The sequence below is a fragment of the Apis mellifera genome, linkage group LG4 (assembly GCF_003254395.2).
Source record: "Apis mellifera strain DH4 linkage group LG4, Amel_HAv3.1, whole genome shotgun sequence".
In the NCBI taxonomy this organism is placed as follows: domain Eukaryota; kingdom Metazoa; phylum Arthropoda; class Insecta; order Hymenoptera; family Apidae; genus Apis; species Apis mellifera.
The window spans coordinates 5,531,447-5,675,625 of record NC_037641.1 but is presented as its reverse complement, the minus strand read 5'-3'; the positions used below and the strand labels follow the sequence as shown (position 1 = coordinate 5,675,625).

The 144,179-nt window shown below is 19.9% G+C and overlaps 11 protein-coding genes across 39 annotated transcripts in view; 6 read left to right on the top strand and 5 right to left on the bottom strand.

Annotated features, from left to right (window-relative positions):
* LOC726726 (serine/arginine repetitive matrix protein 1) overlaps nucleotides 1-4,223 on the top strand; it is a 9,883-nt gene extending 5,660 nt beyond the window's left edge. Inside the window, exons 5-8 of one of the 2 annotated variants that reach the window (XM_026440110.1) lie at nucleotides 562-620; nucleotides 1,276-1,344; nucleotides 1,737-1,849; nucleotides 3,657-4,223. In XM_026440110.1, the coding sequence (XP_026295895.1) occupies nucleotides 562-620; nucleotides 1,276-1,344; nucleotides 1,737-1,849; nucleotides 3,657-3,662 (247 nt within the window). In that variant the 3' untranslated portion in view covers nucleotides 3,663-4,223. Of the gene's footprint in view, nucleotides 1-561; nucleotides 621-1,275; nucleotides 1,345-1,736; nucleotides 2,085-3,656 lie in introns of those variants that run through there. The other variant, XM_026440109.1, reaches the window with a different exon arrangement.
* Nucleotides 4,224-6,516: 2,293 nt separating this feature from the next.
* Nucleotides 6,517-19,815, top strand: LOC409588 (putative thiamine transporter SLC35F3). Of its 14 annotated transcripts, none has more exons than XM_026440505.1 (12): nucleotides 6,523-6,993; nucleotides 7,774-7,923; nucleotides 8,519-8,760; nucleotides 9,088-9,234; nucleotides 10,043-10,390; nucleotides 10,467-10,595; nucleotides 10,970-11,159; nucleotides 11,234-11,323; nucleotides 11,407-11,536; nucleotides 14,548-14,595; nucleotides 16,115-16,596; nucleotides 17,784-17,874. In XM_026440505.1, the coding sequence occupies exons 2-11, from the start codon at nucleotides 7,791-7,793 to the stop codon at nucleotides 16,587-16,589; spliced, it is 1,932 nt and encodes a 643-aa protein (XP_026296290.1). In that variant the 5' UTR covers nucleotides 6,523-6,993; nucleotides 7,774-7,790; the 3' UTR covers nucleotides 16,590-16,596; nucleotides 17,784-17,874. The 14 variants fall into 14 exon arrangements, with proteins under 14 accessions (XP_026296296.1, XP_026296290.1, XP_026296291.1 ...); XM_026440504.1 differs by lacking the exon at nucleotides 17,784-17,874 and adding an exon at nucleotides 19,660-19,815 and having other exon boundaries at nucleotides 6,524-6,993; XM_026440507.1 differs by lacking the exon at nucleotides 17,784-17,874 and adding an exon at nucleotides 19,660-19,815 and having other exon boundaries at nucleotides 6,525-6,993; nucleotides 14,566-14,595.
* Nucleotides 19,816-22,697: 2,882 nt separating this feature from the next.
* On the bottom strand, nucleotides 22,698-25,761 carry LOC725942 (glutathione S-transferase 1-1). The gene is made up of 6 exons (XM_026440515.1): nucleotides 25,606-25,761; nucleotides 24,901-25,042; nucleotides 24,759-24,817; nucleotides 24,019-24,160; nucleotides 23,365-23,482; nucleotides 22,698-23,146 (listed from the first exon to the last, which is right to left on the bottom strand). The coding sequence occupies exons 2-6, from the start codon at nucleotides 25,033-25,035 to the stop codon at nucleotides 22,905-22,907; spliced, it is 696 nt and encodes a 231-aa protein (XP_026296300.1). The 5' UTR covers nucleotides 25,036-25,042; nucleotides 25,606-25,761; the 3' UTR covers nucleotides 22,698-22,904.
* Nucleotides 25,762-27,139: 1,378 nt separating this feature from the next.
* On the top strand, nucleotides 27,140-31,201 carry LOC413727 (probable ATP-dependent RNA helicase pitchoune). The gene is made up of 10 exons (XM_026440503.1): nucleotides 27,140-27,320; nucleotides 27,407-27,511; nucleotides 27,625-27,753; nucleotides 27,815-28,075; nucleotides 28,130-28,444; nucleotides 28,530-28,831; nucleotides 28,911-29,063; nucleotides 29,171-29,341; nucleotides 29,870-30,047; nucleotides 30,354-31,201. The coding sequence occupies exons 1-10, from the start codon at nucleotides 27,224-27,226 to the stop codon at nucleotides 30,518-30,520; spliced, it is 1,878 nt and encodes a 625-aa protein (XP_026296288.1). The 5' UTR covers nucleotides 27,140-27,223; the 3' UTR covers nucleotides 30,521-31,201.
* Nucleotides 31,202-34,930: 3,729 nt separating this feature from the next.
* LOC725878 (protein held out wings) lies at nucleotides 34,931-64,320 on the top strand. 8 transcript variants are annotated; one of them, XM_026440495.1, is made up of 9 exons: nucleotides 34,931-35,805; nucleotides 35,917-36,062; nucleotides 49,795-49,928; nucleotides 50,624-50,740; nucleotides 51,935-52,078; nucleotides 52,267-52,369; nucleotides 52,946-53,248; nucleotides 59,408-59,535; nucleotides 64,051-64,320. In XM_026440495.1, exons 2-8 carry the CDS (start codon nucleotides 35,936-35,938, stop codon nucleotides 59,488-59,490), a joined length of 1,011 nt encoding a protein of 336 aa, XP_026296280.1. In that variant the 5' UTR covers nucleotides 34,931-35,805; nucleotides 35,917-35,935; the 3' UTR covers nucleotides 59,491-59,535; nucleotides 64,051-64,320. The 8 variants fall into 8 exon arrangements, with proteins under 8 accessions (XP_026296280.1, XP_026296281.1, XP_026296282.1 ...); XM_026440501.1 differs by lacking the exon at nucleotides 34,931-35,805 and adding an exon at nucleotides 36,340-36,502 and having other exon boundaries at nucleotides 35,921-36,062; XM_026440500.1 differs by lacking the exon at nucleotides 34,931-35,805 and adding an exon at nucleotides 36,163-36,502 and having other exon boundaries at nucleotides 35,921-36,062.
* Nucleotides 64,321-69,111: 4,791 nt separating this feature from the next.
* On the bottom strand, nucleotides 69,112-72,894 carry LOC411942 (anaphase-promoting complex subunit 2). Its single transcript, XM_026440189.1, has 8 exons — nucleotides 72,820-72,894; nucleotides 72,187-72,619; nucleotides 71,751-71,989; nucleotides 71,473-71,653; nucleotides 71,161-71,386; nucleotides 70,890-71,074; nucleotides 69,688-70,233; nucleotides 69,112-69,571 (listed from the first exon to the last, which is right to left on the bottom strand). Exons 1-8 carry the CDS (start codon nucleotides 72,892-72,894, stop codon nucleotides 69,132-69,134), a joined length of 2,325 nt encoding a protein of 774 aa, XP_026295974.1. The 3' UTR covers nucleotides 69,112-69,131.
* A 1,914-nt stretch (nucleotides 72,895-74,808) lies between these two features.
* On the bottom strand, nucleotides 74,809-88,982 carry LOC551515 (protein real-time). 3 transcript variants are annotated; one of them, XM_006560615.3, is made up of 17 exons: nucleotides 88,879-88,982; nucleotides 88,701-88,798; nucleotides 84,493-84,642; nucleotides 84,086-84,217; nucleotides 83,730-83,858; nucleotides 83,542-83,645; nucleotides 83,329-83,405; nucleotides 82,896-83,198; nucleotides 82,409-82,497; nucleotides 82,199-82,336; nucleotides 81,849-81,969; nucleotides 77,932-78,056; nucleotides 77,660-77,728; nucleotides 75,942-76,188; nucleotides 75,711-75,817; nucleotides 75,057-75,199; nucleotides 74,809-74,984 (listed from the first exon to the last, which is right to left on the bottom strand). In XM_006560615.3, the coding sequence occupies exons 2-17, from the start codon at nucleotides 88,761-88,763 to the stop codon at nucleotides 74,915-74,917; spliced, it is 2,067 nt and encodes a 688-aa protein (XP_006560678.1). In that variant the 5' UTR covers nucleotides 88,764-88,798; nucleotides 88,879-88,982; the 3' UTR covers nucleotides 74,809-74,914. The 3 variants fall into 3 exon arrangements, with proteins under 3 accessions (XP_006560678.1, XP_623913.2, XP_006560679.1); XM_006560616.3 differs by having other exon boundaries at nucleotides 74,821-74,984; nucleotides 75,711-75,805; XM_623910.6 differs by lacking the exon at nucleotides 77,660-77,728.
* A 536-nt stretch (nucleotides 88,983-89,518) lies between these two features.
* On the top strand, nucleotides 89,519-90,905 carry LOC551605 (calcium and integrin-binding protein 1). Of its 2 annotated transcripts, none has more exons than XM_623996.5 (5): nucleotides 89,519-89,676; nucleotides 89,734-89,768; nucleotides 90,102-90,349; nucleotides 90,434-90,632; nucleotides 90,711-90,905. In XM_623996.5, the coding sequence occupies exons 1-5, from the start codon at nucleotides 89,626-89,628 to the stop codon at nucleotides 90,730-90,732; spliced, it is 555 nt and encodes a 184-aa protein (XP_623999.1). In that variant the 5' UTR covers nucleotides 89,519-89,625; the 3' UTR covers nucleotides 90,733-90,905. The 2 variants fall into 2 exon arrangements, with proteins under 2 accessions (XP_623999.1, XP_006560676.1); XM_006560613.3 differs by having other exon boundaries at nucleotides 90,714-90,902.
* A 2,816-nt stretch (nucleotides 90,906-93,721) lies between these two features.
* LOC724983 (retinal homeobox protein Rx1) lies at nucleotides 93,722-97,740 on the bottom strand. Of its 2 annotated transcripts, none has more exons than XM_006560612.3 (4): nucleotides 97,510-97,740; nucleotides 95,395-95,529; nucleotides 94,739-95,052; nucleotides 93,722-94,046 (listed from the first exon to the last, which is right to left on the bottom strand). In XM_006560612.3, exons 1-4 carry the CDS (start codon nucleotides 97,591-97,593, stop codon nucleotides 93,776-93,778), a joined length of 804 nt encoding a protein of 267 aa, XP_006560675.1. In that variant the 5' UTR covers nucleotides 97,594-97,740; the 3' UTR covers nucleotides 93,722-93,775. The 2 variants fall into 2 exon arrangements, with proteins under 2 accessions (XP_006560675.1, XP_001120883.2); XM_001120883.5 differs by having other exon boundaries at nucleotides 97,516-97,740.
* A 20,067-nt stretch (nucleotides 97,741-117,807) lies between these two features.
* LOC551664 (palmitoyl-protein thioesterase 1) lies at nucleotides 117,808-123,168 on the bottom strand. Its single transcript, XM_026440201.1, has 8 exons — nucleotides 123,101-123,168; nucleotides 121,440-121,591; nucleotides 120,809-120,918; nucleotides 119,810-119,937; nucleotides 118,975-119,133; nucleotides 118,588-118,705; nucleotides 118,352-118,510; nucleotides 117,808-118,089 (listed from the first exon to the last, which is right to left on the bottom strand). Exons 2-8 carry the CDS (start codon nucleotides 121,546-121,548, stop codon nucleotides 117,964-117,966), a joined length of 909 nt encoding a protein of 302 aa, XP_026295986.1. The 5' UTR covers nucleotides 121,549-121,591; nucleotides 123,101-123,168; the 3' UTR covers nucleotides 117,808-117,963.
* Nucleotides 123,169-125,582: 2,414 nt separating this feature from the next.
* LOC413331 (DENN domain-containing protein 4C) lies at nucleotides 125,583-143,975 on the top strand. Of its 4 annotated transcripts, none has more exons than XM_026440093.1 (20): nucleotides 125,583-126,048; nucleotides 126,122-126,259; nucleotides 126,346-126,679; nucleotides 129,685-130,284; nucleotides 131,807-132,387; nucleotides 132,455-132,695; nucleotides 132,775-133,045; nucleotides 134,872-134,963; nucleotides 135,089-135,339; nucleotides 135,584-135,754; nucleotides 135,846-135,974; nucleotides 136,061-136,310; nucleotides 136,458-136,599; nucleotides 136,796-136,993; nucleotides 138,530-138,736; nucleotides 140,467-140,711; nucleotides 141,211-141,469; nucleotides 141,558-141,959; nucleotides 142,759-142,931; nucleotides 143,710-143,975. In XM_026440093.1, the coding sequence occupies exons 2-20, from the start codon at nucleotides 126,224-126,226 to the stop codon at nucleotides 143,844-143,846; spliced, it is 4,719 nt and encodes a 1,572-aa protein (XP_026295878.1). In that variant the 5' UTR covers nucleotides 125,583-126,048; nucleotides 126,122-126,223; the 3' UTR covers nucleotides 143,847-143,975. The 4 variants fall into 4 exon arrangements, with proteins under 4 accessions (XP_026295878.1, XP_026295879.1, XP_016767413.2 ...); XM_026440094.1 differs by having other exon boundaries at nucleotides 125,585-126,048; nucleotides 126,122-126,255; nucleotides 138,512-138,736; XM_016911924.2 differs by having other exon boundaries at nucleotides 125,585-126,048; nucleotides 138,512-138,736.
* Nucleotides 143,976-144,179: the final 204 nt, after the last annotated feature.

Sequence of the window (144,179 nt, the reverse complement as noted above, 5' to 3'; positions counted from 1 at the left end):
TTTTTTTAAATTTAAAAATAGTATCATAGATACTTTTTTTTTTCTTCTAAAAAATTAAAAATCTATATTTTTTAAGCATAAAATTAAAAATATGTTTATATATTTACAAAAAAATACATACATGTATGTACACATAAATGCATGTATTTTATTTTATATTTATTTTTAAAAAAATTAATATAATATATTTTTATCAAAGATTTTAAATATAGATTTTAAATATATTTAACATATTTAATAAATATATTAAACATACATGTATACATATTATTAAATATTGCATAACTATAATTAATAAAAAAGAATTATTAAAATTTCATACAAAATTCTGTGAAAAAATTTATTATTTTTATTATTTATTTTTTATTTTATTATTATTAAAAATTTTAATTCTTTTTTAATATATATATTAATATATTTTTAATATATATATATTTATTCTTTAGTACATTATTTTTCACTTGAAATATATTTTTCTTTACTTTTTTTAATTCTTTACTTTTTTACATATTTTTTTTAAACTTTAATATATTTTTGATAAAAAATATTATTTTTTTGCAGAGTTGTCAAAAGCAATGCGAAAGTAAATCAAAGACATTTAGTTAAGGCAGATGACAAAAGTAAGTATACATAAAAATTTTTATTAACTTTTATAATAGAATACAATATAAATATATAAATATAAATATTAAAATATATATATAAATATAAATATTACAAATATTATATATTGTATAAATTTTATATAATAGAAATTAAATCATTTCAACAATCTTATATAAAACAGTAATCTAATATTTTTTTGCTTAATATTATATTGTTTTTAAATTTATTGCTCAATTATAGATATTTTAATATTTTATGAAAATTTTTATAAAAATTTTTATAAAAATACAAATTTTTTTAAATTATTTTTTCATTATTTATATTTTATTAATCATAATAAAACTTCAATAATAATAATTTTAAATATATTTATTATTTACTAAATATATATTAAAATACTATTATTTATTGACTGTAAATTAAATATCCGATAAATCTAATAAATAAAATTATATCATTTTGTAAATTATTAATATAATATTATATAAAAAAAGAATTAAATTTCAAAATTTTTAAATATATTTAAAATATGTTTAATACATAAAAATAAAAAAATATATTTAAATATAAATATAAATATATATTCATTTTGTGTATTAATTTATTTTCTAATTTTATAAAATGTTTAACTTGTTTTTTTTAATTCACATTATTTTTTTTATTTTTCAGCTAATCAAAAAGAAGTTAGACGAGTTACTGTTCTTCATAGGTCAATATCAGATATACATGATTCTGAAGGTTTGTATATCAATATAATAAATATTGTTTTGCTTAATAAAAATATTAGTTTTTAGTTTTTTATTTTTATTTTTTATTTTTATTAGTTTTTTTAAATTTCATTAAGAAAATGATGTAAAAATTATTAATTATAATTTTATACATAAACAAAGATATTTCTTTTTAGATCTTTTTAATAATAATTATAGTAATAAATTATAATAATATTAAATGACGATAAATAATATTGTATAAATATTTAATAAATAAAATATTAATAAATAATTAATAAATTTATAAATTATAAGTAATATTAATAAATAATTAATAAAATTAAAAAAAATATTGAATAAATATTTAAACAATTTCGTAAATATTTCATATAATTCCATATATGTTATTTATGTTTACAGATGAAAGTTCTCTTGATTCAAAGATGCCTGTGCGTTTTAGGCTGGGTTTAAATAAACAAGATTCCAGAGAGTCAAAAGTTTCACGAAAGGCATCTAAAAGACAGGGTCGCAAGGTAAATCATAAAGTCAATTTGGCTGTAACAAATACAGAACATATTTTATAGTATAAAAGTTATACTTTATAACATATATACAATTTGCATCTTTAAATTCTTTTAGAAACATAATATGTGTACACAATTTCATGTATACACTACTAATATTTTATTTGCTATGTTTGCTAGATTTGCTATATGCCAATATTTTTGGCTTCAATAAATTAATTGTATCAAATATTATAAAAATATTGCAAACTATTGTTAATTCTCTTTTTTAATAATTAGAATCATAAAAATGGATTAAATAAATGTATATAATTTATATTCACAATAACAAATTTATGTAGAAACTTTATTATAGATAAAATCTACGAAAAAAATAATTTTGTTATGATAAACGAAAAAGATTACTTTTAAAAAAAATTTATTTATCTTTTTATCACTTTTGAAAATATAACTATATACGTTAATTTTTGACGTTTAAATTTTTAATTAATTTTCTTAATAACATCACATTTATGATAATGAATTGTATGATTTTGATCATCATTTTACATTACTTAGATAATATTTGTATGTATGAACTTTTTAAACATCATCTTAAAAACTGGATAGTACAAAATAAATATTAATTTGTGTCAAATGTAGCATTTAATATTTCACAATATAGTAAAACATATTTAAGAATATATTTAATATAATAAACATTAGTTTCTATTTTTTTTATATCATTTTGTTATTTATATTATAATATTAAAATAATTTAAATAAATTGTAGCAAAATGAAAGAATATTTTTGCTACAAATTTTATGAGTTAAAAATTTCTCAATATAATATTTTTGTATAAATATCACTATTATTTGTAAAACAAATATAATAACTTTTAATTAAAAAACTCAAATAATTTAAAAAATAAATTATTTTAAAAAATACTTTATATAAAATTAATACAATTTTAGATTACTTACAAATTTATATGAATATTGATATATTAGTATCAATTATTTATATTATTAATTTTAAAAATTAATATTTTTAAATTTATTGTATTAAATATACTATCAACTAATAAGTTTTAAAATGAATATGCAATTACAATTATCAGTTTTTTTTATTTTCATCTTTTAATAATATCACAGTTTATAACTTATTATTTTAAACATATTTTTTAAGTAAAAATCTTAAAATAAATATAGCATAATAAATATTTGTAATATAATATGAATATTTTACAGATAGCATTTTTTAAATATTGTATAATGCATTATATATACATATAGTAAATATATTTCATATATTCATATATGTATATTTAAAAATAAAGAATATATAAAAATGTTTATAATATTTCACTTTTATTATTATTATGAAAGCAAATTATTGATATTGAAAATTATATAATATTCAATATGTTAAAAATATTTTAGTATATCATAAATATTCAATTTTGTTTTAAAATGTTATTTTAAATTTTTTTTATCTTATTTTTATAAATGAATAAGCATTATATGTATTATATGAAACTATATATACATATATTTTATTTAACATTGTAATGATATTTACAAGTAATTAAAGAATATATATAGTTGAAATCATTGGACTCAATTGTTGAAAAGTATAAATTTTAAGGAAAGTAGAACAGATATATTTGAAGTTATTTAACAAATGTTAAACAAAGCATTAAATCAATTTTTTCTTTTTTAATAAAGTTTAAAAATTATAAAATTATAAAATTTAAAAAAAAATCTCTTATAAATTTAGATGAATTTAGTTTCTTTTGCCAAATGATAAACATATCTACTCTTTTTTTTTGTTTAGGAGTAAACTAAACGTGTGTTCTTCTGATTGCTTATATATATGAAGAGTGCATAGCTGTTCATCTTACCTCCTATTTTATTATCAGCATATGAAGATAAAATCTATTAAAACTTTAATTGTATTAAAAATTGCACTCTTGTAGAAGAAATATCTGTTTTATTTGGCGTGTGATCTAGCATAAAAATGAAAAAAACATTCTTCTAGAAGACAATATCAATATTTCAAAGTACTTTATGTATGATTGTATCTAATTATTTATTGTTAAGTGTTATAGTAGATAGTTGATTACATGTGATTATAAATCATTTGTTGTGTTAAAGTATTTGTAAATAATTTACATCAGTCACTCATTTAATAAATAAGTATCATTGATAATCCCAAAGTCACCTTTTGTAAACCTAAGTATATTAGTATTTTAAAAAATTCTGTATAAAGGAATCGATTGTAAATAAGAATGTTGTTAATAAGCGTGCAAAATGAAAAATAAGTTGTATATCATGTAAATTGAGTTATTAATAATATTAAGATATTGAATACATCATATAAACTTCTATAGCAATAGAAAAATGATTTTATTAAAATATATTTTATTACATAGTTCAAAAGTGACAAGCACGAAGATTTGAAATTTAAAAAATGCAGTGTACCTAAAAATGGCTTTTCTCTGCTTGTTATTTCATACTTGAATTATTACATAGTGCAAATGATTATATTATATTCAAGCAAAAATAAGAGGGTGTATATCTATATATAAAGATTATATATATAATTAAATAATATTATGATTCAATTATTAGAATTATATAATTTTCCAGAATTAAAGTATTCAGTAAATTATAATAATTTTAATTTTTCATTATATTTTCTATTATAATATTTTAGAAAAATATTTAATATGGTTTTTTTTGTATTTTACATGATATTAATTATGATTTTCTCATATAATTAGACTTTATCATTATATCTATAATTGTTTTATTTTTATAAATAGCATGTAAAATACATATTGAAAGTAAATTAGTATCATATGTTACCAATAAGCTGATTTAGTAGTTACTTACAAATGTAAATTTAGATTATTTCAGATATTATATTTCACATATGAGATAGCATACTTCATAGTATCTATGAAGATGTAAGTGTTATTTTTAATTAAATAAAAAGATGATAATTACAGATTTATATGAACTTTTTTTAATAGAAATTTTGATATAAAAATATTTATATATAATACCTTAGAATAAATTTATATGATTCTAAAATTTATATATGATTCTTATAAAAAATTTAATCATTATGCGTATTATGATTTATATTTTGTTGATCATATCATAACGATATAATTTTAAATATATATTAAGAAGGCAACATATGCCTTGTATCAATCAAACAATGGTTCTTATATTTTTTTATTTATATGCTTTTATGCATATGTTTTAAATATCAACTCCAAGAGTTGAATAATTGATATTATTGTTATAAATATAAAATAACTTAAAAGACTTGCAATTGTTGAATTTATCTATCGTACAAAATGTGATACATAAAGACTTTTACAGTCTTATTAATAATAAGAACATTACTTATTATAGAATAACACCAGTCATTTTTCAAATTTATTTAAATAAATCATAGTAATATAATACATAGTTCATAGAACATAAAAATTTATTTGATATTATATTTAAATTATTCTTCTTAATTCTTAATTTTTAATTTATGTGCATTATTTAAATAATTATTTTTAACATAAGATAAATGATAATAAATATATATAAGATATATATGAAAAGCAATATAATTCTTTTACTTGTAATTGTGTTATTCTATAATAAGAATGTAATAATAAATTTGTAAATTTGATTACTATTGTTATGATGTTTGATTTATTTATCTAATTTTTGTCACTGTAGTAAATACAGATGGAATTTCATAATTAAACAATTTTCATAATAATTTACAAACTTGAATGATAAAAGATAACAATAATTTATATATTTTCATTTTAATATTTTATTATTTATTATATTATTATAATAACTTTATTATCTATATGATTTTATTATTATAAATCTAATTTCTTTTTCCATCTGTAATTTGCTACATAAATTATTCTTATTATTGCATACAATTGTACTATTTGTATAATTATGTACTTGTACTTACATTTTTTTACAAAATAACATATAGGTTTTAAACTGTTTAGACATAACAAAATACAAATCTCAAGTATTAATATGAAGCAAGATCAGTGATATATAATAATATATAAAATTCATATTATTTAAAATCAAGATTCTTATTTCAGAAAAATATAAAATAAAATATTTTTAACTTAATTGTTTAATTTTATTTTTTACTATCCTAAAGCTTATGAGAAATAATATATTTTATCAGATATAATTACAATTCTTTTTAAACTATATAATTATAAAATAAAAATTTTGTATCATTTTTTTATATTGTGTATAATTTTTATTTTAGCTATATTAATCAATATAAAAATTTAATAATTTAAATTATTAATATAAAGTTTATTAAATTTAATAAATTATTTAAATGCTAATTATATTCTAAATATTTTCCCGTTTTTTCTTCTATATTTCATATTTCATTCTTATATTATTTAATTTTTATATTTAAAATATAACGATACGATGAAAATTTTTAAAATTTAATTTTTTAATTTTTTAATTTAAAATTTAATCATTTGAAATATTTTTGAAATAAAATCTGATAATAATTAATTTATTATATTAATTCATAAATAAATATAAACATGATTTAATATATAATCTTTCAAAACTTGATGAAGTAAGAAGCGCAGACGCAACTAGAGTATTCTAAACGGGTGGTAGTACGAAGTTTACTAGTAATCAATGGCGTGACATAGCACACTTAAAACTTGAAGATCATTAGTGTAGACAGTATTGAATTTAACTGTATAAAAATTATTACATTAACCTGGATCTTATAATGTTGTGTTTCATTATAATTAAATAATCGCGTATTTAAAAAAAACTATTTTTTGATAAGTGCAATAACAATTATATATTATTTTTAATTTGAAAAATAATATACTTTTTAGACACTGTAAAATACAATTTCTGTGCTAACTATTGTATTATTAGATTTTCTTAATACGGCAGCCATAAAACATTTTAATTTAAAGAATTGTTGAAACAACAAAAAATGAAACAATCATGTGATATAATTACAATAAAATTAAAATGATAATGTATATAATATATAATAAGTAATTAAATGCATTGTGGAAAATGAATAGTGGAAAATATAAAATATGCTATTATAATCTTTGATGAAAAATGTAAAGAAGGTATGTCATATTTTGTGATTTAAAGAAGTTTGTTTATAAAATTAATTTATGTGTTTATTAATTATGTGTTTATAAAATAATACATACTTAATATATATTAAATGTAATAAAATAATAAATCATAATATTAATACATATTTTTATATATTATTTACAATAAAAAATTTCTTTATAATAATAAATTTCTTTATATTCTTTTAAAAATTATAATATTTGAAATAATATTTTATGAAAGATATATATTTTATTAAAATGATATAATTTAATATTTTTTCTTTTAAATTTAAAGAAATTTGAAATAACTATTTATATAATTTTGTATATAAATAATATTATAAATTATATTGATATAACATGATATACATTGATATAAAATTTTCTTTATTTTTTTTAATATTATATAAATGATTTTTTAGCATTCATTATATATTAAAAATAAAGAAATTGTTTTAAAATATTTATAAAAATATTATTTATATAATTGACTTTTAAAATAAAATATTTTAAAATTTATTAATGCAAAAAATAGCAAATAAATTTAAGTTAAACTACTTAAATTAAACTTATATTTCTTAAAATTTTAATATTAAAAAGAATTTATACCAATATTAAAAAAAATATATATCAATATTTTTACATTTTTTGTAATAGAATTTTTTATGTATAGAATATTTTATCATATATTTAAAAAGTGATTCATATGAGTTATTATTAATATGAAATGAAATTGTACTTTTATATAATATAATATGACAATAACAAATATTACATGTTTCAAAGAATAAATAAACCTAAATATGGGTAGTAGAGGAATTGGGGATATTCCAACAATATTTCATCCCCAGCAGACTTACACACCAAATGTTATTCTTGATAATCAGCAGAATCATGGCTCTCATAATACTAGTCAAATTACTCATGACAATTCTGGTAAGTATTAATTATATATATATATATATGTTATATTAATCTTTTATGCCAATCTTGTATAATTCTAAAAATAATATTTCCAATCATGTTTTTAATATTAAAATTTTTTGGATATTATAATCAAAAAAAGTTAAAATTAAAATTTAAATTTTGTAATACAACTATTTGTTTTTTAATATTTTTTTTGAATTCTAAAAAAAATTTTAATTTTAACAAAATTAATTTTTGTAATTGATTTCAATATAAAAAAATAAAATATTTTCTTTCGAAAATTAAAAAATTGATTTTTAATAAAAAATTTTTTTCCTTTTTTTTTTCAAAATTGATTTATAATTAATAATTAATAATTATATAATAATTAAAAAATTAAATGATATTAAATGATATTAATTTTAAAAAATTGCTTTTATATTTTTTTCAAAAATAACATATATTTTTGTTTAGTATTCTTTAATTTGATTATATGCTATGATTCAATAATTCCATGATTAATATTATTTATTACTATGAAAATTAATATTAATAATATAATAATAGTAACAATAATAATAATAATAATAAATTTTACTTGAATTATATAATCCTAAATATTCAGGCTGTGAACAGCAACAGGGATGTAGCGTCAGTGGTGGTTGTGGTGATTCCGTACCAAGTTGTCGTCCTTTGGAGACAAGTGGTAGCGGAATCGCTTCTGGGGGGACCGGAGATAATCAAGGACATAATACGAGTCAAACTCAAATTCAATCCCATGTGACAGTACCGCCAGTTACTTATCAACAAAGACCCAATTCTTTATCTGCTTGTTACGCATCTTGTTGTGCCGAATCTGCGAAAAAGGTTTAATTTTCAATAATATCTATATAATTTATTATTAATCTAAAAGAAAATAGAAAATTATGTTTTATATAATTTAAAAAATTCTTATTTTTAAAAATTAAGCTTGTTTTTCTTTTTTAAAGTACAAACTTTGTAATCATTTTATTTCTTTGTATAATTTTTCGAATTCTAATTCTTAAAATTAATAATTTTTTTATTTTAAAATCCAAAGTTTAATAATATAATCATATAATTTATTATATACATATTTTTTTTATATATTCTTTTATATTCTTTTTATTAAAAATATATAATATATTATCTGATGTTTGTATGTTACAATTTCAGATATATTTTGGAGTGTGCGTCACAATATGTGTTACAGCAAGTTGGGTCGGTGCAACACATTGTATTAAATATTTATATTTTCACAAATACGAAATTTCTACTTATTCATCGTTTTCTAACTCATCTATTACAGAACATCATCAGCATGTAAATATATAAAATCTTTGTAGTTTTACAAATTTTTATTATATTTAAATAAATATGATTTATTAAACAGTATTTCTATAAAATAAATTATAATTAATTATAGTTATATGTATTTTTATATAAATTTGATAAAAATTTAGATCTATTTATTTCTATTTATTTCATAATTATTTTAGTAATTAACTTTAGTTATTAATTTAATAATTAATAAATAATATAATATATATAAAAAAATGTAATTCAATCGAATTATATTTATATTAAAACATCATTTATTATATAACTATTTAAATCTTTTATAATTTTTTCGTTTTACGAATAAGATATAAAATCTCAGTTTAACTTAATTTTAACTTAATTAAACATTATTTTAAAATTTTTTTTTTTAATTTTTAGATAAATTCGATATTATTTTATTTTTCAATAACTATTTTAATTTAATTTTATTCATGTTATATATTATTCTTTTTTTTCATTTTATTTTTTTTATTCTAAGATTTATATTTTATGATATTTTTAAAATATAAACAATATATTGCAAATAATTCATTGGTTTAAAATAAAAAAATGAAGAAATAGCATTTGTTCTTTTAGAAATCTTCTTTTCAAAATAAATGTATAAATTACAATTGATATAATGATTATTACAAATGTCGATATTAATTATAAATAATATAAATTATATTAAATTATATTAAAAATTTAATAAAAATATAAAAACATTAATTTAATTAATTATTTTATTTTAAATAAAATCTATTATGCGAATAACATTCTTAGAGTTTCTTTCATATCTTTCTTTTTTTAGGCGATTCCATATAATGCTCCATTCTTTACAACTTGGTTTTGTACGAATTGGGAAATTCTTTACTTCCCAGTTTATTTTCTTTGCCAATCTGCAAGAATTAAATGTAATACTCCATCCGAAATAATTGCAGAAAGTTTACGAGGTTTTCGTGACAAAGGATTTACCGGAGGTCGTTTCTTAATTAGATGTAGTCTTTTTTGTGGACTTTGGGTAGTTACAAATTATATGTATATTTATTCACTTAGAATATTATTAGCTACTGATGTAATGGCACTTTTTGCAACAAATGTATCTTGTGTGTATTTATTATCGTGGGTTATTCTTCATGAACAATTTGTTGGAGTAAGGGTGAGTAGCATATTCAGAAAATTTATAATGTATCTTTAATTATTAATTATTGTATTTATGAATAAATCTATTACAGATAGTAGCAGTCATTTTATGCAATACTGGAATTGCACTTTTAGCATATATGGATGGCATAACTGGAAGTCCAACTTTAGGAGGTGTTGTTTTAGCAACATCAGCAGCGGCTGGTTCAGCAGTTTATAAGGTAAAAGTCGATGTTTTTAAATCTTTATTATTTCAAGATTTTTTGCGCGTAACTCATGTTACTCATTTCATTAAATATTATTCGAATTTCTTAAGTTTTTTCTTTAATACAATCATGATTTATATTTAAAAAAAAAATAATAATTGTTTAATTAATTATATTTGAATATAATAAAATAAAACTATAATAAAAATAACAAGATAACAAGCAAAGACAAAGCGCGCTAAATAATTGGAGTGATAAGGATTAAGATTATAATATAATTTATATCTTGACTATATTAATATTGTTTAAATATTATTAATATATCAATATTAAATATATCAAAATAATTTAATGGATCTTATAAAAGCCATAATATAATGTTAAATTAGGTGCTGTTTAAGAAAGTCATAGGAGAAACAACATTTGGTCAAATGTCTTTATTCTTTTCACTTATTGGATTGTGCAATGCAGCATTATTATGGCCAATTTGTTTAGCTCTTTACTTTTCGGGAGCAGAAAGCATACAATGGGGACGATTACCATGGACGGCATTACTTTCGGCAAGCATTTTGCATTTAAGTTAGTATTTCACTTAACATTAATTATCTAGAATTCAAAAAAAAAGATTAAAATTATATTTTGTTATTATTTAGTTGCAAACATGCTTGGTAACTTCAGTATTGCTTTGACCTATGACCTATTCATTACATTAGGATTGATTACCGCTGTACCTGTGTCTGCAGGTACGGTAAAAATATAACTTTATTAATTTAATTTATAATAATTATATTTAATAATTGTATTTAATAATATCATGGTATTACAGCATTGGATGTTCTTTTATATGGAGCTCATTTTATGGGCATGAAATTGGCAGGAATGATCTTTATAGCAGTTGGCTTCTTTCTCGTGATGTTTCCAGATAATTGGCCAGATTACATAACCAGACTACTCCGGTATGCACTTTAAATATAATTTTTATATATAATTTTATGGTATGTTTATAACTTTTAAATGAATTTTAGTTTTTAGTTTTGTAGATATTCTAAGCGTCCTATGTTTGTTATCTTTTTACATACACGTGTGCGCGCGTGTATATGTGTATGTATATATATACATACATACATGTATACATATATACATATTTATATATTTCTTTTTTCTATTTTTGCAAGAATATTAAAATGTCGTTTATCTTATTTTGCACCATAGAGGCAATGTAGTCTCACTGATGTAGGATATGCTTGATATATAAAAAATGGCCTATAAATATCTATTTTTCTATTATTTACTTCTATATTTGAATTTCTTTGAAGCATATCTAAATTCATATTTCACTTTGTGAATAGCTTTTAATAAAAGACAATCTATTTTTAAATTATGCAATTATATATAATATGTTTGTATATAACATTTTAATATTATGCATAAAATTATCACGTGTATTGCTTCTGCTATCACGTTAATTCTGTCAATAATTTTAAAAAAGTTGAAATATTTATTTAAATAAATAATATATGTTTTTACATTAAAATCTTATTATATTTTCATTGATGATAATATTTTTTTTTTAAAACGCTAAACGTGCGTTCATATGTATAGGTAAATTTGAAAGACTGATTTGGTCTAATCAAAATATTATTTTATGCTGCTTAATTAAAATATTAATTAAAAATGTGTGATAGTTCATATAATGATTTTATATTTTTGCTGTGTAGAAAAAATTCAAAGCAGAGAGTAGACATTTTCTTTGCCATTTAGAGGTGTGTTTCATGAATTAACAAAAATGAAAAATGGCATTGATATTATTTTGCAGGATGCCTGGAATATGCAACAGGTTTAAAGTATAATTAAAAAAATATCTTTTATATCCAAGATAAATATTTCATGATTACATCATGTATTGAATAAATTAGTTTTTATTCGTAGAAATGATAGACTTACATGTTACAAAGCTCAAAGTTTATGCAATAATTTGAAATTGCTATCTTGTTAATGCAGCTTTTAGATACATGCAAATTGTGAAAATATATAGTAGTTAGAATATATACAATTTGCTAATTATTAAAAATATAAAAATTAATGTATAATATAATGAAAAATTAAATGCACATAAGTTTGTTGAATGAAAGTTACTATTATTATTATAAAATATTACTATTTTTACTATAAAATATCTATAAAAATATTTAATTTATTTCTACATGCAAAAATTCAATTTTTAAAAATTAAATTATTTATAGTCTAATCATTTTATCAATTAATAATTAATTTGAATAAATTATCGTTCAAAATTTAATTTAAAATATCTTTTGCTATTAATTAAAAAATTTAATTAAAAGCTATAATTTTTGTATTTTATGCATTATAAAGAAATAATTAATATTGAATTTTAATTTAATTAAAACAAAAGGATTTTTATTTATATTTGGTTTTTATTCGATTATAAAATTTTATTGTTTTTTATATAATTTATCTTATTTTTTGATTTATTTTTAATATATTAACTCTAAAGCATTTGAGAATAAAACATAATATATTATATTCTGTCTTTTGTAATCGAAAAAGGTCTTTTAAGTTTTCATTATAATTAATAATCTTTTATGTGTTTAGAATTTTAGAGAAAAAAAAAATTTAAAAAAGAATTATAAACATATTAATAAATTATATATATATTTTATATTTTTATAAATTATTTGTTTATAAATATTTTCTTATCTTGTTTTTAATATAGTGATACTCAAAAAAATTAATGCGATTGATGAACGGCATATATATATGTATATATAAAAATAAATAAAGCAAAATTAAAATAATAAAATTAAATAAAATAATTTAATAAATTTAATTTAATTTAATTCAACTTAAAAAATAAAATAAAACCAATTAAAATATAATATGTAAAATAAATTATGAAGAGACAAAAAATCTTTCTAATATTTTGTTTTTTTTTTTTTGTGTTATTTATATTTTAATTTACATTTTCGCGTCTTTTTCCATTCGCTCATTTTATTTTGCTTATTTAGATATTTCTAATGTTATAATTTTACATTATTCCATTATATATTATTATATTATAATACTTTTTAATATTTTTAATATTAAACATAATGATGATAACACACAAGAAATTATTGCATTTTTACTCGTATTAATAAATTCACAGAATATGCGAAATATTATTATATTTATAATAATTATTTTTTAATATATTGAAACAAATATAATTAAATATAATATAATTCAATATAATATATTGAAACAAATTAATATTATAATTAATATAAATATATTTTTTATTTCTTTGCATATATTAAATATTTGTTCTATTATATTAAAAAACAATTAATTAATTTATGTTATTAAAAAATAAATATATATAATGTTTCGTAAATCATTTTAATGCGAGTCATTAATTTTAAATATGTTTTTCCTTACAATGTCTTATCAATGGAAAAAAAAGAAGGCAAAGTAAAATGTATAAGAATTATAAATATAAGCAAAAAAAATTTCTCATAAATGAATTTTGTTTATACATGTAATTGATATTTACGTAACCACGTTTTGCATAATATATAATTTAAAATTTAATATATACATTTACAAGAAATATTGAAATATTTTGAATTTAAAAAAAAAATAAAAAATTGTTATATATTTTTAATGGATTTAATTTTTGCAAAATATTTAAATTAAAATTTTTTAAAAATTTAAAAAATAATTTAATTTAATTTTAGTTATTAGTAATATATTTCAATTTTTTTTTTAATTTAATTTTAAAAGTTAAAAATACAATTTACTTGAATAATTATATATAAAATTTAAAATTTATTAATGTTATTTTCAATATATGAATCAGAATATTCAATTCAATTACATAAGAAAATACAAAAAAATTGCTTGAGCTGCTTGTTGTGTTGTTTGTGATTCAACGTCAACATTTCATCACTCGCTTCCCAACAATCAGGATTATATGCTGTTACAGAAACATAGTCCTCATGAGTCACAGTTCGAGGTAAGAAAAAACATTGTCTTCGTTTTATATGTTACTTACATCGAAAATTCATCTGTATTATTTATCATGTTAATTATTATATTATAATTTATAGTATTTAAATATATTTTACAAAAAAATATTTATAATTATTAAATAATAAATAAAATAAGCATTATTATTAATAAGTAATATATTAAATGAATAACATTTAATTATATTAAATGAATGGGATATGACATTACTAAGTTATATCTTTCAATTATCTAGTAAACTCAATTGTTACAATTACCAAATTATTTTTTTTAATTCAATAAAATATGATAAATAATTTAAAAAATATGATTAACTATTATTAATTATTAAATATTAATCTTAAAATTTTAATGTACATATATATATATATATATATATTTTATATTTTAAAACGTAATTTTTAAAATTTTCAGATGAATTTTCTTCAAATGACAAATATAACGAAATTCATGATATATCATGCATGATATTATGATACGTTTAATATCTATCTCTGCATCTATGAAATTATATGTGCTTCTTTTTTTTTTTTTTAACTAAAAAGCATGTACATTTGTCACTTTTATACATATATTATAGTTTTAATTTTTACTCTAATCTTAATGTATTATATATTTTATTAAATACCAATTTTTTTTCTGAAATAAAATAAAAAATAATAATAATATAAATAAATCAATATAGATTTAATTTATTATTTTATATATTATTGAAAAAAATATTATTTGTGAGTTAAATAAAAAAATTTTTCGTTAAATTTTCCATTCAATATTTCCTTATGATATTGAATATTTATCGATTTAATCGACGCAAAAATTTTATAAATACAAATCTTTCAATATAATAATAATTAATATATTTTTTTAATATTGTCTTTTTTCTATAAATATGAATTAAATAAAATTAAAAATTTATATTTATATATAATTGTAATATAATTCATTTAAGAATATTAAAAAAATTTTTTTATTTTTGCATACAATTGTGAAAAAAAAAATAAACTAAATTAGAATAAATATTATATAAAAATTTGAACATTTAAACTTAGATTAAACTTTAATTAATGCTGAAAATTTATATACGCTGAAATATTTATATTCTTTTATAGATATGTATATAAATATTCATGCAGAATTAAGAAATAATTTTAACTAATGAAATTCATTGCAAAACTTCGAGTCAATGAGTTTCAATATCAAAGGCAAACATTTTTTAAATTCAAATCTATCAAAATCTATAAAAGACATAAAAAAAAAGTTCAAAATTTTTAATGCCCTAAATTAAGATTTAGCCTTGATTTATATACATATATGATATTTTTCAAATCGATAGAACGATGAAACGATAAAATAAAATGAAAGAATAAATTTTTTCTAGATTAACGAATTATTTATAATTTCCTTTAATGATATATACAAATCGTGTAAAAAATAATATACTGCAACATAAAAAAAAAAAAAGAAAGGATAAAGCTAAAACCACTGTCGAAAGAAGCCGTCTACAGGTCCTTGCAGGAAATAACGAAAATATTGATGAAAGGGATTAATATACGCAGTACCACGGGCGGACAGCAGCGAAGGGGCACTTTTGCTAGAAGCCGGTATTCCTCAATTCAACAACGGCAATATCGGCTACGAAGTTACGGTGTTTCATCGGCATACGGTGATGGGCAAATGTTACTGCCAATGAACAGCAGTAACAACAATCAAGTTAATAGCAGCCACTCAAGCAGCGAGATACCGATGACAACGAGTGCGAATTTGACGCATCGACACATTAATTCGTCCCAGCAGAACAACATGGGTTCCGAATCCCAACGTCGCCGAATCCCTATTTCCATTACGACCTCAACCTTGACTCCGATTTCAACTTCCATCATGACAACTATCTCGACTTCGACCTCGACCTCAACCTCGATCACAACCTCAACCGCGACGAATAATCATCAACGTTCCCATCCCCCTGGCCTTCAGAACTAATGACAAGGTATGGCTGAATATTAAAAATCGCGAATCGAGGTTCTGAATTTATGTGAAGTTACATCGAAAAAAATTATTAATATTTTCGCAATCAATTTTGTCGACAGGTTCATCTTTCTTTTTATGTTTCTTTTTTTTTTTTATTTTTCATATCGTTATAAAAATTAATTTCACAATATGTCCAGACAAATAAGAAAAAATAAAATTAAAAAAGGAAATTAAACAATATGAAAGTTTATTTCATTTCATAAAAATTATGTTCAACGAAATTCAAATGTTTTATATGCGAACCAAACTACGAACCAAACCAAAATACGATTCAAATGAACAATTCAAATTATAGATATATTTATATACATTATTATATCTTTAATTAAATACGATTTATTTAATCGATTTATTAATTATCTTGCAAAAGAATTATCATTCTAAATACAATTGAAATAAAATATATTAATTTATATTTCCTATTTTTATTTTCAGGTTATTGAAAAATATAAAAAATATAAATTCTAATTTTTTCTACAAATTTATAACTTTTTATTTAATATTAATTTTTATGAAGAAAAATGAAATGTAAAAATAATAATGTCATATAATTTTTTATGAAATCAAATATTAAGAATTATTAAATTTCTTACTTAAATTTTTCAGCAAATAATTAGCAAAACTCAGCAAAAAATTAAAAGAAATAATAAAAAAAATAGTATGTCTTGTTGGATTTAAATAATTTTTCATATTAATCATAAATTTTATATAATTATATTAAATATGTATTTATATATATATATATATATTTTCTTTTTATATATATTCAATATATTTCATCATACATGTTAAATATATCACATTAAATATGGAATGTAACTCATTTAACTTGACGACTTCTAATTACTTGCAATTTACTCGTTGTATGATGATATCGTATATTAAATATTTTAATATATATTTATTTTAATTAATTTTTTACTATTCAATTAATTTATTTTTATTATGTACAATATAAATAACCATACAAAAAATATCATTATTATAAATATTTCAATTATCTATCAGTTGAACTTGTATTATATAAATTAAAGATTATTATTTAATTAAAGATTTTTATTTTAATTTTATAGTAAATGCTAATAATACTATAGTAAATAATCAACGTTTAAATTTAGATAAACTTTATACATTTTCTGTTCTCAGAAAACGGTCCAATTTTCACCTGTCATCGAGATCTGCATGGAAGAAATTTTGAATATCGTACATAGTTTTGTCGGTGGTTTCATTTATTAAATTAATATTTACTTGTTAGTACATAGTTCAAAATATCATTTGAAATAATATTTATCTTACAGGTACTTTGGTACTCGATATCTTTGGCTTTTATGTGTACGTCTTTCAGTTAGCTTTTAATATTATTTTTCTGTTAGAAATCTTATCGAACAAATACTGATAATAATAATTTATATGCATCGCTGTTCTTTTTATTTAATATAATTTTTATCAAAGCGATTTTATTATGCAATGAAAAAGTGTGAGTACTTTAATGTTGTCGAGTTAGATCGTTTTATATTTTAATATTTTACATACTGAATGATTAAAATTTTATCCAATAAAGATATTTATCTTTGTATTATGTATAAATATGTAGGTATTATATAATCATCATATACAAAATACAATTGATATCCAAAAATTTAAGAAATGATTCTTTGAATCAAAATAAAACGAAAATCAAGAATTTGCTTTCTTTTTAGTTAATGATATTAAAAAATATCAAATACGAACAATTCAAGTAAAAAAAAAAAAAATTATCAGAAAAATTTTCTATGAAAAAGAAATGGAAATAATAATCGTATTTTATCGTATTCTATTATTAAAAATCTTGCCATATTTTAATATAATACAATAAAATTTTTTTTGTAAAAAAAAATTTCAAATCATCGTGAGAATATAATGATTTTCAAATTCAATAGTGGATAGAAATTTATCTTATATAAATTATAGAACTACTATAACTTGAGAATTATTATATTATTTTTCATTTCTTAAACTTTGTTTACTATTGTATATTTGTTCATGTAAAAAAAAATTGTGCACATCCAGAATTATTTTCATTAATTTTTAAAGCTCAATAATTAAGAAACAAAGCCGAAAATATTTTAATTTTTATAATCTTGATTTTCGACTTATTTTAGAAAATTTTTTAATTCATTTTTTAAATTTTTGCATATCTGTAATTGAATCGTTAATTTTGAAATGTTAGTTTTTGGTAGGTTGTATTTTTATTAAAATTATTATATAGTACATGCAATGACATGCCTGCATTTAAGAATGACTGGAAACTTTTCCCTGTAGCTAGATAATTTTGTTAGTATTTCTTTTTCCTATTCTTTAATGTAATATTCATTTAGATGTAATTTAATGGAATGAGAAATCGTGATTAATGCTGCTTGGCGTTTCGCGTGACAATTTTCTTTTTTTAAATTTAGTTTATAACGTAACATATTATTAAAATTTGCGGATACTTCTATTAATATTTTTCTATATTTAAAGAATCTTTTCTTTTAACTTATTAATTAGTTTTTATATAGTACATAATGATATTGCAGATAATTTTACAACATATCTTACATTTTTTTGTTGAAAAATATTATATATAATATTATATATTTCATTTAAATAATAAAATAAAATATTATATATTTCATTTAGTAAAATTTTTAAATATATTAAAGATTGACATATAGATGAAATATATTATAAAGATATTAACAAATTAATAATTTTCTACAAAAATATTTGAAACATTATCAATATAATTCAATCAGTATTTTTTTTATTTCTTCTTTGAACGAAGAAATAAGCCGCAAATTTTAAAATTAAAGATGTGTAAAGCTATTTTTGTAGAAATTTTCTAATTCATATCAAATTAAAAAAAGTTTAAATTGTATGAGATAATTAGAAAATTTCTACAATTTTAGCCGTGCTAAAAAAAGAAAGAAAACATAATACTTGCATGTAAATGAAGATGTTATTTAGAAAGCCAGAAAACGAATAATCTAAGATTTAATTACAGATGGAGCAGAAGACATGGACATGGAGTATCAGGAGGTACGCAACGTGACGTAATTGATTATCGCACTGGCTATATAAAATCACATCTTCGTTCTCCTTCAGGAAGAGTTCGGTGACTATGTGTACTATCATTTCAAATAGAATTAATTTGCCAAAACAGTAATGCGTGGACCTTCGAAACGTTTACATTTTAATTTTAAAAATCTCAAAAAAATATTGATAACAAATACAAAAGTCTTGGGGGATAAAAATTTTTATTTTAAAATCTTAATTATACTAAAAATTGTATTACAATTTATTCGTTGTATTTGGTCTAAATATTTATTTTAATTTATATTATTATTTTCAAAATTTTTAATTTTTTTTTTTCAATAATTCTAAAATAAATATTATATTATAATTCAGTTAAATTATTTACTTATATTCAATGAATTTTTTTTCAAATTCTAAGACATTATTTATTAAATTTTTAATCAAAATATGCGTTTACAATCAACAAATATTAACTACAAATTATTAAATTATTAAATTGAATATATAATTTGAAAAATTTCTCTTTAAGATAGTATATAGATTTTATCTTTGATAACTATCATATACACATATCTCTAAAAAATTTATTACTAAAAAATATTAATTTTTTAATATCGACAATTATGATAAAATTCATTCATGATTTTCGATTTTAATAATATTTTTATTTTCAAAATTATAGCTACGTCATATAGTTACTTCTTTCATATTCTTTTATGAATATATAAATATATAATAGAATATTATATTATATATATAAAGTATACAATGCATATATGTTTTATATCATAAAAGAGAGGAATATTATGATATTAAATAATCATATCTCTATAGTCAATAACAGATTAGAAATAAGATATACTATAACTAATTAATCAAATAATTTAGATTTTTATTGATATTACAATTAAAAAACATAAGTTTCGTTTAAATTTTTTTTTTAGAAACATGATGTACAATGAAAATAATAAATATATTACGTTTTTATTTCTTAATTATATTTAAATTTTAATATTATTCATAATATTCAAATTAACTTTAAAGATAATTAAACTTAAAGAAAGAAAAACAATACGTAAATTAGTTTGAAAGGGGAAATAAAACAGTCTTAGAATTTAATTATATAGATTAAAGAGAGATATTTAGAACTATTAATATAAAATATTTAGAAATCATTCCTATCGTGTTATTCACATCAAGTAGAGATTATATAACTTTTTATCTTGATAATTTTTCTTTTATTTATAATAAAAATTCTCTTGAATATTTTACATTTAAAGAAATGCAAAAATTTTCATTTTTTTAGAAGCTTTCTATCAATATTAGTAATATAGTCAAGATTAGTCTAGAAATAAGTGATTCATATGTATACTATAAAGACAATCAAATATGATAACAATGAATGAAATAGGTAATGAAAAGATTTTAATTTAATATATTTAGTTATAATCTTATAAAATACAATTTTATAAAATTATTATTTTATTATATATATATATTTTATTATCTTAATATAATATAATAATAAAATATAACTTAATAGAATGTTTTAACGATTTAATCTTAATTGATTAAATAAAAAATAAATGTTCTTATCAACAAATTGTATTAAATTGCAAATTTTTGGTTCATGTTATCAAAAGAATATAAAATATTCGCTCAATTAAATAATATGTAACATTATGTATAATATATCAGTTAATCTATTTTGTAGTAGTATAGATATGAACTTTACTTCCATTTAAGAATTACTTATTTCTAATAATTAAAATTAAAATATAATTTTGCATGATTTTATTTAGAATCTATGCAATATATGACAGTGATTTATAAAACTGCTTGAACGCATTCTATTAAATAATAAAAATATTTATGTTATATTCAAATCTTAAAAAACAATATTATAATATTTTATGTTTCATAATAATATTGTTTTAAAACTTAAATTTAACATAAAAATTTATTTATTATTTATTATTATTAATATTATTTAAAATTTTAATGATATGTATTCGAATATTTTTTTGAGCTATTATATGAAAAAAAGTATGTAAGTACTTAAAAGTACTATATGTATCAGAGGACTGCTTATTAGATATGTATATCATATTTAATATTAATATTCATTCATAAAATTAATATCCATTTCCTAGAGAATTTAATTATATTAAAGTCTATTAAAAATTATATCTCAAAAATTTTTTAACTTTTATATTATATATATGGTAAAGAAAATTATATACTAAACTATCATTACGGTATTATTATTCCTAGTCTTTTAAATAATAAAATCTCTGTTAAATAAAATCTAATATGAAATTACATTATAATATTTATATATATTTATTTGATTATATTTAAATAATATATCAAATTTATATAAACTTTTTTCCAATTTTAAGTGCAAATATAAATTTTTATGAATAAAAATTATTGATATCCATTATTGATTGTATAAATATTTTTAAAAACGAAAAATTAGCAAATAAAAGTAAATAATAACACTTATGATAATAGATAAAAAGTACTAAACTATATAAATTTCAATTATTATTATTTAAAAATAAATAATTTTATAATTGTTTTTGTTTTATTTAAAACATATATATATTATGTAATTTATGTATTATTTGACATATAGTGACTTCAAAATTTTTTTAAAATTCCTGAAAAATTTTTGGAAGTAAATTGTGCATATTTAGATATACTTAATCAAAGTATACAAAATTATAATGAATCTTCATGTTATTTTTAGTAAAAAGAATTATTTATATAATAAATTTATTAATAAAAAATTTAAAATATGAACAATTATATAAATATACAATAAGTTATTATTGTTTATTATTTGTTAAATTGTCATCATTACTTGTTTATTTCAAAATTAGATTAACTATATATTTAGCTCAAGTAAAATATCTTGTAATTTATAATGCATACGGTCAATTATACAAATCATTAAACATTCTATAAAAAAAAAAATATAATTGTATCTATATAAAAAAATATAATTGTAGAGTATTTATTACATATATGTATATACAACATAGCTTTAGTTAATTTGAAGTTAATGTTTAAAAAATTATAAATATCATATGTTACATATGTCAATAAAAACATTCAATTTATTAGAATATAATCGATATATTGACATCCAATTTTAACAAATAATTTACAAATATTTTAACATTTCATATGAAATTATTTGTCAAGTTATTTATTAATTTTACGAATTGGATGGATTGGATGATCTATATCAGATAAATCAGGTGGATTCTTCTCGTAATAACTAATTTCTTGCATACCTTTTACGGCGATTTCCCATAATTCTGGATGTTTCTGTTTAAAATTGTTATACCATTTTTCTAAATAAGACCATGTATTTAATTTGAAATCGATAGCTTCTAGACACATAGTTGCAGTAATTAAGGGGAAATCGGCGATAGTCAATGTATCTATTAAATAAATGTAATAATTTAATTGTTATGTAATAATACAAATGATACGAAGTGAAAGATCTGAAACTATCTCTTTTTGTAAATCAGTATTATCAAAAAGTATTGTTTGTTTTTACGAATAAAATAAATTTCTTAAATCAATTAAATTTTTGTATATTCATTTTTTAATAACGTCTATTTTAAGAAAGTTTCATATTAAAACTTAAAATACTTACTACCCGCAGCATATTCTGAATCTTCGCGTTGTAGATATGTATTAAAAACATCTAAAGCCATTTTCATTTTTTTCAAACCCAGAGAAGTTCTTTTATAATCGAAATATATAGGAGCCATCTATACAAATATTTTAATAAAAATTAATTCAAAAATATTACTAAATAATTGCATATTTTTTAAAAAATAATGTGACAAATGTGACATAAGAATAAAGAGCTTAAAATGTTACATTTTTATTTTTATTAGAAAAACAATTTTAAAATTCAAATATTCTAAGTTAACCTTATTTTATTATTAAATTAACAAAACAACATTTTTATTTAATCTTAATTAAATACGATATTTCTTTCATCTTATTACAAATTTTAAAAAAATTAATGAAAAATAAAAGAGTAATAAATTTTGCAAAATAAAAAAAATAGAGAATTTTAAATAATTATACATATGTTGATCAACTATAGGAGAAGTTTTTAATCGTTTCAACAAACAACTTCGATATTTTGATTGCATTATATTTATAATTGTATTATTAAATTATATTGAATATCATACAATCTTGAAAATAAATGCAAATAAATGTGTAATATATAAATGAATCAATATAAGAACTTATAAATATAATATTATATTGAATTATCCTTATTATTACTCACCACGTATTCAGAAATATTACGATAATACATAGCCAAATTAAAACACAATCGATGATTAATTATTGCACGGGCTTTTGGATCCTTTGGATATAATTTTCCCATTATATCATATTTATCACCAAGATATTGTAGAATGGCATTGCTTAAGTATATACGTATTTAATGAAATAAAGTAAAAAAAAAAAAAAATGTATTAAAAAAGAAAATAATGTTAATTTTATCTGTTCTTTCAATTCGTATATTTAATATATTTAAATTAAATATATATTTATAGTCCTAGACAAAATAATAATATATGTATATTTATATATATATTTTTATTTATTCATATATATAATATATATTATATATATGTATATATTATTATGTATATGTATATATTATATATAATATATAATTATATATAATATAACTCTTGATTAAAATTTTTAGAATTTCTTTTCATTTTCAATAAAACTTCTATATGCATTTGATATATATGTAAATTTTAATCTATTTTGAAATTTTGATATTTGATACATTATTATTTTGTTCAGAATTACATTATCATAGATATGTATCATTATATTAATATATTGTTTATATTAATTTATAAACGATATTAATTTTTAATATAAATAATATTAAGTTTTATAGAAATCATTAAATATTATATAAAATAAAATAAAAAAAGTATTTAATTTATTAATCTTTTTTTTTTAATTAGGTAAGTAATAAAATTTATTTTAATTTATAAATACCTTTCTCCCATTATAAGATCATCATCAATTAAAATAGGTATCTCTTTTTGTGGATTTAACTATAAAAATGATTACACGTATTAAATATTATGTTACAATATGTAATAAAATATTTATAAATAAATTATTAAAATAAAAATACTTGTGCATATTTATCTGTTATATGTTCTCCCTTGTTAAAATCTACATCGATCAATTCATATTGAATATTTAAAGCTTTTAAAGCTTGACGACAAGCAAGAGATGGTGGTCCATCAGAAACGCTATAAAGTTTCATTATAGATCTAAAATAAAATATATTTAATATATGATTTTATTATTAATAAAATAAGAATTTAAATTTTTATATTTATTATTTATATTTTACAAATAATTATTAAATTTCAATATGATAAAAATATATCGATTTATCTTATCTTAAATAAAAAAATTTTTAAGATTTCATAATATTATTTTATTAAAATTTTAATGAATTTTAATTTTATTTAAATATTATCGTATATTTTTAATTTATCATTTTTTATTTCGATAGATATATATAATAATATTAAATTCAAATAATATCAAGAATATTAAAAAATAAAAATAAATTATTGATGTTCATTAAAAATTAATATTTTGCAAAAATCAACAAAAAATTTTTTTATAATTATTTTTTTTTTTTATTTTTATAATTATTTATTTTATTTTACATATCAATATTTGTATTAATATTAGTATTTATAATATATAATATTTGTATTAATATTTCATATTATATTTCAATCACTATAATATATTTAATTTTAAAAAAAAAGAAACTAATGTATATATATTAAAATATAAATTTAAAAAAAATAATACTTACTTGAAAAAAATCTAATTGACAATAATTTAAGAAAGAAAATCGTGCAGTATTTATTTGAATGTAAGACTGTACTGATATTTTATAGCACAAAGTTCCTTTCTCTTGTTTTCCTTTCTCTGTTTCTCAAGGCCTTAATGTTAATGATAACCTATTAGTTTATAGGATGATAATTATAGGATGATAACTTAAATTATAATATATATACAATAGTATTAAAAAAAAATATATATATATATATATAAATATAAATAATATTTAAACATCACATATGCTGATTGTTCAGATTTTTGACTGATATATATATTTATATTTGTAATAATATAATCTTTTATTTAATAATGTATTAACATTATTAATTTTTTAAATATTTAACATTTTAAATATTAATGATTTATTTTAATATTGTTAAATAAGCAAATATTTTTATCATTGGATATTTAAATACTCTGAAAGAAAAGACTTGGAAAAAAAAATATAGCTTTTAGGAATATATTCTACTTCATAACAAATTATAAGTCTTTTCAATTAAAGATTTTAATCATATGTTAAAATATATATGCATTCTAATATAACATATGCTATATGCTATAAAAAAAATGTTATTTTTGGAAGTAGAAAAATTTGTATGTTATTTTTTCTTGAATTATATTATTCTAATGTAAAATTTCTAATAATAATTCTAGATATATATTGAATCGAAAATGTTTTATATTTTCAAAAATTTTATATTTTTTGCATTAAAAATTAAAATGCAATTTATTTTTTAAAAAGAATGAAAGAATGATTAATTATCCTATATTTCGTCTTTAATAATGTGCAAAATACAAGGATAGGAAATAATAGGAAGCAGAACAAAGATAAATTAAAAATTGTGAAATCAAGGCCATTTCTAGATTTCCATAAATGAAACTAATTAGATAAACAGAGAAAATAATAAAGAAAGGACATAGATAAAAAAAGAATTGATTATTAATATATTTTACACTAAATTTATGCACTCTATCTGATTAACCTTATTGTTTTCTAAAATAATAATATAAAAAAATATATAAAATATATCAAGGCATAATATATATATAAATGCATATAATGAAGAAATACATATAAGAAATATATTGTACCTATGTTCTAAAAATTATATAGATTGATTTCATTTATTAGAATGTACATATATATTTAGATAAATCTATTTTTTTTTAAATTTTATATGGTTTTATCAATATCTTTTAGATTTTCAAATTTGTTATCAAAATAATATAATCTTATATTTTTATATAAGATTATTTTATATTTTTATATTTTTTTTAGTATATAAAGTTTAAAAACTACACTGATCATAAATAAGTTTCGCTTTTATTATTTAAAATTATTACAAAAAATTATTAATTCATCTCTTTTGTCGCATTCTCATTGGTTCTAATTTATAAAGTATCTGTTTCCAATGATTCTTAATAATGATTGGTTGATTTATGTTATTTTAAATATAAGATATTTCATCTCTATATATAAATATATTCATAGGTTCACAAACTGAACCTATTTACAATTCAGTACCGCATGGGTGAAACGTGTTTCGCTATTTATTTTATTGAATAGATATTTAATTTATTAAATAAATATGTCAGTACCTGATAAAGTATTGATGCGAAAAATTAAGAAACGAGAAAAAAAGAAATTTGAAATTTTGAAAATGCGAGAAAAACAAACACAAAATGGTAAGTATATTTATAAAATATAATTGAATATTTAACCTATTATAATTTATTCTTGCATAAAATTATTAATATCAATTTATTGAAAGGTGAAACCACAATTGAAAACTCAGAAAATAATATTCAAGAAAATAAAGTAAATGATTTAAATGAATTAAAACGATATAATATACAAGAAAATGGATCAATAAAAAGTAAGTTAAAATAATTATTTAAAATTTATTATTAATTTTTATCAACATTTTAATAATTGTCCAAAAATATATATTACATTAATATAATATATTATATTTATATTATGTTATAGAGAAAAGAAAAAAAATAAATGATAGAATATTACAAGATGATGATATTAGTTGTACCACAGAAGATTGTATTGATTATGCAAATAAAAATTCTACAATAGAAAATAATATTAATAATATAACTGTAAATTGTAAGTATATATATATATATTTTATATGTGTATATTATTTTAATTTATTTTTATATTGTAGTACCTGGATCTGCAATGGGCTTAAAAATAGCAAATGATACCAATTTTAAAGTATTAGAAGAAATAGTTTGTGAAAATACTTTAAAAGCAATAAAAGACATGAGTTTTACAAATATGACAGAAATACAAGCAAAAGCTATTCCTCCTTTATTAGAAGGAAGAGATCTTGTTGGTGCTGCAAAAACAGGATCTGGAAAAACTTTAGCATTTTTAATACCAGCTATTGAATTAATTTATAAATTAAAATTTATGCCTCGTAATGGTACGTGAATTAGGAAAATATTTATAATATATTTTATTATATTATTATTTATAGGTACTGGTTGTGTAATTATATCTCCAACACGAGAATTATCTATGCAAACATTTGGAGTCTTAAAAGAATTAATGAAATATCATCATCATACATATGGTTTATTAATGGGAGGTGCTAACAGACAAACAGAAGCTCAAAAACTTTCAAAAGGAATTAATATTGTTGTAGCTACACCTGGTAGATTATTGGATCATTTACAAAATACTCCAGATTTTTTGTACAAAAATCTTCAATGTCTTATTATTGATGAAGCTGATCGTATTTTAGATATTGGTTTTGAAGAAGAACTTAAGCAAATTATTAATATTTTACCAAGTCAGTTTAATATATTTTACACATAAATAATAATAATAATAATAAGAAATATATATAATACTAATTATAAAATATTTTGTTATAGAAAAAAGGCAAACAATGTTATTTAGTGCAACACAAACTAAAAAGACAGAAATGTTAATGACTTTAGCTTTAAAAAAAGAACCAGTTTATGTTGGTGTTGATGATGATAAAGAAAAAGCAACAGTAGAAGGTTTAGAACAAGGTTATGTTGTATGTCCCAGTGAAAAAAGATTTTTACTTTTATTCACTTTCTTGAAAAAAAACAGAAAGAAAAAAATCATGGTTTTCTTCAGTTCATGCATGTCAGTTAAATATCATCATGAACTTTTAAATTACATTGATTTGCCAGTATTAAGTATACATGTATGATCATGTAATATAAAAAATTTGCAATTAGCATAAAAAATAAGATTTTTATATTATATATTTAATTATTTAATAGGGAAAACAAAAACAGACAAAAAGAACAACAACATTTTTTCAATTCTGTAATGCTTCTTCTGGTATTCTTCTCTGTACTGATGTAGCTGCACGTGGTCTTGATATACCAGCTGTTGATTGGATTGTACAATATGATCCCCCAGATGATCCCAAAGTAAATTTCTTATAGCATAAAATTTTTAAATTTATATGTTCAAAATAAATCGTTTATATATCATATAAAAAGCTGATAATGCTAATGTAAAATGAATATTGTTTTAGGAATATATTCATCGTGTAGGTAGAACAGCTCGTGGAGAAGGTAGCAGTGGCCATGCTTTACTTATTTTAAGACCAGAAGAACTTGGCTTTCTTCGGTATCTTAAGCAAGCTAAAGTACCTGTAAATGAGTTTGATTTTTCATGGAATAAAATTGCTGATATTCAATTACAAGTAAATATATATAAATTTTCTTTTTGATTTATATGTATAATTAAATACTTTCAAAATTTGAAAAATTTTATATTTGTTATATTCATTATTTTATTAAACTTTTTTTTAATTAATTTTTTTATTTAATTTTAGTAAATTTTTTTTATTACTATGAGATTGTGTTAGGCTTTTTTAGCAAGTCAATTTTAAAATAACACTTTAACATTTCAAAATAATATAAAAAAGCACATATAAATATAAATTTTAATATTTTCATAATATTTTCAATTTTTTATTTAATTCTTTTAGATTTTATTTTAAATTAGTTTCAATATATTTCTTAAATAAATCAATTAATATTTATTATTTATATTTATTATTTAAATTTATTGTCATTTAATGTTAAATTAAAAATTTTTTATTATAATTATATATTTATTATAATATTTATTTAACAACAATTATTATTTTCTTATATGCTAATACTATTAAAATTACTATTTAAATTTTATTATATTAAAATAAATAAATTGCTTTTTGTCTTTTTAGCTTGAAAAATTGGTTTCAAAGAATTATTTTCTTAATATGTCAGCAAAAGAAGCATTTAAAGCATATGTGAGAGCATATGACTCTCATCATTTGAAACAAATTTTTAACATTGAAACATTGGACTTAGCAAAAGTTGCAAAATCTTTTGGATTTGTTGTTCCTCCAGCTGTGGATTTAAGTATCCTTTTTAATATTATACATAATTATTAATAATTTAAATTTTAGATTTTATTTAATTCTAATTATTATATTTATTATGTCTTTATAGAAAATTAAATTTATTTATTTATTTATTTTTATATTATAAATTTATTTATATAAAATATTGAAAATATTTTATTTTTTGCATTTATAGAGTTTATAAACTAAATCTCTTGTTTATTATTTATAAAAATTTTTATATCAATTATCTTATGTTTTTTTTGTGTTTTTATATTATAATAATTATAAAAGATGTTTTTTTCTTAACACCGTATTATTATAGAAGTGGGAATTAATAAAAATTCACGTCCACGAAAAAGATTATGTGAAGGCGGTTATGGATACTTCAAAAACATAAACAATTTAAATTCAGAAAAACAATTACAACGCAGTAAAAATTATCGTTTAATAAATAAACATACAAAAGATAATCGACAATTTGTTAGATAACTATTTATATAAATATTTCTAGTAAATTAAATAATTTTTATAAATATTTTACGATTTTTGTTTATACATTTATAATAAATTAAAAATCGATAATTATTTGACAAAAACATAATTATTGTTAAATTCAATACTTTTTATAATATACGTAAATTATATATAAATTAGTATTTAAATTTAATTTACAGTTTAATTTTGATGTTTAATAATAAATAACTTTATAAAGAAATAACAAAACTAAAAAATATCTAATGACTGGTAAGAAATGACAAGAGAAATACTTTATAATGTGTGACACCTACGCTATTTCTCAGTAGGACCATGTATGGTACATGTGTATGACGTCAACGCTACTTTACATTACCAATATATGTGTGTAGGCGTGTTGGATATGGCGCAAAAGGTAACGCTCGTGGAACGCTAAGGTGGCAGACTTTAATATCGATCGTTATTTTTGAATATATCTTTATAGATTATTACTTACAAAATTGTCAATTTTTTAGATATATAAATACATAAATATATGTATGTTTTTGGAATTTATAAATATAATATATTAACTAACTAAATATTATATATTAACATTAAAAAACAATATATTGATATATTGTATATGTATTATATGAATCTAATGATTTGTAACATACTCAATGTTGATATAAAATCAGATACCAATTAAAAATTTTCAAATTGTTTTTATAAAATTAAAAAAAATTGACTTTTTTTAAATAAAATATCATTTTTTCTCAATAATATTTAATATTTGATATTATTTTTTTTTATATATAACATCTTTCTTTACATTAAAATAAAAAAATATGTATTTTATTATGAATTAATAAATTTATTCTATTAATAAATCAATAAATCAAATAATTTACTTAAATTTATTTCTACATATAATCATATAAATATATCTTGGATTATTAAAATTTATAATATCACTATTATTATAATATTAATTATTTATTCAATAATACACAATATAATAAATAATGCGAAAAACATATAATAAAAACGTAAAATATTGATACGATCTTCATCTACAATTTTTGTTAGATATTGTTTGCACAGCACAAATGCTTATGAATGCTAGTTATGAATCGTAACTAAACTTATTTGATACATATGTATAAAATTTATACATATTTATATAATTTTATATAATGTTTATATAACATCTAAAATGAAAAATATTTTAAAAAAGAAATATAATTAAATATAAAATTATTGTTATTATTAAAAAATTCCAATTAATAATTGTAAATTTATTGTAATATATATGCAATGATAAAAAGAAGTTTAATTTAAATGGATCAAATGATTTCAATTCAGATTGATATTAATACTTTATAAAAGAAAAAAATTTTTTTTCAACATATAATTTTTGATAAATATACTAAATATTTTTAATACATTTGAAAAACTTCTAATTGCTTTTGTTATTACAAGAACAAAAATGAAGAATACAAAAGAAATCTAAAACATAATCTCACATTAAAGAAAGTTGTATAATAATATTTTTAAAATAGATATGAATATTATGTACATAAAGTAATAGAAATAAATATAAACTATTTTCAATAAATATTACTATTTAAAATAATAGTATAAAAATAATAGTATAAAAAATAAAATTTAATGTTAAGAAATTAAAAACATTGTGAAAATGAGATAACTTATCATTTAAACATAATTAAGCTTAAGAAAAACTGATAAAAATTTATATATTCATTATATTTGCATTAATATATTTTTGAATCAGATTTTCATTGATGTATTGAATCAATATCTTATAAAAATTATCCCGAAATTTTAGATTAATATAGAGATTTAATATCGACAATTATGATATCGTGTAAAGTTATACCGATAATATCAAAATCATATATCAAAATCGATTTTTTGTATTATATTTTGTATATTTAAAATCGATCTATTTTATCATTTTATATTTTTCAAATTTACATAAAAATAATTTTAATATAAAAAATAAATTTTATATAATATATTTATATTATATAAAATATTTTTTCTTTGAGTTTTGAGTTTTATTAAAAATCAATTATGAAATATATATGTTTATTGAAATTTAAACTTTGCCATAAAAATTATTAAAAATATAAATATAATATTTGAATATTATATAAAAATATTATATAATTTTAAAACAATCAATTTTTCAATCAGATTTTTTAAAATTGATGATTTTGAAATGATGAAATAAGATAATCTGAAAATATTATTGATTTTCATCTTTGGAAAACCGATGTTGTCTCAGATGAATAAAACATCTAACTATTTAAACTATTTAACTATTAAATTATTTAACTATCTTATTAATCGTGGATCATGACATATTAAGTATTTCAATAATAATCTTTTTTTAAAAATTACATATTATTTATTATATTATTATATTATTGGATTATTAATCAAAATACTTGAAAATAAAATTTAAAAAATTTTTTAATTGATTATTCTTTATTAAGCCAGGATTTGTTACTTAAGAATTAAAAAAATATTACTTAAAAAAATAATCCATTATTATTATTAAAAATATATTATAATTAAAAATAATGAAAGTTACAGTGTTTTAAATGAAAATAATTTGTTGTTTGAGATAATGAAAATTGAAAAAGAAATTAAAGAAAATTAATAGAATTAAAATTAAAGAAAATTGATGAATAAATTTCGTTTACGATAAGTTAAATGATACATAAAAACTTAAAATGAAAATAGTCATCTTATTATATCAATGAAATAAATATAATGTATCATAATTTATGGCAGAAAATCGTGATCATAATGTACAATAAAATTATTTAATAAAATTAATACTTAAATAAACAATAAAATATAGAATAAACAAAATATATAGATATTAAAATAAGTTTCATCCAAGAAAAATAATAGTGATGATTCGATGATCATTTATAAGGTTTATTTATTATTATATTATACATTATATGTATATATAATATATAATATATATTCAATCTGATATTATAATGAGGAGATATTGTAAATAAATGTATATAAAATAAACATGAAACAATATATTAGTATAAAGTTTAATTCAAAAAACATTATAGCAATTTATTAATGACTATCATATTTCTTATGCGATATATTAATTAAATCATAGTTTGAATGTCTGTATGATATGACATTCTGTGTGGTTGCAAATTGAAAGTAGGTAGTACTATATTAATTATACATTCTAAAATATACTGCTTCGAGATTATAACATAGTTAAATGCGTTGATACTTCGTAATATCATAATCGGTAAGATTTCACATGCTAAAATAAATCTATGTTCATGTTATGTGATCAATTAAAAATTTTTTTAATCTTTTAATATAGTTAATAATTTTTTTTTTTATAAATAGATAGTATATACAAGATAAAGTAAAGATTTATAAATAAATATAAAATAAATTTATATTTTATTTGATATTTTTTTATATATAATATTTTTATTATAATTTATATAATATAGATTTAGAAAGAAAAAGAAATTTTTTATTAAAATAAATAATTATATAGATTGATATTCATACATATTATATAATAATGCATAATAATATATTATATAATCAATTTCTTGATAATTGGTTTTCAAATCAGTATTTAAATTATAAATAATATTTATATTTTTATTATATAATATAATAATTTTATCTTATAATTTTATTTATATATATAAATATTTATAAATAAAATAAATATTTAAATTAAAAGTTTTTATGCTATCATAAATTAAAAAACTATTTATAATAAATATTACAACAATTATTTTGAGATTATTTTATGGAATTTTATTCATCTATAAAGTTTTGTATACAAAATGATTTTCAGCTGACTCTAAAATATCGAGTTAAAGTCGAAATCTATATTTAGTTTGCAGTTTATTTAAAGCATTACATGTGTTTCGTTAGATGATCAGTTAATTTCATCGAAATTATAAAAATCACTCATAAATGACAAATTAGAAATAAAGAAAACTATTAAAGAAAAGTAAATTCAATATATGTTTAGAAATAAACTTAAAAATGTTCAGTTTATTTTCTTATATCAAATATATAATAATTAAATGAAAAAAATTTATATAATAGATTGATTATATGTAGATAAACATCTTTTAATTTAGTGATTCTTCACACGACGATAGAATATGTGAATGTATATTTCACGATATTCCGTTAACAAAAAGAGTTTTACGAAACATTCATCGAGACATGAATCATGATTATAAGATACAGGGTACACTAACTAGATAACTACGACCCTGAATTATCCAACTTGTATGCGACGATGGTATGGTGCGTACCTCAGTACTCGCGCGTACGCAGAGGCCGTATATGGTAGTGGGCGGTAGAAGCGCGCCGATAGAGGTACGCAAGAACCAATGCGCGCGGAACATATGCGCAAAACGAATGCTGCGCATGCGTTTAAACTCAAGAATCTACGGGTAGTTCGTCGCGGCACATGCACGGATGGTGCAGTAGAGCCGAGAATCCCGTAGCGTGTGTTTGTTTTTAATTTCGCGATCTACGATCTAACTTTTTAACCTTAACAGAATCCAACTCGTGAAAGAGGCTGTATTCTTTCTCTCTCTTTCTCCCCCCTCTTTCTTTCTTTCTCTCCTCTCTCTTTCTTTTAGTGTCTAATTTTCCTGCCTTTCCCTTCCTCTATCTCTTTTCCCTTTTTCTCCTTCCCCCACTTTCGTTCTTTTTCTTTTCCCCTTCTCTCCTCTCCTTTCCTTCTCCTCCTCCTCCTCCTCCTTCTCCTCCTCCTCCTCCTCCTCCTCCTCCTCCTCCTCCTTCTCCTCCTCCTCCTCCTCCTCCTTCTTCTCCTGTTCCTCCTCCATATCCCCCTTGCTTCTTTGCTTCTCTTTTATTCTGAATATCGCTCTCTCTCGCGCTCCCTCTTTTTCCCTCTTACTATCCTGCCTGTTTCTGTCGCTCTTATATACTTTTCTTCCCCTCCTCCTCATCCTCCTTTTCCTCTTCCTCCTTCTCCTTACACATAGTATACTGACTCCGCTATTTCTAAAAACGTAACGCAATCGTGGCGACGTATGCGAGGAGCGCGCCAGAGAAAACACGAGTGAGAAGGCGCGACGTACGAACAGCAAGTTGTATTAATTACGAGATATAATTGTGCAAGAAAAATAAAAAAGCAAAGTGATATAATAGTGAATAACGAAAAAAAAACAGCGTTATCGTTGTGTAAAACTAAACGTGGAAGGATTGCTATTGTTTTGGATCTTAATCGCAACGTCGTCTGTCTCTTGCTCGTTTACGTTTAACGTTCACTTTTTCTTTTCGTTTCCCTTTCTTTGCAATACCTTTTTGTTTTTGTATCTTTTTCTATTTTCGCGTGACCGCCATAGGAGTAATCAAGTAATTGCGATGTGTGATAATACTAACACGACGACGCAGAGTATAGCGGACTACCTGTCACAGTTACTAAAAGATCGAAAGCAGTTAGCTGCTTTCCCTAATGTCTTCATACATGTAGAGCGCCTACTAGACGAAGGTAAGCAACCATTAATCCACTAATATCTTCTATACCTTCGGTAATGCATCATTTCATTCGCGACACGCCTTACTTTAGTTTGCATGATTAACGCCCACAGCGATTCATACTTGGAGTTCGGTCCAAGCATGTTTTATATGCCTATGAAACTTTCGCCATGGTTTCCAAGATCTTACGGATTTCGCTACGGCATTCGCGCACGCGAAAAAAAAATACGTAACGTCGAGAAACGTTGCTCATGCCATGCCATGAAAGACCGGTTCTTGTTGCCTTGTAGTTTGCCATAATCGGCAACGAACTGTTCGCAAACATAGTATCTCGATCATGTGTCACGTGTTACGCGTCCCGGTCTGCTCTTCGTGTCTTCGAGCCTGCCGTTCACTTTATTTTTCCAATTTTCAACATCGGAGCGAGAAGAACAGGAAATTAACTTATTCAATGTAAGTTGATCAGAATAACTTACAATTTCATGTGACTTATGATTCATATAACTGATCGATTCCACTAATCTTGACACAATTCGGTCTATTTAATTAATTTGATACAGAATGATATATTACTGAGAAAACAAAATATAAAATATACAAAAAAGAATTGTTTAAAGAGAGAATTGTTAATAAAAATCAAATATATCAACTGTTTTAAAACAATGAAAAATATTACAAAAATTTGTAATAAACATTTTTTATGTATTTTTTGTATTTTTTTACGTATCTTTTTTTTAATATATTTAATATATTTTTTCTTTAATATATTTAATATATATATATTTTCTAAATAATTTATTTCACTTATATTATTGGTTTTAAAAAATAGTTTTTCGCTTTCTACTTTCTTTTTTGGACAATTTTATGCGTGCTTATATGTACATATACATATGCGCGAATACGTTACGTTTATATTTTTTTTTATAAAAAATTTATTTCGTAAAACTTAATATGGAGTTAAGTGAATTGATTGTTTAATAAATATATTGTAACATATATATGCTAAATTAGTCTTATATATATGTATATTTAAAAATTATTATAATAATTAGAAAATATTACTAAATATTAGTATTTCATTTATATGTAAATCATTTTTTTGTTTTTTTGAAATGTATTTCTAAATTCTGTTGTGATAATATATAATTATAAATAATTATATATATATATATATATATATATATATATATGTATATATATATGTATATATATAATGTATTATATATGCAATATGTGTGTAATTTTATAGCACTATAATTATTTGAATTCATGTTTATGTTTTTTTAATCTTTTTAATCAATTTCATTTATACATATATAATTATAAAAATGTTTGTGTTAAAAAATTACTAAAATTTCAACCAGTTTTATATTATAGCTCATAATTATATATATGTCATGTTTTTGATTTTCTTTCAATTTTAAAAATAATTCGGAATATTCATTTTTGCAATATAAAAATACTTAAAGGAACTTGAATGAAAAACATTATTTAATAAAAAGATAGTACATTTAATAATTAATACAATAAAATTCTTAAATTGATTCATAATTGTATAAATTATATTAAAATTGATATATCAATTATCATTTGATTTTTTAGTATTAAAATTATAATTAAAATCTGAAAAAAATAAATATATAAAAAATATATTAATAATTATATTGATAATTTGTAAGAAAAAAAGTATCTATATGTATATTCATTTATTTATTTTAATATAATTTATACTTATTTAATGGGAACGATAATTGGTTGATTGATTAAATATTTTTATTATAAAAGAGAAATATTTTTAATTTACCATTAATATCTTGCTATATTTATCACAATAAATTTGGTTTGAAAATAAAATAATAACTATTTCACAATACTTTGATATAATTTCAGTATAAAAGAATTCAAATTAATAATATAATTTTTATTGTTTATTGTTTAAATATTGTTTTAATAATTATAATAAATAACAATATATAAATTTTTTAATACCTATATATTTGAAAAATTAGATGAAAATTTCTGTCAAAATTATTTTCTTAAATTTAAAGTTATTTTTTATTAAAAATAAATTTAAAAATAACATTATTTAAAGTATATATGCATTTGAGTCGTGTATATTGCTTCACAGGAAATGTGTCAAATGACGTTTACGACAAGAACCGGTTTTACGAAAGCTCTCGGATCTTGCGCATTCCTACGAGGATATAGTCCTGTTGATGCAAAGAAATTCATTTTATTCTCCTCTTTTTCGATTCAATTTATTGTAATATTGATTAATATCCATAATTTTATATGTTTCTTGTTTTTTTTGTTTGTTTATATTGATTTAAATACGTAATTTAAATTATGTAGAAATCTATAAATGTATAGATATCACCATATAATATTTTTAAGAACTAATTTCTTATGCAAAAATTAAATTTATTCGAAAAAAATATATAACTGTATATTTAATTTCTTATTTTCAAGCTTTATCAATAATGGATTAAGAAATCTAATGATATATAGTTTTGACATATGTATATATTGTCACAGTATCCGAAGACGAAAACACAAATCCGATTGTGTTTCAGTTATATAGTAATCTTCTTTCTCTTAGTATAAATTTAAGGATTGTAACATATAGAAAGTATTTTATTAAATATAAATTAAATTACTTTGATTAATAAAACAAAAAAATATGGTATGAATATGGTATCAAAAAAAATTAATAGAAAGCATGAAAGAATAAACATCGAACTATATTATAACATGAACCTGGAATTTGTACACAATGTTGTTCATCGTAATGCATAGTTCATGATGGCTGAACCGTATTGCAATCGTGTCCGCGAGATCTATTTCGAACACGACGTAGCAAGTTTTCTCGGTGACCTAGTGGCGTGAATAGAACTCGTTGTCAAGCGCGTCCTTTCGAAATTGTCTAGCGAAAACTTGGACAGACACGAGGTCTAGTTTTCTTCTGCTACTAGGTCGTTGTGCTTAATCATTTCAAATGGAAACGTATGAGATCATATGTGTTCCAAAATATAATAAATTGATTGTGTCGTATTGCACATCACTGAGCAATTCATGCTTCAAGTGAATCGAACATTTATATGCATGTTGCTAATAACATTTATACTGAACATGTTTATTTATATTATATTAAAATATATTTTTTGATATAAAGAGTATAGTAAAATGAGGACAATTATTTATTTTATTTTTTTATCTATTTCTAAGATTTTAAAATGATTAAAAAAAATATTATTATTTTATTTTATTGTATTTTTAATTGATCTCTTTATATAGATATTAAATTTTTTAACTAATTAGCAGTTTTAATTAAATTAAATTTAAAAATAAATTGAAATCTTGCTTTTTTTGAAATTTATTGATGAGTGAATTTTTAAGAGTTGCCAATATTTTGATTTTTGTGTGTTCATTTTCGTCATTCATTAGTAACTCTCTTTCTGCTCTGAAATTTCTTGCACTTGACCTGACCTGTTTACAAGTATTCAAAAGATTAAAGCGCAATCGTTAATCTACTATAAGGAGATATATAAAATATAAATAATATATTTCTTATGTCTATATAGTATATGTATCAAAAAGTTTATTAAAGTTGAATTAATTAGTTAATTTATTATTATATATATATATATATATATATAATATAATGTTTAACATATTCTTTTTTTTTTTTTTGCAAATATGCGTATGCGTCAAAGATGCCTTAGATATGATATAAGCAGATAATAGATTTATGTAAAAATAAAATAAAAATAAGAATAAAATTTAAAAAGTTTTCAAATACAAATAAATTTCGTTAATTTTCAATTGGAAATACGAATAAAGTATTGCTAAAAATTATTTATACATATAAAAATAAAAAATATAGAATAAAATTTTCTTTTTTAAAAATTAATTTTTAAAAAAATCAAAATTGAAAATTGATTGAGTAAACTATCTAATTATTGACTAGATTATTTGAATAGATAAATTTTGACTATATATATTCAATTTCGACTTTTTAATGCATGAATTATTATATATGTGTAAAGAGATATGTATACATATACATGACTATGTTATCTTCATTTTTTTTCATCAATCCTTTTTTTTCGCTTGTATATGCAATATATGACATATATATTTATTTCTTGAATATTTCGACATATATTTAATATTTCAAAATTAAAATATGACATTTATTTTTGAAGGTATCAATAATCATGTTCATATAATCAAATAGCGTTAATTTCATTTTTTTATGATAATATAATTCATAAAATCAATAGTTATACTTTGATAATTTCATGATATTTTCTTTATATGAAAATATTTTGTCAAAATTCTATATATTTGGTAATGATAGTGATTAAACAGAATATATATATATATATATATATATATATATATAATTTCGTGTGTGATCAACATGAAATGGTAAACATACAGTGTATGATAGTTTGTTGGTTGGCATTTGACCTTAAATGTGTTGTATAAGTCAAAAATGAAAAAATATCCACTGAGTAAGTGTTACTCATAAATGACTACCTACGGAAAAGATACATGTATTGTTAGCTGGAAGAAAGCTGCTGAGAAACGTGACTTCCTTGGAAGCAGAAGATGGCGTGTTTATACTTTCTTCATTTCGCTTTGATATCCTCAACTTTGTTAAATAGCGAATAATATGTTCATAGCCATTATTAGGGTTTCAGAAGCTAATCTTTTTTTTCTGATCGTTTCTTTTAATTAGTATTGAGTCTAATGATAAGTAGCAAGGCGACAGTGGCAATAGCGACAGCAGTGGCAGCAAAGACCGTAGCGGCCGCATTCCTTTTTTCTTCTTTGTTCCTCTTTGCTTCTCTTCCTTTTACTTCAGCGAAGAGGTTACATATACCCGTTAGCGATCGTAGCCAATATCATATATAACTACAGTATACATAAATATTTGCCGAAGCAGAAAAATTTGATTAATACTTCTTTTTTAATATATTTAATAAAATTCTGATTCCCAATTTTTTTTCTAATTAATTATATTCAATAATTAATTGATCTAGATTTTATAACTGCTTGAGAATTTTTTCAATAATAGCAATACTTAAATGATTTTTATCTGATATAATAGCCACTTCATAATATAAAGCTTTTCAAGTATACCACGCGTTTAATGTCAATAGATTATAATCGTTTGATAACAAATTTTTCTGATAAGTAACCGATAACGAATATTATTTTAGTTATGTATAAAGTTATAAGTGGTATCTCGAATAGATATATTATAATAATAATTAGCATAAATGATCATTAAAAATTTAAAACAAATTTATATAATATTATATTTTGTATATATCGTTATATTTCAGTTAGGATATTAAATCATTATAAGGAGTCAATCGCTTTTGGTATTAATAAAAAAGAAATTTTTTATAATATTATAATATATATATTTACAATTCATTTTATATGAAAATTTTTTAACAATTGCTGAACTTTATTTTAATCATAAGAATATAAATATAAAATTATGATTAATTAATCAAAAAATTGATATGTTTATCTTAATGTTAGATTTTAACAATTAAATGGATATATATTTTTATGTATATTTGTTTTAAATGTTAGCTATTCTGTTAGTTATATATAAATTATTTAAATATTTTTTTTAATATCATTTTATTTTCTATATATGTAAATAGATAGATAATTATTTTTTAATTTCAGAATTTTCTATATTTCTTCAATTTTGTATTAAATTTAAAAAATGAAAATTATTTATTTTTAAATTAAATATTTTTTATAATATTTTTTGTAATATAAAAAAAAGTTAAAAGATATATAAAATAATTTTAAGTTTCTAATATAAGAATGTTTAATTTAAAAATTTTATATTATTGATCATATTATCCAAATTATTTGTATTTAAATATTATTTAAAAATATATTTATAAATATACAAAAAAATATATTTATAAATGTACAAATAATATCGTAATTTTATTTAGATTTTCTATTTTTGTTATAGTTAAAAGTGTTATTATTTTGATATTAATTATAAGTTTTGCATTATTGCAAAGTGTGGAAGTATTGATATAATTATCTTATATATATTTTAAAGATATATTATTTTCTTATTTTATATTTATCTTTTCTTGTGCAAGAAAGTTTGAATTTTAGCAAATATGTGTGCGCAAAGTAGCTGCTTCACTAGGCAAAGACGTTTCTCTGTTTCTAAATAAGGAAATGTCTACGCGCCCCCACTTTTGCGGTCCTCACCATGGTCGACACTGTCGTTGTTTTCGTCTCGCACAGACCACCATATATATTCTTATATACGCATATACAAGGTGTTCTGTAAGCTTGCCATATATAGATTCTTCAGCTATTTGTGAATATAGTTTACATATATGATTATATTGTTCACACATGCATATTAATTTCCAGTTTCTCAAATCAATAATCATTCATACTAAAATATTTAATATTATATAAATATATTTTTTTATTTTATTATTTTTAAATACTTTATTTATTTTAACATAATATACTAAATTTTTATAATATATCAATATAATAATGAATTCATATTAAATATTAGAAAATATTGAAATATTTATATCTATTTAAAATGATTATAAAAATTTAATTTAATAAATATTTCTTTTTAAATATCAACGTATTAGTAGTTAGTTTATATGGATAAAAAAATTGTAATATTATATTTAATATAATAAATAATAATAAATATAAATTCAAAAATGATATATAATTATTATATAATATATACAGCAAAATAATCTTGATATTCTATGATTATGAATCTTTTCTAATTAATATCTATAAATTTCAATTTTTCAAAATAATTTTATAAAATTTATATATACTTTTATATATAAAATATATTTATAAAAATTTTTAAAGATATATAATATAAAATTATTTTAAAATTTTGCATGTTTGAACAATAATAATAATATATTAATAATATAATAATATAAATAAAATAACAATATTTTGTAAATTTTTGATAATTTAATATCATGATTAATTGGATAATATATAAAAGTAATTAAATTTATTAATATCATTTTAGTTAACTAAAAAACTTAAACTTAAACTAGTTTATTTATGAAATCTATATTTTTATTATAAAGTTATTAAAAGTAATCAAATCTATTTTTTTATCTTCATACCGTATTAATTTTATTTATCTTATATAATTTAATTTATTATAATATATAATAATATAATAATTAATTATTAATTTGCAATATCTATAATATTTAATATTGCAATAATGAAATAATGTCAATGGTGTGAATGGATTGAATTTTTTATTCAATATAATATGTAATTACGTTTACGAGAATTTCATTCCAAAAATATTGAAAAAATAATATTAGAAATTAAATTATCGCTTATATGCATAATCATTAATTTATTAATATTAATAAGTGAAATAAATGAAACAATAATTAGTGAAAACAATTAATAATATAAAACAAAGGAAATGAAATGATAGAAAAATTAAAGATTTAGATAAGAGAAAAATATGACTACCCTTAACAGCCCTTGGGAACACATAGGGGCCGATGACCGGATTGACCTGCAGTTCGCTTCATGCCGCATGGCATCTACCAACGGGCTCGTGCCACTTCGGCTTCGTTCCATTCTCGTCATTCTTCGTCTCTCTTTATCTCTCTTATTTTGTTCGTTCCTTCACTTGTTCATTTGCTCGCTCGTACTTTTTAACTTTCTTCTTCTTTTTTTTCTTCTTAAGATGATTTTTGTTATGTTCTGTCTTTAATAAAAGAGAAAATCTCATATTCTTTAAATGACATGATTATAATTTTCTATTTCGAATATCAATTTTTTCTCTCTTCTTTCACTCCCATAATTTTCATTCTCTACCATTTTTTAATCTCCTTTTTTTCTTATTGACTCCCTCCCTTCTTCTACATATCCTCCTTGGTATCACCATTTCTTTCCCCCTCCAGGCGATTTAAGTCTTTTACTTTAAGCTTCGAAAAGTAGGTAGGGTGAAAGGAATTCTCTACCGTCTCCGTTTCCAAGCGGCACTCTTCGCTCTTCTCTTCGTCATTCTTTCTACTTGCCTTGAGTTGGGCGTGCACTCACACACATTTGCTTGGGTCATTATACCAACCGTATATTCCCGTACTGTACTCACAAGCCTTAGTCGGTCAGCTTTGCTTCGAGTTAAAGCGAAGCAGGTTCAACATCTACAGTTGTAGGAACTTCAAGGCACCAACATTATTCTGGTATTTTATACATATATTGTTTATATTTTTGTTATTAATTTTTTCGTTGATTTTATTTTAATTAATAATAACATGTTTTATTTTCTTTCTTCTAAAAATATATTAAAAATATTAATTGTTTAATTGAATTTTAATCAAATTTTTTTAATGAAATTAAAATTGATTTAAAATATTTCACAGATTATAAAGAAATTAAAACATAATAAATATATTATAGATAAATATTAAAATTTTATTTATAAATAGTTAAAAGTTTTATTTTTTTATCTTCATATATTCTTCTAATTTTTGAATTTGATTAAATTAATCTTGATTTTTAAATTAATACATATTACATATCTTCAAATTTTTCCAAACCATATTCAAATAATTAAATAATCATTAAATGATAATATATATGTGTATTTAAAATTTAAGGAAAATATTTAAAATTTATTTTCTTTATATTCTAGATATTTATTTATAATTTTTTCTTAATAATATTTATTTTTCTTTAAATTGGTAATTGTATGCACTATTTATACATAAAAAAAATTTAATATATATATATATATATATATATATATATATATATAATTTAAATAATATACATAATTTAAAAGTTTAGAAGTATAAATATGAAATGAATAATAAATGAATATGAAAATCATTTATTAATTCTACAACTAAATTTATAGTATATAAATAAATATAATTAAAATAATGTTATAAAAATAAGTAAATATTTTTATTTCAGTAAAATATAATATTTTGCCAAAAATATTTTTATATTTTCAATAATCATGAAATAAAAATCATTATTTAAACTGATAAAAATATTTTTATATTTTCAATAATCATGAAATAAAAATCATTATTTTAACTGATTTTATTGTTTTAGCATTAAATTTTTTTACAAGTTAAGTATTTTCTCCAAATATTTTTATAAATTACATTTTTATAAATTAAAAAATTAAAATGTTAAAAAATTTATTAATATATTATAAATTTAATAATAACGATTTTTATTTTATTATATTATTATTTTATTATATTAAATAAAAATATTGCATATTTAAATATTGCATATAATTAAATATGAATTATGAAATATATTTTATTACGAAATAGATTTAATATATTTTGATTAAATTTTTCAATAATATGAATGATTTTTCTGTATTCCAAATGTATTAACATTATATTGAAAGAAAAGATTAAAAACATGAAAAGATTAAAAACATACTCTTATATCCTGATTAATTTAATCGAATTTAATATATAAATATATAAAAAGATCTTTTCCTATGATATTTTTAATGTTATATTTGTATAACTGTCTAACTAATGTTAGAAGTCATAGTTTAATATTGGTATAAAATTTCTTGAGCACCGATTTATAAATATATCCTTGTGACTCATTGTGTGAAAATAAATTGTGAATTGCTTAAGAAACTTGGCTACTAAGATATAATTCAATATCCAATACATGCGACATTGATTTAAATCTGAATGTGTAACATGATTAAAATACATTTTGTATCAATCAATTTTCTGAAAAAAATTAATGTAATATTTATAATGAAAGAATAAAATTTATATAATAATATTTATAGTACAATATAACATATACTTCAATTATATAAAGTATATCTAATTTAAATACTATTTAATTTGTCGTCGTTCGATCAATAATGTGAATGAATAAAATGAAATAAAATTTCTTATAATATTTGTTTTATAATTTGAATAACAATATAAAAATGTTAATAATAATACTCACAATTTTGTATTTTTATTTTCATTTAGAGAATTAAATTAACTATTAAAAAATATGTAGCAAATTTTATATATGTAATTTTATTCTTATATAAAAAATATAAATGCAAATATAAATACACATTTTAATAGATCTTAATTTTAAGTATGTGTATTTGATGATTTAATAAATTGTTAATCACATTTAAAAACAATGATTTTATATTTTTATATTTTTATTTTTTTGCCTTTTAATTATATTCAATAAGTAATATAATTTTTTTAAATATATTTTTTATTCTAATATTTATGATATTTAATAATTTTATCATAATTAAAATCAGCTATTGTATTCATAAATTAATTTTTTTTATATTATTTTTATATTTATTTCTTTTTGATGATATATATTGTTGAATATTTACGTAAATATTCATAACTTATATTGCTATTTGTTCTATTATGCAATTTAAGTAAATCTAATTATATTTCTTCTAACAAACACTAAACTTTAAAGATATATATTCAAATTATCTTTTTGAAATATTGGAAAATCATGTAAAATTGTTTAATTTATTATAATATGTTATAAAATGCTTAATATTGTAATATGTAAATAGAATTTAAAAATATAAATCTAATTTGATTTATAAAACTACAGAAACAAAATGATTATTATTTTTATATTTAAATTTGTTTGAAACATCATTTATTTTCATAATTATTATTAACATATTTGTATTTAAAAAGATAAGATTTAAAATATTAAAAAATAGAAATTGTACATAATTATTAGATATAGTATATATCTAGTAAAAATAACAATAACTTTAAAAAATAACAATATGTACAATATACCCAAAGATGAATATAAAATACAAAAAAATATTTTAAAATAATTATTAAGTTTTATTGAAATATTTAAAATTTATATTAATGATAATTATAAATAGAATTTTTAAAATACTTTTTATTAATAATTTAAATATATAAAAATATAAATCCTCTTTCTAATTGCAAATTAATCATCTATCTTCGCGAAATATGATTTGTCTTTTTTAACTATTTGATCTGTGTCATGGATCGTAGTCTTTATGATTACGCCATCGATGATGTCATAGATGCTGCAACTAACTAATACCAACATTGATTCAGCATCATATCCTACGCTTAAACAGATTTTTATTTTCACATAAAAGAATTTTTATTTTATTCTAATATTGATAATTTGATTTTGTTTTTATTTTTTTATTAGTTTAAAAACAATTTCATAACTGAAATTTTCATTAAAAATTTTACACATATATATATATATTCATTGTTTGAAAATAGTTATAAAATTATAATTTATATTTTACGAAATAATATATAGTATAAAATATAATATATAATATAAAATAAATTAGTTACAATATGACAAACAATAAATAATATTTATTATTATTTAATAAACAATATATAATATTACTTATAATTTAATAATATATTAATATATTTAGCGTTTAATATATTTTTGTTCTTTTAAACTATTTATGTTTTATATAATTATCTAAAGTATTTTTTTTTTTTACATCTTATTCTAAAGTATTAAAATTGCATTTCCATTAATGAATTTAATCAATTATATTATATGACACATATGAACTTTAAACATGTATGCAATAATATGTTTCATGTTTTTTAATATCAATTTCTTTAAAAAATTCATCTTTATTCTATATTAAATATACTATAAATATTTTAAATATTTTTATTATTATTAATAAATTCAAATATGAATTTAATTTAATGAATCTAATATTATTCATATCAGATTTAATTTTTAATATTAATTTTTATTTCTTATTATAATTCATAATGTAATACATATAATATGAATTGTATTCATTTAAAAAAAATTATTTTGAAAAAAACATTAAATTATTAAAAACAGAATAAAACAGATTGTAGTAGAAAACAGGAAGGTAAGAAAGCTACGGAATATAATACAGCTGATGTCAGTTGTAATGAGCAATGTTGCTAAAAGTGGATATGATGCTGTATTCTTCTTGTCTATGTACTCCGTCTATCCTCTCTTTTCATTCACATTCTTATGTCTGCTCACGCATGCGTATTACGGTAAACATGTATCCATCACTCTATAGTTAGTGATACTTAAAATTACATATAAATAAGACGAAATTTAAAAATTTTTTATATAATAAAAAAAGTAAAGTGTATCAATAATAATTCTTGATAGAAAAAAATTTTTATAACATTTTATGCATTATTTTTTAAAATATTGTTATTATTGCGTTTTGTATGTATACATATTTTAAATATATGTACTTATGATTCATATAATGAATAATTTTATGAAAATTTTTTTACAAAAATAAAATGATATATTTTTAATTAAATCGAATTATATATTAGACTTTGATAGAGTAAAAGTATTTTTAGTAGTATTTTAAGTAGTATTTTAAAATAGGTTTATCTACTAATTCATTTATACATAATTCTTAATAAGAATATAAATAATTATTATGTTAAAAATTTTAAAGAATAATTGTTATTGATAAATATTTATAGTGGAAATGACAATAAATAGACAAATAAAAGAAAATAAAAAATATATATAACATATATATGGAGCAGAATATATATAGCATAGATGAATTTATATATAAATTGAATAAATGGATAAAGTTAGATTTCTTTTGTTTATTATATTTTCTTATTATATTTATTATATTTTAATAATAATTATATATATTTTCTTGATAAAATAAAATTTTTTTTTATCATAAAAGATCTCAGAAAAATCAAAGATATTTAAATTTTAGCATAATTAAAAAAAAATTAAATAGATTGAAATATATTTGCTTTCTTTTTCTTAGTTGATTTTATAATATGTTTAAATTTATTATTTTATTATGTCTTCATTTTAAATATATTTTTTGGTATTGATAGTAATATTTTCATTTATTTACATTTATACTATTAATCAAATCTAGCATTTTAAAAGTTTGTTTTTAAATTGTGATAAATAATTTTTTTATAATTTTTATTTATTTATTGATTTGGCAATAAATCATGATATATAAATATATATATAAATAGATTGTGTCATTTATATTTAGTATTATTATAAAATAATTTCAAAATTTAATCTTTAATCTTTTATTATATCTTTTATTATATCTTTTTTGACACAAAATTTATAAAAATAGAGAGATATAATATTTTATATGATAACACTGCTTTACATATTAAGTTTATTTATGCATTAAAAATGAATAAAATAAATATAATAGAATCTTATTGAAGTTAATAAATATTATGTATTATATAAAAAAAATTAATATTTTCTTATTTTTAAATGATGAATTAAATCATTTAATATGATATTTAATTTTTGTTTTAATCATTATATTTTACAATCTTGTTTTATTTTTTCTTATTATTCTAAGAAAAAAATTTTTCAAATTATTTTTTTTTTAAATTTTGATAATATAATATAATTAGCAATAATTATATATATAACACAAGATATTTTAAAACATCAAACAATAAGTTTTAATTAAATTTTTTATAAATAATTATATTACTATCAATATCAAAAAATGATACGTGCAATTAAAAACAATTAAATAATTTTGCCTTCCTGTTTTATTTCTTCAAAAATTAATAATATATTATATGATGAAAATTGGAATTAAAATCAAATATACTTATATGCATATTCATGTTTTGTTACAGAAATTGCAAAAGTACGAGCAAGTCTTTTTCAGATCAGTGGCGTCAAAAAAGAACCACTGGTCTTGCCAGAACCAGAGGGTGAAGTCACAACACTTATGGAAAAAGTTTATGTACCTGTCAAAGAACATCCAGATGTAAGTCTTTAGTTCTGTTTTTTATTTCTGTTGCTATATATTAAGGAAAATTCAATTCAATAAAGAATATCTTAAATCATATATAACTAATATGTATAATAAGTGTATTATAATTAGTTTTTTCTTTTTTTATAAATAAACGCATATAAAAATCAATTTAAATGTTATATTCAATATTATAATATTCAATACAAATTCAAAAAAATATTCAATTTATTTATTAACTTATTTAACTTATTTATTAACTAAAATTAATATTTCTGTTTTTATTTATTATCATATTAATTATATAATTAATATATAATAGATCTGTAAGAAAAAAATTCTATAATTTTAAGTATTAAAAAAGAAAAGGCAAATATATAATATAAGTACAATAAAAAAAAAAGACTAAATATTAATAATTATTAATAGACTAAAGCAATTATTTATTCATTAATATTTGAATATGAAATTTTTAATTTGGTATCTTATCAAATAAGTTTATAGATTACATAGTATATAAAGGATAATATACATAATAATATATACATATTGAATCTATTCATTTACATAAAGTTATAAAACAAAATTTTTTATATAATTTTATTTAATTAAAAATATGAAAAAAATTTAAAATAATATAAAAAATTTATTTTCAGTCATATACATGTACTTTTTTTCAAAATTTTTGTTTATAATTTTGTTTGTTATAGTTTAATTTTGTTGGAAGAATCCTTGGACCACGAGGAATGACAGCCAAACAATTGGAACAAGAAACAGGATGTAAAATTATGGTTCGGGGAAAAGGGTCTATGAGGGATAAAAAGAAGGTAAAATTTTTTATTGTATATCCATATCTTATTAATTTATATAAATGTATTTTTATAATATATATAGATATAGTTAAGTTTTTAAAAAAAAATATGTAGTGTTAGTATTACAATTTCAAATTAAATATTATTTCCAAGCTGCATATGATTAATGAGAAAAAGTGTTACCGTAAGTATACATAATAATAAAATAATAAAATAATAATAAGAATATAAAATTTATTTTTTATTTTTATATATTTAACAATATTATAATCAGAATTGATTATGAGCAAATTGATGTTATATCATAATTAAAAAGATAATTAAAAAAAGTTCATAATTTTTAAATAATATTCAAATAAAAAAAAGATAATATAGTTAAAAATTAATATTTTTTAAAATTATAAACAATTTCTCAACTAACTTCTTGAATTAATATGTTGTGTAAAAACAATGAATTATTTTATATTTTCTATTTTTTTTAATTAAGAAAAAATTCTTTATTTACACATCCTTTTTTTCACTCATTTGGATAATTTTTTGATTGAATGATAATATATTGTTTTTGTCACATGAAAAATTTTATATTAATTCTTTTTAATTATTTACTAATCATGAAAAAATATTTAACTAACATTTCTTTTATAATGTTTTATAATAAGATAATTCTATATTATGATATGTATAAAGTAGAAAGATAGATAATCTATTATTTACATGCAGTATGATAGCTTTTGAAACAAATTAAGCTCAGTTGATTAAATTATTTTGATGAAAATATTATTTATAACTTTGAAAATATTAATTTTTCAATCCATTTTTATTAAAACTCTTTTTATTTATTTTATTTACTAAATAAATACTAATACTATATTATATAATTATTATATAATCTAAAAGTTATAAATGCTTCTTTGATCATCCTATATTGATATATATATGTAATGTATTTATATATATATATAAAATTCCTGTAATTTTATTTAATTTGTGATTAAATGAATATATATGAATATCATCTTTATTTCTGAATTAATTATATAGTTGTATTAATAGTTTACAAAAAAATATAAATATATACTGATTAAAAATAAATTAATAGAATATTTATTTATTGTGAAATTAATATTTATATTGAATAATATTGATTTATATAATTTTAGATAATTTAAATTATATTATTATATTACGCAATATTAATTCGTTTATTAGGAAGAGTTAAACCGAGGTAAACCAAACTGGGAACATCTGACAGATGAATTGCATGTTTTATTGACAGTCGAGGATACTGAAAATCGTGCCACTTTGAAGCTTGCCAGAGCTGTAGAAGAAGTCAAGAAACTCCTTGTTCCCGTGGTGAGAAAGTTCCTATTATTAACTATAATATTTAAATTTATTGTAATATTTTTCTTTACTTTTAATTGATGCATTATATTTAATGAATATTTAAAAAAATGATTAAAATAATATATTAATCTTTCAGATTATATCATGATATATCTAAACAATATTGATGATTTCTTATTAATTATGTTAATTGTTAGCAGGCTGATGGAGAGGATGAGCTAAAGAAACGGCAATTAATGGAACTTGCTATTATCAACGGTACTTACCGAGATTCTAATACAAAAGTTGCAGCAGCTACAGGTATATATCTTCAAATTTATTATTTTTTTTTTACTTTATAATAAAATATAACACTTATATAATACGTTAGTTTAATAATAATATAATAAAATAAAAAGATATTCTAGATATAAAAATAATTATACAAACTATTGATATATTTATGGAACATCTTTGAAAAATCAAGAAAAGTCAAAAGAAAAATTTATATGCAAAAATATCAGTTAAGGCTTATTTATTAAATTATAAGCAATTAAAATTTGCAAATTAACAAAATGAAATAGAAAAAAAATTATTTTCTTTACATCGTTACCTTGCTTAATCTTGACTTTGTTTAATATAAAATTGTTGATACAATTAATTTATAATTTATAACTTAATAAATAAGCTTCGATATTTTTGTATATTTTGTATTTATTTTAATTTTTAGAACCGACTCTCCAAAAATGAATATATACCTTTTCATACTATATATATATACATACATACACTTTCTTATTCTCTATAAATAAATTATCATTATTATTTCATCATAATCATATATGAAAATGAATTCAGTTTTTTTTATAACTATTTTCTTTGAATTATATATTTTAGCTTGCGATGAAGAATGGAGACGTGTTGCAGCGGCTGCGGCAGAAACGCAGCGACTTCTTCCAGGCTTAGCCACACCTATGAGGACGCCCAGTGCTCCATTGGGAGCACCGTTAATACTCTCGCCACGGATATCTGTTCCAACAACCGCAGCGTCTCTTTTAAACGGTTCCGGCCCACCAGGATCGCTTCTTTCTGCCGGTGATCCGCATGGTTTAATTTACACACCATATGCTGATTACGCCAACTACGCAGCCTTAGCAGCATCGCCTCTTCTCACGGATTACACAGCAGCTGATCATTCTGGTGGGTTGTTTGCACGCTGATCTTAGTTGCAACAACGTTTTTCATGAATATTTTCTTCGATTGTTGTTGTTATTATTATTATTATTATTATTATTATTATTATTATTATCATCATTATTATTATTATTATTATTATTGCTATTTTTCTTGTTTGATCTCTTTTCGATTTTATAACAAAAATGAAATAGAATTTGCGAAAAAAAAAATAAATAAAGGAAAGAGATATAAAGGGAATAATTGAGAGAAATGAAAAACAATATAATATATCTGGATTTTTTATCAATTTTTAAGCTAATATTTTTTTGTGGAGAATCTTCTTTTTTCTATCTTTTTAAAATATATTTAAGTGATTCTATATTTTGCAAAAGAAAAAAGTTTTTAAAATTTTATTTTATATTTAATTCCATATGATATGATGGTATGATTTTGTATACAGAGTATCCTATTCAATTTTAAATTTTCTATTGATCTAAATAAATAATTGAAAAGTTAAATAGTAATATATAATGTCAAATTAAATATTAAAAATTAAAATTATATTTTTCAATATATTGTATATATTTAGAAAAAATGAAATATTTATTTACATAAAAACAAACTTATTAAATATTTTAGATATTAATTATAAAATTATATACTTTTATATTTTTTATTCTTAACTTTTAGATAAACAATTATATAATATTTTATTAGTGTTAAAATATTAATCTTCCAAATTTATTAGAGTTCAATGCTACGAAGAAAAGATATTGTGAAAAGTTTCTTAAAAAAATTTTTTAGAAGTTAGAAGCATAACAATGGTTACTCTGTATAATAATGTTAACATATGTATATAACATATGTATATAAATATACATATATACATACCATTTTACACACACGCGCACATACACATACACATACATTTTTTAAAAATGAAAATAATAAAAGGATTCTCCATTGATAAACAAAAAAATACATATTTACATATATGTTTATATGTATTTTTTTGTATATATAGTAGAAAAGTTATGTCGTAAATTATTTTGTCGCACTTAAAAGCGATTATCATTATTATTATTGATATTATTATTTATAATTAATATTATCATTATTATTATAGAATTCTATTATCATTACATATTATCTTTTTATTATTATTGATATAATCTTTTATTAATGTTATTATTGTTTTTGATATCATTACGTTAAATTTGTGATTATCATTCTGATTGGCATGGAAATCGTAATGATTTTAATATTAGAATACATTAATTAATAAAAAAATTAAAAATTTGATATTATTTCAGGTATTAGGATTAGATTGTATTATTTTATTATATTATTGAAGGTTTATATTAAGAAATTCACATCAGTCATTTGCTAGTCGTATCAGTTTTATAATCAGATAATTATTTAACAATGATTAATTATTCAATAATATTATAACTCGCATTTCTGAAAAGCAACTAGTAGAAATATTTGATATAATATGTATATCGTAAAGAGAAAGTTGTGGAGTTCCAAAAAAAGAATTATAATAGTTGCTAGATATTAAAATACTAAACGTGTAATATTATAAATTTTTATATCATATCGCGTATTTATATGAACAAGAAAAATATTGATTTTGATAAGAAAAATTTTCTTATTTAATTTTTAGATTATTTTTTTCAAATATTTAAATAATTTTTGGAATAACTTCATAAAATTATAAATAATTTATGTTCTTTTATATTTTGAGTAACAATGTTACTTATTTATATCCGGTATGACTGTTTTCTCTTTTACTTTCAATGGTAAAAGAATTATTTCCTTAAAGGTTGTATATTGTTAAATTTTTATTGTTAAAGTTTTTATATTGTTTAATATATAATTATAAATTCTATTCATATAATTATAAATTTATTAAAGTCATATTATGATTTAAAAAAGTTTAATCAATCACATTTTTATTCAAAATTTATCATAGTATGATATGTGATTTTAAAATGATGTTCTCTTGAGATTTTTTAAGATATTTTAACACCTTTGTTTTATATACTCGAGTTTCATTAATTGTTTAAAACAAGATTTTAATATATACAGTATTCAAACTCTTACGCGATTAATATAAGAAATCGATTCGCATGTATGTATATACATAATTACGCATAATCGTATCGATTAAAAAATGAAGACGAATCTTTGTCAATAAAATACTCGATTATCATATGACAAATTATACACTCATACATTCGTTACCATTTATTATACATAGTATAAATCATCAATGTGTTCAGTAGGTATGATATATTTGAAAAATAAAATACTCTCAATTCAATTATAAATCTTATTATAATTGAAAATAATAATAATTTTCTCTGTATAAATACGTATATGAATAAATAATTATCGAAATTAAATTATTTATTAAAGATTAGATTGATTGAAATTTATTTTTCGTAAAATTGTATTTTTTATATTATTTTATATTCATTACACAATTTTTTATTATATTGTTTGTTTTTTATTTATAATTTTTATATTTTTATTTATATTCTTATATCACTTCTATCATTATTTTCTTATTGCATTTAAATACTATAATATGCTCGTATATTATATTTATATTATAAAAGAATTTGTAATCAAAAATTTAGTAAAACTTTGATATAGATTTTTAAAAAATTCCTGATATATAAAATTCATATAAAATAAAATATTAATTAACATATTTATTCTAATTAAATAAATTAAATAAATATCGATTCAAATGTAATTTAAAAATTACGATTGAAGATATATATTGCTCATATAAAAAAATTAATTTATGCAATTTATTAAATTTTGCAATTATGAATATAAAAAAAAGTCGTTTTTATGAATTTTTTTTAGAAGAAAAAACTTTTAAAACATGGTTTATAAATAATCCAATTTTGAATATAGAATATTTCTACATAAACATTAATATTTTTATATTTTACATTATTAAAAGAGAGTTTTATTTTTTAAATATATCAAATCCTATGACATACAACGTATTTTATTTGTATTATTTAAAAGGATATAAAAGAACGAATGTGCACGTGTCAATCTGTATGTTTGATTCTGTGGTGCATTGCCATATTGATTATATATTTATATATATAAATATATATATAAATATATATTATATAATGAATATTTAATGAAATAATCAAATATTATTTATTGTTATAATTTTAATAAAATTATCGATATAATTTAAAGAATAGAAATTAAGAAAAGAAATAAACCAATTTCTCGTCAAAAAAACATTAAATATATCTTTTTTTTTCTATATTTTCAGATTTTCAGTTTTTATATTTAATTAATATGACATATTATGCAAATGGATTTAATTTTTATAAATACAATAAGTCAAATATAAATTTTATTAATATTAAATTAATATAAATTAATATAAATTTCACTAATATAAAATATAATTTAATATATTTTATTTATTGTTGCAAATTTTGAAATATAAATTTAATTGTTACATATTGTGAAATTATATTTTTAAATGTTTATTATATGTATTTTACTTATTCTCATTGATGCGAGAAATTTGTTTATTTTCAGTCCTAAAGTATTTTAAGGCCTTTTACAAGATATAAATAAATTTAAAAGTTATACCGCATTTGAAAAATGAAAATATTTTAAGTCAAAAGAGTAAGGCCATTTCTTACATTTATATGATATTATTATTTATTAAAGTTTTACACTATAAAAAATAAATATTATAAATGTACGCTTATTAAATTTATGTAAAATTTAATGTACAACAGTTTGATACATAATTTACAAATCTATATTTCTAGTTCTTTTATTCTATGTTAATAATTGTTTTTTATAAAAATTATATAATTAGACATATTAAATATTTCTAATTATATGCATAAAAGTATATTACATTATCTATTTATTTTGTTTTTTTATTAGTTTTCGTCATTTTATTCTTTATCTTTTTAAATCATATTGAAAACTATATTGAAATTGTAAATTATGTAAATAAATATTTTTCAAATATATGATTACAATGTTTTTGAAAAATTCGACATATATATTGGAGGTAGAACATATATTAGGTGTGCATAAAGTAAAAATAAATTATTTAAGGATTAAGAAAATTGAGATGAATAAATTGCGCTCAATTCTTGTCATATATTGAATATAGAAAATCATCGTACAAAAATATCTTGTATATATCTTTCTCTTAGAGAAAAAAACGTATAATAGCATATTTAAATCTAGAAATTGTATTTTATGCATAAATAATAGTTATCACTTAGAAATTAAAAATAGATATTTTTTATATATTTTTACTTTATCCATTTTTACTTTCTGAAACTAATTGAATGTGATTTATAAATAAATCACTATTTTTTTATAGCAATAGAGGAAATGATTGTTATAAACGACTGTCACCAAAACTTGGAAAATAATTATAATATGTACATGTATATCTCTTAAAAGAAAATTAGTTTTTTTTATATGTCAATAGATTTTTTTTTTTACTAATCATTGCTTAAATAAAATATTACATTAACACATAAAATATAAATTTTTCAGGTTCATATTATAGCAAAATTTTTTTTTAAAAATAATTCAAAATTGATTGAAATTTATCAAAACTAAAAATAATTTATATTCAGCAATAATTTTTAATATTGTATTAATAAGATTATATATTTTAGGAAATATTAGTAACATTTTCTGAATTATTTACCAAAACTATATTTTTAAACTGTCTTATTATATTTTATATTATTTGTTCTTCTTTAAAAAAATAAAATTTATTTTCAATATTTTTATAAAAATTACACAGATTCAAAAATGAAAAAAAAAAAATTGAAAGCTAAATATTAATAAGAAATAAGAAATTAAATTCTTTCAATATTGTCACAATATTTTATATTTAATACTAAAAAGTTTCAAATTTTTATTTTAGAATTACTTCAATAATAATTAAATGCAATTTAAATATAAAATATATAGAAATTTATTTTATTAAACTTTTTTTTTCTAACAAAAATTTTATTTGATATAGATTTAAAAACCAACAATAAAAACAATATTTTAGGGACCAAATATTTTTATGCACTTATATTAGTATTAAGTATTAATATATTATGTATTCGATAGATAATAAGAAAGAAAAAAAAAATGAAAATTTGTAATGCACATATTTAATATTTCATTGATATTATTTTTACGATGATTATGCATGAAACAAATATATTTTTAAAATGTCAATGAAATTGATGTTCTCATATTTAAATAACAAAATATAAGACGGATAATCAATTCACTTCTAAAAGAAGTCATATTGATCTATCTGAACTCTTATATAAAAATTACATCAGGTTTTGCAAATAAATATTAAGATAAATTAAAAGTATTATAAATATAAGAAATTAGTGATTAAATGATTTATAATTAATTATAATTCATTTTAAACAATTTTTAAATAGATATATGCGTGCTAGTAGTTTAAGCATTCTAAGTTTAATTAATAGATTAATAAATATTCTATAAATTTCGAAATGTTAAAAAATAATGACAGTTTAATATAATTAATGTTTTATTGTTAAATATATATTTTTCTTGCTTGTTTTTTTTTATATATACAAGTGTAAAGTATTAATTATTTATAAATTAATGAAAAAAATTAAAATTTTAAAATGATAAAAATATATCATTCTAAATATATATATACTAAAACATTAAAATAATATAATATATATTAATAATTAATACTATTAATACACATGTACATATATACTTTTATATTAATTAATATATCGAACATATCAGATATATCATGTATGAAATATAATATGAATATGATATATATGATATGAAATATATACTTCTGTTTCGAATTTAAAAATTTGATCGATTAAACGCAAACTGATAGAGGGCAAGAAAATTTCTGATTTATCAAATTCTGATTATCGCATATGCAAATATAAAATATAAAATTTAAATAGGAAAAAAAAATACACGAAAATGTATAACAAAAAAGTATTAGTTTGCGTTTTAATTATCAACTTATGGATAATTTTAATTTACTATTATTGTTTATAGCGGCGGTTAAGTGACCTGCCGAGGACTGGAAATTGATATATGCATATGAAAGCAGATGAATTATACACATTTGTATGTTGGGGACAGGTGCAGCAGCCGCTGCGAAACAACGTAGGCACTTGGGTCAGATTCGCGAGCACCCTTATCAAAGGGCTGGTGCTTTGTCGTGAATCCGGAGAGCGCAATCGCAATACTGTACGCGCCTCCGCGAAAAGGTTAGTTTCCTAGAAACGTATTATTTTTATATTTTATCCCGATTTATTCTATTTTTTGTAATATCTATATACCATGTATCTCTATATATGTATATACATATATATATTTTTATAAAGATACAGATATATAGATATCACGCTGTTATATATTATATTTAAAAATATGATACTCGAAATTTTAAAACTCTTTGAAATTCAAAAAATTTTAAAAATTTAAAAGTTTCGAAATTTTTTACTAGTAATTTTGCGATTGTAAAAACTGAATGTTGTAATATGATTTTATTTTTATTTAATCAATACTAATCTTAAATGTTTAAAACGTTTAATTTATTTTAATTAATTTTGCATTACAATAGTTTTTATAGAGAAATCAAAATTTTTGTAAATTAAAAAAAATGATAATTATTTCTACTAAATACCAATCTGATTACCAATTTGTATTTGAAGAATTTCAAAAATTAAAATTAATTAAAATTTCTTGATAAAATTTTTGAAAAAAAAAGAGAAGAAGAAAAAAAGATTTTGAATTCTGAAAATTTCGAGTATTTTGAAACCTTAATTTCGAATTCAAGTTTCACGAATCTGAAAATTAGGTTTCGTTCCATTTCTAATTGTATTTTTTTTTTTCATATAGCTCGTGTTACTTATAAAAGAAATTTCTTTTTTATAGAATTCGTCTATTTTTCTTGAACTTTGTTACTTTCAACTATTATATTAAAATACTATTATATTAAAATAATTAATTATTTGTAATACGAAATTCTATTTATTTTAAGTTAGTGGAAATGAATGTCATGAAGATGTATTATTTATTTGAAATTTTTTTATCAGAAATTTGTCAAAATAAAAATATTTCTTATTATTTGATTATAAAACGTTTACAATATAATATAATGATTCTCTCATATATTAAAAAAATGTATTATATATGTATAAAAATTTGAATACATTATAAAGACAAAATTTTTTGAGAAAGCTTCAAAGTTTGAGAAAAATTATTGAAATTTGTTAGAAAGAAATTCTTTCTTTTTCTTCTTCATTCTATCTTCTTTATTTTTTTTTAATTTTAAAAATAAATTAGTTATAAAAATAATTTATTTATTATTTTTATATATTTATATTATTTATATTATGAATTTTACAAAGCTTATTATTATTATTACAAAGGTTTTATAAATAGTCTATAAATTAGAATATTCTTACAAAAATTATAAATATTTTTAATTATGTCATGGTATATATGCTTAATTAATGAAATAAATAATTTTTAAATTTTATTTTTAAAATTTTTAAAATATAGATATTTTAAATGTGTTGCTTGTTAGACTTTTTACATTTACAGATTTTTTAAAATATGTGATTTTCAATTAGATATATTTGGCTTTTACTTAAAAAATACTTAAAAAATATTTATAATATAAATTTTATATTTTTATAAAAATAAATTTTAATTCATATTTTTCTACAGGAAACTTTAAATTAAGAAAAAAAGAAAGAAATATATCAATAATTTAATTTTTTCTATAAACTATACTGCAATTTTATTAATTTTAATTTATTTTATATAAATAATTTTAAACTATTGTTGTCACATAAATTAATAAAATATATGTAGCATTACAGGTTTTTACATATTATTTTATATCTTTTTAGATTTTTTTTATATATACTTGATAAAAGCTCATAAAAGCTTTAAGGTTTTAAGGTAATGTTAACTCCCCGCAATTAGGTATCAAAATTAAAAATATTTTTAAAAAAAATATTGTTAGTCATTCTTTCTTTTTTATGTTATAAAACAAGAAGATAGATGATCGAGAAACTACGGTATGGTATGGGTGCGCACCTATCTATTTTTTGTTTTGTTTTATACCAATTTCTCGCATTTTTATATTAATATTAAAAAAATATTTATTATTTATTATAATTATTAATAATTAAATAATAATTTATAATATAAAGTATACAAATTAAAAATAAAGGTAAAAGGAAAAGAAGAAGATGAAACATTCATTTTATGAGGAGTAAATATGAAATCGATTTCGAAACAACATTACCACAAGAGATTTATGCATAATATATATATATTTTTTAAATAAACATATATAAAAATCTATTATCACGATCAGATTACAATCATATATTAAAATTGATTAATATTTTGGCAACTTGTGCCTGTGGAACACTTATTCATTCCATTCACGTCTGCCGTTTTATGCGTGTATATGCGCGTGTATTACGCGTGCATTTAAAATAAATATTTATACAAAATACAAAATATTAGTTTATTTATTTCGAACGAAGATGACAGGGGTGGTACTACGATACGATGCGAAGGCTTGCTATATATCAATATATATTCAAATATTATTTTATTGTATTATTTTTCAATTTAGGATGTTTTCGTTCCACCTGAATCCAGGACATCATTTAATATCGCACGAAAATATACAAATTTAAAAATATACGTATTTACCTTAAATATTTTCCTGTAAATATCATATTAATTTAATCGTAACTTTCTTTAGCATCCCAAGAAGAGAACATAATCAACTAATTTTACTCTATTAGTTCAAGTTTTTTTTTGTTTCTTCATAAAACAATTTTCTTTTTTTTTTTTTTTAATAACAATTTTTGGTGAACTTCTACATGTAGAAATAAAATATTTCATAATTTAATCCTAAAAATGCATCCTATCCTTTTTTATGTATCACCACTAACAATACCACGCATAATTTATAATGGCACCTTTATTATAGAAGCGATTTCATTTTTTTACACGAAACGTATAACTATGCATTGTCTTTATAAAACTAACCAAAAATGCTCCACACGGCCAAGTTGACACTAACTTGATGTTTCTATTTATATAGTATTATATATCTTCATGTAGTGTATATAATTTATTTCATAGCAATATATCTATAATTTAATAATTTAGATGAAAACTAAAAAATGTTTGTTATTTTAAAGCAATTTATATGCTTTAATTATTTGTATCATTTTATTTAAGTAATATTACATACAAATTTATCATATGTTACAGCATTAAAAAGTTAATTTTTAATTCTAAAATCATCCAAATTTTGAGAAAAAAAAAAGAGAAAAAAATAATTATGAATTTTATCAAATTCAAAATTATAACGAAAAAACATTAGACGTGTTTCGTAACATTCTAATATCAATATTTATTGTAATGTAATATTATTTTTGAATTTAAAAGTAGAAAACAATATTTCATACTTTTATATAATTAATAATCTTTCGTTTATATATCATATGAATATTAAAAAACAAATATTATTTGCAATAATAGAAATAAAAATGATTTGATTAAGACAAGCAAGTGATTAATTAAAAAATTTATGAAATTTATTAAACTATTTGTTATATATATATATATACATAGGATTTCCTTTTTATATGTTTTGCTAGACAATTAACGCTACATATATATAGTATAATATATACAAATTTTAACACTATGCAACAGTATGCTTTTTTTTAAAGATTGTACAATAGATTCTTGTTGTACAACAGGCGTGTAATTCATTGGCCTTTTGACACCTGCTTGTTGATAGGATATTAATTGTTATAGTTAATACGATTCAAAGTAATAATATTACTGTAACTATGTATTTAATATCATACACACGTACAATGTCATTTAACGCTACTATTTGGTGGCAGGTGCACACCCAAGCTGCCTACAAAATGATACCAAATTTTTTGGGAAATAACGAATTCCTTGCATTTTGAATAACTAAATCATCTTATCATCTACTATTCTAAATCTGCTTTTTTACATTTGTTTATATCTTAAAATCATTTTGTTTTAAAATTTTGTACGATTTATCTTCTCAACTATCCTAAGCGCGGGGAGGGTACATGATTATGTAAAACTTATAACTAAAATACATAATTTTAACTCTCTAATAATCGATTAAATTTTTCTTATAAAAAAGAATCATTTTTCTTAATATCTTATAAATATTATAACTATTTTCATCAAATCATATGCATATGGAATTTATTGTTTTTTCGATAATTAGAGAGCCTATTAATTGTAAACAATGAATGACAAGTAACGAAGTATGAGCTTTATTTCGTCGATATATAATATTCCGACAATGTCTCTGTCACATATCATGTTTTGTATGAAATAAATGCTTATATACTAATATTGACCAAAAGGAAGTGCGAAGCAGTTGCTTGTTAGTCGTTATTTGTTTTATTATATTCTTCTAATATATTAATTTTTATTTCTCATGTGTGTATGTTAAAATAAATGAAACAAATCTCTTATTAGATTTGTGTAAATGAATTTCTTTTTTTTTTAATCATATAATTTTAAATAATTAAATATCTAAGAAAAGGCAATGCTTCCCACTAACTATATTTCTTTCAACTATCGAACTATTCAAAAACTTAATGTTAACATGAATCAATCATAATTAAATTACTAACAAACTGTTTTTCTTTTCTTTCTTTTTAACCTTGGTTGCCCATGGCCTATAGGCTTGGAGTGCTAACAATGGAATCCACTCGCCCCGTGCTAACACCTGGACTCTGGAACAACATCCGCGTTCGATCGGTTCACCAACCAGATGACCACCTTCGTCGTTCGCATCACCAGCCCTGTTCTTCGTCAAGTTTATCCATCCTGTACCCTCGTGTTTTTAAATTGTATAGCCTCGTTTAAATTGCTTTGCTCGTTTTGTTAGCGTTTACTTTTACTGGCGTTTACTTCAACGTCGGACAGGTAATTAAATCTCTGATTGTGAGTTACTTATTGATGAAAAAGGATTCATTTTCTATTTTCGAACAATGAGAAATATATCATTCAATTTAAATTATATATAAATTCAATTAAATAGGATCATGGTTATATATATCTTGATTTTCAACACAATGAATAACAGTTATTCTATTCCGCAACAATGGATTACAATCATGTCTATTTTTCTATTATGCAGATCTTTTCAATGAATAGAAATTTATTAACAATGGAAATATAATTTATTATTAATTTTTTTCTCTATTTTATAAGTGGAGAATCATTCGAGTTATTATTATTTAATAATAATATATTCTATTCAATAATGATTGATTTTTCATTGATTCAGTTTGTTTAAATATCGGATATAATAATCCGATATAATTTCTTGATACAATTTATGAAACAGTTCAATTTTTCACGTTAAAATATTAACTTATTCGTTATTAAGATACGTTATTAAGAAACTTCAAACTTTTCCATATATAAAACGTTTCATAAAGCGTGATATAACTAAAAAAATGATTGATTTTTAATAAAATATTTGTTGAGAATCATTGAATAATAATTATAAAAAATTGTTTGGCATAATTTAAAAATAAAAATAAAAATAATTGTGATATTAAGATACATTTTTAAGATTTATTTTTTTGTTTCAATTAATTTTTTATTATTATTTCTCATTCATGAATTAGTTATTTTATTTATACTTTAGATTGATTCGTAAAATTCATTCAATTTCTATTTAATAACTTTGATATCATTTTTCAAATATACGTGATTAGTAAAAGTTGAATTTCTAACGATATATCATAAAACATTAGTAGATGCATTATTACTATTATAACATTATTATAAATAGGAATTTATAATAATTTCTCTTTTATCATACTTATATATTGTTTTTAGAAAATATTCTGAAAATACTTGGTTCAATCATCGTAATGATGATGAAATATTAAATTTTTAATAATACATGCATTTTATATTTATGATCAATATCTAATAATTTATAATTAAGTTAAATTTTGATTGAGATTATTTTAATAGATAGATAACTTCATGATTGAGCATAGTAAATGCAATTATTTGATTGCATGCATAAAAATATTTATATATAACTAATAGATAGTACTATTGCAATTAACAATAACAAATAACAATTGTTATTTACAATTTATTTTTTAAATTAGTTTGTTACTAATATAAGAATTTCATTTTTTTGTTATATCACACTTTTTAAACGTTCTATCTAAAATAAAAAAAATTCATTTTAAGAGATCATATTGCGATATACACATTTTTTTTTATTTAATCGCAGATTATAAAATGAAATTTTTTTGCATAATAGTTATATTAATTTAGTACTTACATCTTTATTAGAGCAAAATGAATAGGGAGAGAAAATGGGCTAAAAATTTAAATAATATTATATATTTTATGTAATATAGAAAATAATATATTCATGTGTAATAGGTGCAATATAAAATCAAAATTTGTTTTCATTTTGATTAAGTGAATTGAATACTTTGACTCAGGAAAAGAAAAAAGCTTGAAGATACAAATTTAAGAATATTTCTATTTAATGTTAAGTAAGATTCTTTACATAGATAAAGTTTTAATGGCATATGAATTAATTGTAATATTAATACGTACTTTAAATACGTATTACATAATATGATATAAATGAATTCTTATAGACTAAATATTTTACATCTTTTTCTTTAAATTTACTTATTAATTTGATCAATTTACTAATTTTTATTAATTTGATCAAAGAAAAGGAAAAAAATCAAAATATTCGATTATGTTAAATAGATATTAAGAATATTAAATGTCTCTTTAAATAATTTGTTGTGTGGCTAGAAAGAATCTCCATTTTTTAATATAAAAAAGATATAACACTTTATTATTTTATAATTTAAAAATTCTATTATATAATATTACGGTGCAATTTACTTGTAAAATAATAGATATTGATCATTTATGAATATTTTCAATTTTGCGTATTTAGATAAATTTACATAAAAATCCTTTTATTTTTTTTAATAAATGTAGATAAAAAAATCATGTTCAAAACTGATATTCTCACAAATCGTAATTAAAATTAACAACAGTTGTTTTTAAAAAAAAGTTGTTTACTATCTTTTTCGTTATTTGCAATATATCTACATTTATAATGTTATATAATGAAGTTATCTATATAGATGAGAGTGTTTATATGTGAGATTGATTTATTTACCATTAAATATACCATTTAGATATACAAGAATATTCTGTTGATTCTTTAGATTTGCCATATGTATATGTATTAATAAGAACTTTTTATCATGTTAATTTGTGTATATTTAGTAATCTATAAACAACAAGCTTGTATTTTAAACAAGCATTTCGAACATTTTCGATTATCTAAGGAGAGACAACTATTACTTTATGTAAATAGATTGTATTTCTTGATCTAATTGTACTCTAAGAGTGATCTGAATTCTACTTAAGTTTATAGCTTAAAGTAGTATATTCATTATATTATATTCTACAATATGTATAACTAAAAATATATTATGCAAAAGAAACATAAATATTTTACAAATTCATATAGGAGTAGGGGAAGTTGAAAATTGGTGAAACTTTTGCCGTGTATTTAGTGCAATAATATGATAGAATATATAAATTCATCTTCTTATTGATTTATAATATATAACATATAAATTAACGAAACGAACATAAAGATTTTTTTTAATAATAATATTGATCATTTATTTTAAATTCATATATTATTCATTATGAATAATTTCTTATTGTAATTTCTTTTAATGATAAGGAAAAAATTAAATAAAAATATTTTAAATTTCAGAAATTAAAAGCAATAATCGACATATAAGTTAATTTGTATAATATATAACAATGACATATAACAATATATAAAAATAAAAGTTATATATTTTTTTAAAAATTAAACATTTCCTAACTTAAAAATATATTATTATCGTATTTTTGAATTAGTTATCTGATTGAATTCAATATATTTAATATATTTTAAATTCGGCAAAATAGTCTCCACTTTTTAATTTTCCCTTAAAATAGATATTCACTTGTTTCTTTTAACGTATCGTATTATCACTATATATGAATAAGCAAATGTTTCACTGACCTCTCTAGAATTTAATATGAAATATGAATATATCAATCGATTATTTATTAATTTTTTACTATGATACCAAAAATATACGATCTATTTTAAATCTATATCTATTATAAACCTATTTGAATGAAAAATGTTTCATTTTTAGTTTCTTGTTTATTTTTTGTTTATTTCTTGTTTATTTATGTATATATTTTATCAACTTTACATTTTAATAAGTTGTATTCATCTTTTGATACAAATATTAATGATGAAACAAGTGGATATCTATTAACAATATATTGTTAAACTATTATATATATCTATTGACTGTTTATATGTAGATGAACTTACATGTTTTTTAAGCTTTATACTAGTATTGCAGGTACATACGCATATCATGTTATAAAATATAAATATAGAATTTTTGAAAATTTAAAAAAAAATCATAAGAGAAATTATAAAATTAATAAATACATGTAAAACATATTTGTATTGATATGATGATATTAATAATACTAATACAAATCTTTGATTGGTATTATTAATGATCAATAATAACAAAAAAATATATATTTGTTTACTTCTATGTATATTAAATATAATAACAATATGAAATATATTGCTATAAAATATTAAAAAAAATTTAATTATTTAAATAAAAAATTTTTTAAAAATGCAATTAAGATATTAAAATTTATAATTATAATACAAATATCATGTGTATGTACCCTCATATGCATATATATGTGTGTATGTATGTATGTATGTATGCATGATGTATGTATGTTATATATATATATATATATACACGCGCGCGCGCGTGGGTGTGTGGAACACGTACAGTTTTGTTAATAAGCATATTTGTATTTACTATTTACATCTATTACAATAATTGCTTAATTCTTGTCAAAATTTATTAAAATGATTTGTTTTATATTTTATTTTATTGTTGATACTCATATCAACAATATAAATTATGTAGTAAATACAGGTCAAAATATAAAATAATTTTATTTTCAAATTATTTAAAAGATTTATTTATTAAATGTACTTTGTTTTTCCGTTTACTAAAATTGTTTTAAACTTATTAGAAAGAATGGAGAAAATTACTGCAAAGATATATTACTGCAAATGATATTTTCAAGTACAAATGAAATAGATTTAAAAAAATAAATTATAATTGAGTAAAATTAATAATACGTGACTTCAAATTTTATTAAAATTTATAAAATATTTATAATTTAATTATATATTTATATGATTCTTTACAATGTTATATAATATACTAAAATTCTATAAATATTTACAATCTATAAATTCAACTTTATTAATATCGAATTTATTATGTGTATACACATTTTATTTATGTATAAATTAGTATTTTATTTATATTATTAGCAATAATTTTCTGTTTGTAATATAATTCATAAATTAGAAAAGAATGAATTTCATTTGATTTCTTTTGCATAATGCATAATAAAATTTAAATATTAATATAAACTTTATTCTATAATGATATTATCAATATATAATAATGTTATATTATTAATATGTCTATAAATTTTGAATTTGATATAAAAAAGCTTTATTATTATGAAATTAATTTTTTAAATATTAATATTAAAATTTATTAAATATCATTATAATTATAAATAATTAATATAATAATTATAATAAATAATTATAATAATTATAATTTTATGATTTTGGTAAACGATATAAGCCACCTGAAAACAATAATTGATGTTCTCTAACTTTTCTATCAAGAAATTGTCTCAATTCAGGTAAGCCACATTCCATTGCTCCTGGACCTTGAGATGCAAACATTTTTAACATTTGATGAATTCTTTCTAGAGGCATAGAATCTAAATTAGTTAACATGCCGACAATATAAGACCAGAACACTTGAAGTTCTTCTTCTCTTTGATCACTTGCAGATGCCATTGCACTTTCTATTTCTTCTTCTTCAACAATGTCTGTTACGGATCTATTTTTGGTTGAACTTTCTTCTTGCAATATAAAAATATCATTAGAAATTTCTTTTAAAAGACCTTGGGAAACCCAAAAAGTTATTTTCCTTCTTAATACAGTTGCAGGAGCATGCATTATTTCTGCAAGTTCTTCTAGAGCCCATTCTTCTGCAAATTCAATAATATAATAACATTTAATAAATTAATAAATAAATTTAATAAAAATTTAAGAATTAAATGACCTATAGTGAATTAAATATTAATAAAATGTAAATATTTCTTACTTTTATCTTGAAAATGTAAAATAATTGTGGCATGAATTGGTGTTACATTTATATCTAATTTTCTATCTTTTAATTCTATTTCTAATGTAACATTTCCAAGATGAGGTTTCCAACAGAGTGTTCTATTTCCTTTCAAAGTTTCAAATGCTTTTACATATTTATTTAATTGATTTTGTACAATTTTAGGTAACTCCAATTTCCAATTTTCTTTAAATGGTGGCCAAAATTGGGCTGATAATATTAATGCAGATGTAGGAAAATGATCTTTCTCTAAAGTATAACTAGTATTAGATTGTATATGTCCATCTATTCTTTTAGAATCATATACATCTTTTAACATAACTTCACAATAATGAAGTTGATTTTCTCCAAAACGCCTTTTTAACAATTCTAAATGACGAATTTCTCGTTCAGTATGATAATTTAATTGAGATAATAATCTATCTGCTAACAATGTACGATATTCATTTACAAATAAATCTTGACTACCATATACATTTACTAACATTGATATTATATCTGACATTCTGCGTTGTGCTGATTTTGCTATAGAAAAAAGAAAATTAAAATATATTTTATATTAAATAAGATAGATTAATTTTATAGTAAATAAAAATGCATGCTTTATTTTAGTTTTTTGTATTATATAAAATAATAGGAAAAATAATATTTTAAAGTGTTAAAAATTATATAAAAAATTATATAAATATTAAAAAAGAAGTCAAGTAATAAATATCAAAAATGAAAATAGTTATTTAAAAAATGAATTTGACAAGTGTGAAAATTATTATAAATATTTTTTAAATATTTTATAATAACAAGAAAAAATTGCAAAATAAAATTTTTTAAATATTTTAAAAGATCAAAAATATTCAAATCAATCTAAGTCAATAATAAATAAGTCTAATGATCATAAAATGAATTTTTTTATCCATTTATATTTGTTAATATTAATAATCATTTAAATAATTTACTTAAATAATTTATTTAAATATTATCTAATCAAATATATGAAATGAATATAAAAATGAATATGTTAAATGAAAATGAAAATTGAAAACACAATGATTAATAATAAAGTAAAATAAATATTTTCATGCATATTTATAATAATCCCTTTATCTTGGCATAATTATTTTGGCATAAATGTAAAATATATATTCAATGATTTAATTAATTTTTTTAATATATTATGAACATACCAGGATCAGCATCAACAGGATCTGGCATCCATTTATCCCAATCTTCATTTTCTTCATCACCAGAACCATCATCTAATTGTAAAGATTCACCTTTGACTAATTCATCTGCTAGATCACTTGGTGAATCATCAAGCAAATCACTTACTACACAACGTACAGTATCTTCTCTGGTTCTTAAATAAACTCTAAAAATATCCAAATAAATTGTAAATTCAATAATAAAATTAATTTAATAAATTAATTCACATTTTGAATATTTTATAATAATTACTTAATAGGTTCTGTTATTGTTTCAAGAAGAACACCTGTGGGATCTAACTGTCTCAGTGCTCTTATAGCTGCAATATATGCAGTTATTATATCTGGTGTATTTACACCTGGATGTAATAATCTTGTTTTTAAAGCTTCTTGTAAACTTTCTATTAATACTTTTCGTAAATCAGTTCTTTCTAAACAAACACGTAAATCATCTATTGCAGGTTGAGAATCAGGATATTCTATAGATAAAAAAAATTAATGAAAATAATATATAAATATAAATATGTATATATAAAAGAATATATGAACTAAAACAATTTTTGACCTATTATAATATCAAAGAGTTGTTCAATTCTAAATCTTGTATATGTTTCATATAAGAAATGAGATAATTTTTGTTTAAATTTATCTATTGCAGTACGAGTTTGATCACTTAAGAATGTAATCTTTGAGAAACCACCAGAATATATTCTTATTAACCAACTCATAACAACTGTTTCAAGCCACTAAAATAAAATATAAAATATTAATTATATTATTTATTGGATATTCAGTAAATGAATATAATTTATATTATATGAATAAAATATAATGAAATCTTACATTTTCTAATGATATTAATTGTGATACATCAAATGTTTTATCACATGATTGACTCACATGATTTTTAATACGTATATGTATCAATGATGTAAGAACATTACCAACTAATCTTTCTAATAATTCTAATTCAATTAATTTCCCATTTGTTTCATGAAACATATATACTATCATCTGACATTGACATTTTTCCACTTCTTGATAACAACCCATACATTTTCCAGGATCACTTCCAATAGTTACTATAAAATAAATAATTTTATTTGAATTTAAATTTACACGTTGTAAATTACATTTATATATTTAAATGTTTAAATTATATTATTTTTTATGATTAAATTATAAATTTAGCCAGTTATAATAATAAAAGATCATAAAAATAAAAAATTAAACAAATAAATTAAGAACAACATGTAAAATATTTTATAATGTCAAATACCTTGCGCAGAACCATCTGCACTACAGAATATATTAAATGCAATTTTATAAAATTGTTCAACTATATGCTCATAGTGAAGTGGCAATTGACTTAATAATGTAGATCGCACAATTAATTTAAATCGACTTAATACATTTCCATTTGTTATAGATTGAGTTGTTTCATTTTGTATCAAATATTCTAACCTTTTCAATAATGGTAAAAATTCTGTTAAACTTGTATATAATCCATCTACTGCACTTTTAAAATGTTCAAAACCTTGTTGTTCATTTATATTATTTGTAAACTTCTTCCAAAATGCAGGTGCTACATTTTGTCGAATATATAATTCTATATGATAAATAACTATATCTTCAACAAATTGTGTTAAATCCAATGTCTTTATTTCTTTAACCACATCAATAAATTCTTTATCTGAACATTCATTTTGAATCTATAAAAAACAAATATAAATTAAAAACAAATTTCAAGAATATTATATCTATTTGATTTTATTGATTATTAATAATCAGTAAAATATAAAAAAAAATACCAATAATTAATAATATATTTTTAGATATTTTTATAAGATATTATTTATAAAATAAATATTATAAATAATAGTAAATAAATATTTATAAAATATAAACAAACCTTTTCATATAAAATAGGAAATGCGTATTGTATACGAAGAAAAAAATCATTTTTATTACTTTCAGATTTATCCATATTATACGTAATATAATTTTCACTTATATAAATTCTTAATTTATTTATGTAAATTATATATATAAATTTTGAAAATATAACTTTTCAAAACATATATTAAGCAATATTTTCTGAATTATGGAAACATTATGAAAACATTATACACATGTAAACAATAATATGAGAATCTTCTAAGATAATATATATATATTATTTCGCTATATAAATATGAAATATATATGAAATATATATTATAAACGAAATATATTGAATTTTATTATACAAATCTTTTGATTCTTACGAAAATTGAATTATGTATAAATTAATAATGCATAAATTATTCATGAATTATTTTTTATTAATATAATAAATATAATATAATAAATATAAATATCAACATATAAGATCTTGTCATAGAATAATATTTAATATAATACTATTATATATAAAGCTAAATTTATTTATAGATATTGTTAATGTAGTTTATACAATTATAAATGTTATTATTTATGCAATATAAACAACAAAATATCGAAAATTTAATAAAAATTCAATAAAATATTAAAATAAAACATTTTATTTAATATTCATATTATTCTCTGAAACATATAAATTTTACAAAGCAAGTATAAATTAGAAAAATAATGGAAAAAGTCAGAGATATTATAAATTCGGAAATCAGCGCCATTTTTATCAGAATACTGCAAATGAAACATATAAATAAAAAGAATAAATAATAAGAGAAGAATAGAAATAATAAGAATGCAATATTAGTGCCATTTTTTGAATGTCAGAAAATATTCAAAAATGGCGCTGATTTTCAATTCTTATTCTACTTTACCTACTATTTTTGAAGAAATATCTTTGATACTTAAGAGATGACATTTGCAATCAATTCTTATATTATCTCTGTCCTTCTCTCATTATTTTCTGTCCTTTCTTTATGTTTCATTTGACATGCTAAAGACGTTCATTTTAATATTTTTACTCAATCTCTGTTCTTTTAATATTTGTTATTCTTGTTTATATTTGTTTTCAACGTATGGTCATAAATGAAGTATAATTAAACAAAGATATCGATTAAATATACTTTTATCATTTTTTAAAATTACAATATGTTTAAATTTTTAATATAAAAAATACAGTTATTATATTTTTCATTTTACAATGTTTATGTAAAATAATGATTTCACAAAAATATAATATATATATATAAGTATATGTAAGTATTTTGAAGCATTGCTCAGCAATAATTTAAATTAAATTTAAATTTAAACAAAAAAAAAAATTTAACTCAGCAACAAGGTAAATAAAATATATATAAACAGAATATATCTATTTTAATATATGTTCAAAATTATATTTATTTTTTATACAAATTGACATCAAATTCAAATCAATTATTTATTGTAAATTTTGTAAATATGAATATAAATAATATAATAAACAAAGTTCTATTTAATTAATATTTTATTATACTGAATCTGATTTCAAATTATTATTTACTACAAATCCATTTTTGATATTAATAATTGATTAGTGCTTGATAATCATTATCAACTGTTACATTTGAATATTTCTTTATAAAGTATAAAAAGATATAAAATCAAACAATAATAAATTAATTAATAAATCTGCACATAATTTAAAAAAATATATATATAAAATATATAAAGTAAAAAAAACTATATAGAATATAAAATCTTCATATAATTTAAATAAAAATATATTGAAATAAATATAAGAAAATATTAACACTTATACTACATTAATTTCCAATTTAAAATCTAAATTGTAATATATATTCAAATTGTTATATATATTTTTTAGAATTAAAATTTCGTGCATTCTAATTAATGATTACAATTTGATAGAAATATGTTTAAAATATTGTTATAAACTAGAGATTCAAAAATTAAAACATTATTATAATGGAAGAAATTCAAAAACAAATTAATAAATTTATTAAAATTAAATCACTATTCTCAATGTTTCAGAATTTTAAACATTGATAAATTCTCTATGAAATATCTTTTACACGTCATCTGGACAAGAATGAAGTTGCTTCTGATTTTATACTTATAGCAGATTGCAAACTCATCATAGAACCCCTAAAAATATTAAATTATATAATTATATTTATGATATAGTAATTACATAAAAATTAAGAATTAAAAAAATACCTATAATGAGTTGAAGATAATGTCTCATAGAAGTACATAAGTTGTGCTTTATGGCTACTAATGGATGGAAGAAATTCTCCTGGATCATCTTGATTATGCCATTGTAATATATATATACCTGCTTCTTGCATTATGTGAGAACCCTGTATAAAAATAAATAAGTATTACATAATTATTATAATGTAATTATATTGTAAGTAAATTCCTTATAGAATCTTTAAAATTGTTTAAAAAAAAATGTATTAGCAAAATTAAAAATTTTTTATTTTTGATTTCTTATTTTGATTTGAAAAATTACTGCTTAAATTTTTTAACATTTATAATTGAATGTTATAATTGAATGTTAAAAAATTTACATTATATATACATTTTATTTTTTTTTCTATAATATATTATTATTTTTATTATAAATTAATAAATTATCCTATAAAAGGAAGAAAATAATTTCGAAAATGACTTATTTTTCATTTTGGAGTTCGAATATCATTCAATTCTATTATATGTATGATTATAATATAAATAAACAATATTTTATACAACATATTGCATATTTATACTATATTATGTATAATAAGGAATCAATAATAGGAAATTTTATATAAATTATTATGTATTTTAATTATACTTTTTATTTAAATTTTTTTTTATACTTACTTGAATACTTTCACCATCATGACAAATAATACTAGGTTCAACTTTAATGAAATGACCTTTGATTTCTTTTGTTTCTAATAGTTCTGCATCTTCATCTGTAACAGTTTCTGAAAAAATTATATTGATCATTTATATAATTATTACAAATAATTGGTAAAATTAAATTTTAATTTGGGCATTAACAATTTTTTAAATTTAAAATTATTTTACATTTTATTGATATATATGTACCTAAAGAACGATTAATTGTATCATCATGACCTTGATAAAGTACGGTAAATATGATATTATGGCGCATTACATCAAAATCCCATGTTAAAACTGATCCTGGATCATTTGAACGAATTATTATACGATGAATTTGTCCACGGCTTAAACTAATCGAATGATACAGATTATGTTCTTCTTGAGTAGATGTAGGTTCTAATTCCATTTTATATAGATGTTTCGGAACAATTCCTCCTTCGGTGATGTAAGTCTAATATAAATAGAAATAAATATTAAATATAGTTCTATTTATCTTATGATATATCTTATAATCTTTTATAAAGGATAACATAATAAATAATGCATACAGTATTTATTTATTACATATTTCGAACTTTTCACGCAAATACGTATGCATAGATATCATTTCCATCCCTAAAAGGGAATCCCCATTGAATTCAGTGAAGCAAATACCAGGTATTTCAACTTTTTTTTTTAATTTAATCCCTTTAAATATAATAATTAATAATTTTTCTTCTTTTTCTTCAATTTCAACGGGAATGCCCATGAAATTAGGCATCGTCTTTAAGTCCATAGTGATTTCGTATATAAAAAGGAATAGCATAAGGAAACAAATTGGAAATATGATGTGACATTTTTGTATTAATATATATGTAAGTACATAATTTATAAACATGTATGAACTATAAAGATATTATTACTAATTCTCGCATCACATATTTAAATTGACAATTGCTAAAAAGTCAACATCCAAATTAAGTATTTATAGAATATTTATAGAATAGTGAAATTGAAATTTAATATAAACCAGAATACGGAATTTTTTTTATATTTTATCTAACAATAAATATATCATTTTATGGTATCAAGGAGAATCTCTTAATAATTTATTTACATACATTGTCAATTATTCAATTTTTATTGTATAAAAGTTTATGTGATATCAATTTTTCCCTACAAAATGAACATTTATTTCATAAATTTTTAGAAATATATATATGTAAAAAAGTATTTTATATTTTATATATTCATCTTTGTTTTGTTTATTATATTTATATTTTTTGATAACAATTTATACAATTCTAGATAAAATATTGCGAAAGATGATGCAACTTTTTTTTCAAAAAATGAAAAATAATATTAATTTTGAAAAATATAAAAAAAAAGTTATAATCTATCTCACTTAATAAAAGTGCCAATTAAATGTTTAGCTATTCTATATATATCTATTTACTATACCATATTATAGCATAGTATATTATTTATTATTATAACATTAACACTTAATTACATTAATTATCAATTCTCACCTTATATCTTAATGATTATTAATTTGTTATTTTTTTTTCATCAATTGTTTTGAAAATTATTTATTCAAAAATTTAATTATAATTTCTAATATTTTATTTTTTTATATATGATTTATGTGAAATTCATATATTTAAAAAAAAAAAAATTTATATATTTAATTTATATTTAATTATATTTTAAATTAACATGATACCTAGAATTTAGTATTTTCGTGCATCAATTAGATAACATCTTACATGTATATTTCCTCTTTTTTTTGTTAATTATTAAATCAATTAATTATTAAATTAAAATATATTTTCAATAGGTGCAAATATTTCATAAAAAAAAAGATAATAATGAAACATAAAACAACAACAAAATATAACTACAATTTCCAACAAATAAATCAAAGATATAAAAATCCTTACGTTATTAGCAGTTGCGTTGAATATATAATATCTTCGAGGTACCATACCATATATCTCGCACACATTGTCCTACCATATTAAAATACATTAAGTATAAAATTTAATACTAAAAAATGTTAATCACTGGAAGTACTAATTTTTATATTACTTTTTACCGCATGTAAATGAAAACATACACGTTCATATCTGAGAGGAAGATACGTTTTATTAATGTTAACATTACATTTTATATCTAAATCAAAAATCAATAAATTATAATTATTCATTCTTACCTCAGACGATCCTCCAAGAAAATCTGGCATAAATTCAGGATCAATATAATCACTTAAATTGCCTGGACCTTGTTCTTGATAATTGGTGCCACAGTAAAATATAAACTTTTTTCTTGTATTTTCATCTGTGAAATTTAAAAATATTAAAATACTTTTATATATAAAAATTAATACGTATAATAAAATATTATTTTCATTATTGCAATATTATTAAAAATGTTCGAGTTAATCTGTTAAAAAATAATGAAATGTAAATAACTTAGTAACATTAAAAAATTTATTTTTCTAAAGCAATTCTATTTTTTTATCAACATTACTTTGTCAAAATCAGCTTATATTTAGATTTTTTTTATCTTTTTTTATCTTTTTGTTTATTATATAAATTTAAAGCTTATGATTAAATACTTTAAACATATACAACACAATATATAAATGTGTATATATATATGTATATATATATATTTATTTCTTAAAAATAAATAAATTAAAAACAAATATTGTAAATCAAATATTATTTTTAATTATAAGCATAAAAAATTAAAATTTTAAAAAATTTATTATATATTATCTATAATTCTGTATAATTTCATTAAAATTGTTTTAAAGATTTATTGAAATGTAATGTTTTTTTTATTTTTATTATTGAATTATTAATTAATTTAATATTTATAAGAAAATTGATTTATTTTAATATCGAATTATTTGTATATAAGTTTTATATTAGTATTATTGGAAAATTAATAGTATACTCATTAATAGTATAATCATGACATCTATGATTAGAAAATAGTACTAGTTATGTTTTTTTTTATATTTGCGATATATTAAGGATCGAAACCTCTTTTCTTTCTTTCTTCTTGTTTCAGACGTTGAATAATAAACATAGGTATGTAAAATACCTTTTATACAAATTATAATTATAATGAAATATAAATATATTTAAAATCATTATTTAATCAATTTATTATAATTCAATATATATTTGATAGTTGATTTGTAATTTATATTTTATATTATATTTTATATTAAAGTCATGAATTTTGAATAATAATAATGCAATAAGAAAATCGATATGATTACATCATGTATTAAGTAAATTTTATACAAAATTATTTTTATTTACTTTTTTTCTAATAAAAAAAGCAGTTAAAATCAGCAGTTATAATTTTGTTATTATTTTATTAAATATTTTGAGGAAAATATCATTTAATAATTATGGAAAATTATTTTGAATGAAATGAATACAAAAATAATGACATCGAATGTAATAAAAGTTATTTCTATAATTGTATCAAAAATAAATAATTTCTTGAATTATGCCTCTTAAAAATTCGTTAAAAATAACGTTTATTGAAATTTTAAATATATTAATTTTGCAGATAAATTTAATAATATATCAAAAAAAAAAAATTGAAAAATATTGGCAGCCATTTGCTAAAAACAATAGGAATAGATTTTACTTATAATAAAAAAATTTATAAACATTCCTTTAAAGATTGACTATTTTTGAAAATAAGAATATATTTCAAAAATCAAGAAATTATTTTATTTATTTATTTGTAATTTTTATAATAAATTTTTAAATTAATACTTTTCATTTCGATAAATATTATCTTTAATAATAAAGACAGCAAAAAGATTTTTTTTATTATTAGATATTCAATCACGGAAAATGACTATCAAATATTCAGATATGATTACAGTTATTTTTAATGAATAATTAATAGAGAAAATATATATGAAATAATTCGAAGTTTAAGTCATAAATAAGAACAAAATTAGCTAATTGATAAAATTAAAAATTAGTTAATAAATAATATATGGATTAAAATAAGTATATAAAATTTTGTATGTCAAAATTCATTTTTTATTCATAAAATTAAATGTAAAAATTGATCTTTTAATTTTTTCTGCTATTTCTATAAATACTTTTATTTATAAAATTTATATGAAAATATATAAATGAGCTAAGAATTAATATTTTAAAATACGATCAAATATTGTATTATATATTATAAAGTAATTATAAATTTATATTGTATCATTAGAAATTCAAATATAATTCATATCAATTCTTTTATACAAATATGATTTAATAGAAATGTTTATTAATTTTCCATTTCTTAACATAGATTGGAAAAATGGTTTAAAATAATCAGTTTTCAAATGTATTAATTTTTTCTATATCGATATACATGCACTGTTTGCCCGCTATGTCATTTAAAATTATAAAATTGTTTCTCCATGCTTCTTAATAAAAATTGAAAAACTAAAATAATGAGTTTTTATATGTAAATTATCAAATTAATTTTTTATATATCGATACATATACATTGTTTGCCCGCTATGTCATTCAATATTTCTTCATTTCTTCATTTCTTTTTAAGATTAGAAAATTTACAAATACTTACGCTTCAGTGTATTTCATCATTTTATTATTTTTAAAATTATATATAAATTGAATATGGAGATTAAAGATGCTAAAAGAGAATCTATAAATATTCTGTACTTCGTTTTTTTTCTTCAATTTGATCTTTTTTTTTTCTTTTATTTATCTAATATCGTTTTTCTTGTTTTTTTCTCTATTTTGATGAATGTATCCAAACATTTTGAATAATATGAAGAATTGTTTTCATTATTGAAAACAATTTTAAATTACTATAATTTTCAATTAATTAAAAAATAGCAGTAATTTTTTAATTATCATCCCTTTTCTGTCTTAAAAATAAAATAAAAAATAATTATAAAATGAAATTAAACTTTTTGCATATATTTTTGCATAAATTTTTATTGTGAAAGTAGAAAAAAATTAGTTAAATATTCATTTAAATATTCATTTTACTTTGAAAAAAATATGACAAACAAATTTTATATTATATAAGTCTGAAATTAAAATCGTTAATGAAATTATTCGATAAAATATTGTTATTTAAAAATTGAGTTTTCAAAATTTATTATATTATAAATTATATTAATTAATAATTATATTATATTTATAAATGTAATAAATAAAAATTTAAAATTTAGAATAATAAATGACAACATTTTTTAAAAAAAAATAGCAAAAGAAAGATTTTCAAAAGAAGACCTAAAAGTAATCATTAAAATAGTTTTATATATATATATATTAAAATATTACAGAATAATCTTTTTATTGCACAAAAATACGATGGATATGTCTTCAAATAAAATAATGATTCCAAGCATAAAAATGAATAATTAAAATAAAATAAAATTTTCTGAAAATAATATAACATATTGAAATAGTTTCTATAAAATTTAAACTCAAATTCCATCGAACATTTGTGGGATCATATAAAAAAAAATAAATTTCGTAAAGTGTAAATTTGAATTGCCATAAAAATTATATTATATATAATAAAATATTTATAAATTCACATAGCTTCAAAAACTCATCATCATGTAAACATATAAATTATTAATATAATATAATATAAAAGAAAATGTAGAGTATGTTAATAAATATTTTTAGAGAATATAATAAGAGAAAAAAAAGCCAATCGATTAAATTATCTGAATCAAATCAAATAAATCTTCTGTTTGCCAGGCAATTGTTCTAATCATTAAAAGCTATCCAAGATCGATTAGCAACTTTTTTTTTCCTTGTCCATATAACAATCATAAAAATAAACAAATGAAAGACATTGATGCATATATTTATTCTATTAATTATTTAATAGGATTAATATTAAATAAAAAAATTATATTAATCTATAAAATTATCTAAAAATAATAATTTAAAAATTAATAAAATTAATAGAATTAATTTAAAAATTAAAAAATTAGTACCTGTTATCAATAAAATTAACAATTTCATTCGATTCTTGTTGATTAATCCATATCGAAATTAATATGTAATAATAATATGATTTTATAAAATTTGATTATTTACTCACTTATAAACGTGCTTATCAGCGTCCACAATATAGGGAAACATCTAGGTGCTCGCATAATTAAAACTCTTCCCATTGTTTCTGGATAATTTATTTCAACGATTTCAATAATGCGTAATAAAGCCTAAAATAAAATAGAAAAATAATAATTTGAAAAGAAATTATTTATTTTTCGATTTCAATTTGCTATGTGGATATTATATTAAATGAGAATAATATGAAAAAAAATAAAATCTAAGTATGTAAGTAATAATGTATATTATTATTATTATTATTATTATTATTATTATTATTATTATATACTTATTAAACAAAAAATATATTATAAGTTATATTAAATAAATTTTATGTACCTTTATACCAGGTCTCCATAAGTGGCGCATATTTAGACCTTCAAGATCTATAAGTAAACACCATTGAGAAACTGGATGACCAGAAACAGCAGTTGCTTCTTCCATTAGAACTAATCCTTCTTCACAAATATGTAATACCTATAATAATTGTGAATATTATAAGAAACTATATAATATAATATATAATTTTATCATAGAAATAAGATTTACCAGCATCAATAAATCATCTTCTCCAATAGATTTCAATAATCCTTTTACGTCCATTTGCCCCATTCTTAAGATATATAAAGGTTGGCCATCTATAAATTGATAAATTTTATTATTTTATTATTATTAAATTATTATATTTGTCCTGATAAGATTTAATAATATAATAAAACTTTAACAAATAAATATAATAGAAAATATGATATGAATAATTAAAAAAATTTCTCTTAAAAAATATTATTTTTAACAAGTTTATAAAATAGATATAATTATAATTTTTATACAGCATAAAGAAACAATCAAAAAATATTTATTGCATATAAAAAAATTTAAGTTTCACATACAATATCTATATATAAATCATTGATATATTTAATGCCTTGATTTTTAGTGCATATTTTATTTTATAATAATTAAGAAATATATGTATTTTTTTATATTATAGACAAAGAATTTACTAATGATTATAAACAATAAAAATTAAAAATACCTTTATCAAAATAATGCCAACCACCAGGAAAATAATCTTTTACAACTTGTGGTACTTCGTATTCTTCAAGTAGTTTATCTATTTGGTGCTTTTTTCTCCAATGTAATGTCTGTGTTAACATTTCCTTTGCTTTTTCAATTGAAAATTCAGTTGCTCTTAAAAATCTCAAAAGTGTTGCATCTCCTGGTACTGAACTTCCTCGCAATTCTTTTATGCCTTGTCGTAATTGAATAAGTTTGCTTTCTTGCATCATATCAAGTTTTCCTAAATATCTTTCTATATAATCTGAAGATAACTGCATTTCTAAAATTATATTTTTTTTATTAAGGGTTTTAACAACTTCAATATAAGTTTTCCTATTTTTATTTTTATTTATTTTTAACTCAATAATTTTTTAAAAATTCCATATAAAATAATAAAAAATATAATATACCTCTATTTTGTAATTTATTGTCTGTATAAGAGTAAGTTTCTTCTTGATTAAGAGATTCTTGGTTTTTTACAATATTCCTAAAAAAAGAAATAAATAAATATATCATTTATTATTATACAGATATTTATATAATTAATTTTTTTATATAAAAAATAGAAAATTTTTGAAAAGTGCTTAAAAATATAAACATATTTTTTAGAATTTTAAACTTACCCTTCATCCTTTTCAGCCATCTCATTTGGATCCTTCCATGGAGCTACATATATAATACCTTCCTCCTTCAATTGATTTATAAAATATTCAATTATCTCTTTACCCTAAACAATATTCATTATATAACATTCATATATTTCATTAGAATAGAAAATATTATTTAAAAAAAACATTATCAAATATAACACCTTGGCAATATTTTGAGCATATTGTTTCATTGCTAATTTTTCCATTGAGTTTTCAAATCCAAAAAAATTTTTAATATCTAGACTTGCAGTTTGTTCAAAACATGTCCATTCTGAATTTTCAGGATGAACCTGTAATCATATCAAATTAATTTTTTTTCAACATTCATTTTTATAATTTACATTAAATTAATTTTATATAATAATATAAATTTTATTTAAAAAATATATATATATAAAATATTTTATTTATAAAATATTAAAAATTATTTGATTAAATTAATTATATCAATTATATTTGTTTATAAATTTTACATAATAAATAAAATCACAATTAATAAATTAATTTAAATACTTACAAAATACCTGCACTTTTCGATAACTGTTACTCTAGACGAAAAACTTTCATTATATGCTTCTATTTCTAGAATGCTATTTCGCCTATCTAAAACATTTTTTTGAATAAAATAGACAAAATCTACACCAATGATCTGAAATAAAAAAAAAAGTATGTAAAATATTGTAGTAGAATATATTAATTATATAATTTAAATATTATAATATTATCATATTTTAATAATAATTGATATGAAATAATTTATTATATTGCTAAACAAATCTAGATTTTTGAATTACAAAATTTGAATATTATCATATATTAGATCATTGAATTTATCTTAAAATAATATATTCTAGAATCATATTGAGTTAAAAAATTTTTTTTTTTAATTTTTAATATCAATTAACCACTTTTACATATACATACTTTTTTTAAAATATATGGAGCTTCAACATTTAATTTACACCGCCGTTCCGTTATTCTAATAGAACCATTTTTACTTTCTTCATCAGAAACTATTTCACAACCAACAAAAACAGGAATTTGCGGACAGGTAGGAAATCTGCGCTCATATGCCTATGAACAAAATAAAGATTTATAAGAATTAAATGTAAAAGCTTTTATAAATTAATATTAACAGTACATGCAAAAATCGTAAAATAGAAAACGTAAAAATTATATTATAAAATAAAATCTTAACATATAACATAACATAAATTAACAAGAGTTTATTGATAAAAATAAGTTTTAACTTGCTCTTTCTTCAGTCAAATAGCAATGCATTTTATTGTAATGTTTTTTTATATAAGATATTTATATTTTCAACATATCAAATTGAAATTGATATTTAATAATTTATTTAAATATTTTTATTCTATTTATTATTATTCTTATAAGAATATTCAAAATTATTAATTTATTATTTTGTACATGTGAGATAGATTTATATATATGTACATGTGCGTATTTTCATTATTTCCTTTATATTTTTTAATTTTCATTGGTAGTTATAGACATAAGAGAAGAAAGAAGAGAAAGAGAGAAGAGAAAGCGAGAGAGAGAAAGAGAGAGAGAGAGAGAGAGAGAGAGAGAGAGAGAGAGAGAGAGAGATTCAAATTTACTACTTTAGAAAAAAAATTTTTTACATAAAAATACTTTAATAAATTGTTTTTCATATTTATAATCTATCTATTATGACCAATATATTTTGTACTTTCATACATATATAAATATAAATTTAATATAATATATGATATTATTATTAATACTAATTTTAATAAATGAAGTACTGTCCACTAAAAAATAATTTTATATTTTCTTATAAAAGTAATTCTATAACTATTTTCAAATCTTTATCATGCAATGATTTTGACAATTTCATATTCTGATTTGCTTACTGAGATGTATCCATTGCTCGCTGGTGTTTAACTTAGTTGTAGCAGTTTGCAAGCTCGCATCATGACAATTAAGGAAGATACTTCAGGAATTGTCTGCTGTTATTTGCCTTCTGCTTTCTTGAATCTGAATTGGTGATGAGAGTGAGAATCAATGAAAGCGAATGATACAATGAAATTTAATATTCCGTATTCTATTGCAATTTTTATAACATAAAGTTCAAAATCTGAAATCGTACATATCGATAAAAAATCGTAAAAGCGGAGCAAAGATTTATGATATTATAAAAAACGTGATATTTTGATGATATGATTTATAAATTGAATCCTTAAATGAATTATTTTTCAAAATAACAAATAAATATATGATTTAAACAATTAAATCTAACTAAGATTGTAAAAAACACAACAATATATTTTCATAACAATATTATAAGACATTATATAAAAATCATATAAATTTACATTATCGTATTCTTCATGTATGTAATATTATTGTTTAATGTAGAAAATTGTTCAATATATAAATATATAAATATAATATATATATATAAATATTCAATATATAAATATATATAAATATAAAAGCATTTATGATTAGTCACAATAAAACTATAAGATATACACGTTAATTTTGCAAAAAATTAATACATAGAATTCATTTTTATATAAATAAAGTTAATAATATTTATTATTATCTTTATTTTTTATAATTTCTAATATTTTTTTTATAGAAATAGATTTAATTATTTATATAGTAAATATTTAATAAAAAGCAAATAAATTACATATCATTAGATAATATATATAATACAGAAAAGATGCAAGTTTTAAATGTTAGCATAAATGTTAAAGAAATATTTAAATACAACAGTGATTTTATGAAACAGTGCGATATAATAAATAAAACAATTTTAAAATCTTATCTATCAAGAATAAGAAAGAATATGTTGCATTTCGAGAATAAAATGATATGATATTGATATTCTAATGATATTATAATAAATTCTAATTCAAATTCGAATCTAAAGCATATATGTTTATAATTTCAATTTTTATATTGATCTGTATAGAATTAAATTTAAATCTAATAAAAAATTTAAAGAAAAACTTATTAAAAAAAATTATAAAATTATTAAAAATTATATTATGAATATTTTTAAAATAAAATGAGTCAAATCTGTTCGGATGATTCTCATGAAATTATTATCCGAAGGATTATCATCTAAGAAAAAAAATATATCAAAATATATCAAAATATATTCTGAAAAATATATTGTACATATATATATAAATCTAAAAAATATGTAAAAATCTCATTAATAAATTAAAATTGTTATTCATTAAGTTATAAAGATGAGGTTATGTATGGTTTCGCCTTTTGTATGAAATATAAATATGAATATGTCCAAAGATGATAAACCGAAAAACAAAAAATATGATGAATATTAAAAAATATCATAGAGAATGCAAAAAAAAAAATGAATTTTGTATAAATTATAAAAATATTCTGCTAATATTCGTTAAGAATCCAAAGACTCAACAGACATAGCTAGCATCCGATTTTTCCATCAATCATTATCTTTAACATCGAATGATTAAAATTTTATTTTATGCTTGTCCTATTCTTACATTTTTTATAATATCAATCTACATCATTATATTTTCAATGTGAATAAGATCACCAGTGATTAAGTCCACCAAAGCGAATTCACAAAAGCGAATATGGATTTGAACCTAATATAATTGCCAAAATCAAAACCTTATGTAATATAATAAATTCCTTTTGTGGAAAAATATAGTGTAAAATTTTATTGAAATCTTATGAAAATGTTATATTTTATTTTAAACTGTTTATCTGTAAGCAACTTTTTTATATTTTCAAATGTTTATTTTTTCAAATGTATTAAAAATATTATTGAATGAACAATATTTTTCATTGTATAATATATATTGTTTAATATTTTATGAAATCATTAGCAATCTTAGAGAGTCATTCTGGGATTAATATTATTTTTTTATACAAATATGTATAAAGTTTTATACACGTGAAAAAAAATTTACTAATAAATTGTATGAAATATTATTATATATAAAAATTATTATTTGCAATCAGTTTTAATTTATTTTATCACTTATAATCATTATAAATTTCTATCTCTAGTATTTGGCTTATGTCTTTTCTATTTCTTCTATATAAAATATTAATATCATTAGAAATAAATATTTCAGTACATAAAACAAAAAAAAGAAAAAGATAGAACTTATAAAACATAATATATAATGAACAGGATCTTTTTTTTAAAGTAAAATTATTGTAATAATTGCAAAGTGAATATTCCTAATTAATATTATAATCTTAGGTGTATAATTAAATAGCAAGATGCATTGGTGTTAAATATAATGTGTAAATTATATTAGGAATAAAAAAATTATGCATTGCTCAATATAAATTTAAAATATTATTATAAATATTTAAATAAAATAAAATTAATTTTTTTTGTATTAAAAAATTTGGCTGTGCTATTGATTTCAAAAAAAGAACAAGTTACTTGTGACTATTTTAAATATAAATAATAAAAAATTTAATAAAAGTGATAAATATAGAATATAATAGTAAAAATATAGAATAAAGTGTAAATAATCTATCTTTTTAATATCATTATTATTTTAATTATATATATATATATATTATGCACAGCAGAAAAGAAGACTGGAATAGGAAAAAAAAATATATATAATTTGTTCTCTTATTTATTGTTATTATTATATTAGAAAATTATATAATATTTATAAATATGAAATTTTTTGTCAAAAGTTATTATTATTATTATTATTAATATTATCTTTGTGATTATATAAAATATGTTGATATTTAATTAATCTATATTCCTTTTAATTCCTTCTTTTTAGCTTTGCACAATACATAATATTAAAATTATATTTTAATATATAAAATTTGAATTATTAATATCAAAACAAATATATCCATTTGTTTTCAAATTCAAAATTAACTAATAATGAATTCATTTTATTAATTTACATATTGTACGTAATTTAGTATTTAATCTATAAGTTACGTACATAATATATACATATTATATACTAAACATAATACAATGATTTGATAAAAAACAATATAAAATAACACAAATAATTTATATATCTATAATATTAAGGTAAAATAATAAATATATCAAATACATTACTACTAAAATAAAAAATATATAACAAACGCACCATCATCACGAGTGGAAAAGGATGCTTATACACCCGAACAGGCGATTGATATTGTTGAACCATATCACGTCTTCTTATAAATTGATCACTAATAAAAACTGTAAAAATATAAATAAAAATAAATAGGACTATTATAATGATTAATTTAATTAAATAGTAATTAAATACATTAACTGACCGAGAAAAAATAAATTTTATAGGTTATAATAAGCCAATTTTTAACCTTTTATTTCATTTAATATTAATATCTTTTCACTTTATAATTATTAAAAAATATTTCAATATGAATTATAAATTATGCAACTTATAAATAAAAACTTGATGTAATTAATATTTCATTATATACTATACAACACAGAAACAAAATAACATAAATATCATAAAAATAGTTTTTGGTAAATGGCACAAATATAGATTACAGTATAACCAATGAACACAAATCATGTATCCCTAGACTGGAACCAATCAGAAAGATTACATTGATTAAAATAGATAACATTTAAATATTCAAATAATTTTAAAACAAATTATATATTTATAACTATTTATTGTTTAAAAGATTTAATATAAAAAAGTATACATTTGTTTAATATAATTAAATATTAGTTTTCAGTGATATCTAAAAAAATTTACTTTATAATTTTTACTTTATAATATATTTATATTACTAAAGTTTATAAAATTTATTAATTATTATTTTATATATTATTATATTATTAATTTATAATTTAAAAAAAATTATTATTGACATTATCTTTCATTATCTAGTAGATAAAAATCTTTTTAGATGAAAGGTATTTATCGATCAGATGCTAGACGACTATAATATATAGAATGGAAATACCAGAAGGTTTAAAAAAATAGACATCTCATGTATGAAAACTGTGTATACAATAATAAATTTAATTTTCAAATTTTTTAAAAAATGGGAGTAGGTAAAAGTCAGTTTTCTGAAGATGAATTGCAAGATTATCAGGTACTATTATTTAATAATTGAATAATTCGTAAATTTTATTTATATTTTATATTTTAGGATTTGACATATTTTACGAAAAAAGAAGTTTTGCAGTAAGTATATTTACATCATTTATAATATATTTATAATATATCTTAATAATATCTTAATAATTATATCAATAAATTAAAGATATAATAAACTTTAAATTTTAAAGTACTTAAATTTCAAAATAAAAAAAAATTTATTTATTCAAGTTGTAATATTAATAATATTAATAAGATTTTATTGTAGTAATATTAATTTTTTTTATAAAATTATTTTATATCAAAAATCAAAAATAATTTTTATACTTTTATATATTATTTTTGTATTTTTATATTTTAATTAAATTATTTATAAAAAATTACTAATTGATGTTTAAAATTTTTTATTATGTATGACAGTGCACATCAAAAGTTTAAAGCACTTGCTCCAGAGAAGGTTGGTCATAATAGAAATGCAAAACTTCCAATGTCTAAAATCTTACAATATCCTGAATTAAGAGTAAATCCTTTTGGAGATAGAATTTGTAAAGTTTTTAGTTCAAGCCAAGATGGAGATTGTACCTTTGAAGACTTTTTAGACATGATGTCTGTTTTTAGTGACGCAGCTCCAAAAGCTGTCAAAGCAGAACATGCATTTAGAATATTTGGTAATATTTATATCTTATTTTTCTTTTATATCTCTATAAATTTTATTTTTATATATTAATTAAGTTATAACAAATTATATGTAGATTTTGATGGAGATGATATGCTTGGTATTGGAGATTTAAGACAAGTAGTAGATAGACTTACTACTCCACAAAGATTAAATGAAACAGATATGCAACAAGTTCTTCAATATATACTTGATGAAGCAGATTTAGATGATGATGGTGCACTTAGCTTTGCAGAATTTGAACATATAATAGAAAAAAGTAGTGATTTTTCAAAGTAAATATAATCATTTATAATATGAATTTATTAAGTTACACATTGAATATGGTATTTAATATTCATATTTGTTTTCAGAAGCTTCTGCATACGTTTATGAAATATAGAATATTAGTAAAAAGTAGTAAAAGAACAATATAAGACTGAACATTATATTATTGAAGTATTTCAATATACTCAATAAGCCTAATAATATTTAGTGTAAAAAAAACACAATCTTATGAATTTAAAGTGTGCCAATATTTTCTAAAGGCCTACTATATTAAAAATAACTTTCTTGTTTTCTAAAAGAATATAGTTATAGAATTTTTTTAAACTAAACTGCCATATACAATTAATAATATATAATATAATAATTTATTAAAACGTTCATTGACTTTAAATTAAATTAAATTAAATAAATTAAATAATTAAATTTCTTTAATATTTTGATGCAAATGTTATATAGATTAAAATATTTACACATATATAAAATTATTATATCGAATTGTATAAATATTTATAATATTATTAAATTTAATTAATTTATATAATTATATCTCTCTATAATTATACAATATATATATCTTATAATTATATCTTATATAATACATAATTATATATAATAATGTTTTTTTTTACATATAAAATATTAAGATATTTATCCTATTATTTAATTGATGTTTATTTATTATACACATACCAATTTTTAAAAAATATATAAATTTATATAGAAAGGAAAATTAATATTTATTTATTGATTTTTATTGATTTTTTATTAATTTATATTAAAAATATATATTAATAAATTAGGTCGATCGCTACTTATATAGAAGTGCAATATGAAATTAATTATAGAATAATATTTATAATTACTCAACAAATAATAGTTTGAAAAAAATTATGATTTGTGCAAAGAATTAGGATATTATACTAGCAGAATTGAAAAAGTTTTTTTTACTCATTTATAATTCTATATTGAAATTTAATTTTAATTCCAATCATTGTTAAGTATAAATTAACACATTTCCTGAAAATATCGATTTTTGTTTTCGATATAAGTTATAAATCGAATTAATGAAAAGTATCGATATCTATCTAGATATCGAATCATTTTCATTCCAATAAAATATTTTAATCACAAAAAGTTTATATCATTCATATATTGAAAGTTATAAATTTATAGAAAGAATGACAAAAAATGGACTTGAAATTTGATTTAATTTAATTTAATTTATTATTTATAAATAAACATTATTTTATTAGAATTTTTATTTTGTAAATAATCGAATATAACAAATATATTTTATATATATGTCTTTTATTATTTATTTTTATTTTACTTTAATAATTGTGACTTATTTGTTGATTATGAATTCAATAAAATTATAAAATGATTGTTGATGATTTAAATAATATTATAAAAATAGTATACAATATATTATAAAATAGTATAATATATATACAAATATTTTTAAATAAATAAAAAATACACAAAAACAATGGAATAATTCAAATTGATGCAATTTTTCAAATGTTACAGTATATACATATCGGTGATTATTTGTGTATAATACAATTTTATTTTCATTAAAAAAAGAACAAATTAATTTTCAATTTATTTAAAAACTTAAAATTGTAATGATATATTATGTTTTCTTAAATATAAAGAAGCTATAGATTTTTGAGGTTAATGACATTTTTTTATTTAGGTTGTGCAAATCTAAATTATCATGTTTTTGTAAAATGAATTTAATACTTTCGATTACATAAAGAGTATTTATATTTTTTTGAATAATTTGTATCTGAATTATTCATAATTATGAAATATAATTTATAACGTATATTTATTTTATTTATGGATTTGTTTGAAAGATTAAATATTATCATTTTTCGATTTTTTAAATTTCGCTTAAATAACATAATTTATAATATGATTATTAATAACATAGAAATTTTTTTTTAATAAGTATTGTCACAATGAAATTGCTTTTAGTTATTGAATCATAGTACTTACTTATGAAGTAAGTAACATGTGAGATTAGTAAAATTTTAATCCCCTGTGTACAATTATCGTTTTATCATTATTATTATATTAATCTTTTATTGGCAATACAATTAATATAACAATTAAAAAATTTAATACATATATGAACAAAAAAAATCGTATAAAGTAATATATTTAACACTAGTTTAAACGTAATTATTTTATATTTAAAATTTTAAAAAAATGCTTCTTTTATTTATTACATGATTTTAGTTTGCATTTATTACTTTGAAACATATTAAAAACATTTATATTCTTAACAATAAAATATAAATGAATACGAAATTTATTTTAATAATATTTATTAATAAATTTTATTAATAAATAACAAAATAAAATTATGACTAGATCGTAACAATTAAAAAATAAAATCTATATCAATATTTTCTAAATACCTGTATTTATAGAAAAAAAAATCTTTTTGATTATCATATGTTTCCAAAATCATATGATTTTTATAAAAATTATTAATTTTTACAATTTTGAAAAAAAATATATTATTAATATATTATTAAAATAAATAATACATTCTATATAATAGTTATCATTTGTATTAATAAATATAATTTGTTAAAGATAATGTAAAAATCATATATTTACATTTCTAATTACAGATGGATAATGGAAGGAAAAATAAACTATATTTATTTATCTCAATAAGAGATAATAAAAATTACATAATGCAAAATAAATAATAAGTTATTCTATAATTTTTTAAAATATTGAGCAAGAAGAGCATATAGAAAAAGATAATAAAAATAATGCAAATCTAATTTTTACTGAGATTAAAATATTTTGTAGATTCTCAGTATTGATTTCAGTTTCGAAGATATATTTTTGTGAAATAATAATTTATAAATATAAAGTTTATCAATAGAGAAACATTAAATTCCAACCTAATCACCTACATATTTTAATAAAATTATAAATAGTATTTTTATTTGTGTGTGAAATTTTTGCGGTGTATATCTTTGGAATAAAGTTTTCTTAAACTCTAATTGGTGTATTGCACTTAATCATTTTTTGAATGAAAAACCGAAAAAATAATGAACGAGCCCATAAGTATGAAACTGAATTATATATAATTATATATACTTGAAATAACAAAAACAATTAATTAATTATTTTTGTTAGCATTAAGTGTAACGTCCAAAGGTTCATCGATATTTTGCGAAGGACTGAGTTCTTGTTGGGGTATTTGATGAAATAAAGTGGCAATCGATGTGTGTCGAGGTGGACCTTTCACAGTGAGATCCATTTCAGCCTCCTGCGGCCTATCTCTAACACTTAAATTAATATCTCTTTCTATTGGACTACCGCATATTCTTGGTGGAGAACCACAACCACATTTCATTCTCTCCGGCGATTTTTCACATGTCAAAGAATATCTGAAACATAATTATTATTTTTTTTATATAAGAACAATTTCAAGAAGAAATAAATATAACAGAAAACTATAACATAGAAATAAAATACAGAATGTCATAGAAAAAGAAGAAAAATAAAGATCTTTTTGTTTTGACATTTTTTTTTTAAAGTTATATCAATTATTAATTGACAGAATTCAAATTTATTATATATATAACATTGATAAAAGGATATTGTTATCTAAAAAGTTATCAAAATCAATTGTTTATTTTAATTCTTCTTTTTCTTAATTCTTTATCGCGTTGATATTTTTTTAGATATTCAAAATTAAAATAAAAAAAAAGAAAACTAACTAAGATGATATATCATTAACTTTTAATCTATTGTCACTTTTTAATATCATTATTAAACATTTAAATATTTGTTTAATATATGTATATGAATAAAAATTATTTTTTTAATAAATTTTTCAAATTTTTCAGTATTAATATTATATACAATATGTACATTAATGTTAGTTACAATCATAATATTCATTTATTCATATTTTAAGATGTACTGTTAAGTATCTAATAATTTATAAATATCGATAAATGATATAATATGATATAATATAATATATCAATAATATGATATTATAGATTAAATAATAAATACAATTATATATATAATATCGATATATTTAAAGGATGAAAAAAAATTATTTTGTTACCCGTGAGGAGGTGGAAGAATTCTATAATCTCTGCAAACGGATAAAGTTGAAGTATCGGATATTTTGTCAGCATTGGTTGCCGTCAAAGATGGTCCATTGGTAACAGAAGCAGAAGGTGGTGGAGGCGGTGGAGGTGGTGGTGGTGGTGGTGGTGGTGTCGCAGCATCAGGTCGTTCCAAAGAGGTTGTGGGTGGCGGCCTCAAAAGAAGAGGTGCCGCACTTCCTAATCCCAAACATCTCATTCTCCATGCATCTTGTAATAATTGCAATCGGGCTTGTTTTCGCCACTTTGCTCGCCGATTCTGAAACCAAACCTAAAACAACAAATAATTTTTTTTATCTTTATCACGATAAAATATATACATTTATATATTAAATATTATTAATTAATTTATGAAATGTTTATGAAATGTAAATATTATATATTATAATAAATATTATGTATTTAATATAAATATTTATTAAACTTTTTTAAAATAAAAGTAAACATTTATGAATTAACATTTACATTTGATAGACAATATAGATTATTCCAAATAGGAACTAAGATTAAAAAGATAAGAATACACATAAAAGAGATTAACTTCTTAAGAAATTATTCTATTAATTTGATATCAAAGAAAAAAATAGAATAACAAAAAAATATTTTTTTTAACCTGAACACGAGCCTCTGAGAGCGAAATTCTAAGAGCGACTTCTTCTCTTAAGAAAACATCTGGATAGTGGGTTTTCTGGAAAAGTGATTCCAATTCTTGAAGCTGTTGTGGAGTGAAGGTTGTCCGATTGCGTCTCTATTCAGACATGATTAAGAATAATTAATAACCATACCAACCAGTAAATATTATTATATTTTATGTTTTTTAATTTATAACAATTTTGATGGAAAATGAAATATGCAATAATATTATTATTTACATCATATGAAAGTTAAGAAACTGAATTAAATACTTATAGAAAAACCATAACTATACTATTTATTTATACTTTTATTTTTACTGATTTTATATTATTGTTTCATTCTTTTATTTGTTTCTTTTATTTTCACAGCCGAAGAAAATATTTAAAAAAATATGTAACGATATAATTTTTGTTATTGTATTAAAAATAATATAATATATTATATTAAAAATAATACTATATAATTGAAATATAATTATCTAATACAAATTAATCGTATTTTAATTCTCTATAATTCTCTATAGTGTTATATAATCTCTCTTTCTCTTAAATTAATCTTTTAAAAAAGAAATTAAGAAAATTATTTAATATAAAAATTAAAAAAATTTTTTTAATTATTTAATAAATTTATAGTTTTTTAAAAAGTAAAAATTTTAATTAGTAAATATTTTCTTTTTTAGAGATAAATAAAATTAAATATAAAAATAAATAATTAAATAATATATATTTAAATTTCAGTTTATAAGCAAAATAAAAATATAGAAAATATTACAAAAATATTGCTAATAAATAATAACTATTTATATAATAATTCATGAAATTTTATAAAATCATAGAAATATAAAATATAATATAAATAAGAAAATTCTATGTGCATTTCTAAATCTTTATGGAATATACATTTGTATTAAAATTACAAATTGAGTAATATAAGAGTGTTCAATATTTACAGTGCTATAATATTTTATATATATTACATATATTAAAATAATATTTTACAAACATGCTTTCTAATTTGTGAGTGCATGCTCAGTGATTAATGAAAATGATGGATATTTTAAAAATTCAATAAACAAGAAAAAAAACATATGAAAAATATGTAAAATTTAAAAAAGAAATAATTAAAATATTGACAAAAAAGTAATAGTTGAAATAAGAAACATAATGAATTAATAAAAAATATCCAATTGATTTACGAATTTTGTTCATTAAAGAAACACATCTTATTAAGTAATTTTAAAAATATAATTAATATGCATTATTTAAATTAATAAAAGAAATAAAATTAGAAGAAATAAATAACGACTTACGATATTTTTATTAACTCTAAGATTTTCTTAAGAAATTTTTCTTATAACTTATATATGCAAAATTTGTTTTATAAATACATATTTGTATAATTTCGCGATAGTTATGCATTACATTAAATTTTAATTTGAGTTATTTTTATAATTCATAATATATCGAGAAAAATGAAAAATAAAAAAAATATATTTTGTAAAACATTTATATCATTTATAAATATCTTTGAATAGTTATTAAAAAAATAATTTTTTTTTATTTTTATTTCATTTTATAATATAATATTTTTTTTTCTAATAAATTATTTATGAAATAATTTTATATATTATTTTATTGCGAATAAATAAAAATATTTTTATATATTTTATAAATTTTTTAATAGTAATTATTAATTATTAATTAATTGTTTCTGAAAATAATAAATAATTTTCGTATGTAAAGCTTAAAAAGATCTTACAGAAAATTACAAATTTTATATTACATAATATTGGAGTATAGAACATATAGATTACCGCCAAAACAAACAAACCAAATACAATTTTAAAGAAAATGAATTAATAATTAATTTAATTAAATATATAATAAAAGGAAATATTTGTTTATAAATAGAAACATATTATATCAAAAGTTATTAACAAGATTATAAATTATAAAACTATACAAGAAAAAATAGGATTTTGAGAGGAAAAACAAGAGAATATCGAATATGTCTTGATTATTTTCAATAATATATAGCATAAATATGTGAAAATATAAGAAAAAAAGTAAACAGAACCAAAAAAGAAACGTACACTGACCTGACGACGTCTTCCAAACATATATTCGGTAAGTAAATCAGCCTGGGGGCCCAGTGGTGATAAGTACGGGCCTGCCATCCTGTTGTAATCAGTTGTTTGATAAAACTAATAAGGATATAGTTCTGTGATTTTTTTTATTTTTATTTTTTTTTTTTTTAATCTGGAATCTCACTGCAAGAGAGTCGCTTTATCGTTCTCGATAGACGACACCGAGGAAACTGAAGTCTCCTTTCGAGAGTTCACCCTCGATCAAGCTCCGAGTTACGTGCGGAACGGGGGTTGGTTTATATCACGGGATTGGTCCGTCTGTTTTAGGGGCGGTACCACTTCCATGGAGATAAGTACACACCCCTCTTGTGGAAAATTCACTAAATCGTACCGCGCAGAATTTTTCCTTCAAAGAAGGACGATACCTGATTTTTGGTTCTTTCAAGATTTTCTTTCACTTTTTGGAATTTATGTTCTCAAAACTTTTCTTCGTTTATTTCGTTTCGCGTTTCATTCTACTTCTTAGTTAGCCATTTTTTCAAAATTTAATATCTATTCAACATTTTATTATAATATTTGATTAAATTCTAACTTCTTGATATTTTACTTTGATTGATTTGATATAATTATAAATTATTGACATTCACAATATTAAGCAAAACTAAATAAATAAAAAATAAATCAACAAATATAAAACATATAAACGAATAGATTAAAGTGAAATTTAATAAATATAACATAAAGCATAATTAATAAATGTATATAATTGTTATAGATTTATTTATATAAAATTAAAAATTATCATATAAAAATTAAAAGTTATTACTTAGAGAAGTAAAATTTACTTTATTTTATATAGATTAATTAATAATAATTTAATGGCATTTTTAAATACAATTCATTTTCTATTTTGTAAAGTAAATAATTAACAAATTAAAAATTTATAATAATTTAATGAAATCATTAATATCAAATATATACTATCATTCGACATCATGGTGATTCTTAGAAATATCTGATATATTATAATACATCATAAAAAATAAGAAATGAATAAAATAATGAGAAAGAGAATTTAAAAAGTAAACAATATTTATTTTTTTTATCAATATTAAAAATATAGATTAAAATATTATTATATTTATGTAATATATTTTCATTTATTGTGTGTTCAATATGATATTAAATTGCATGTATATTTATTATATAAACAATGAAATAATTTTAAAGTATTAGTGTTCTGTAAAAAAAAAGAAAATATATAAAACAGAGCAAAAAAATAAGAAAAAATAAAAAATGGAAGTAAATGAAAATGAGGAAGTAAGAGATGACCATGGAAAACCGGGTGAAAAGAAAAAAGAGGTAAAAGAAGAATATAAACAGAAGAAGAAGGAACGTAAGAAAAAGAAGAGATACGGAGGAAGAAGATGCGCAAGTTTAACGATAGGAGCCTAAGCGAAAGCCAGAAAGTGATGCTCGATATTCGTGTAGCGCATCAGACAGGCACATACCCCGAAGCCATGTAATTCATTACTAAAGCAATCTCACCCTGCCCTATCTCTGCCCCTCTCCTGAACCCTATCCCGGCCCTGCACACCCTCTCCTGACTTCGGCGGTGCGCGCGCGTTATAATATAAAAAAAAAAAAAAAAAAGAAAAAAAAAAAGGAAGAACCAGCCGGATGAGGAAGGAGAAGGGCCCGAATAGAATAGCGCCCCTGACGACAAAACAAAATGAAACACAAAGCCGTGTTTTCATAATTAAAAAGATTGCATGCACTGAGTACAGTTCTCTCTTGCTCTCGCTTTTTCTCTCGTTGGCGTTCTATGCTCGCCTCCTGTACGGAGCCTTTCTGTTCGCTACGCTGTATTTCTCTTTTTCCCTTTCCATCTGATTTTCTCTGTGATTGTCCGCCGAGTCTTTCTTTCTGGACGACGCTCTCTCTTTCTCTCTCTCTTTCTCTTTCTCTCTCTTTTTCTCTCCCGCCTCACTCTCTCTTACCCCCGACTCTTCTCTTTATATTCTCGCCATTTTAATGATCCAAATATACTAGCGAAATGTTTTCATATTAATTTCATTATAATTACACTTTATTAATAAATTTACTTTAATATATATATATATACACGTCTTTCTTGTAAATGTAAAATATAGATTAAAATTAAATAAATTATATAATTGAATATTTTTTTTATTTCTTACAAACTATAATTATAAACTTATTTATAGAAAAATGAATAAATGTATAATAATCATTGTATTCATATATCAATGGAATAACATTAATGTAAATAATTAATGTAAATAAATATGAATGGAAGATTGTAAAAAAATTATCAAAATTATCAAAAATTATCATATATATTTATTATTTTCTTTTTGATCTGCTTTTTTATTTTTTTTTTATCTTTTGTAATTTCAAGGAATAATATATTTGATGAAAATGTAATGGAATGCGTATCGCTTTCAATACATTTATTTATCATTTGTCTATTATTTTTCGCATATACAACAAATTTATGTATATTAATTGTATTGTAGCTATATACATTAAATAATATATTTTTAGCTCTCTATATTTAATTCCTTGATAATTATAATTAACATTTAATTTCGAAAATAATTATAATTATACGTATAAATTATAGATATTATATTTATGTTATGTGCAAGAATTATCTACATATATGTACATTAAATATATATATATTCAATAGTAAGAAAATTAGTAACAGGTTGTCAAGCAAAAAGGGTGTCTTCAAGTTCATTTATTGGATAGAATGTTAACGCCCAGAACCGCCCCTATGATACAACCAATTAGCTTTTATTAATGCACCCTTCTCTCCATAACTATTATGGAGAAATATAATCGTCTATTTATTTCGTTTAATTATATTTTAACACATATATTAATTGTATATAAAGAATAAAAATTGATATTATGAAAATATGATATTAATGAAAATAAAAATATAATAAAAGAATTATGATAATATTAGGATTATATCATATATATATAATAAATTTTACTTCGATTAAATTATACATTCATTAATTTATAAGGTATTTCAAGTTTATTTGTATTTATTTATAAAATTTCTTTAAATTCATATTATTTTTTTCGTTATATATTAAAATTCTTTTATTTTATATTTCTTGCTGTGACATTGATTAATTATACATATAATTTTTAATAATTTTTTATTTAATAATTAAAATAATAAAATTTAAATTATTACAATTTATCCAATTCACATCTAACGTTGTTGAACGGGTCACCTGCAGCTCTACTCCTTTCCACCCCTCGTTTTGTCCGATGCCCTTGTCATGACGATTTCCTAAGCCAGACGATTACTCATCATCCCCCGACTAGTTGTACAACAGAACGACTACACTGACGAGGTTATTTTAATCAACGAAACCACGTCCTCCCCCTGCCGCTACCACCTCCAACCCCTTACAATAAGGGTGCACATGAAACCATAGTGCTACCAGGGAGATCAACAGGACGGGCCAGACAACCGGATGTTATCATTTCTACAACATTTCCATTGTGTTCCGCATTTCATCCCCCAGAACTTGTTCTTTATTTCTTTCTTGTTTGCTTACTTTTTTTTAATTCACTCTCTTTTACTTTTTCTATCACATTTAAATATTGCATTTTAGAGAATATTAACGTATATGCTTCGGAATTTTTTCTAAAATTCTTTTTAAAAATTTTTGAAGATTTTAAAATTTTTTCTATATTGTTTATATTAATTGCTTAATTGATAAATTAAAATAAAAAAGTAATAAATAAACAAGTATTGGAAAAAATATTGAACATTGTACCAAATTTTTTTCTAAAACTTTATGTTTTTCTTATTGATATAAATATTAATATCTATTCTAATTTTTATGAGTCAAAATAAGTGAGGAATGGATCCTGTAAATTTCATTATTCTTTTGGTTTATTCAATTTTTGTCAGCAAAGTTAAAAAGATTCTTATAAGATTTTCTTTTTTCAGCTATATAAATTTCTAGTCGATTCTCTAAAATTCATTATAGTGTAAGAGAATTATTTCATAGAATATTTATAAATATTTTAAGTAATTTTAAAATGAACAAGGAAAAGGTATTCAATCTCTAAAAGAAAGATAAAGGAATATATCTTCAAGTTAGATTATAAAGTTATAAAGGAACATTTTTCTAAGAAATTTAATATTCTCATTAATACTCCATAAGTAATTTGAGAGAAATGTTTCGATCCTTTTAATTTAGACAATTTTAATTTCCATATTCCCATCAATTTTCAAAATATTATTTATCATTCTAAAATTTCTACATCTGTGAAACATTCTTTAAAATTGTTTTGCGATTTCAAAGAGAATAGTACAAAATCATAATAGAGATTTACGTTTAAGTAAAAATCAACGAAAAACATTTAATTTAAAAGAGACTTATTTAGAGAAAATATGGTATTTTTAAAGAATTCGAATCTGGTTCATCAATGTTTGAATCTATTTTGTATTTTATAAATGCAATGTAATCTCATTGTTAAATATTGGATATTAACAGCAGCATCGTTCCTGTTACCAGCAGATTTGGTACCAGTACCAGTGTACCAGCATCAGTATCAGCACTATCCCCACTTCTGATACAGACATCGTTGTCGTCGCTGGTGCTGCAGCCGCCACCGCTACTACCATCAGCACCACCCTCTGTAAGAGTAAGAAGGTAGTAGAGGGAGTAACAGTACTCTATTCATTTATACATTAACGTAGAGTTCTCTGTAGAAGAGAGCTGCGCAGACTCACGATCAGTAGAAGAGGACAGTAGGTAGTCAGACTCGAGGAGAATCGAATATAATAGAGCCTCGGTCGGCCGTTTTTATGAAATACATAAATAAACGAAGTCGAGGGGCGATTCTTCGTTTTTACAAGGGAAAGGAGATTAAAAATCTCCGCTTTTGTCCCTTCGTTTCCCTCCTACCAATCTGATATTTTTTTCTCCGCCCTCTTTCCGTTTATATTTATATTTAGCCAAGATGTCTATGTTCTGATAATGTATTTCTCTATATTGAAGATAATGGAATGGTCATAATATAATTTTTATATAGATTATAAAAATTCTGAAATTTCTGAATTTTTCTTGTAATATATTCAATGTAAATTATATAAAAAATAAATAAGTTTTAAAATTCTTAAAATAAATCTAAAATATATTTCAAATTATATTTATATATATTTTATTAATTATAAATTTTATAATAAAATTTAATTTACAAATTTTTAATAATATTTATAATTTATATTATTATATTATTATAAATTTTTATATTATTATAAATTTTATAATTTTTAATATTTAATAATTTATTATTATTAATTATAGGAATTTCTTAGAAAAATATAAATATATAAATGTATAATGTATAAAGAAATATGTGTGAAATATATATTTTTATTGTTGATTATCAATCTTCTTCTTTAATTCTATTTTTGAAAAAGTAACGTATCTAAGTCTATATTTCTTATCATTATATAATATTCTTCCTTCTTTTTTTTTTTGAGAAAATGTAAAAGTATATTGAGCATTTTAAAATAAATAAGTAATAGATGTGATGAGACTCTTGAGTATAGATGAACAATAAAAATATTTGATTTTATCACACATCTTTTTAAAATATTTTAAATACATACTAATTTCACATATAAATTTAAAAATATATTTGAATTTATTAATATTAATTATTGAATATGAATAAAAAAAGATTAACAAAAATTAAAATTTATATATAATTTTATAATATTATTGAAAATTTACGAATTATTTAATCAATTGATTATTTTTTAAAACTCTTTATTTTCTTAATAACTATTCTTAATCAAAAGTTAAAATGTTAATATCATAGTTCACACACAACAATAAAGAATTTGTTCATAAATATTTTTGACTCCTGTACTGATTAATATTATAAAAAATAGTAGACGAAAATTTTATCTATATCTAAATATTTAAAATACATATCATAGACTAATGCGTTTCTTGAACCAAGGAAAAATGTTTATCATTAATTTTAATTCTTATCTCTGTTAAAAAGATTACTTTTCTTGTTTGAAACCTGTCGAGAGGAAACTATTTCCATCAAGCATACTTTTGTGACGGAGTAGCTGATAGAAAAAAAAAAAGAAGAAGAAAGAAGAGAAAGGAAGCGAGAAAAAAGGCAGCAACCCCTTTTCTTCATAATGCGACAATGCGACCCGTTTATCGAGTCTCCTTTTAACGTCATCGAGGCGATTCCGAGTTGCATCCACGGGAGTGCCGATGCGCAAATCCACGCATGGACACCTTTTCTCCCTCTCCCTTTCTCTTCCTCTTTCCGTTCCTTCCTTCACGTTTCTGTCTCATTCTCATTTTGCATTAAAAAGCAGAAACAAAAAAGAAAAAAAATGCGAGATTAGGAAAACGATGGAACGAGAGAATACGAAGAAGCACCTTCTTCGTTATCGTTATCGTTCTCTATAAAAAAGGAACAGCAACTCATTGTTATAGAACAAAAAAGAGAAAATAGAGATAGTTATATCGAAACCGAATTCGATTCATCTTGCCTTTTTAAATTATCTATAATATTATGATAAATAAAAAATTCGAAATATATTATACATTTATATATCAATGAAATATCAATATTATCTCATATTCCATTTTGATTAATGATTAACTGTAACATTTATTCTTTTTTGCTCTTTTATTTTATCTGTATTTAAAATTGTCACATAAAATTCATTTTTCTATATGTATCAAACTTCATAATAATCAGTTTACAAATAATTGTTAATCGCATAAATTCATATTTTTATGATTTTTTAATAATATCTTTAAATAAAATAAAAACATAAATAAATAAAAAACATGCCTAAAGTTTTCCTTTGAAGTAAGTATAAAAAATCTAAAAATGATCGAACCTCCATTGAAGATAACTCAAAAGCCGGAAGGCCATTAACTTTTATCACTGAAAAATCTAAAGAAGAAATCCTTCCTTCGTTTCTTTGAATTGTCGTTCAACACTCAAATAAAATTTAGAGTATGTATCATACGGTTCATGATAGGTAATTGGCAATGATCTGAATTGCAAAAGAGTAACTTTAACCTTTTTTTGAAAGTTTAAATGATTGACGGAAATAAATTGGAAAATAAATTGAAGAAGAAAACTGAAAAATCGAAACGAATGTTAAAGCAACACATTAACTGTTTATAATGGATTCTTTCCAAATATAGGACAAAATTTTATGTATATTTTATATTTCTAAAAATTATATAATAAAATATTTTGTCAAAAATATTCTCTTACGCAGAGAATGACTGTCAGTCATCAAACTATTAAATAAATTGCAAAATTTATCAGAAAGAAATTTTTAATTTAGTTTTTGACAAGTAAAAAAAAAATATTTTGTCTTTTCATTTAAAATACTATATTAATGTTAATTAAAATTGAAAATATTATTTAAAAAATTTTATAAAGAATAAAATTATTTATTTTTTCTAACGCTGTTTGCTTTTGCTTTGTATTATTTATGTTGAAAAATGAAAAAATTTTTTTCAGTTTCATTACATCTTTCTTTTATCAAGGTCGCATTTAATTATTCATTATAAATTGTAATCATGACAAGTTAATTTTATTTTAAAAATTTATAATAATCGATTATTTAGAATTTGCATTTCTAAAACAATCTTAATAAAACTTCAAATAAAGTGAATGACACAGAGATTAAACTGATCATTGCCAAAAGTAGTTATTTGATTTTTAAAAAATCAGATTAATCATACAATCAGATTCTGATGCCAAAATAAACAATTTTTCAAAAAGTGAAATTCATCACTTTGGCTCCTGAGTGATTCAAATACAAAGAAACTTACTAAAATATAATATTCAAACGTAGCTATGTAAACGCGCGTATATATTCAAATATATATTTGCAGATGAAAGTATGTAAATATCGAGTGAGAGAGAGAGAGAGAGAGAGAGAGAGAGAGAGAGAGAGAGAGATAAAAACACGTATAAGTATATATATCTTCAGGTATGATAGATAGCGAAAGAGTGAGAAGGAAAGGAAGATAGAGAGAAAGGTGGAAAGGGGTTGACGTCGAAACGAACATTGTGCGCACGCCATAACGTAGCAATAACAGTGTTCCATTATATGTAGGTAGACCGGCGAGAGGGAGAGGTGGTGGTGGTGGGAGTGGTGGTGGTGAGATTGCAAAACATGCCTAGATTAATGTTTTCTCATTCCACGGACCGCTTGTACAACCTCCATTCCCCTCGCTACTGTGATTCGTTCGCCAACCGCTACCCTTCCTAAGCCACGTTCCACCCCAGAATCACGGTAGCTCTGTCGCGTGACAATGAAAACTACGAATTGCATTGCGTTTCTACCTTTCCATAACTACCCCTCCTTTCCCTCCACATCCTCCGCCTCCTTCGTTCCCTCGTCTTTTATAGGAGACCTCTTCACCAATCTATCCGTCTTTCTTCCTTATCCTCGTCTCTGATTCTTCGCCAACTTTTTACCTTCCTATCTCATAGTTTAATATTCTTTTTTTGTTACTTTAAAATTTAGGCATTGTCTGCTTCGTAATTTATTAGCTTCATAGCGGTTACATTTATAAATGATTGAAGGAATTACATGTAACGTTGTGATATTTAACGAGCTAAGATGGAAAAAATGGTATTGCATAAGTATATTAAAAAAAAAAAAATTAAGAATAACGAAAAGAATAAAATATTTTTTATTAAAGAAAGAGATAGATCTGGATTTATTTTCTTACTGCAAAAAAAACACAATAAAATCTTCAAACAATAAATCGTTTGTTTTTTATCAACAGCATACGAATGCAACAAATTTTAGAGCATTAAAAAAAAAAGCACTTAAATAACAGAAATAAAGATGAAAATATCATTATGTTCAACTGTTTCCATGGAAATGAATAAATATAAATAAATAGAAGAAAAGAGAGGGGAAAAATTTTTTTTTCCATCGTTATGTCGAGCATACTTCAGCTAGAAGAAATCTATTCATTAGTACCATCTTCTCCCGGGGCTGAAGGTGAACAAGCGGGAAGTGAAGGAGAGTAGTCTGGACTCCGAGAATTCCCTTTTATTCGCATTATTATGGTAATGACACTGAAAAGCCGAAAAATGTCAGGCTTTTGTAACAGAAGGTTTGTCCGCCTGGTCCATTCATTGATTACGCCCCGCCTCCCTCCTTTCCTCCTTCCCTCCCATCCTCCCTCCCTCCCTCCTAGCCCTTCCTCTCTAGACATAGCTTGTATTTGTCGAGCAACCCTCTAGAGAAAAGTTAGTGGCTATTCGTACCTTTGGACAATGTTTCAACCAGCTTGTGCTCATCGATGTCGAATAAAGAAAAATACACCTCGTTTGTTTCCCCTCTGTTTCATTTATCGAATCGTATGTATCAAATTTGCACTTATAAAATATGCTTATGCTTCAATCATGACTTCATTTTCTCAATTATCGATCTCAATCAATTATTTTATTACAAGTTTATAATTTCGTCTTCTAGCAAAAATTTTAAAAATATGCATACATTTTTTTAATTAATACAATTTTTTGGTCACTTATTTATAGATTTTAATAGGAAAATTATTCTATCATATATCATATATAATCATATTTAGCTATTTTCAATTTGATCAACAAACTTTTAAAGATGCAATAAATAATTTATATACTAATAAATTACAATTTTCATTGATTATATAAATATTTATAATTTAAAATAAATTAGTTTTTATCAGAAAATATATATATATATATATTATTTATTATACAAAAATAATTTTGAGATGAAGAAATTTGTACTAGATTTGACAATTAAACTAGATTAAAGAAAATTATTATTTCACAATAATATTATTTAATTCTTAATTTACTCATTTATGTTATGAACGACATTTTACATAGTCACTTTGAAATCTTAATAAATTTATATTAGAATAAAAAAAAATATTATAATTGATAATATTATTCTTGCGATACTTCAAAAATTAATTTTATAGAAAGTATTTTTTGTACATAAAATCTAGAAAATTAAAATCAAATTTTGTCCACTATTAGAAAATAATTGTTCAAGCCTATTGTGCAAGCCTATTGTACATCGAAACATTAATTAATATCTGTTGAAATCAAATTTTAAAATCAATAAAAAATTAAGTAATTACAGTAAGATCGAATTATATTGTTTAAATATGCTGAAAAAAATATCCAAGCATACTCGTTACAATTAGGGTTGCTACAGCAAAGTATGTCTCTGGAGATCAGAATAAGCGTGTCGAGTCGATCGTATGAGCCAGTAAGTGAATTACCGATAATTAGAGGATGGTTTTACGAAGAATGGGGAAATTGGATGCGCGCCTTTCTGAATCTTTGTTAATCAGTTCCATTTTGCAAAGCATCACTGCCGCAGTTCCCTCGACGACTGAATCGAGAATTCCAGGGCCGCTGGTTCTTCTAGAATTTCTCATCACATATCGTGCGCTAAATGTTTTCTTTTACTTAGAATAATCATAAGTTATATGAATCAATTATTATATAATTATACTTCGTTCCATACAATTAATTAATCTTCAACTAATTTTATTATATATTTAATTGATTGTTATTGATGAAATATTGAATTTCCAGATTGTGCAATATTTTCTTTATATTTTTATAATTCTTATATTTTTTATGATTCTCTGATATATTTATTAAGACATTGTAAATCTGAATATATTTAAAATTAAGTAATCGAAAAGCTTTCTACAATTTATCTAATAGTACATATATATATATTATGTTATAAGAAATAGCATATCGACAAAATATAAAAACAAAAAAAGAAATTTCTCCTTTTTTAATTTTTTCATATGAATTAGTTCAGATTAAATAATCGATTATAAAATAAACATTCGAATTTCAACTAAGATCGTAAGAAAACTTGCGATATTACTTTAACGCAAAAATAAATTTACTAATTATTCGAAAAGAAGATATTTCGATATAATAGGAAGCAATTACCAATGAAAGTTCATTGCTGAATAATTTTAGTTTATCGTGGCATTGCGGCCCTGGAGAGTGGATCTAGCTCGGTCCGCATCCGCAGAAGGGTGGTTTTAATTACCCCTTCCATTACTGCAAAACCAACCCCGTTAGTGGATTCATTTAGTCACATTACCAGACCGCCTTCCTCCCTCTACCAACCCTCCCTCCTCCACCCCTTTTTCTCCTTCCCTGGGTCTTTCTCTTTCGTTAACTAGTGGTTGGTGCATGTTTCAAACCAATATTCTGTCTCTCTCTTTTCAAGTTCTTAAATACAACTCGTATATCTTCACGTACATTGAATTATTGCACTTGAGGCATTATATTGTTAATCTTATTGTTAATAGCTTTTGATATATTTGTGTTCCTTCTTTTGCAATAAACAAATAGATACTTTTATAAATTGTTTGATTTTATAATATGAATAATTAGAATTTATATAAATTATATTTAATATAAATTAAATAATTTATCAAAAGATAACATTAGTTTAAATTAATTAAGATGATTATTATATCAAAATAATTTTGTTGATATAAAATATTGAAGGATGAAGAAAAAATTTTCGACAGATTTAGGAATATATGAAATATTACAGGAATATTACATGTTATGAATAATGAATATTTCTTTTTGGGAAAAAGCAAACCTGTGTGACAATGTTTCCGAATTTACTTATTAATATTTCTATAAATTTATTTTAATTGATAGAATATATAACATTACATGTAATATTTCTTATTTAAATGTATATGATTATTTTCTTAAATATTAAATATTTAAAAAAATATTCCAAATGAATATTGTATGATGAAAGAAATATATCATGATAATCTTAATTTTACAAAATTTTTAAAGAATAATGAAGAATTTCGATATCGAAATATTTTCAAAATACTATCCATATATAAAAATACTATGTATATATATATAAAATATATAAATATAATAATAAAATATAAATATAAATATATACTATTTTTTACAATATATTGACTAATTAATTCAAAGTTAATAATTATTCAAAATTAATATATTATAAATATTATATAATATATTACAAATATATAGCTATCCGATTTGTGATATATCGAAAAGAGATTGATTAGACTGTGAACATCATATTGGTTTTGAAAAGAGACCGATCTTCTTCTCCGCATTCTCACCCCCCTCATTCTCAATGAAGAAGAGAAAAAATCAGTTTAGTTGTTTCTCTAATATATAGAAAATCAATTCTTTACAAAATATCTATATTTAAAATTAATTCTCGAACAATGCAAACATATAAGTTTTGTTACATTATATAAGAATTCTAATTTCTCATCCAAGAATTTAAATCTCTAAAATTTTAACTATAAATTTTAACAATATCTTATGTTTTATTATATATCGTGTACATTCTGTAGATTTTTATATATTTAAATTTTCTATAAATGCATAAACTTTCCCAACTTTAGTAAAAATTGTATTTGTAAATTAAATATTTATCTCAACAATGTTAGACAAATTTAACTTTTAAAGCGAATAATTTAAATAAATATTTGAATAAACAAACAAACAATTCTTCTTCTCTCTTTTTTTTCTTTCTCTTTTATACAAACGCACATTGTGTATCGATATAAATAATTATTAAACATTTAATGCGTGTACGTATACATATATGTGTATAAGAGATGGCGGATAAAAGAGGAAGATAGTAAGAATAGTAAAAAAGGAAAAGAAGAGAGATGACGAAAACATGATAGAAGGGATGCTGGCAATAGAGTGGTTTCTTGGAGGGTAGAGGGTGCATACAAAATGCGGTTTCCTCGAGCAGTACCGTCTTCGAACTTCTGAAGCCGAAGGCCTTTAGCAGCCCACCCTTCAGCTAGATTGGATGCGTTTAATTACCCCTGAAATATCGTTAATTACTCGGCCTCGGAGCAAGTTCGAGCACGGTTGGGAAGTTCGAAACACACGAATTTGGTTGTTCCTTGTACAAACTCGTCCTTTTCCAACCTGGTTTTCCCCGATTTACTGATTCGCTGATTCGCTGATCCACCGATCCACCTACCCAACGATCTACCGGATTCCACCTCTTTTGTCTTCATTATCTCGGCCGATGCGCTTTTCATCTTCCCTTCCGCCTCTCTCTTCTCTTACTTCTCCATACCCCCTTCTCTACCACTAGCCCTTCTCGTTCTAATCTTCTGTAAGCCACTTTATATACTTTCCTAAAAAACACTACTATCGTTTATCGATGCATTTCTTTTGCCTTTATTTAAAAAACAGTCTTTATATCAAATCGTTTTAATTTTTTAAAGAGGGCGATATATTTTTTGAATGAAAACATCCTCGAAAAATGAAAATTATAAAAAACAATTTGCCTCCGATCTTTCAAGTTTTATATACAAAAGATATGTTGTATACAAAAAGATAATTTTTATAATAATCGTTAAGAAGATAATTTTTGAAGCATCACTTTAAAGTTTACGTAAATTTGTTTGTTTGTTTTATTCTAAGCATCTTTTCATATTCTTTTTTTTTTTTTATTCTTATTTTTATTACATTATCAATTATAATATTTTTTGCTTAGTTTTCTAATTTCTAATACAATTATCGTTTATTATTTATTATATAATTTGAAAATGAATAAAATATAAGATATTGTAGAAATGAAATGTAATAGATAATTCAAATAACAATCAATGCATAAAATCATCAAGTAATTGGTAATATGATTGAAATATAGAAACTTCGCTCGTTACGTATCCTCTTTTCCATGAGGCTAACCCTTTCAGTTTGTGCTACGGAGAGATTCTAATTAATCAACTGGCCAATGTCCACGCTCTACCTGGAATAAATGCACGCATTCAATCAATAGGTTCCTTTGAAGCGTATCATTTTTTTCAGTATGACACATTAAAGTATATTACGTTAAAACATTCGCGCAATTTAATTTGTAACTATTGGCTTGTACATTCCACTAAACTACGACTTATAAAACTTTAACATTTAGAGCTTGACAAATTTTCGATTCATTTTTATTCTATATTATACACACGTTATCTTAAACAGTATTTATAAATGATTACATTTTTATTATCTTTTTATTTTTTTTTTCTTATTTTCTTCAATTATTGTTCATTTTCACTTATATTATGTGCATGTATATAATAATGGGGAAAAAAATCAAATTAAAATAAATTTTTTTTATAATAAATTTGAAATAAATATCAATGATTTAAAATGTCATTTAATAAAAATGCAATTCTTGATGATCTATAGTATAATTACATGGTAAACTTATTAATTATTATTTTTTACAATAGAGTGTTTTTTAAAGAAAATATATCAATCTTAAAATTTTAACTCGTTTTAATAATAAAATAAAAAATTCATTGTTATGGTTTTTATTTCAATTGAATAAATTTATTTTAACTATTATATTTTTAATTATTGTTATTATAGTTTTGGTTATTATATCTACGAAACAATAAAACGGTCAACCAGATTTGTACAACGGTATCATTCTTAGTATTGTGTGAATACTAACTGGCGCTATACCCTAAGAGGGTGGTTAAACGAATGTTAACGAGACCGTAAATGGAACAACGTAGTGTACAGGGGCTTGATTAAAATATTAATTGAGATGGAAATAATGATTCGTTACGGTTCGATGATTAAATCGCCCTACTGTACTTCGTATCTTTGACTTTTTAATATATGCCACTGAATAGATTCTCAACTCTGATCAATCTGACCAATGAATCATCTGATACTAGAAAGCAATACTATTTTTTCATTTATAATAGATTTTATCGAACAAAATATCACGATACAATAAATAATTTTTGCAACATCGAAATTAAATTTCTTTTTTAAAGTCTTGTTTTTGAATAAATCAAATTTGGAAATTTTTCAATTAATTGGATGAATTCGTTAAAAGTTTATTCTATATGTGAAAATAAATAAAATATATAAAATGAAAATTTTCTCGTTTTATCAGTTGTAATAGTTTATCTAAATGAAAAATAAAAAAGAACAAAATTACTATCGACTAATTATATTTGATTAAAAAAGAATTTCAAAAATCAAAATTTTAATTGAAAAAAAAAACTTCAAAAAAAAATTAAATATTCTGGATTTTGAGACTTTCGAGAATTTTAAGAATTTCGTAATTTCAGATTTAAATTTTATAAATTTAAAAATCAGTCTCACTCACAAGAAATATTCTCAAGAGTGAATTGTGATAGTTCAGCTCTCAATTGGGCACTTATTGCATATTAAAGATCAGGTCAAAGAATGTAGGAAAAGATTAAGCGAATATGCAAATATTCTCCTTGAAAAAAATATCATCAATAATGGAAAAATTATCTCATTTCGATATTAGAAGAATCAATATATTGCATTTTCAATAGATTCATCTTGTAATTAATAACATTTCATTTCTGATCAAAACATAAGAGAACGAACGAAAACACAATTTGAATGGTAATCTTCACGTAATCTATGATCTATTGTGGAAGATGTTAGAGGGGTTGGTGATATAGGGTAAACAATTGAAAAGAGAGTCATTGTCTGGGATCTGTTGAAAACATAAAGGAACAGTTGGGCTTCCATTAAAATCACTTTCTATGAAAACTAATCACATAGACTGCACATGCTCAACTGACTTTAGGGTGCGTCAATATGTTAAACCACTATATCTTATTATTCCGTGTTTTGTAGTCGTCACAACAAGAAGATTAATTCGTTAAATGGAATCCTCATATCTAGTTTCATTCCTATCTTCATATCTAATTTAATATTTAATATTTCTAAAGGATAATATATTATACATATTGTAAAGAATTATCGTATAATATTTATTTATATATACAACATCCCAATTATTTGAAATGTCTCCTCTCTCGATTATTGAATCATCAATGAAATTTTTTAGAATTATTAATGAAGAAACATGAACTAATTAAATTATTATACTTTTAAATTAAAACTTATTTATATAAGTATTATATAATTAAGTATTTATATAAATCATCGCAATAATCTATTCTCAAGATATGAAAAATATTTGCTAAAAATATTATCAGGAAACAATATCTATAACAATTAATTAATATTTAATTATTTATTTTAAATTTGATTAATAAAATAATTGTAATAGATAATAACGTTGGACTATTGAAAAAGACAATTAAGCAAGATGCATAGGAAGCGAAGAAGCAGAAATGGAAACAGAAGTAGAAAAGGGATAAGGAGAATAAGGAAAATTCCTATTGGACTCTCGTTTTCTGGAAGAACGATTCGCGGATCTGAGTTTCCTAGCGAAGCTACCGATTCTAAGCAACCAGGGACGAAAAGCAACTATGGTAGGAGGCCAGACACGGCGATCGGTTCGAACAATACCCATTGTCCAGCATATCATTTTCACGATTTTCCATCGGTCGACTTTCAACCGAGGAAGACTTCGTTCGGAGCCACCGATGAATATCGTTCCTCGATTTTCACTACCGTTACGGTACCAGCACCTTCTCGTTTCTCTTTGGTAAACCGCTCGAGCGGATAAAACGAACACAATGCCTTTTGTTTCTCATCTTCAACGCCTATCGATGCGGAGATTCGTCATCCTCGAAGAATTGATTTTTTGATCTGCTTTTCGAACATTCTTTTCATTGGCTATAATTAATTTTTCAACGATTAAATATATCTATATCTTTCTCAATCACATATTATTTAGGATTCTTTGTAAAAATCACTTGTCTTATATTGCTGTAAGATATTTTTGATAATTCGTGAATGTAATTTGTGAAACTGTTTGATCTAAACAATATTTTTGCAATGTTTTTCAACCTGTGGATCATGATCTCTTATAAGAGAGTTGTAAAAAAATTTTTTGAGAAATGCTATTGAAAATAGAATAGCATATCTTCAAAAAAATAGATTATTTGATGATATAATAAAATATAATATTATAAATTGAAATTATTTCGTTCTCTCTATTATTATTAAAATCATCTGATATCTAATTTTACTTTCAATTTATCCTTTTTTTTTTTATTTTACAAATTTTAATAGGTTTTAATATGTTGCATTATATTAATGAATTCTTATAAATATAATAAGCTGGGTGAAGATTAGTTCAAGTGAAAATTTACTTTTTTTTTTTTAATAAGATATGTATGTAATAAAAAATGGAAATATTTATTATTAGTTGTTGCTGTAAATTTGTTTTTCCATTTGTTCAAAACTCAAATACGAATTTAAACCAAAAAATAAAAAAACATCAATTGATTCAAAATTAAAATTGAAAATAAAAGTAAAATGAAAATGAAATTCTATGAACTCTAAAATTTACTAAATCCATTCAAAATAAAATTTTATAAATAAAACAATCCCCGTTTCAGGGACCCAAATGAATTGAATAAATATCATCTATTGTTTATAAAAAATGAATCAAATAAATATCATTCATTTTAACATATGAATATATATTGTATCCAACTAGGTGTAAAACATGAGAAAAACTATGGAAGTAGAAAAAGAGAGAAGGACTGGTCTTCCTCCGAAATTCTAGAATGACGAGTAATCATAATTTCGACAGAGTCAGTAGTATTCCGAGATTGAGATATATAATAAGCCTGAGGCTGCGTTCACATCACAGAAAGACAGTCCGATACGAGTGAGTAGGTACATTATACAAACGGAATACCTACCCCAACCTATGCCAACCTACCCGCCCATTGGCATCAAACCAACTACTACTACTATCATCGCTACCGCCACTACTCACTCTCTTATTGCGTGACTGTATCCTTGAGAGATACTCCCACTATCTACAGGGTGATTTTCTTGAAGTATTTGTTCATAATAATGCTGCAAATTGATTAAAATGCTTTATTATACATATATACATATATATATATATATATATATATATATATATATATATATATTTGGTTCCAAAAATATGCATATCCAAACATATGCATTCAATATTTGATATATTATATAAAAATAATATATTAATAAAAAAAAACTATTCAATATTATATTAATATTGAATATTAATATATTATTAATATATTATATTAATATATTAATAATATATTAATAATTATATATGCGTTTATTATTTTATGATTCTATGATAATAGATTAATTTAAAAAGAAATACAAATGAAATGCAAAATGTAAAAAATCATACGTTAAAAATTAATTATGAAATGTTCAAAAGACATTTTTGAGAAATGTCTTTTGAAAAAAAAGAATTTTTTTTATATTTATTTTAGTATGATCCATAATAAATCTATTCCAATAAAATTCTAATAAAATTTAATTTTTAAAAAATGCAAATTTCATTGAAAAAAACATTCTATCATAAAGTTATGTTATTTTTTAATTAAATTATTTTTCATATTTTAATTCAAGAAACTTTTTAAATATTCTTTTTACATCTTACATAACAATATATCTATATGCTTCTTCTTCTTCTCTATGCTTCAAAATTATATATTCATAGATAATATAATTTTTCTTAAAGGGAAAAAAATTCATTGAAAGAAAGCGTTTTCAATTTCCTGTAGCATAATATTTATCAAATTGTCATTTAATTAATCAATTATCAATTTTATAATTATATTTGCAATTTTCCAAATAAATATATAGTAAAATAACAATATTATTTTATTGAGGATGAATTCATAATAATTCTATTTTATACTTTGACAAACATATAAAAATATATAATATAATAATTTCTAATAATTAAATATTTATATCATAAAAATTCTCAATTAATTAACATAATCAAATAAATTCTTTTATATTTCATATTTAATATAAAATGGATATATTATTTTTAATTTTTATTAGCTTAATTTGCAATATGATATAATTATTGTTAATATTATTTCATGCTATATTCATTCATAATTGTTTTTTTTTATAATTGCAATTAAATATTATAATTGTAATTATATTATTGTTCAAAAAAGATATTTTTTATAATATATTTTTAATATATTTTTTATTTTTGTATAAGATATTTTTGAAGGAATAATTTTGAGCCAAAATATAAAATAAGTATAAAAGTTAATGTTAATAATTTAAATTTATTAGATAAAACAAGATAGAAACAAATTGAAAACGGTATGATGGAAATATCCAATAATAATAAATAATAAATCTCAATCCATCTCAGTTCGTTTAATTAGTTAATTTTTCTAGTTAAAATATTATATTTTTATTTTAATTAAATTTTAATTTAAGGTAATATATTCATATATATCGTTATATGAATTTATATGAATATATAATATATTCATATAAACTTAATTTTCTATTTTTACAATACGTTATTATACAATATATATACGTTATTATACATATACAATAATAAATACAATTATTAAAATATTTAATTATTATTCAAATATATATAATTATTTATAAAATTATGGTTTTTTTTAATATAATACATACATGTTTGTGTATATGTACAATAAGACTGACAACAAATAAATTATACAATTAGCAACTTAATATATTAGTACATAGTTAAAAAATATTATTTTTTAATGAATATTCTCTAATAAATAATATACAATAATACAATGATACAGTTTTGCTGATACAATTTGTTTCCTAAAATATTTTTAATTTAAGATAAAAAAATATCGCTGCGCATTATTATTATTAAAAATAAAAAAAAGATAATTTCAAGACATGTCACCCGTTAGATACGCCTACAGATATACTGATACGACAAAGAATTGATACGTTCCTTTCGTAAACGTCTCTCTTTTTTTCTTTCTCTTTCTCCTTTTCGAGCAAGAGTACCGATAGACCGACAATGGAGCACATCTGTAGGTACCACGAAACAATGGCTACCGAGATTGTGGAACCTATTGCGGATAGTATTCCATAATATACCCTGTTGTTTCCGCTCCCTCGGATAGAGCTACCAGCGTGCTCGATGAAAATATATGGCCCCCTTTCCAAGGTCTATCTAAACTGACACTAGGTATGCTTGTTATTCTTTCATAAATTTTCTTTACACCTTTATTTTTAATTTTCTTATTATTATTGTCATTATTATTACTGTCACATTCAAAAGTAATTATTTGAAACATTTGAAATTTTGAAATCTCAAAACTATTACAATAATTTAGAATAATTATTATATGATTACAATTATACTTTCCTTTTTATTTAAATTTTAAGATAATTAAAAAACTTAACTTATTATTTAAAAAATTTTTATTAATTTTCATTAGTAATACAATAAATACAAAGAATACATATAATAATATATTATATAACATATCATATTTGAGTATACACATATTTGTTAGAATACATATCCTTTATATATTTTATTCTTATACATTTTCATTTTTATATTAAATATGGTTTAATTATATAATTGACAAACCAATCTTCCGTAAATTGCAAATGATTTCCAGGTAAATGAAGGAAATGAATTCTTCCCGCATTATGTAACATTTTTAATCCTAAGCGATCCTGAGAAAAGAGTTCTTCGTTAATACATCTGCATTATACAATTTTCATTTTATAATTATCATTTAATCAAATTTGATTTCAAAAATTTAATCATTTTAAATATATTTTATAAAATTTTTATAAAAATCACATTTGATTGAATATTAAAATATATTTAAAATAATTAAATTTTTAATTAAATTATATTCGATTAAAGGAAAATTATATAACATAAATGAATTAACGAAGAATTTATAATATAATACATCACACATAGATATACCTTATGATAAAAATCACTTTGTTCTAATGTTTGAATTAATTTTTCCTGCCCTGGCTTATAAAATCCAAACAATTCTGTTTCTGCTGGTCTAACAATAGTATCATTATCAAATTTAACTAATACCATGGTATGTAATTTTTGAAGATTTTTTATGTATGTCTGAAAAAATTTAATTAAAATTGAAGTGATAATTAGATTACTCTTATATTAAAAATATATCGCAAACAATAGATTACCTTATTAATATAATGTTCATTATTAATGTCTGCCAAAAATGTACTTTTTTCTTTATATTCTTCTTCATGATATGGATCATGCCAATATGTAGCTTGAATAAATTTTTTTTGAATAAATCTATCATGAAATAAAATAATTTTATTATATAAAAATAAATGTAAATATTAATCTATAAAATAATATTATTATAATTACAATTATAATTATTAATTACGTAAGATTTGAAAATATGTATTTATTCGATAGAAAAATTCTGCAAATATTTATTATGAATACTTTTATCTATTTATTCTATACATTTAATATATCTAATCATTAAATATAGTAATAATTTATTTATTTAAATTAAATTTGAGAAAATAAGAATAAAATTTTAAAATTAATACTCTAAATAAGCTCCATATTTGATGATACGAGTGAGATGATGGCAAATATCGGGTTTCAATATTCCACAATTTGGCAATCCAAAAATACCTTGATGTTGACCACCCAAAGAAATAAAATTCTTAACTGAAGGATTAGGACATCTTTGAATTAATGCTCGGCTATAATGTGTAAAATATTTAATAATTATTACTATTTATAATATAAATAAATATATTATAAATTTAAATTTAAATCTTCTAAATTTAAATTTAGATTTAATTTAAAGAAGTTTATCAATTTTAGTTTACTTATTTAAATTTCATTGATCCATAATTAGTAAAACAAATCATTAAACATTTTCTTATTTCTAAAATTCTTTTTTAAATTATATATAATATAATAATTTTCAAATTACGAAAAATTTAAATATAATTAAACATATAATCATTTAAAGATATTTTTATTAAAAAGTTACAATATATCGTAAACTATTTAATTAGTAAAACACTTATGTAATAATTGCTTTTATATACGGACTTAATTAGATGCAAAATATAAGGAGGTATTAAATGAAAACACATTTGCAAAATATATAAAAAATATATATAGAAAAATAAAAACAAAAAAATAATAAATAAGATATTATATATGCAGAGTTTGATTTTCTTTTATATATTTCATTTATTATTAATAAAAAAAAATATCAGAAATAAATTTTTATGAAAAAAATAAAATAATGATAAATTTGCCTCAAGATCATATTTTTTTCAAGATTTTAAAGTAATTTATTTGTATCTTTTACTAATTAATTTCATTAATTTTTTACATTCATTTAATTTTCTCAAATAAACTTACAAAAATTGAGCACCTTGCGAAAATCCAATAGCATTATAACCATTTTTAAGATATTTGTCTTTTAACAATTGATGACAAACTTCTTGTATTTGGACATTAATATTTCCAAAATAACTATTTTCAACATCCTGAAAAATTATATAAATATCAATAAATATTTAATTTATTACTTGCAGTAAAAGTTTATCAGAATATTAATGAACAATTAATTTTAATAACAAAATGATTAATAAAATATATATTTATCGAAATATTGTTTGTTTGAATATAATTATTTAATTATTTTAAAAAAAATATAATTACTTAAATTACTTAAAAAAATATAAATACTTATATAATGAAAATAAAAATATATATAAATATAAAATATTTGAATTTAGGGTTTTAAATTTTCAAATATTTTATTCAAAATTTTCGGCTATATAAGTGTTACTTATTAATAATTAAAAATTAATAAAATTATCTCTATGAAAAAACAATCTTCTTTTATACAAATGACATATAAGACAATTTAAATTCAAACTTGATAATATAAATGATAAACAATCCTATGATATTTTTTCTAAAAAAAAATTGAAAATTTATTTATAAATATTAAAATAATATAGAAAATTGAAAATCTTAGATCAATTATTTCCAAAATATTATAATAAATATTCTTGAAATGTTATTGAAAAATAGAATATTATATCGTTATATGAATCGCACATTTACCAACCTAAAAGAAAAAGATATGCTCTTAAGAAATGTAAGATTCTAATGTAAGAAATTAATTTTTTAAAAGAAAGAAAAAATACTTAAACAAAATCTTTCTAAATTATAATATATTATTTAAATTTTAAATTTTTATTCAAATTGTTTTTTTTAAATATATAAATTTAAATTGTTAAAATTAATTCTATTATATATAATTACGATTAATTAACAATATTATATAAAATTGTTCTATTATTTAAAATTATTATTATCTATTATTTAAAATTAAAAAAATTTACTTACCTCTACTTCATTATTTCCTAATCGAATAGAATGTACATAAATATTAGGTATTGTATTTTCTATTAATTTTTTTATTGCTCCCAAACTAAATGAAAAACAACAACTGTCTCCTAAAATATTATTTTAATCATAATACTTAATGTAAAAAATAGTGTACATTAACATTAACTAATTATAATTATAATTATAAAATAATTTATTAGAATTATAATTAAAATTATTAATAATTAAAATTAAAATTTATTAAAAAAATTTTTTTTAGTATTTTTTTTTATTAAAGAATTGAAAAAATATTTCAAATATTTTTTGCATAATATTACAAAATTAAATTCAAAATATATAAATTTGTAATAATCTAATAATTTGTTAAAAATAATTACATTAAAAGCATAATTTACATTATGTTTTTTTGGCGAAAAATAAAATATAGCTATCATATAAATTTTCAATCTAAATTTATTTATTATTTACTATTATAATTTCTTAAATTAAACATTAACAAGCATTAATATATATATATATATATATATATATATATATATATGTATATATATATATATATATATATATGTATATATATATATATGTATATATATGTATATTATATTATATAAATAATAAAAAGATTTACCCATTCCATGCCAAAGAACAACTGGAAGAGATTCAGTTTGAATACCATTAAATTGGTATACACATAAAAAAAGAAATATTAGTAAAATATGTTGTTTTTCCATAATCATTATATTTCTTCATATATAAATTGATTGTATAAAATAATTATTCCTAAAAATAAATACATACTTAGTATTTTTAATTAATTAAAAATTTATTTTTATAAGTAAATAAAAATTGATAATACATTTTGAAAAAAGATAATTTTATATAAAAAAAAAAATGAAACTAAAAACTAACAATTTATCGCTTAAGATTTTATTATATTATACTAATTATAAGCAAGGAGACATTTTATAGACGTTCGATATATTAAAAATATATTAAACACGTCTTCTAAATGTCTTATGACAAATAAGAAGTTATGATAAATAAGAAGTTTTTCAATAAATAAATATGATGAATAAATTAAAACCAAAATGATAAAGATAAAAAAATTAATAGGCGATTTAAATATTCGAGTGTGAATGTTTATATGTATATGTAATAATAATTATATATATATAATATTTTTTGTATATATTTTTATGAATAATTTATTTATGTGTAATTATAATTTATTTATATGCAATCTTTTATATAAACAAATATTTTAATAAAGATTAATGATAGAATAAAAATCAATATATAATTAATAGAATAAATATATTAAATATTTTTAATATATCTATTCCAAATTAATAATAATAATTTCTAAATATCATAAAAAGTCATAAAAAGTCTTACTAACGTCTTATGAATACCTGTTATTTATCTAAATAAAATATTTATTTATATTACGTATACGTAGTTTGTTTGCAACATAATGTATTCAAAAAACTTCTTAAGATATTCCTAAGATATTATTAAACGTATTTAATGTTTTATGCATTTAAAAAATGTTTTAAAATTATTCTTTTGTATTTCTTTGCTGTTATTATGAGTTACATAAATTTTAAACAAGAGCAACAATATTATAATTTAAATTAAAAAAACTATATATATATATATCATACAGAATGTCTCGTTGTATAAGATTCAATTTAAGATTGAAATACAAAAGTAAACTAAGTAAAAAATATATAATTTTTAAAATTTATTATTTAAAATTTTGCTATTAAAATTTTGCCGAGTAAATGTATAAACAAATAAGTATGAATAAAAGTATGCAAAATTATTTTATTAAAAAAGTATTATTTTATAAAACTTTCGCATATTAAATTTTATTAAATAATAATTATTAAATTATTGTGATAATAATTAGATAAATAAAATTTATTATTAAAATTATTATTTTATAATTTTTAATAATTATAAATTTGAAGAAAAAAAAAATATCATGCAATGAATATTTTAAATTTCTGTCTTTGTATTATAATATTAAATTTATACTTCAAATAATTATTTTCAAATTATTACATTTTTTAATTATTTCATTTAAAATTAATATTACTACGATCTTTGATATTTTTACTTTTTAGGTTATGTTCATTATACATATAATGCAATACTTTATAAAGGTAAGTAAAGTTTGATATAATTAATTAAATAATTATTAAATTAAAATAATTTTACATATTTGATTAAGTTATATTAAAAAAGTATATTATATGAGCAATATAAATTATTTTTACAACAAACCTCTTGAATTTGTATGACTAGAAGAAAACTAAGTTCAAGTAACATTTGATAAAACATCAAGTATAATAGAATTAATGTATATAATACAAAGAAAAAATTAAAAGAAAATAAAATTAAAACAAATAAATATGAACAGATTAGTTTCATTTAATAAATAATAAAAATTACAATATAATTTTAAAAATATATTTTTTTTAAATATACAATTATTTTTTTATATAAATATTAATTACTATTATTATTAGTTTCAAAATATTAAATTTATTTTCCTTATAATTATATAATTATAAAATTTAATTAAAATATTAATTTTTAATTTTTCTTTTATATAATTTTTTTTATCAGTTATATATAATTATTTATTTAATGTATATTATTTAAAAAATTTTCTCAATTTAATAATAAACATTTTTATTCGTTTTTAATTTTAAATTTCATTTGTTCTTTTTATTACAAATTATAATTTATTTTATATTATTTCATAAAAAATATAAAAAACATTTAATAAATTAAAAAAAAAATTTTAAAAATAAAATCTCATATATAAAAATTGATTTTATTTATGTTTATATAATAAATCAATTTTTTTTTTTAATACTATTTTAAATCTTTTTTTATATTATATTCTTGTTAAAAAAGAATATAGTTTATTTATAGTTTTTTATTAAAATAGACTTTAATTTTTTAAATAAAATTATAATTTAATTCTCTTACATATAAAATATTTAAATAAACAAATTGTATGTGGAAAAATATTCAATCTTTCCAATTCAAAATCTTTTAAAGATGGATTTTAATTTAGTTCTTATAGATCTAATAAATAGATAGCTTCAATATAATATAACAAATTTATCTATAATTTTAAATAAAATATGGTACAATCATTATACAGTGTTAAATGTAATGAGATATATTGCAATTTGTTCGAATAATAATAAATTTTTATTAAATAATGAATATATTTCATTTTGCATTGAAAAAAGGTAAAAATTTTCTGATATACATAAATTGCATATTATATTAAAACTCTGAAAGAGTTAATTGTACTTTTAAAAGGATATCAATAAATTATCTTTTCCTTAAGATAAGATTCCGATACAAGTGACATTGCGGTATAATACTACTACGTGCTCAATTGAATGTCTCTTTATCATCATATCATTCGATCCAATGTAAATTTCAACTTCTTATAATTCATTAAATAAACATATATATAAGTATTATTTTGATATCTAGAATTGATCACTCAAAATTGTTCTATATTTTTATAAACATTCTATATAGAATATATAATATAAATAAAATGTATTATGTATGTATGAATAGATATATATATAATTAATATTCAATACATGATTCAATACATTTAATCAAAATAATAATTTTAAAATATTATTAATTTAATAATGAACATAAATTTAATTATTCGTATGTAAAAAAAAATTACTTTATACATATAAATTTTCCAAAATATTTTTATATTATATTTAAAATTTATAATTATAATAATATACATATCCATATTATAAAGTTTAATAAATACATTATAAATATTATATAAATTACATTAGTTATTATTATAATATAAAACTAAAATAAACTTAAAAAATTTATACTTAAAATTATTCTATTATTTAAATCTACATATTGAATTTATTTATTATTCGATTTTTTGTTCTTTTTCTTTTGTTAATCTGATTATAATTAATATTATTATAATCTATTTATTCCAATTTTTTATTTTTTAAATTTATATGTAATATATATGTATATTTTATATATATATATATATATATATATATTATAAATAATTTTTCATAAAAATTTTTCATTATAATAATTTTTTACATAAAATATGATTTTTATGTAATATTAATAATAATATTTTTTGCATTATTTATATTTTCACAAAAAATATTATTGTATAATATTAATAATTAATAAATAATAATTATAAAAATTTTATTTAAAAAAATAAAAAAATTTAATAAATTAAGAAAAATCTATTTAGATATTTTGTGTAATATATATATATATATATATATATATATATATATATATATATAAAATGTTTTGTTTTGTATTATATATATTAATATTTATTATATTTATTATATTTTTTGTAATAATAATATATATATATTTATATATTTTTAAATGTAATCTAATATAATATATTTAAAGTTTTAAGAGTTATTATAAATATAAAATATATATATATATGTACAATAATATGTAATATATATATGTTATTTAAAAAAATAATAATAGATTACATTGATTGTGTATTAATATTTAGAAATATTTCATAATTTAAAAAATTGGTACATATAATATTAATAAGCGAATCTTATATCTACATATATCTTTTTTAATTTTCTATAGAATCATTTGTTATATTTATTTAAAGAAATAACAAAGTAAAAACATAACATATAAAAAAATTTAGTTCTCAATAGAAAATTTGCGTCATATTTCAATAACGTCACTCGTGATTAGAGTAAACGCATATAAGATAGTTGGTATGACACATAACCTAGAAATATTTAACTTTCAAAACGACTTGTGGAAAAAGTTTTGTTGTGATTATTATATAAAATATTTGTGAAAACTTATAAATATTAGAAGTACTATTTTAATTTTTATGACTTATTATTTATTTCTAAATTTTTTTATTGATTTTAAAAAAACGTGATCATTTATTTCATAACTTTTTGCATTTATAAGAAAACTCATGTAATTTAAATCAGCATGTATGTAATTCTATATTTCTAGAGAATACGTTTTTAGCAGAATAATTGTGAACATTGTAAATATATGAACAAATATATCCGTATTTTCTTCAAAATTTAAATTTTATTATTATATTAAGTGATAACCTTGGAAAGTTTGAAACAAAGATTTAATTAAAAAAACTGAATGATTAAAATTTAAATATTATCCAAAAGGTAATTTAGAAAAGAATATTTTTTTAATATGAATATTAATAATATATTAATAATTAATTCTATAAATTTATAGGATGTTTTTGGAAAATAATGATTATCAGAATGATATTTTTAATGACTATCAAAGGAAATAATTTTAAAATACATAAAAAAAAAATAGGAAAAGATTTTTTCAATGTCATGTGAAAAGCTACTTTGTTGTTTAAAGTTGGTAAATTTATTCTATAATAAAATTATATTATATTATATATATAATAAATTATATTATGTATTGTATTTTTAAATTTTAATACTCAGATAATCATGGATGAAAGGAGGGTAGCAGATTATTTTGTTATTGCTGGTTTACCTGGACAAGACAATGATTTTGATAATGATAATGAAAATAATGACCAATTAGAAGATTGGTATCAAGAAGGAACACATGTAAAAGATATTAATATGAAACCTCCAATTACTGATCTTGCTATCATATTTCCTGCATTGGGTGAAAAATGTCCAGAAGGATATGTTTTGTTAGAACATACTGTTTCAGGTTTACCTGCTGATTTAAATCATGGAAGTTTAAGAACAAATGAATGTTATTTATGTTATCGTCGAGGACGTGATAAACCACCATTAGTTGATATAGGTAAGAAAAATTTGAAAATATTAATACTTTATATATAAATAATTTAATACTTATATATATATAATTTAATACTTATATATATATATATATATATATTTTATATTATATACAATAGTTATAATTATTTTAATAATAAATAAAAAATAAAAAAATAATAAAAATAAAACATTTATAATAAACTTAAAAAAAATTTAATGAATTTAAAAATATTTTTTTAATCTTATATTTTACTTAATACTTAAGAAATATTGATAATTTAAATAATAGATTATTTTGATTTTTAAATATATATTGAATGTAATAAAAAATTGTTATTTATGTGTATATTATAATATATATATTATATATTAACTTGTATATATATATATGTGTATGTATATATATATATGTATGTATTAACTTACATAAAAAGATTATAGTTATATATTATTAAAATAATCATAACTAATCAATATTATATTTATATTTTATATATAATTTATTTTATATATTTTATATATAAATAAATATTTAATTTTTTTGTGTTAAATAACACATAATAAAAGATAGTATATTAAATTTTTATTTTTATTAGTTTTTGTCTTATAAATTTTATATTTTATTTATATTATATTCTATTATTACACAATTATATTATTCTATTATTGTTTTATGGAGTAGTATAAGCAATATATAATGAGAATTATTTTGTAATCTTCATTTTTAAAATATATTGTAGTATAAAATAAAATAAAATATATTGTAGTATAAAAAAACATAAATAATATTTAAAAAAATTTTGTAAAATATTTAATTATACCAATTTAATAAATTTTATAAAATTAATATAAAATCTTTAAAAAAGAATGTGCAATATTTATGTATAATATGAGATGAATTGTTAAATCTCATTACAAATTTTCATATAGAATAAAAAGAAGAATAAGAAGAATAAAAATTTCATATAGAATAGAAAAATTAAAATTATTGTAATACAGTAAAATTTATTATTTTTTTGCTCTTAAAATATTAATTATTTAATATATTGACCAAGATCACGTATTAATTAACTAAATATATCTGTGTAATTTTATATAAAAATTTAAAGTATAATATAAGCAATAATATATGTTTAATATTTTTCATTAAAGTTACAAGAAATATAAAATTTTTTCCATAAAATTTGATAAATTTTGAAAATATAAGTATTTATGAGATTAATTTCTTAATTAAATTTAAAATTAAATTCAAAAAATTTTTTTATGAAGTCTTATGAAATTTTTAAAATATATAGAAAACATTTAGATATAATCATTAAGTCAGGTATCATAGTTCTTCCACCTTCCAGTTTTGGATCTTTAAACTCTTTTTGGAAAATTATACAAGGCAAAAAGTTTATTTTACTGAAGTTGAAACCAAGGACATATAAATTGTGATTAAATAACAAATAAGTTTGAAATCCTAGAAGATATATACATTTATTGTAAGTAATGGAAAATTATAGTAATTCATTAAAAATAGGTCATTTTAATATTTTTGGTAGGCTGATCTTTAACATAAAAAAATATATAAAAAATATATAAATTAATGTAATATATAAATTATTGTTTTAATTTAAATTATTAATATATAAATTAATGTTAGAAGAAAAAGATGTTGGACTGTAAATATTTATCAATACATGTTTTATGTTAATATTCAAATAGAAAATATGAATATATCTTATTTGCAATCGATATTATTCAATATATCAATATATCTATTTATGCTTCATTATATTTTCTTTATAATTGTCTTAATTATATATTACACATAAAAATTATACATTTTTTTTTAATTTTTGTAATTTTAGATTAATTATTGTAATTTATTGTCTAATTATTCACATAAATATTTTTGACAATGTTGAAAAAAATTTTTTTTTTTATTTATTTTCTGTTATTGTAGAATATTTTGAAAATATATTATAAAGCTACTACATTAATTTTTTGAATGCTACTTTTTCTTAAAATTTAAAAATTTCTTATATATTAATAAATTAATAAATTAAAATAAATAATGTAATATTGATATTTCAATTTTATTTTAGGTTTTTTCTTATAAATATTAATTTTATAGTATTAATTTATAATTATTTGAATTAAAGGTAGATTTTATAATTACTTGAATTAATTTTTCAATTACAAATAATAATTAATATATAATAATTAAAGTATATATAATAATATATGTATATGGAATAATTAATTATTTATTTAATTTTTACACACTTATAAGATGATTTGATTCATGAATGTTTTTTATATATAAAATAATGTAATTTAAATAATTAATAAAATAATGTGTAATTTATATGTGTAAAAAACATTAATAAAATTATAAAAATACATCAAAATATTGCTTATTATACTTGTTGATATAGCTATTAGAATTAGATATACAAATCATTATTTTTATGGAATTATAATATTTCAAATTTTATTTAAAAAATATTGCATGTTCTTGCTTTTTATATAATTTTAGTGTAGTATAGCATAGAAATTAGATTTACATGTAATTCATCAATATATTTAATAAAATAAGTATTTTAAATAATATTATTGATATGAATTATTAATATTAATTAATATAAATTAATTTATAATAGATATCTTTAATTATATCTTAATTTAAAAATAAGGAAATATTAAGTTTATCAATTTTTTAATTTAAGTTTTTCAATTATATTATATATATATAATATATATATAATATATATAATATTTAATATATATAAAGAAATTATAATTTTGCAATAAACAATAATAAATTACAATTAAAAATAAAAATTATAATTATAATTTAATAGGATAAATTTTTTTTAATTTTAGCTACATTATTTTATACAGTTTTATATACTATTTTATACAATGATATAATTTAAATTAATATACATTGAAAATTTTGTAATTATATAGAATTAATTAATAATTATTAATATAATTGAATTAATATCATTGTAAAGTATTAAAAAATATATATTACAGGTGTAATATATGATGGTAAAGAACGTATAATGCAAGATGCAGAGATGATATTAGAAACTCCAAAAGGACATTTAGCTAATGTAAATAATTCAACATCAAGAATATTTGTGACATATAGACGTGCAAGTCGTAAAATGCCATGCAATTCATTAGTTGTGACTGATATTTGTGTGATATTAACAAATAAAGGAGAAACTCCCCCACATGCATTCTGTGTCATCAATAAAAATTTAAACAAAGGCATGTTGGGTAGTGATGTGTTTTTGTGTTACAAGAAATCTATGAATCGAGCAAATTTGATATCATTTAAACCTGCAATATTGTATAAATATCCGATAGTTGATTATAGCAGCTTCATCTTTCCAAATTCTGTTGCAATGTTTTGTTTACCAATGGGAGCAACAATAGAATGTTGGCCAAAAGTGGCATGTAAACCTAAACCAGTATTTTCTACATTTGTTTTGACGGTTGCTGATGCAGCTCAAAAAATATATGGATCAGCATTAACATTTTATGAGGAACTTGAATTAGAAATGGATATTCCAAATTTTAAAGAAAATCAACAACCAGATGTATTTATGGAAAATATAAAAAATTCTGGTAAGTATTATATATATTATTATAAATATATATTATTATAAATACATATTATTATAATACTTATAATACTTATTATATTTATAATACTTATAATACTTATCGTATTATTATAATATTATAATATCACTATTACAAATTTTCGAGTAAAAGACCTAAACGCCTAATAAAAAACATGAAATATTTCATCTAAAATTACAAAAAATTTTTAATTCCAATTTAAACAACACTTTACTTATTAGATTTAAAGAACAAGCAAAAATATTAGATATTATATTTTTTTTTAATTGAGATAATTCAAATTTAAGAAATTATTTTCTAAAATTTAATTTCGAATCTTAAAATCTCGGAAATAAAAATTAAATAAAAATTATATGATTTCTAATTCATAAGAATAAAATTAGAATTAGAATAGAAAAAATTTTAAAAGGAAAATTGAGATGACTTTATTTATTTGAAAAATACTATTCATCAAAAATCATTATATTTTTATTCCAAAAATAATGATAAACATATATACATATATTTATGTATAATTATTTCAATAATTAATAATAAAATTTCATATTTTTTTCCTACTTATCATTAAAATCGATCATTTACGATATTCGCATAAATGTTTTATATGTAAAATTTATTAAAACTCTTACAATTCATAATTTATATAAGATAATTTCGATATGATTACAAAAACAGGAACTAAATACATAATTGCAATTGATCTAGATTGATTTTGTTTATTTTATAATAATAATTCATTACAATTGTAATTTGCTATTTTTTCATTCTATGTATTATTAATATTTCTTTACTATGTTAAATAGATATTTAAATGATTAAAATCAAACGATGAATCATCATTTTCTATTTATTTTTTTTATTTTTTCTTATTTAATTTTATAATTCCAATACAATTTATCAAATATTGAATTCTTAATTTTTTGATTAAATGCGAAATATAAAAATTGTTTATTCAAATGATATCTGGATAATCTAGAATAGATATAGATATTCATAATTGATAAAATATTAATTAGTTTTTATAAAATTCATATATCATATAGACAAATATTTTCAAAAATTCATAAATAAAGAAAATTAAAATTCAAATGATAAATTTATTTGTATGATATATATATATATATATATATATATATATATATATAATATATATATATATATAATATTTATAATATTTATATATAATTTATATTTCTCATTTATGATATTTATATTATATGATTCTATGTTCAGAATTTTTAATTTCTAATCTTTGTTCTCTTACAAACTATTTCCTTAAAGCATTTTTGCAAAGGAGAATATAATTATGCCATGGGAATTGGAAACTGAAACATTAAATAATTGTAATAATTAAATAATTTATAGTATTTGATTTATTCACAGAAAAACTTAATAGTCGATCGAGAGTTGGCATCCAGCTGATAAGAGAACAAAAAATTTAAGTCTTAAAAAAAATAGCAATTTTTACTAAAAATATAAAATCTTTCTTATTTTTTTGTTTCAGTTGAACATGCAGATATTGATTATCAACAAGTAAAAATGAAAACATATAAACAATCTGGAATATTCAAAAAGCTTACAGAATCACAGTTAGAAAAATTGCAATATACAAATCCTGCAACGCAATCTTTGAATATTAGTAAATCTATATGCATCTTATCACATTGGCCATTTTTTGACACATTTGAAAAATTTTTAGTTTTTTTACATAGCATGTGTAATAACAAATCTCAACCAGTTCCTATTGAAAAATATATAGCATATTTTTTGTATGATATACCATTTCCAAGTCCACAGAGACCCAGAATTCTTGTGCAGTTAAGTACTAAGAATAGATTGATTTTGACACAACCAGAAGATTTGGCACTACCTAGATCGGGTGCCAGTTTTCGTCAGTTACTCATCAATTTAGGGCCTGATAATTGTTTACTTATATTATTATTAATCCTTACTGAACAGAAAATACTTGTACATTCATTACGTCCTGATGTACTTACATCGGTGAGCGAAGCAATCGCTATGATACTATTTCCATTTAAGTGGCAGTGTCCGTATATACCTTTGTGTCCTCTTGGATTGGCTGAAGTAACGTATTTTATTTTATCGGTTTAATTTTAAACCGACAAAGGTAATAATATATTTGCAATTGTAGGTTCTACATGCTCCATTGCCATTTTTAATTGGTGTGGATTCTAGATTTTTCGATTTATATGATCCTCCTTCCGATGTTAATTGTGTAAATTTAGACACAAATAACATAGCGATTTGTGATGACAAAAAATATTTAAATGTGAAATTATTGCCGAAAAAAGCAGCTAGACAGCTTAGAAATTGGTTAGAACATCTTTATTCAAAATTGATTTCTTTGGGTAAAAGTTATTCATCCATGAAAGGTATGTTTAGTATTTCATTATTTTTATTTTTATATTACTTATTTATTTTTTATACTATTTTAATTAATTTAATTTTCAGATACAGAGGATGAAGAATTCAGTGTGGACAAAGAATTTCAACAAAAACGAAAAGAACAAGCTTTAGAGCTTGAAATACAAGATGCTTTTTTAAGATTTACTGCTACTATACTCAAAGGTTATCGCGCTTTTTTATTACCAATTACAAAAGCACCAACGGTTGGTTCTACAGATCCAACTAGTTTATTCAACATATTAGCATTTCTCAGAAGTCGAGATAAAGCTCATGCAAAATTTTATAGTATGTTAGTAAAAACGCAAATGTTTATAAGGTTTGTTCTTATTAATTTCTTTTATATAATTCTAGTATTTAATTTAACAAATTATTTATTATATTTATTAATGTATTATATTATAGTAATATTATGAACATCGATTCTTTATAGTATTTTTATATTTTTATAATATTCTTATATTTATAGTATTTATTTTATAGTATTCTTATTTCTGAATCAATTCGAATTTTGATTTCGAAATCATTTATTTTAAATCTAAGTATCTAAATATAGTATCTGAATAAATACAATTCAAATACATTAATTTAAATTTTGGCAGAATTCTTATTATCTGGATATGTAAATATTGAAGTACAATTATTATCTAGATATATAAATACAATATCAAAATATAATTATATTTTTTTAATTTGAATACTTAGATATTTTGATTGTACAAGTTTTAATAAGTGAACAATTCTGAAATAATATATTTATTTATATTGATTTTCGAGATGAAATTTAATTGTAATGATTATTTTGACTATTTAAATATTTAGATAATAAAAATCTTAGCTTTTTATGCTTAATGAAGAGCAATCATTATTTCACATTCACATTGTTATATTTTGTTTTATGTATAGAAGCATAGAACTTAAAAAAGTTATAGTAACAAGTTATATAATTAATGTTCTACAATGTATAATAAAGTTAGAAACAAATTTATTATATAACATGTTTTTACAAACATGGATTACACAATATTATTCTGGTGGAGAGAGTAAAAGATCTGGGTAAAAAATATTAACATTTTATTTATTCCATTTTTTATATATTATATATTATATAAAGTGTTTATTTTTATACAAAAATTTTTAACTCTCAACATATACAGTAAATAATATTGAAATATGTCCATTTTGTTTATCTTGTAAATTTTATTTCAATGTTTTTTAGTTTAAATCGTGATTCTCATAAGAGTAATTGTAACAATTCTGTTTCAAAAAAATTATTACAATTATTTTTTTATTTATTTTTATTTGCAATTATTTATATAAAAATTCAATTTATATTATATTTATATTTACCGCAATGGTTCGTAAAGATATCATATATTTTATATTATTTTATATTTTATATTTGCTACAACAGATTAATACTTAAAAAAAAAGTTTTTTTTATTATTTAATCATGTAAGGCAATTGTTTTTCAAAAAATATTGAAAAATACAACTTTAATCTCTTTATTTTTAGTAATAAAATTTTCTTTACTATTCTTTTGTGCTATTTATTTTATCGTAAAATATTTCTAATTTTCTTTATATAAATTTTTTTATTTAAATATTTCTTTACATCTATTATTTAAAATTTAAAATAAATCATTAAAAATTTCACGATTAGATTAGATTTTTTATGGCTAAGGACAAAAATTATTTCTCATCAATCTTATAAAATATATTTTCCTATATGTAGTCACAAAAAATATAAAAAGTTAGTCTCGAAAGATATTTATGTGCAGATAATCAATAATTTGTATTTAATTATATTTATAATTATATTATAAATTATTTATTCATTTTTATAAATTTATTTATTATTTATTTACTATATAATATATTATATAGTATTAAATACACAGATATTACAATAATGTGATTAATTTAACAATTTTAATAAATTTTTATTTTTTATAATAATGTATCAGATATATTTATAAATATGTTGAGATAAATCGCTAATAAAATATATTTCATTTTTACTTTTCTTTTTTCTATTTTCTTTCTTTTTTACTATTATTTATAAAATATTATAAAAGAATTTTGTAATTTTTCTATCTTTCATTAAGATAGATATTTTTATAATATATACTTTTATATTTTTTAGATTTATAGAAGAAAGAAGTTTTGTATCTGATATGGACATGGCAGGTTTAGCATTTTTTGATGAATGTACCGAACGTGTTGAGGACGAAAACGGTGAGAATATATTATCAATTTATAAATATATAATCACAAAATAATATCACAAATAATTAATTAATTTAATAATTAATAGTTACTTATATAATAAAAAACATCTTAACTTAAGATACATATTTTAGTGCCTCTTTTGGAATTGGATGAATCTCAACATAGCGAACGAACAGTATTTATACCTCCTCCTGAACCTGTTCCAAATCAACCATCAATTATATATCGTACATTTAAATTGAATCCTGAATTAATAAGACCACAAAAAAATTTCAACATAAGAAATCCAGATTTAAGTGCCTTTGGAATAGTACCAGGAAGTCCTATGGCACGTAGAACTAAACACGAAATTAAAGTGGCACAAAGGATGGCACGTAAACAAGTAAATAAATATTCTCTAAAAATTATATTTTTCAGTTTAAATTTTGAATAAAATTACACATTCAATATTAATTTATAGTATTAATATATTTAATTAAAATTGCAATAACAATTTTTTTTTAGAAATCTATCAATATTATTTAAATAATATCTTATTCTAATTGCAATTCTATAATTAAAAAAATATAAAATTTTTCTTATTTTTTTTTCTCTTTTTTTTATAATAATTTAAAATGTTTTTCTAGGCAGCAATGCCAGATAGATGGGGTAGATGTCTGCTTGGAACATGTTATAGTCTTTGGTTCTTGCATTTACCGGCTATGCTACAGACTTCCAATCAACCAGCTACAATCTTACATCAAGCTTATGATTTATTAGTTAAAATGCCGAAATTACATCTTGATCCTATTGAAGAAGTAAATTTTTTTTCCGTTCTTATATAATAAAATATTTGTTTCATAATTAAATTATGTTAACGAATCTTACCGTAAAAGATATCAATTTTAGGTTTGCTATAGAGCTATGATGCAATTATGTGGCGTCTATGGACAACCTGTTTTAGCTGTAAAATTGTTATTTCATATGAAACGCAGTGGAGTACAACCAAACGCACTCACTTATGGATTTTACAATAAGGTACAATCCTTAATAAATAACGATATAATCTTAAAAATATAAAAAATCGAATACAATTATGAAATGTACTTTTTTGTTATACTTAGGCTGTACTTGAAGCAACATGGCCATCTGATATGACAAATTCAAGTCAGTTAATGTGGAATAAATTAAGAAATGCTATAGTTGGAGCTGCTCTATTTAAGAGAGCTGGTAAAAGAAGTGCCAGAAGAAGATTAAGTTCAAATGCAGAATTGTTATCTATTGATGGCAAAACTACAAGTATGGAACATGCATTTTCTAGATCTAGTCTTGATAGTTCTCATTCTCAAGATACAGAAGCCGCTCATAGCGATTGTGAGTATTATTTCTTTTTTTCTAAACATTAAATTATTCTTCTTCTAGATATATTTTTTCATTTTCTTTTTCTTCTACCTCCCTCTCTCTCATTATTATTGTTGTTGTTGTTGCTGCTGTTATTATTATTATTATTATTATTGGTAGCTACTAAAGGGAGCTCTGTCTCAGATCTGCCAGAATATGGACCTTTTGAAATAAAGAAACTTCCACGACAAAATAGTATTGTTAAAGATTCTGCAGCATTAAATGTTATACAAACAGAAGAATTGGATAATTTAAATCAGAGGTAATTATTTAAATTATGATATTTTTATTTTTATTTTTGAGCTTATATATTTCTAAAGAAAAAATTATATCTATTTAATATCAAAAGCAATTATAATATTTAATATAATATAATATAATATAATATATATAATATAATATAATATTTAATATATATAAATATTTAATAATTAAATGTATTTCTTCTTTATTTCCAGAATAATTCGAAACTTAGAATCACCATTAAAAAGTCCTATTCGTACACCAGTCACAGAAAATGATCCGTTAGGCGCTTTAATTAATGATGAAACTCCGATTGTTTCACCTTCTGAAGAAAATGATTCAAATTGTTCAACAAGTACTTTAACTGTTTTTAATAATGAAGAACGACCAGGAGGACCACTTTTATTTCGAAGGTAAGTTTTTTTAATAATTAATAAATGATGCATGAGGATAATTTCTAAAATTACTATAAGATTCTTAAGAATTCAATTGAAAAACTTAAAAATAATATTTTGAGATATTTGTTATCAATTATAAAAAATGTATAGACTAATTCTTATAAAACAAAAAATTATTTATTTAATAAAATAATAAATATAAAAATTAAAAATCATGATTTTATAAATGTAAAAAAAAAAGACGTATATATATATATATATATACAAGCAAAAACGAACGAATTAATTTATCTTTATTTTTTTCTCTAAATTCAAGTCAGTTAATGAAGATATATATATATCTTATAATAGAATAGAATAAATTAAGAAATGCTATAGTTAGAGCTACTCTATTTAAGAGAGCTGGTAAAAGAAGTGTCAATAAAATAACAAATATAAAAATTAAAAATCATGATTTTAAAAATGTAAAAAAAAAGACGTATATACAAGCACGTACATATATACAAGCAAAAACGAATGAATTAATTTATCTTTATTTTTTTCTCTAAATTTTAATCATATGAATTTTCGTTTTATAATGATGACTTATAATGATTATGATTTCATTTTTCAATGATATCTTAACTCGATTTCAACTAAATTTTTTTATAATCTATGTATATGCATATTTTTTTTTTTTTGCTTTATTTTTCATTTAATAAAGCAATTCATACAGTTTTTTTTTAAATTTTCAATGTCGAACATTCTTCATTCACGTGATCATCTCAAATATTCAATTCAAAAAAAATTTTTATTTTAAACTTTTAATTTTCTAAAGTAAATATTTATCATATTTTTATATTCGTTTTATATTTAAATAATTTTTATCTTTTCAATGAAATTCTATTATTCTTGTATAAAAATGCTACAACAATATTTCCTTTTGCAAAAATAATTTCTTTATATGATTTAGATTATATTTTTGTAAAAAAATGTATTATTTAGTGCAAATTCAGAGTACTTTTTTTTTTAATTTGTTTTTATAAATTCTAATGTTCAAATATTTTTAAGAATAATTGTATTTTAAAAATTAATTAAATAATAATAAAAATTTTATGTTTTGAAATTCAACTTTAATTTAAAAATTTAAAAAACTTTACAACAACACGGAACAACAAGAAAATAATAATAAAAATATAATATATTAATTCACAAGATTTTTTTATTTATTTTTTCCTGCAAAAAAAATTTTCAGGAATAATATAAAGTTTACAAAAATCACATAATTTTTTAAAAGATTTTAAAAATTCTTCTAAAATAGTTTGATTATTTAAGATATTTTGAATATCATCTATGCAATAAAGAAATCGTTTTTTAAATTTTAATTTTGTGAAATAATAAAATATTATCTGGAATCAAATTAAAATATTAAAAAGAATATACAAAATATTCGTAAAATAATATTGTATTTAAATATATCAAATATAAATTCAATCTTATTATTTTCTTGTCATACCGTGTACATCATTATTATAATTGCCATTTATATTACAGTAATATTCTGCCTCGTAGTGCAACATTTCATCAAACAGTAGATGAAACTGGTGTAGCGATAGGTGGTCATTTACAAAGAAGTGAAACTATGCCACATTCTGTTGCACAGCAAGGCGAACAGGATAAGGAAAGAGAACGACTAGAAATAAGCAGTCTTTGGTCTCAAAAGGACAGCGTTACCTCCAGTCTTTCAAGCTTAGGTTCAAGTTTGAAACTGAGCTTCGGGTAAGGCAAATATTACTATTATTTACTAACATAAACTTACAAATTATCCATTAACTCTTCACAATTTCAATATTTAATTTCACACAGCGGTTCTCAACCGTTTTGCCTGTGGCCCAACATACAGGGTGATTCTCTCGCTAGAAGCCCCTAAAGCTGCAATTCGTCCGATCGTAACATAATAACGACATCAAAGGTCGATACTGTCTCTGCGTCATCCACCGCAAAATATTCTTTTTTAAAACAGGTGTTGAAAATGGCTTTCACAGTCTAAGTCTTTCTAAATTTTCGAACATTTATAATGTAATCTGTATAATAGTAATCACCTGGGCTAAATTTCATTTTAGGAGACATTTTTTATTTATTTTTTTATTATTTAGTTTGTATTTGATGAATAGAAATAAAAGGAATTATTATTAATATAAATTAAAGGAATCATCGTAAAAAAAATTATGAGTGTTTAAAAATACACATTTTACGGATTATTTTAAAATCCGTAGAAATTGCTTTTGTAACATATGACTAATTAATGCTTAATTACAGACAAGATATTGTCTATATGGTAAACAAATTCGATAATTTGTTAGAATAATTATTTAGAAAAAAGACCATCTTCATTTTAATGACCTTAACAATATATTTCAAGGTCATAAAAATCGGTAAAATAATCTTTTTTCTAAACAGTTATTACATACACATAATTATTACATTTGATATTTAGATTGTTTATATTATTCTCATATTTATATATATTTTCATTCTCTTTTATTCAAATTTTACTTTTCAAAATTAAAATTAGATTAATTAAAAATTTAGAATAGCCAAAATTAGAATGATTAAAAATTTAAAATTATAATTAATATTTTAAAAAACTATCCATCAATATTCTCTAGATAATACAATATACTTATATTTCTTCAATAAAGCTATTTATAAAGCATAGAGTTGATCCAATTAGAATTGCTTTTTTCCATTTTTTATTCTAATTATCATAAAATATTACAACATTTATATATAAATTTATAATTAAAATATTTATATATTTATTATATGATTTTATTATATTTATTATTATATTTATAAAATGATTTTTATATGCGCAAAAAAATAACGAAAATGAATGATGTATGAATAATGTAAATGTAAAAGAAAAAGTTTTAAAATCTATTTTAAAAAGTATGATATCAATATGATTTTTAAAAGTTTATAAAAATATTTTCAATTTTCATTGAAGAAAGTAAAAAGAATTTAATAAATATTTTATAGTCAATTTTATAATTTATTGAATGTAGATAAATCACAAAGCTTTATTTTCGCTTTTGTCAAAAATTATTATTAAAATCATTCCATAGAACTCAATTGAATAATTTTTCATATATTATTTTCTCATTTTTCATATTATACAATATGAATTTATTTTATTCATAATTGATTACTAAATATATCTATGATTATATTTTTAGATTATATTTTTTTTGAGTCCTCAAAAAGAAATCCAAATTCTTTTTTTGTGCCTGTTCCATTTTTATTTCTTCATTTTATAGAAAGATATATAATATTAAATTTAATAGTAAATATTTTAAATTTTATGCTAAAAAAATTTATTTTAGGTTCTATAATAATCTCTTTTCACTTATTTTGATGAAAATTGTTAATTCTTTAAGTTTTAGATTATTTTCTATATATTAATATTAATTATATCAAATCATTATCAAGAATATTATTTGTTTCAGTCCTACTAGTTTGACGGGAAAGAAATCCAATGAAATAATACTTGGTGGTTTAAATAGTTTAAAATCTGCTGCTACGACGGTAGTTAAAAAATTTGACGAAATTAAGGAAGCTATTTCTGCAACAAGTACTCCAGTGAAATTAAAGGAACGCGAATATAAAATAACACATGGAGCATCGCACGAATCGTTGGATTCTATGACAGATGGTTCTTTACAAGATAGAAATGAACCTCTTAAAGTAACTGGTTTGTAAAAATTAAATTTTTTATTTATATAACAAAAAATGAAGAAAGTATACAAAATTATAGGGTAAGAAATCCAAATAATGTCTCTCTAATGTTTTTTTAATATATATTCAAATTTTCAATTTCAAAAATTTATTTGTATTAACAAAATATAATAAAACTTTTATTTATAATTTTTAATAAGTTTCAAAGATTTTCACGAATAGTTGAAATTAGCGATCTTAGAGAATAATATTGAATAAGTGTCAAAAAATCAAATTTCAAACTACATATTTATTTAAAAAATGATATTAAAATCTGATATAATTCAACGAGAATTTTTTTTATATTTTGCTAAACATAGAAAAAAAAACAATAAGTGAAAAATGAAGAATCACAATAAATATATCAATGATATTGATAGTATCAAACAAAATTGAAGGATAAAATTTGGCCTTCTTATCCTGTATATATGTAATATATACGCATGATTTCCAAACAATTTGCTATATTTAAATAGGAGATGGAAATCTAGATCCGTATGCGTTATACGATTTAGCTGAATGTTTATATCCAAAAGGATCGAGAGAATTAGAAGAACGGATTGCTATTGAGCTTGTATTATCTAGTGCAAGTAGATGTCATCATTGCGCCACTATTCTTTATGATGAAGAAATAATGGCTGGTTGGCAGCCAGAAGATTCGAATTTAAATACAGTTTGTCAGTACTGTGATAAAGCAACAGTACCTCTACTTACTATTACAATATTAGATTATAGGTATGTTAAATTTACAAAGTTATTATAATATAATTTTTTTTATAAATTACATATGTATATTATTTATATTATTTTCTTACTTATAAAGATGCGAGGAAAATGAAAAGAAAAGTGATCCTCTAATGGGAGCTTTGGTTGAATTATTAGATAAACCAAGAGAATTATTAGAACCTATTACGGTGCCATACTTAAATCCTCTAGTTTTAAGAAAAGAACTAGAAAGTGTTTTAAGTCAAGAGGGTGACGCGTGTCTTATTAAACATAAGTTTATTGAGGAACATCCAATAGTATATTGGAATCTTATATGGTATTTCGAAAGAATTAATTTAACGAGTCATTTACCTGATCTATGGCTAAGCAATGATAAGAAGAAAGAACACATAAATTATAATGCTGTAGGTGTTAAAACCATGTGGGATAATGAAAGACTTCACATGGATCGCTTACCTATGTATCTTCAATGGAAGTTAAATATTGCAGATGACAAAACGTAAGTTAACGTAACTTTCTATATTAATAAAATATACAATATACATATCCAGGATTAGTAATAAAAAAAACATCCTTATTTTATTTATAATTTATTTATAATAATTTATTTATTAATAATTTCATTATTGATCAATATAATATTGATAATAGTAATGTAAATACAATTAGTGTATAGAAACATTGATATCACTAAAACATCAGCATATTATTTAAAACCTGAAGAAAAATCCTAAATATTCTATATTTTTACAAATTTAAAATAGGAATTTTCTTTTTCAAATTATTCTCACAACTGATATTTTCCAAATAATATATAAATTATTGAATGCAACATCAATAAAAATCAATTATTTTAAAAATTTAATAATCAAGAAATAAAAAAAAATCAAATAATCAAAGAATAAGAATAAATAAAAAAATATTTTTAAATTTCATTTTTATTATTTCGAATTTTTATTATAAAAAAATTTTATAGGCAAAAAATTTTTTAAAAAATTGTCGAAATTATTCATAAATATTGCTTTTAAATTTTAGAAATAATTAATTCTTTAAGAAAATAATAGAATAAAATATCATCATAATTTTATAAACATAGAAAAATTTCAATTAATATCTTTTTTAAATTAAAAACATAAGTAATATAGTTTTCATTCATTTATATGATTATTATGTTTTAATTATTCATTTATTATTTATAATAATTACTAACGAATGAAAGATCTTTAAAAATTCTTATTTATAAAAATTTACTCCATGTTCATTTATAATTTTTCACTTATTATTTTTATATATTTTAGATTAATGCAATCGGTAATCACAAACGTTCGACGAAATGATTTAGCGGAACCTATAAAAAGAGTGGCCTTAGAAAGAAGTAAAAATCAATCATCTAATCAACCGCTATTTTCTATATATCGAGATATTTTGTTTCTGGCATTTACAGTTTTGGGAAGAGGAAATATTGACCAAAGTATGCTAATTTTTATTAAATTATAAAATAGAATTTATTTCATTCCTTTTATTTATTTAGATATTTATTTATATTTCAATTTACCGCAAACATATAATAAAAAGGATAGTTAAATTTTATTATAAATATAATTTATAAATGTTTTATTATTAATATCAAAATATTCAAAATGAATCATAATATCAAAATGAATATCAAAATATTTAATATGGCATCAAAAATTGAAAGTATGTCTCCGTAAAAGATACTAATTTTTGATAATTATAAAATAAATTCGAAAACAATAAAAAATACAATGAAATCTAAAATAACTATGTATATTGATAATAATAGTTTTTTTAATTTTATTGAATGTGTATATAAAAACTGAATACGGAAAACTCTTTTTCATTTTTCAATTTCGGAAAAAAGTTCATAATACATATATTTATAATATATATATCAAGTATTAATTTTTTAAATTTACATTTTTGTTTTCTTTTTTTAAATAATTAACACATCAAGAATTTAATGAATATAATTAATTTTGTTATTATATATTTCAATTTATATAAAATTAATAGCTAATTAATTTATATAAAAAAAATTAACAGCTAAAACAAAAAATAATATAAATATTATTACACATAAATTTAAATATGTATTTATTTTTTATTTTATTGTTTATTATATTTATTTATAATATGTATTATATTTATTTTATATTGTACTATATTATATTATATTATATTGTATTCATTTTATTCTTTATTATGAATTGTTTATTTGTTTATTTCAGGTGTTTTTGACAGAGAATACACTTTAGCTTTAGAAAAATTAACGGAAAAAGAAGAAAAATTGTTATGTAAAATTGATGCTCCGCCCTCAATGATGTCAGTGTTTTGCAGACATTACTTTAAACAACTAAACGTGTAAAATTAAAACTCAAAATATTAATAATACGGATGTAACATATTGTGAAAATGAATAGGATGTTCGTAAGAAATATTATAGATTTATCTATAAAGCCTGATTTTCGATATAAATAAAACATGTCAAAATTAATAGTAAATTATACATTTTAGATAAGTATTTATGATTATTATTTCTAAACGAAAATTGAAAATTGATAATTAATTTATTTTAAAAATTTAGACTTTTTTCATAATTAAAAAATAAACAAATGAAATTTGCCTAAAATCGTAAATATTAAAATATTCGATTAAAGAATAATGTATCCTTCTTTATCAGAAATATGCGATTACTATC

Bases quoted from the DNA above. Each gene is read 5' to 3' on its own strand.
- LOC413727 (XM_026440503.1), top strand. From the start codon at position 27,224: ATGTCAGTACCTGATAAAGTATTGATGCGAAAAATTAAGAAACGAGAA. The intron at 27,321-27,406 runs GTAAGTATATTT...ATTTATTGAAAG, and splicing joins AGAAAAACAAACACAAAATG to GTGAAACCACAATTGAAAAC. The intron at 29,064-29,170 runs GTAAATTTCTTA...ATATTGTTTTAG, and splicing joins ATCCCCCAGATGATCCCAAA to GAATATATTCATCGTGTAGG.
- LOC411942 (XM_026440189.1), bottom strand. From the start codon at position 72,894: ATGGATAAATCTGAAAGTAATAAAAATGATTTTTTTCTTCGTATACAA. The intron at 71,654-71,750 runs GTAAGATTTCAT...ATTTTATTTTAG, and splicing joins AATTAATATCATTAGAAAAT to TGGCTTGAAACAGTTGTTAT. The intron at 70,234-70,889 runs GTATGTTCATAA...TTTTTTCTATAG, and splicing joins TCCTGTTGATGCTGATCCTG to CAAAATCAGCACAACGCAGA.
- LOC725878 (XM_026440495.1), top strand. From the start codon at position 35,936: ATGTGTGATAATACTAACACGACGACGCAGAGTATAGCGGACTACCTG. The intron at 49,929-50,623 runs GTAAGTCTTTAG...TGTTTGTTATAG, and splicing joins CTGTCAAAGAACATCCAGAT to TTTAATTTTGTTGGAAGAAT. The intron at 53,249-59,407 runs GTGGGTTGTTTG...TGTTGGGGACAG, and splicing joins CACAGCAGCTGATCATTCTG to GTGCAGCAGCCGCTGCGAAA.
- LOC724983 (XM_006560612.3), bottom strand. From the start codon at position 97,593: ATGGCAGGCCCGTACTTATCACCACTGGGCCCCCAGGCTGATTTACTT. The intron at 95,053-95,394 runs GTTAAAAAAAAT...TTGTTGTTTTAG, and splicing joins TCTCAGAGGCTCGTGTTCAG to GTTTGGTTTCAGAATCGGCG. The intron at 94,047-94,738 runs GTAACAAAATAA...ATTATGTTTCAG, and splicing joins ATTCTTCCACCTCCTCACGG to ATATTCTTTGACATGTGAAA.
- LOC409588 (XM_026440504.1), top strand. From the start codon at position 7,791: ATGGGTAGTAGAGGAATTGGGGATATTCCAACAATATTTCATCCCCAG. The intron at 11,160-11,233 runs GTTAGTATTTCA...GTTATTATTTAG, and splicing joins GGCAAGCATTTTGCATTTAA to TTGCAAACATGCTTGGTAAC. The intron at 14,596-16,114 runs GTAAGAAAAAAC...AGCCGTCTACAG, and splicing joins CTCATGAGTCACAGTTCGAG to GTCCTTGCAGGAAATAACGA.
- LOC551605 (XM_623996.5), top strand. From the start codon at position 89,626: ATGGGAGTAGGTAAAAGTCAGTTTTCTGAAGATGAATTGCAAGATTAT. The intron at 89,677-89,733 runs GTACTATTATTT...TTTATATTTTAG, and splicing joins ATGAATTGCAAGATTATCAG to GATTTGACATATTTTACGAA. The intron at 90,350-90,433 runs GTAATATTTATA...AATTATATGTAG, and splicing joins ACATGCATTTAGAATATTTG to ATTTTGATGGAGATGATATG.
- LOC725942 (XM_026440515.1), bottom strand. From the start codon at position 25,035: ATGAAACTTTATAGCGTTTCTGATGGACCACCATCTCTTGCTTGTCGT. The intron at 23,483-24,018 runs GTGAGTAATAAT...ATATTTGTATAG, and splicing joins GTAATATTTCTGAATACGTG to ATGGCTCCTATATATTTCGA. The intron at 23,147-23,364 runs GTAAGTATTTTA...TTTATTTAATAG, and splicing joins TTCAGAATATGCTGCGGGTA to ATACATTGACTATCGCCGAT.
- LOC551515 (XM_006560615.3), bottom strand. From the start codon at position 88,763: ATGGTTCAACAATATCAATCGCCTGTTCGGGTGTATAAGCATCCTTTT. The intron at 84,218-84,492 runs GTATGTATATGT...TTTTTATTTCAG, and splicing joins CTCCATATATTTTAAAAAAA to ATCATTGGTGTAGATTTTGT. The intron at 75,200-75,710 runs GTAAGTATAAAA...ATTTTTATACAG, and splicing joins ATGATGGTGAAAGTATTCAA to GGTTCTCACATAATGCAAGA.
- LOC551664 (XM_026440201.1), bottom strand. From the start codon at position 121,548: ATGATTATGGAAAAACAACATATTTTACTAATATTTCTTTTTTTATGT. The intron at 119,134-119,809 runs GTAAGTTTATTT...TACACATTATAG, and splicing joins TCGCAAGGTGCTCAATTTTT to CCGAGCATTAATTCAAAGAT. The intron at 118,706-118,974 runs GTATTAATTTTA...ATTTCATGATAG, and splicing joins AAATATGGAGCTTATTTAGA to ATTTATTCAAAAAAAATTTA.
- LOC413331 (XM_016911924.2), top strand. From the start codon at position 126,224: ATGTCATGTGAAAAGCTACTTTGTTGTTTAAAGTTG. The intron at 126,680-129,684 runs GTAAGAAAAATT...TATATATTACAG, and splicing joins ACCACCATTAGTTGATATAG to GTGTAATATATGATGGTAAA. The intron at 136,600-136,795 runs GTAATTATTTAA...CTTTATTTCCAG, and splicing joins TTGGATAATTTAAATCAGAG to AATAATTCGAAACTTAGAAT.